The following is a 143,528-nucleotide window of genomic DNA, read 5'->3' on the forward strand; positions in this document are numbered from 1 at the left end:
AGTAGGACATTCTCTATGTTCTGGTGGAGAGATACTGTATAGTTTACTGGTCTGAACCGATTCAGTACAGTAGGACATATCTCTATGTTCTGGTTGAGAGATACTGTATAGTTTACTGGTCTGAATGGATTCAGTACAGTAGGACATTCTCTATGTTCTGGTGGAGAGATACTGTATAGTTTACTGGTCTGAACCGATTCAGTACAGTAGGACATATCTCTATGTTCTGGTGGAGAGATACTGTATAGTTTACTGGTCTGAATGGATTCAGTACAGTAGGACAGCGTGGATACATTTTCTCTTGACTGCTCACAGTCTCCGTAAACCTATAGAGCAGGGATCAAATCAAATCAAATGTATTCATAAAGCCCTTTTTTACATCAGCAGATGTCACAAAGTGCTATACAGAAACCCAGCCTAAAACCCCAAACAGTAAGCATTGCAGATATTGAAGCGCGGTGGCTCGGAATAACTCCCTAGAAAAGCAGGAACCTTGGAAGAAACCTAGAGAAGAACCAGGCTCTGAGGGGTTGCAAGTCCTTTTCTGGCTGTGCCGGGTAGAGACTATAAGAGTACATGGCCATTAAGGGCAGATCGTTCTTCAAGATGTTCAAACGTTCATAGATGACCAGCAGGGTTAAATAATAATTACAGTGGTTTTCATAGCAGAGAGAGAGAGAGAGAGAGAGAGAGAGAGAGAGAGAGAGAGAGAGAGAGAGAGAGAGAGAGAGAGAGAGAGAGAGAGAGAGAGAGAGAGAGAGAGAGAGAGAGAGAGAGAGAGAGAGAGAGAGAGAGAGACCCCCTGTCTGACGATACCCCCGACCACTTTGCCAAAGCACAGCCCCGACACCACTAGAGGGATATCAACAGACTACCAACTTACTACCCTGAGAAAAGGATGAGTATAATGTCACCACCAAAATAAGAAAACAAAGAAACGACCGAAATGTACAGCTGTGTGTAGTCCACATAGCAGTGAAAGTTCACATTGTGTTTCCGAATGACATCACAAAGAGGTAGAATATATAGTGAAAATAATAGTGGTCCTAAAACGGAACCTTGAGGAACACCGAAACGTGCCATTGATTTGTCAGAGGACAAACCATCCACCGAGACAAACTTTTGATATGTTTCTGACAGAAAAGATCTAAACCACGCAATATCTTGTACGTGTAGATCAATTAGGGTTTCCAATCTCTCCAAAAGAATGTGGTGATCGAGGGTGTCAAAAGTGGCACTAAAGTCTAGGAGCACCCGGACAGATGCATAGCCTTGGTCTGACGCCATTAAAAGGTCATTTCCCACCTTCACAATTGCAGTCTCAGTACTATGATGGGGTTTTAAAACCAGACTGGAGCGTTGCGTATACAACTTTGTCTTCAACAGCTTTTTTGAAAGAAATTGAGAGGAATGGGAGATTCGATATAGGACGATAGTTTTGGAAATTTTCTGGGTCAAAGTTTGGCTTTTTCAAGAGAGGCTTTATTTCTGCCACTTTTAGTGAGTTTGGTACACATCTGGAGGATAGGGAGCAGTTTATTATGTTCAACATAGGAGGGCCAAGCACAGGAAGTAGCTCCTTCCGTGGTTTAGTTGGAATTGGGCCCAGTAGGCATCTGGAAGTTTTAGAGGTCATGGCTATTTTCATGAATGTGTTGAGAGATGCAGGATTAAAAAACTTGAGTGTCTCCATTGATCCTAGGTCCTAGCAGTTCTGTGCAGACTAGGCACAGCTACGTTTTGGAGAAATACTCAGATTCAAAGAGGAGTCCGTTATTTGCTTTCTAATGATCATGATCTTTTCGTTGAAGAAGTTCATGAATTCATCACTGCTGAAGTAAAGACCATCCTCACTTGGGAAATGCTGCTTTTTAGTTAGCTTTGCAACAGTATAAATGTTTTGGGGTGGGATTGTTTTTATTCTCCTCAATTAAGTTGGAAAAGTAGGCTGATCAGGCAGCAGTGAGGGCTCCGTGATATTACATGGTACTAACTTTCTAAACTAGTCAGAAGACGGAAATGGTGGAGCGCCAATTTTGCTTCAGGACTCGGGTATTTTCTGTATACCAGGGAGCATTTTTCTTGTGACAAATGTTTTTGGTTTTTAGAGGTGCGACTGATTCTAGGGTATTACGCAAGTTTAAATTTAGATCCTCGGTTAGGTGGTTAACTGATTTTTGTACTCCGATGTCCTTGGGTAGGTGGAGGGAGTCTGGAAGGGCATCTAGGAATCTTTGGGTTGTCGGAGAATTTATAGTGCGGCTTTTAATAATCCTTGGTTGGGGTCTGAGCAGATAATTTTTTGCGATTGCAAACATAATTAGATAGTGGTCAGATAGTTCAGGATTATTAGGAAAAACATTTAGATCCACAATATTTATTCCACGGGACAAAACTATATCCAGGTTATGACTGTGGCAATGCGTAGGGCTGGAGACATTTTGGACAAAACCCAATGAGTCGATGATGACGCCGAAAGCCTTTTGGAGTGGGTCTGTTGGACTTTTCCATGTGAATATTGAAGTCACCAAACAGTTAGAATATCATCTGCCATGACTACGAGGTCCGATAGGAATTCAGGGAACTCAGTGAGGAACGCTGTATACGGCCCAGGAGGCCTGTAAACAGTAGCTATAATAAGTCATTGAGTAGGCTGCATAGATTTCAAGACTAGAAGCTCAAAAGACGAAAACACAGTCTTTTTTTTCTTCGTCAATTGAAATTTGCTATCGTAAATGTTAGCAACACCTCTGCCTTTGCAGGATGCAGTGGGGCTAAGGTCACTAGTGTAACCAGGAGGAGAGGCCTCATTTAACACAGTAAATTCATCAGGCTTGAGCCATGTTTCAGTCAGGCCAATCACATTAAGGTTATGATCAGTGATTAGTTCATTGATTATGACTACCTTGGCAGTGAGGGATCTAACATTAAGTACGTCTATTTTGAGATGTGAGGTATCACAATCTCTTTCAATAATGACAGGAATGTAGGAGGTCTTGATTCCAGTGAGATTGCTAAATCGAACACAGCCATGTTTAGTTTTGCCCGACCTAAATCGAGGCACAGACATGGTCTCAATGGGGATAGCTGAGCTGACTACACTGACTGTGCTAGCGGCAGACTCCACAGACTCCACTAAACTGGCAGGCTGGCTAACAGCCTGCTGGGCCTGCACCCTATCTCATTGTGGAGCTAGAGGAGTTAGAGCCCTGTCTATGTTCATAGATAAGATGAGAGCACCCCTCCAGCTAGGATGGAGTCCGTCACTCCTCAGCAGGCCAATCTTGATCCTGTTTGTGGAGGAGTCCCAGAAAGAGGGCCATTTATCTACACATTCTATCTTTTGGGAGGGGCAGAAAACAGTTTTCAACCAGCGATTGAGTTGTGAGACTCTGCTGTAGAGCTCATCACTCCCCCTAACTGGAAGGGGGCCAGAGACAATTACTCCATGCCAACACATCTTTCTAGCTAAGTTACACGCTGAAGTTATGTTGCGCTTGGTGACCTCTGACTGTTTCATCCTAACATCGTTGGTGCCGACGTGAATAACAATATCCCTGTTCCATCTACACTCACCAACTTGGGCAACTTTGAATGGGGGTGGGGACCACAACAAAACAGAACTCATCATGAGGTGGCTTGTGGGTCTGCGTACCATCATCCATACCCCCCTGGTATACAGAGAGCAGAGACGCCATCCTTTCTTAACACTATTTATGTCATTATTTATGTTATGAAAGGGAGCAATATTGACACAGGGAGCAATTTAGTAAAAATACAGTTACCCGAAATGACATTTACTTACACTTACAAAGGCTGCATTGATTCCGTGTCTTAAATGTTTTGTTGAAGCCAATTACATTTCATGTTTGGAAAATGGAAATTCTATCTACATTGAAAGAGCCCAATGCACAATTTTATTTTATTTAAATTGAATATTTGGTGTTTGCAGAATTTAATTACTATCAGCTCCTTCTATGGTTAATAGAACCACATATAAACAGATGCCCTATTCATATCAGCCCCAGAATTACATAGAACGCAGAATTATAGGATCTCTATGGTAAAAATATGCTTCATTAATTTAGAATGCAGTGCCTATTACTTTACTTGAAATAATTTATTAAATCAAATATTTTATTAACATGCTATACATTTTCTACGTTCTTAGTTGCCCCAAATGAGACATGTTTCTGTAATATCCGTAATATCCCAGGATGATTATTTCCAAAGAAAAATGTAATGGAACCATGTAACCTCCTTCCAGTTAGAGGCTGAGGGCATAATTTATCACCATAGACCCATATGAATAAATGATGGGGAAAGTGGCAGCAGAAGGGATGGGGATGTGAGAGCAGAGCTGGACTCCATACTAGCTCTAATTAGGGGTTCACAGCAAAGCTATTGTTCTTCTTAGGCCTAGATTCAATCAGATCACCCGCATAGCTGATGTTTTGGCGGTGTCGGAGGTGTAACTGCGTTGGAGCTGTCAAATCGGTGAGCAGCTGCTCTTGTGACAAGAACCAAAAAATGTTATCATATTACTCCAGTGCTATCCTCTCTACACTGGCTTCCTGTTAAGGCTAGGGCTGATTTCAAGGTTTTACTGCTAGCCTACAAAGCATTACATGGACTTGCTCCTACTTATCTCTCCGATTTGGTCCTGCCGTACATACCTACACGTACGCTACGTTCACAAGACTCAGGCCTCCTTATTGTTCCTAGAATTTCTAAGCAAACAGCTGTAGGCAGGGCTTTCACCTATAGAGCTCCATTTTTATGGAATGGTCTGCCTATCCATGTGAGAGATGCAGACTCGGTCTCAACCTTTAAGTCTTTATTGAAGACTCATCTCTTCAGTGGGTCCTATGATTGAGTGTAGTCTGGCCCAGGAGTGTGAAGGTGAACGGAAAGGCTCTGGAGCAACGAACCACCCTTGCTGTCTCTGCCTGGCCGGTTCCCCTCTCTCCACTGGGATTCTCTGCCTCTAACCCTATTACAGGGGCTGAGTCACTGGCTTACTGGTGCTCTCTCATGCCGTCTCTAGGAGAGATGCGTCACTTGAGTGGGTGGGTTGAGTCTCTGACGTGATCTTCCTGTCCGGGTTGGCACCCCCCTCGGGTTCGTGCCATGGGGAGGTCTTCGGGGGTTATACTCGGCCTTGTCTCAGGGTAGTAAGTTGGTGGTTGAAGATATCCCTCTAGTGGTGTGGGGGCTGTGCTTTGGCAAAGTGGGTGGGGTTATATCCTGCCTGGTTGGCCCTGTCCGGGGATAGAGTCGGACGGGGTCACAATGTCTCCCGACCCCTCCTGTCTCAGCCTCCAGTAATTATGCTGCAATAATTTATGTGTCAGGGGGCTAGGGTCAGTCTGTTATATCTGGAGTATTTCTCCTGTCTTATCCGGTGTCCTGTGTGAATTTAAGTATGCTCCCTCTAATTCTCTCTCTCTCTCTTTCTCTCTCTCTCTTTCTCTTTCTCTTCTCTCGGAGGACCTAGGACCATGCCTCAGGACTACCTGGCCTGATGACTCCTTGCTGTCCCCAGTCCACCTGGTCGTGTTGCTACACCAGTTTCAACTGTTCTGCCTGCGGCTATGGAACCCTGACCTGTTCACCGGACGTGCTACCTTGTCCCGGACCTGCTGTTTTCGACTCTCTCTCTACCGCACCTGCTGTCTCTAACTCTGAGATCGGCTATGAAAAGCCAACTGACATTTAATCCTGAGGAGCTGACCTGTTGCACACTCTACAACCACTGTGATTATTATTATTTGACCCTGTTGGTCATCTATGAACGTTTGAACATCTTGGCCATGTACTGTTATAATCTCCACCCGGCACAGCCAGAAGAGGACTGGCCACCCCTCAGAGCCTGGTTCCTCTCTAGGTTTCTTCCTAGGTTCCTGCCTTTCTAGGGAGTTTTTCCTAGCCACCGTGCTTCTATATCTGCATTGCTTGCTGTTTGGGGTTTTAAGCTGTGTTTCTGTATAGCACTTTGAGACATCGGCTGATGTAAAAAGGGCTTCATAAATACATTTGATTGAATTTGATTGATTGTGTACACTGTCGCGAAGCCACACCCATCCCACTAGCACACAGAAACTAGAGGCCATGAGTAAATTAGTCCCTATAAATGACACCGATTGGCTTATAGGGGGCGCTGTTATAGGTAGTATCACAGCCTATAGACCTTAATATCCGCCGCCCCGTTTCACCTAGAGCAGTGGTATTTGTACTTTTTCAGTAAGGGACTCCATTCTCATTCCCCCAGAATTTCACACAAACCCATCTAATGACACAACCTTTAACCTTTTCATCAACAAATAACCTTCAATTAATTTTCCTATTTTTTATCAGTAACAGTAACATTTTATTTGTCTAATTATCTCAAAAACGTTAATATATTGTCCATTACAATAATCTGTACTCTTACTTTTTTGTTCCTAAACAAAATATACTGTATACTACATGCCCAGAAGTATGTGGATACCATGGGCATTAATATGGTGTTGGTCCCCCCCTTTGCTGCTATAACAGCCTCCACTCTTCTGGGAAGACTTTCCACTAGATGTTGGAACATTGCTGCGGGGACTTGCTTCCATTCAGCCACAAGAGCATTAGTGAGGTCGGGCACTGATGTTGGGGCGATTACGCCTGGCTCACAGTCTATGTTCCAATTCATCACAAAGGTGTTCGATGAGGTTTATGCACGGGGGCAGGAAAAGGCCTTCCCCAAACTGTTGCCACAAAGTTGGAAGCACAGAATCATCTAGAATATCATTATATGCTGTAGCATTAGGATTTCCCTTCACTGGAACTAAGGGGCCCTGAACCATGAAAAACAACCCCAGACCATTATTCCTCCACCAAACTTTACAATATGCATTCCGGCAGGTAGCGTTCTCCTGGCATCCCCCAAAACCAGATTCGTCCGTCAGACTGCCAGAAGGTGAAGCGTGATTCATCACTCCAGAGAACGCTTTTCCACTGCTCTAAAGTCCAATGGCAGCGAGCTTTACACAACTCGAGACGACGCTTGGTATAGCGCATGGTGATCTTAGGCTTGTGTGCAGCTGCTCGGCCATGGAAACCCATTTCATGAAGCTCCCGACGAACAGTTCTTGTGCTGACATTGCTTCCAGAGGCAGTTTGGAACTCGGTAGTGAGTGTTCCAACCGAGGACAGACGATTTTTACGTGCTGCGCGCTTCAGCACTCGGCGGTCCCGTTCTGTAAGCTTGTGTGGCCTACTACTTCGCAGCTGAGCCGTTGTTGCTCCTAGACATTTCCTCTTCACAATAACAGCACTTACAGTTGACCAGGGCAGCTCTAGCAGAGCAGAAATTTGACAAACTGACTTGTTGGAAAGGTGGCATCCTATGACGGTGCCACATTGAAAATCACTGAGCTCTTCAGCAAGGCCATAATACTGCCAATGTTTGTCTATGAAGATTGCATGGCTGTTTGCTCGATTTTATACACCTGTCAACAATGAGTGTTGCTGAAATAGCCAAATCCACTAATTTGAAGGGGTGTCCACATACTTTTGTATGTATAGTGTATATACTGTATATATATATTTGACGACCCCACTGCAGTTTTTCTGCGACCCTCAACTTTGAATACCACCAATAGACTTGAAACTTTGTATGTGGGTGTCTTTCCTCATGCTGAACAGATTTGCCTCAAGAACCCATACGGTCCATTAGGATAGATTTTCCTCCATCTTGGATATTTAAAAAATATATATATATATTTTCATGAACCATCAGTTGAAATGATACCAAAGCTAAGGGATTGGTTTAAGAGACGACTGAGTTATTGATCAATCAACAAATCAAATTTTACGTGTCCATTTTAAATCCTTTGTAAATCCACTTCACAAGGGCCTATCAACGTGAAACATTTTAGAGTCATCAAGTTTGGCGTTGATATATATATATATATATATTTTTTTAAATAAGGAAACTATTAATATGGTCTGGATTGACTTCCTGGGGTTGTACAGTCAACAACCGTCTACACTTGCATAGAGTTCTACTCTATATCAACAAGCAAGCAGAACATGAAAAGCCCTCTATTCTAATGTAGTTGGCTGTTGGCACTCCACTTTATTCTAACGTTTTTCTGTTGACTGCTCCTTTAAGAGATACCTTGTCCAGATGAATAGTAGCAGGGGCTAATGCAGTGAAAGCACTCAGCTCAGTGCTGATGCCCTGTAGAATATGGTTACGTCCCAAATGGCATCCTATTCCCTACATAGTGCACTACTTTTGACCAGAGCCATAAGAGTAGTGCACTGTATAGGGAATGAGGTTCCATTTGGGACGCAAGCCTACATCTCTACATCTGTTGACTGGAGCTAATCAAGCCAGCTGTGTGTTTATGGACATGAGGCTCTTCTCTTAACCCCCTGGGTTTCAAGCACCCTTAACCCCCTGGGTCTCAAGCACCCTTAACCCCCTGGGTCTCAAGCACCCTTAACCCCCTGGGTCTCAAGCACCCTTAACCCCCTGGGTCTCAAGCACCCTTAACCCCCTGGGTCTCAAGCACCCTTAACCCCCTGGGTTTCAAGCACCCTTAACCCCCTGGGTCTCAAGCACCATTAACCCCCTGGGTCTCAAGCACCCTTAAGCCCTTGGGTCTCAAGCACCCTTAACCCCCTGGGTCTCAAGCACCCTTAACCCCCTGGGTTTCAAGCACCCTTAACCCCCTGGGTCTCAAGCACCCTTAAGCCCTTGGGTCTCAAGCACCCTTAACCCCCTGGGTCTCAAGCACCCTTAACCCCCTGGGTCTCAAACACCCTTAACCCCCTGGGTCTCAAGCACCATTAACCCCCTGGGTCTCAAGCACCCTTAACCCCCTGGGTCTCAAGCACCATTAACTCCCTGGGTCTCAAGCACCCTTAACCCCCTGGGTTTCAAGCACCCTTAACCCCCTGGGTCTCAAGCACCATTAACCCCCTGGGTTTCAAGCACCCTTAACCCCCTGGGTCTCAAGCACCCTTAACCCCCTGGGTTTCAAGCACCCTTAACCCCCTGGGTCTCAAGCACCCTTAACCCCCTGGGTTTCAAGCACCCTTAACCCCCTGGGTCTCAAGCACCCTTAAGCCCTTGGGTCTCAAGCACCCTTAACCCCCTGGGTCTCAAGCACCCTTAACCCCCTGGGTCTCAAGCACCATTAACCCCCTGGGTCTCAAGCACCCTTAACCCCCTGGGTCTCAAGCACCCTTAACCCCCTGGGCCTCAAGCACCCTTAACCCCCTGGGTCTCAAGCACCCTTAACCCCCTGGGTCTCAAACACCCTTAACCCCCTGGGTCTCAAACACCCTTAACCCCCTGGGTCTCAAGCACCCTTAACCCCCTGGGTCTCAAGCACCCTTAACCCCCTGGGTCTCAAGCACCCTTAACCCCCTGGGCCTCAAGCACCCTTAACCCCCTGGGTCTCAAGCACCATTAACCCCCTGGGTTTCAAGCACCATTAACCCCCTGGGTCTCAAGCACCATTAACTCCCTGGGTTTCAAGCACCCTTAACCCCCTGGGTCTCAAGCACCATTAACCCCCTGGGTCTCAAGCACCCTTAACCCCCTGGGTCTCAAGCACCCTTAACCCCCTGGGTCTCAAACACCCATAACCCCCTGGGTCTCAAGCACCCTTAACCCCCTGGGTCTCAAGCACCCTTAACCCCCTGGGTCTCAAGCACTCTTAACCCCCTGGGTCTCAAACACCCATAACCCCCTGGGTCTTAAACACCCATAACCCCCTGGGTCTCAAACATAGAGTATTCTGTAGTATTTTAACACAGGAGAGTACCTTAGTATTGATCCTGGCTGTTCTGGGGAACGGGATTGTCTTTCAAAGGGGGACCAGAGGGACATCTAGGAGGTGAAATATCCAGCAGCACCGATGGTTTACTGTAGCAGGAAATATACTCTGTTCTATTAGAGCTCAGTGATGAGATACTGACATAGATGTATCCTCCACAACATAGAGATTGATACATCTGTATGCTCTGCAACCACACACACACACACACACACACACACACACACCCTACTACCTCAACCATACTGTACCTAGCCACTATCCTTTGTTAACATCTTCCAGTAAACTGTTTTGTCTTTCATTGTTTATTTCTCTCCCCTCTCTCCTTTCCTCTCCCCTCTCTCTTCTCTCATCTCTCTCCTCTCTCTCCTCACTCTCCTTTCTCTCACTCTCCTCACTCTCCTTTCTCTCACTCTCCTCTCTCTCCTTTCCCTCTCTCCTGTCTCTCTTCTTTCTCCTCTCTCTCCTCGCTTTCCTTTCTCTCTCTCTCCTCACTCCTCTCTCTCCTCTCCCTCTCCTCTCTCTCCTTTCCTCTCCTCTCTCTCCTCTCCTCTCTTTCCTCTCTCTCCTTTCTCTCTCCTCTCTCTCCTCTCTTCTCTCCTCTCTCTCCTCTCTCTCCTCTCTCTCCTTTCTCTCTCCTCTCTCTCCTTTCTCTCTCCTCTATCTCCTTTCTCTCTCCTCTCTCTTTTCTCTCTCCTCTCTCTTTTCTCTCTCCTCTCTCTCCTCTCTCTCTTTTCTCTCTCCTCTCTCTCCTTTCCTCTCCTCTCTCTCCTCTCATCTCTCCTTTCTCTCTCCTCTCTCTCCTTTCTCTCTCCTCTCTCTCTTTTCTCTCTCCTTTCTTTCTCCTTTCTCTCTCCTATCTCTCCTCTATCTCTCCTCCCTCCTCTCTCTCCCTTCTCTCTCATCTCTCTCTCCTATCTCTCCTCTCTCTCTCCTATCTCTCCTCCCTCCTCTCTCTCCCTTCTCTCTCATATCTCTCCTCTCTCTCTCCTCTCTCTCTCCTATCTCTCCTCCCTCCTCTCTCTCCTATCTCTCCAATCTCTCCTTTCTCCCTCCTCTCCCTCTTCTCTCTCCACAGCTTGGATCAAGAGGTAAACACTCACACAGACTGAGGAAGGCAACAGAGATCTGGTAAAGAAGGGGCGGCTACATGCAGAGTTGTGTTTGTCTGTAGAAGACCAGAGTATCAGAAGGAACCATGAATTTTGTGATGAAGCAAGCCTTAGGTGGTAAGTACTGTATACGCTGCTATATGAATGTGTCAATATTATGGACTGGACATCTGTTCGCCATGCAATCTGATGTTTGTACTCAGGGGAGCACGTACCTCTTGACATCGAGATCATTGCATCAAAGTACAAATGTATTGCTATAGAAAATACAAACTGAATTTGGATTTGGAAGAACTGCTAAACTATAAACAAGTCAAACAAGCTGCCTGGTAAACTTATTGTAGACAATATACTGTAATGTAAAGCTATGATCACTATCGAGGAATTAAACGGTCACAATTTATGACCGGTTTCTGGTTTTAGGTCTCAGAGGGAAGCTATAGTCATTTTAACCTATACTCAGATAGACCTCCATCATTTATATCTATAGTCATTTTAACCTATAGACTCAGATAGACCTCCATCATTTATATCTATAGTCAACTCAACCTATAGACTCAGATACAGCTACTATCATGTATATCTATAGTCAGCTCAACCTATAGACTCAGATACAGCTCCATCATTTATATCTATATGCTGTGTAGATTAACTTGTCACTGTGGATGAACTCTGTCTAAAGGTCAATGCATTGTTAAATCAACATCCTAATTTGGATTAATCGGTGGAATGACTATGGGTAGTAAAATTAAAAATATACCCCGCCTGCCAATCCTAATCCCCCTCATCCTCTGACAGGCTTGGATCAAATTGCCTTTCTGGAAGAGGCTGTGGCCATGCGGTGACCTTTCATTTGGTTGGTCTGGCCTGGGTGCAGAATGTAATTTAATTGGGCTGGGAATGGGGGATTGATGGGGGCCTGAGGCTGCAGCTGGGGACTGGGGGGGATGGGGGACTGGTGAGTCGGGGGACTGGGTGGCTGGGGTTGTGCTGGGGGGCTGGAGGTCTGGGGAACTGGGGGGCCGAGGGACTGGGGGGCCAGGGGACTGGGTGGCTGGGGTTGTGCTGGGGGGCTGGAGGTCTGGGGAACTGGGGGACTGGGAGACTGGGGTTGTGCTGGGGGACTGGAGGTCTGGGGAACTGGGGGACTGGGAGGCTGGGGTTGTGCTGGGGGGCTGGAGGTCTGGGGAACTGGGGGACTGGGAGGCTGGGGTTGTGCTGGGGGGCTGGAGGTCTGGGGGTCGGGGGACTGGGTGGCTGGGGTTGTGCTGGGGGGCTGGAGGTCTGGGGGTCGGGGGGGCCGGGGGACTGGGAGACTGGGGTTGTGCTGGGGGGCTGGAGGGCTGGAGGTCTGGGGGTCGGGGGACTGGGTGGCTGGGGTTGTGCTGGGGGGCTGGAGGTCTGGGGGGCCGGGGGACTGGGAGACTGGGGTTGTGCTGGGGGGCTGGAGGTCTGGGGGTCGGGGGACTGGGTGGCTGGGGTTGTGCTGGGGGGCTGGAGGTCTGGGGGTCGGGGGGGCCGGGGGACTGGGAGACTGGGGTTGTGCTGGGGGGCTGGAGGTCTGGGGGTCGGGGGACTGGGAGGCTTTCTTCAGATAAGACTTGAAAATATTCTAAATGGAGAGTTAGGTACTATAAGGTTCTAGTTATTGACATAACCATTTTCTGTTCAATGTTCTCTACCTACAGCATATGGTACTCTAAATACCTTAATTCATGTTAAGTTCAAAAGAATACAGTATAAAAATTGCTGACACCATTCAAACCAATGGGCTCCCGAGTGGCACAGCGGTCTAAGGCACTGCGTCTCAGTGCTAAAGGCGTCACTACAGACACCCTGGTTCGAATCCAGGCTGTATCACAACCGGCCGTGATTGGGAGCCCCATAGGGCGGTGCGTCAATTGGCCCAGCGTCGTCCGGGTTTGGCCGGTGTAGGCCGTTATTGTAAATAAGAATTTGTTCTTAACTGACTTGCCTAGTTAAATAAAGGTTATATTAAAAATAAAAATAAATTAAAGCCAATTATCTCAGATTCATCATTTTGCAAATAGAACCTTTTAGTCCCAAGATCTCAAAATGTCAAAATAGTACATTCTGCGCATTAACATAAAGTCCTATTTTTCCACTTCTCTATCACATTTAGCTTTGACTGATATCATTGGAAATAAACTGGATGTGATGTGTTGCTTGCTTCCAGCATCTCACACAGATCTCCGCATGGATCCTAGCCTCCGGCATGGGATTGCTTTGCATCGCCGCATAGTTAATTAGATATTGGTTCATCAGGCTCTCTGACTGACCACAATAGATTAGCAGAGAGTGCTATTTGCGTGCCTGTTTCAATCAGTCTCCAGACAGACAGACAGACAGACGGCCGAGCAGTAACTACAGCAGGTCAAAACATGGAGAGAAGACTAAAGCCCTGTTTATACCTGGTTCTAACATGTATCCTTTGTCCTGATCTCATTCTGATTGTGGACACATTTTCAGACAGGTGGAGACGATTTAAAAAAAATGCATTATGATCTGATTGTGATCAGATCTTCCTGACCACCTCTGAAGGTGTAAACTTTTAAATCGTCATTATCTCGCCTTCTAAAATCATTGGTGGCACCATTGACTTATGGCATCAGTATGTGTCTTCAAATAAATAAATTACATATTATTTTGAAAAGAATAGCTGTCAAATCATTTGCAAACAGGGAGGGACCAGGAAATCTGGTCACAATGTGGACACAGTTGACAGATAAGAGACACATTTTAATACCATGTGTAGACATATTTCTGAAGATGTGGGCGCAAACAAAATGTACCTATACTTTTGTACATTTGCAAACATTTCTAAAAACCTGTTTTTGCTTTGTCATTATGGGACATTGTTTGTAGATTGATGAGCATTTTTATTTATTTAATACATTTTAGAATAAGGCTGTACCGTAACAAACTGTGGGAAAAGTACATTTTAGAATAAGGCTGTACCGTAACAAACTGTGGGAAAAGTAAATTTTAGAATAAGGCTGTACCGTAACAAACTGTGGGAAAAGTAAATTTTAGAATAAGGCTGTAACGTAACAAACTGTGGGAAAAGTCAAGGGGTCTGAACTTTCTGAGGGCACTGCAGGTGTCCAAGATGGAACCCTATTCCCTATATAGTGCACTAATTCAGACAAGGGCCCCATAGAGCTCTGGTCAAAAGTAGTACACTCTATAGAGAAAGGGGTTCCTTTTGAGATGCACAATAGCTCATAGTCATAACCAGCTCACTCAGATGCTATATCTTCACCGCGCATGTTATTTGTTATGCTATGATGCTAACAGTCCAGATACCTACTGTAATAGTATTAGAATACCTGTAATGGTATTAGAATACCTGTAATGGTATTAGAATTCCTGTAATGGTATTAGAATACCTGTAATGGTATTCGAATTCCTGTAATGGTATTAGAATACCTGTAATGGTATTAGAATACCTGTAATGGTATTAGAATACCTGTAATGGTATTAGAATTCCTGTAATGGTATTAGAATACCTGTAATGGTATTCGAATTCCTGTAATGGTATTAGAATACCTGTAATGGTATTAGAATACCTGTAATGGTATTAGAACTCAGGTATGTTACTTCTCCTGGATCATAGAAAACCCCCAGATAGCTAGTGTACAAAGCTGCTCTGTACATGCATGATCAACTGTAGTCTACAGCAGAAATAGCACCCTATTTCCTACATAGTGCACTTCTTTTGGCCAGGGCTCATAAGTCTCTGGTCAAAAGAAGTGCACTATGTAATAAATAGGGTGCCCCTAACTACATTACATCTTCATGAGATCTTCGTGATGCTGGTGATCATTTTTAAAAGTTCACCCCAAAGTGTCCAACATTTAAGTTTACTTTTGACATGCGAGAGCATGATTTACCAATGAGGGTCATCCATTATTCAAATGAGTTCCATTCTTCAACCCCCCCCCCATCCCTAACAAATTATTCAGCAGCGTCAGTTTTCCAACTAGAAGACTGTGGAAGCTGATGGACCATGTTCCCAGTTTTCTCTCTCTCTCTCTCTCTCTCTCTCTCTCTCTCTCTCTCTCTCTCTCTCTCTCTCTCTCTCTCTCTCTCTCTCTCTCTCTCTCTCTCTCTCTCTCAATTCAATTCAATTCAATTCAAGGGGCTTTATTGGCATGGGAAACATGTGTTAACATTGCCAAAGCAAGTGAGGTAGATAATATACAAAAGTGAAATAAACAATAAAAATTAACAGTAAACATTACACATACAGAAGTTTCAAAACAATAAAGACATTACAAATGTCATATTATATATATACAGTGTTGTAACAATGTACAAATGGTTAAAGCACACAAGTTAAAATAAATAAACATAAATATGGGTTGTATTTACAATGGTGTTTGTTCTTCACTGGTTGCCCTTTTCTTGTGGCAACAGGTCACAAATCTTGCTGCTGTGATGGCACACTGTGGAATTTCACCCAGTAGATATGGGAGTTTATCAAAATTGGATTTGTTTTCGAATTCTTTGTGGATCTGTGTAATCTGAGGGAAATATGTCTCTCTAATATGGTCATACATTGGGCAGGAGGTTAGGAAGTGCAGCTCAGTTTCCACCTCATTTTGTGGGCAGTGAGCACATAGCCTGTCTTCTCTTGAGAGCCATGTCTGCCTACGGCGGCCTTTCTCAATAGCAAGGCTATGCTCACTGAGTCTGTACATAGTCAAAGCTTTCCTTAAGTTTGGGTCAGTCACAGTGGTCAGGTATTCTGCCACTGTGTACTCTCTGTTTAGGGCCAAATAGCATTCTAGTTTGCTCTGTTTTTTTGTTAATTCTTTCCAATGTGTCAAGTAATTATCTTTTTGTTTTCTCATGATTTGGTTGGGTCTAATTGTGCTGTTGTCCTGGGGCTCTGTGGGGTGTGTTTGTGTTTGTGAACAGAGCCCTAGGACCAGCTTGCTTAGGGGACTCTTCTCCAGGTTCATCTCTCTGTAGGTGATGGCTTTGTTATGGAAGGTTTGGGAATCGCTTCCTTTTAGGTGGTTGTAGAATTTAACGGCTCTTTTCTGGATTTTGATAATTAGTGGGTATCGGCCTAATTCTGCTCTGCATGCATTATTTGGTGTTCTACGTTGTACACGGAGGATATTTTTGCAGAATTCTGCATGCAGAGTCTCAATTTGGTGTTTGTCCCATTTTGTGAAATCTTGGTTGGTGAGCGGACCCCAGACCTCACAACCATAAAGGGCAATGGGCTCTATGACTGATTCAAGTATTTTTAGCCAGATCCTAATTGGTATGTTGAAATTTATGTTCCTTTTGATGGCATAGAATGCCCTTCTTGCCTTGTCTCTCAGATCGTTCACAGCTCTGTGGAAGCTACCTGTGGTGCTGATGTTTAGGCCGAGGTATGTATAGTTTTTTGTGTGCTCTAGGGCAACGGTGTCTAGATGGAATTTGTGGTCCTGGCGACTGGACCTTTTTTGGAACACCATTATTTTGGTCTTACTGAGATTTACTGTCAGGGCCCAGGTCTGACAGAATCTGTGCAGAAGATCTAGGTGCTGCTGTAGGCCCTCCTTGGTTGGTGACAGAAGCACCAGATCATCAGCAAACAGTAGACATTTGACTTCGGATTCTAGTAGGGTGAGACCGGGTGCTGCAGACTGTTCTAGTGCCCACGCCAATTCGTTGATATATATGTTGAAGAGGGTGGGGCTTAAGCTGCATCCCTGTCTCACCCCACGACCCTGTGTGAAGAAATGTGTGTGTTTTTTGCCAATTTTAACCACACACTTGTTGTTTGTGTACATGGATTTTATGATGTCGTATGTTTTTCCCCCAACACCACTTTCCATCAATTTGTATAGCAGACCCTCATGCCAAATTGAGTCGAAGGCTTTTTTGAAATCAACAAAGCATGAGAAGACTTTGCCTTTGTTTTGGTTTGTTTGGTTGTCAATTAGGGTGTGTAGGGTGAATACATGGTCTGTTGTACGGTAATTTGGTAAAAAGCCAATTTGACATTTGCTCAGTACATTGTTTTCATTGAGGAAATGTACGAGTCTGCTGTTAATGATAATGCAGAGTATTTTCCCAAGGTTACTGTTGACGCATATTCCACGGTAGTTATTGGGGTCAAATTTGTCTCCACTTTTGTGGATTGGGGTGATCAGTCCTTGGTTCCAAATATTGGGGAAGATGCCAGAGCTAAGGACGATGTTAAAGAGTTTTAATATAGCCAATTGGAATTTGTTGTCTGTATATTTGATCATTTCATTAAGGATACCATCAACACCACAGGCCTTTTTGGGTTGGAGGGTTTTTATTTTGTCCTGTAACTCATTCAAGGTAATTGGAGAATCCAGTGGGTTCTGGTAGTCTTTAATAGTTGATTCTAGGATTTGTATTTGATCATGTATATGTTTTTGCTCTTTATTCTTTGTTATAGAGCCAAAAAGATTGGAGAAGTGGTTTACCCATACATCTCCATTTTGGATAGATAATTCTTCGTGTTGTTGTTTGTTTAGTGTTTTCCAATTTTCCCAGAATTGGTTAGAGTCTATGGATTCTTCAATTACATTGAGCTGATTTCTGACGTGCTGTTCCTTCTTTTTCCGTAGTGTATTTCTGTATTGTTTTAGTGATTCACCATAGTGAAGGCGTAGACTCAGGTTTTCCGGGTCTCTATGTTTTTGGTTGGACAGGTTTCTCAATTTATTTCTTAGATTTTTGCATTCTTTATCAAACCATTTGTCATTGTTGTTCATTTTCTTCGGTTTTCTATTTGAGATTTTTAGATTTGATAGGGAAGCTGAGAGGTCAAATATACTGTTAAGATTTTCTACTGCCAAGTTTACACCTTCACTATAGCAGTGGAACGTTTTACCCAGGAAGTTGTCTAAAAGGGATTGAATTTGCTGTTGCCTAATTGTTTTTTGGTAGGTTTCCAAACTGCCTTCCTTCCATCTATAGTATTTCTTAATGTTACTCAGTTCCTTTGGCTTTGATGCCTCATGATTGAGTATTGCTCTGTTCAAGTAGACTGTGATTTTGCTGTGGTCTGATAGGGGTGTCAGTGGGCTGACTGTGAATGCTCTGAGAGACTCTGGGTTGAGGTCAGTGATAAAGTAGTCTACAGTGCTACTGCCAAGAGATGAGCTATAGGTGTACCTACCATAGGAGTCCCCTCGAAGCCTACCATTGACTATGTACATACCCAGCGTGCGACAGAGCTGCAGGAGTTGTGACCCGTTTTTGTTGGTTATGTTGTCATAGTTGTGCCTAGGTGGGCATATGGGGGAGGGAATGCTGTCACCTCCAGGTAGGTGTTTGTCCCCCTGTGTGCTGAGGGTGTCAGGTTCCTGTCCAGTTCTGGCATTTAGGTCGCCACAGACTAATACATGTCCCTGGGCCTGGAAATGATTGATTTCCCCCTCCAGGATGGAGAAGCTGTCTTCATTAAAGTATGGGGATTCTAGTGGGGGGATATAGGTAGCACACAGGAGGACATTTTTCTCTGTTAAGATAATTTCCTTTTGAATTTCTAGCCAAATGTAAAATGTTCCTGTTTTGATTAATTTCTCTCTCTCTCTCTCTCTCTCTCTCCCCTATCTCTCCGTCTCGCTCTCTCTGTCTCCCTCTTTCTCTCTCTGTCTGTCTCTATGTTCTCACTAGACTAGACAAACACGTTGTGTGCCATGAAGTCTAAGGGTTACTTATGGTGATTCATAAGAGGTGACATCCAGTCTGGGACAAACCATCCTCTGAATAGATCAAACGAGAGCTTTGTGAGATTATACAATTGAGGTATAATAAAGGAATGACCATCAAGAGCAAAGAGTGTATGAAGGGAGGCCACTCGGGCTCCAGAAATGCATTATTTGTGTGCAAGGAAAATTGGTGACCCAACTACTAATGGAATGTTGTAGGACAAGCTGAACACATGGGACAATGACACTGATATCCAATGGAGAGAGACTGTCTCTCTTAACAGTCTAATTAATGATAACATGTTTACATTAGGACTCCCGAATGGTGCAGCAGTTTAAGGCACTGCATCTCAGTGATAGAGGCGTCACTACAGACACCCCGGTTCGAATCCAAGCTGTATCACAACCGGCCGTAATTGGGAGTCCCAAGGGAGGCGCACAATTGGCCCAGCGTCGTCCGGGTTTGGCCGGGGTAGGCCGTCATTGTAAATAAGAATGTGTTCTTAACTGACTTGCCTAGTTAAATAAAGGTTAAATAAAAGTACATTTGACATACCCACGTAGCACCACAGCCACACCTTTATCTAAAGGCCCAATACAGCCGTTTTAATCTCAATATCAAATCATTTCTGGGTAAAAATGACGAGCCTTACTGTGATTGTTTTCAATTAAAATGGTCAAAAATAAACAAAAATAGCTTCTTAGCAGAAAGCAATTTCTCAAGCAATAATTTTGCTAGGACTGTCTGGGAGTGGTCTGAGTGAGAAGGGTAAAACTGAAAACTAGCTGTTATTGGCAGAGAAGTTTTGAACTCTCTTTCTGATTGGTCTATTAACTAAATTTACCGACTGGTGATGTCACCAGACAGGCCAAAACTTCATCCCACCAAAAAAGGCAGACATTTCAGGCATTTTTTTCAAGCATTGAAAGGGCATTATCATCATTTTCACAATTTCACAGTATCATTCCAACCTTATAGTGTGGAAATATATATAAAACACAGGTAAATCACATTTTTGACTGCACTGGGCCTTTAAGAAAGGTGGAACAACATCTTTGTTTATACTGTATACAATACACATTGCATACATAGCCACAGTTTATGGGAATCTCACTATGACCACCCTCTCTTTTTACTTTAAAGACATAAATGGACCTTAACTGAATTAGCATAGGCCTAATTGATTAATATCTCATTCTTGAAACTTGAAAGTACCATTTGCGTGCTAAGAAGGGAATTCACCACTCTTCATTAAATCAAGATCAAGACCTTTACTTGGAGAGATGATCATGCAGTATATGTGACCTAAGCAGTATCAAAGACATGAATAATCATTCCATTAGGGTGCAACGTTCAGAACATTGCAAATCTCAAACTGTGGAGCCGGCTAAAGTGCAGGAACCTATAGAGCCAGCTGAGGCACGGGAGCCTGACGAGCTGGCTAAAGTGCAGGAACCTATAGAGCCAGCTGATGCGCGGGAGCCTGATGAGCCGGCTAAAGTGCAGGAACCTATAGAGCCAGCTGAGGCGCGGGAGCCTGATGAGCCGGCTAAAGTGCAGGAACCTATAGAGCCAGCTGAGGCACGGGAGCCTGACGAGCCGGCTAAGGCATGGGAGCCTGACGAGCCGGCTAAAGTGCAGGAACCTATAGAACCAGCTGAGGCGCGGGAGCCTGACAGGCCGGCTGAGGCGTGGGAGCCTGACGAACCAGCTGAGGCGCGGGAGCCTGACAAACCAGCTGGGGCGCGGGAGCCTGACGAGCCGGATGAGGCGCGGGAGCCTGACAAACCAGCTGGGGCGCGGGAGCCTGACGAGCCGGATGAGGCGCGGGAGCCTGACAGGGCGTGGGAGCCTGACGAGCCGGCTGAGGCGCGGGAGCCTGACGAGCCGGCTGAGGCGCGGGAGCCTGACAAGCAGGCTGAGGTATGGGGAGCCTGACGAGCCAACCGAGGCTTGAGAACCTGTCGAGCCAGCTGAGGCATCCCCGGTTGCTACGGCAGCGGCACCTGGACTTGACGTCACCAGTAAAATATATAAATAAATAAATCCCTGATGCTTCCCTTTGGTGAGGCGTTATTCTGTAACGTGTACGCTGGGAGTCGGGAAGCAAGAACAGGGAGTGACTTTAATAAACACAAGGAACAAAACAACAAACACAAGTAGCATACAGACATGAAACAACGGAACAGAAACAGTAAGCCTAGAGAAAGAATCAAAGGGAGTGACATATATAGGGAAGGTAATCAGGCAGGTGATGGAGTCCAGGTGAGTCTGATGAGGCGCTGGTGCGTGTAACTATGTGCGTAATAATGAGCAGCCTGGTGACCTGGAGCGCCGGAGAGGGAGTATACGTGACAGTACCCCCTCCCTGACGCGCGGCGCCAGCCGCAGAACACCGACCAGAGGGACCGTCCCGGGGACCAGGAGGCATGGAAGCCTGACGAGCCAGCTGAGGCATCCCCGGTTGCTACGGTAGCGACACCCGGACCCGATGTCACCTACACTAACAAAAAACAAAGGAACACTCCCTGATGTTTCCCTTGGTGAGGCGTTATTCTGTAACGTGTACGCTGGGAGTCGGGAAGCAAGTTCAGGGAGTGAATCATTTAAGAAATATACGAACATGGAACAAAACAAGAAACACAAAAAGCATAAAGACATGAAACAGAAACAGAACCAATAACACCTGAGGAAAGAACCAAGGGGAGTGACAGATATAGGGGAGGTAATCAGGAAGGGGATGGAGTCCAGGTGAGTGTCATGAGGCGCAGGTGCACATAACGATAGTGACAGGTATGCGTAATACTGAGAAAACTGGTGACAACGAGCACCAGAGAGGGGGAGAGGGAGTAGACGTGACAGTTGTTTACATTTGTTATCATGGAGTAGTAGTGCCATAGTCTGTGGGGGCTATAGATTTGAAAGCAGTTGGGCGCTAACAGTGCACAGAGTGACCTTTAACCCTGCTCTCCAGGGGCTCCAGAGTGACCTTTAACCCTGCTCTCCAGGTGCTCCAGAGTGACCTTTAACCCTGCCCTCCAGGGGCTCCAGAGTGACCTTTAACCCTGCTCTCCAGGGGCTCCAGAGGGACCTTTAACCCTGCCCTCCAGGGGCTCCAGAGTGACCTTTAACCCTGCTCTCCAGGGGATCCAGAGTGATCTTTAACCCTGCTCTCCAGGGGATCCAGAGTGACCTTTAACCCTCCTCCCAGGTGCTCCAGAGTGATCTTTAACCCTGCTCTCCAGGGGATCCAGAGTGACCTTTAACCCTGCTCTCCAGGGGCTCCAGAGTGATCTTTAACCCTGCTCTCCAGGGGCTCCAGAGTGATCGTTAACCCTGCTCTCCAGGGGATCCAGAGTGATCTTTAACCCTGCTCTCCAGGGGTTCCAGAGTGATCTTTAACCCTGCTCCCCAGGAGCTCCAGAGTGATCTTTAACCCTGCTCTCCAGGGGCTCCAGAGTGACCTTTAACCCTGCTCTCCAGGGGCTCCAGAGTGATCTTTAACCCTGCTCTCCAGGGGCTCCAGGGGGATCTATTGGCTCCTGGTGGCCAGTAACTTCCTGTGTCAGAGCAGTAACTTGGCCTGCAGCCAGCCTCTTCCTGTTTCAGAACAGTAACTTAGACTGCGGCCAGCTTCATCTTGTGTCAGAGCAGTAACTTGGCCTGCGGCCAGCCTCTTCCTGTTTCAGAACAGTAACTTAGACTGCGGCCAGCTTCATCCTGTTTCAGAGCAGTAACTTGGCCTGCGGCCAGCCTCATCTTGTGTCAGAGCAGTAGATCAATTCCAGGATAAAGTTGTAACTCTGCTGTTATATACATAATTCATAGTCACTCAGGTGATGCTGTGTTTATTATTGATCTGACTCTGGTAACAACAACAATATCGATACGCTGGGAGAAATGGTTGTGTTATAGTCACTAGGGAGCTGCCACGTGCTACGAGTCAGGACATTTCGGTCACTACTGATTACAGGATGACACAGACCTTTTAAACTGGACTGGCTGGTGCACTAGTTTTACAACTGAAGTCTATACACCATTATTTTATCCCTAGCAAGTTTCCATTATTGGAATTGGGAATGTCTCTATATTTCATCCTTACTCTACTGTACTCTACTGTACTCTACTGTACTCTACTGGACCTTTACAGACCCACAGTTGGGCTGCTGATACAGTATATCAGTTAGACCAGTGAGACAGGTTGCTGATACAGTATATCAGTTAGACCAGTGAGACAGGTTCCTGATACAGTATATCAGTTAGACCAGTGAGACAGGTTGCTGATACAGTATATCAGTTAGACCAGTGAGACAGGTTGCTGATACAGTATATCAGTTAGACCAGTGAGACAGGTTGGGTTCCTGATACAGTATATCAGTTAGACCAGTGAGACAGGTTGCTGATACAGTATAACAGTTAGACCAGTGAGACAGGTTGCTGATACAGTATATCAGTTAGACCAGTGAGACAGGTTGCTGATACAGTATATCAGTTAGACCAGTGAGACAGGTTGCTGATACAGTATATCAGTTAGACCAGTGAGACAGGTTGCTGATACAGTATATCAGTTAGACCAGTGAGACAGGTTGCTGATACAGTATATCAGTTAGACCAGTGAGACAGGTTGCTGATACAGTATATCAGTTAGACCAGTGAGACAGGTTCCTGATACAGTATATCAGTTAGACCAGTGAGACAGGTTGGGTTCCTGATACAGTATATCAGTTAGACCAGTGAGACAGGTTCCTGATACAGTATATCAGTTAGACCAGTGAGACAGGTTGCTGATACAGTATATCAGTTAGACCAGTGAGACAGGTTCCTGATACAGTATATCAGTTAGACCAGTGAGACAGGTTCCTGATACAGTATATCAGTTAGACCAGTGAGGCAGGTTGGGTTCCTGATACAGTATATCAGTTAGACCAGTGAGACAGATTGCTGATACAGTATATCAGTTAGACCAGTGAGACAGGTTGGGTTGCTGATACAGTATGTCAGTTAGACCAGTGAAACAGGTTCCTGATACAGTATGTCAGTTAGACCAGTGAGACAGGTTGGGTTGCTGATACAGTATGTCAGTTAGACCAGTGAGACAGGTTCCTGATACAGTATATCAGTTAGACCAGTGAGACAGGTTGCTGATACAGTATATCAGTTAGACCAGTGAGACAGGTTGCTGATACAGTATATCAGTTAGACCAGTGAGACAGGTTCCTGATACAGTATATCAGTTAGACCAGTGAGACAGGTTGCTGATACAGTATATCAGTTAGACCAGTGAGACAGGTTCCTGATACAGTATATCAGTTAGACCAGTGAGACAGGTTCCTGATACAGTAAATCAGTTAGACCAGTGAGAGATGTTCCTGATACAGTATATCAGTTAGACCAGTGAGACAGGTTGCTGATACAGTATGTCAGTTAGACCAGTGAGACAGGTTGGGTTCCTGATACAGTATATCAGTTAGACCAGTGAGACAGGTTGCTGATACAGTATATCAGTTAGACCAGTGAGACAGGTTCCTGATACAGTATATCAGTTAGACCAGTGAGACAGGTTCCTGATACAGTATATCAGTTAGACCAGTGAGACAGGTTGCTGATACAGTATATCAGTTAGACCAGTGAGACAGGTTCCTGATACAGTATATCAGTTAGACCAGTGAGACAGGTTGCTGATACAGTATATCAGTTAGACCAGTGAGACAGGTTGCTGATACAGTATATCAGTTAGACCAGTGAGACAGGTTGGGTTCCTGATACAGTGTATCAGTTAGACCAGTGAGACAGGTTCCTGATACAGTATATCAGTTAGACCAGTGAGACAGGTTCCTGATACAGTATATCAGTTAGACCAGTGAGACAGGTTGCTGATACAGTATATCAGTTAGACCAGTGAGACAGGTTGCTGATACAGTATATCAGTTAGACCAGTGAGACAGGTTCCTGATACAGTATATCATTTAGACCAGTGAGACAGGTTGCTGATACAGTATATCAGTTAGACCAGTGAGACAGGTTGCTGATACAGTATATCAGTTAGACCAGTGAGACAGGTTGGGTTCCTGATACAGTATATCAGTTAGACCAGTGAGACAGGTTGCTGATACAGTATAACAGTTAGACCAGTGAGACAGGTTGCTGATACAGTATATCAGTTAGACCAGTGAGACAGGTTGCTGATACAGTATATCAGTTAGACCAGTGAGACAGGTTGCTGATACAGTATATCAGTTAGACCAGTGAGACAGGTTGCTGATACAGTATATCAGTTAGACCAGTGAGACAGGTTGCTGATACAGTATATCAGTTAGACCAGTGAGACAGGTTGCTGATACAGTATATCAGTTAGACCAGTGAGACAGGTTCCTGATACAGTATATCAGTTAGACCAGTGAGACAGGTTCCTGATACAGTATATCAGTTAGACCAGTGAGACAGGTTCCTGATACAGTATATCAGTTAGACCAGTGAGACAGGTTGCTGATACAGTATATCAGTTAGACCAGTGAGACAGGTTCCTGATACAGTATATCAGTTAGACCAGTGAGACAGGTTCCTGATACAGTATATCAGTTAGACCAGTGAGACAGATTGCTGATACAGTATATCAGTTAGACCAGTGAGACAGATTGCTGATACAGTATATCAGTTAGACCAGTGAGACAGGTTGGGTTGCTGATACAGTATGTCAGTTAGACCAGTGAAACAGGTTCCTGATACAGTATGTCAGTTAGACCAGTGAGACAGGTTGGGTTGCTGATACAGTATGTCAGTTAGACCAGTGAAACAGGTTCCTGATACAGTATATCAGTTAGACCAGTGAGACAGGTTGCTGATACAGTATATCAGTTAGACCAGTGAGACAGGTTGCTGATACAGTATATCAGTTAGACCAGTGAGACAGGTTGCTGATACAGTATATCAGTTAGACCAGTGAGACAGGTTGCTGATACAGTATATCAGTTAGACCAGTGAGACAGGTTCCTGATACAGTATATCAGTTAGACCAGTGAGGCAGGTTGGGTTCCTGATACAGTATATCAGTTAGACCAGTGAGACAGATTGCTGATACAGTATATCAGTTAGACCAGTGAGACAGGTTCCTGATACAGTATATCAGTTAGACCAGTGAGACAGGTTGCTGATACAGTATATCAGTTAGACCAGTGAGACAGGTTCCTGATACAGTATATCAGTTAGACCAGTGAGACAGGTTGCTGATACAGTATATCAGTTAGACCAGTGAGACAGGTTGGGTTCCTGATACAGTATATCAGTTAGACCAGTGAGACAGGTTCCTGATACAGTATATCAGTTAGACCAGTGAGACAGGTTCCTGATACAGTATATCAGTTAGACCAGTGAGGCAGGTTGGGTTCCTGATACAGTATATCAGTTAGACCAGTGAGACAGATTGCTGATACAGTATATCAGTTAGACCAGTGAGACAGGTTGGGTTGCTGATACAGTATGTCAGTTAGACCAGTGAAACAGGTTCCTGATACAGTATGTCAGTTAGACCAGTGAGACAGGTTGGGTTGCTGATACAGTATGTCAGTTAGACCAGTGAGACAGGTTGCTGATACAGTATATCAGTTAGACCAGTGAGACAGGTTCCTGATACAGTATAACAGTTAGACCAGTGAGACAGGTTGCTGATACAGTATATCAGTTAGACCAGTGAGACAGGTTCCTGATACAGTATATCAGTTAGACCAGTGAGACAGGTTGCTGATACAGTATATCAGTTAGACCAGTGAGACAGGTTCCTGATACAGTATATCAGTTAGACCAGTGAGACAGGTTCCTGATACAGTAAATCAGTTAGACCAGTGAGAGAGGTTCCTGATACAGTATATCAGTTAGACCAGTGAGACAGGTTGCTGATACAGTATGTCAGTTAGACCAGTGAGACAGGTTGGGTTCCTGATACAGTATATCAGTTAGACCAGTGAGACAGGTTGCTGATACAGTATATCAGTTAGACCAGTGAGACAGGTTCCTGATACAGTATATCAGTTAGACCAGTGAGACAGGTTCCTGATACAGTATATCAGTTAGACCAGTGAGACAGGTTGCTGATACAGTATATCAGTTAGACCAGTGAGACAGGTTCCTGATACAGTATATCAGTTAGACCAGTGAGACAGGTTGCTGATACAGTATATCAGTTAGACCAGTGAGACAGGTTGCTGATACAGTATATCAGTTAGACCAGTGAGACAGGTTGGGTTCCTGATACAGTGTATCAGTTAGACCAGTGAGACAGGTTCCTGATACAGTATATCAGTTAGACCAGTGAGACAGGTTCCTGATACAGTATATCAGTTAGACCAGTGAGACAGGTTCCTGATACAGTATATCAGTTAGACCAGTGAGACAGGTTGCTGATACAGTATATCAGTTAGACCAGTGAGACAGGTTGCTGATACAGTATATCAGTTAGACCAGTGAGACAGGTTGCTGATACAGTATATCAGTTAGACCAGTGAGACAGGTTGCTGATACAGTATATCAGTTAGACCAGTGAGACAGGTTCCTGATACAGTATATCAGTTAGACCAGTGAGACAGGTTCCTGATACAGTATATCAGTTAGACCAGTGAGACAGGTTCCTGATACAGTATATCAGTTAGACCAGTGAGACAGGTTGCTGATACAGTATATCAGTTAGACCAGTGAGACAGGTTCCTGATACAGTATATCAGTTAGACCAGTGAGACAGGTTGCTGATACAGTATGTCAGTTAGACCAGTGAGACAGGTTCCTGATACAGTATATCAGTTAGACCAGTGAGACAGGTTCCTGATACAGTATATCAGTTAGACCAGTGAGACAGGTTCCTGATACAGTATATCAGTTAGACCAGTGAGACAGGTTGCTGATACAGTATATCAGTTAGACCAGTGAGACAGGTTGCTGATACAGTATATCAGTTAGACCAGTGAGACAGGTTGCTGATACAGTATATCAGTTAGACCAGTGAGACAGGTTGCTGATACAGTATATCAGTTAGACCAGTGAGACAGGTTGCTGATACAGTATATCAGTTAGACCAGTGAGACAGGTTCCTGATACAGTATATCAGTTAGACCAGTGAGACAGGTTCCTGATACAGTATATCAGTTAGACCAGTGAGACAGGTTCCTGATACAGTATATCAGTTAGACCAGTGAGACAGGTTGCTGATACAGTATATCAGTTAGACCAGTGAGACAGGTTGCTGATACAGTATATCAGTTAGACCAGTGAGACAGGTTGCTGATACAGTATATCAGTTAGACCAGTGAGACAGGTTGCTGATACAGTATGTCAGTTAGACCAGTGAGACAGGTTGCTGATACAGTATATCAGTTAGACCAGTGAGACAGGTTGCTGATACAGTATATCAGTTAGACCAGTGAGACAGGTTGCTGATACAGTATATCAGTTAGACCAGTGAGACAGGTTGCTGATACAGTATATCAGTTAGACCAGTGAGACAGGTTCCTGATACAGTATGTCAGTTCGACCAGTGAGACAGGTTGCTGATACAGTATATCAGTTAGACCAGTGAGACAGGTTCCTGATACAGTATATCAGTTAGACCAGTGAGACAGGTTGCTGATACAGTATATCAGTTAGACCAGTGAGACAGGTTGCTGATACAGTATGTCAGTTAGACCAGTGAGACAGGTTGCTGATACAGTATGTCAGTTCGACCAGTGAGACAGATTGCTGATACAGTATATCAGTTAGACCAGTGAGACAGGTTGGGTTGCTGATACAGTATGACAGTTAGACCAGTGAGACAGGTTCCTGATACAGTATATCAGTTAGACCAGTGAGACAGGTTCCCGATACAGTATATCAGTTAGACCAGTGAGACAGGTTGGGTTGCTGATACAGTATATCAGTTAGACCAGTGAGACAGGTTGCTGATACAGTATGTCAGTTAGACCAGTGAGACAGGTTGCTGATACAGTATGTCAGTTCGACCAGTGAGACAGATTGCTGATACAGTATATCAGTTAGACCAGTGAGACAGGTTGGGTTGCTGATACAGTATGACAGTTAGACCAGTGAGACAGGTTCCTGATACAGTATATCAGTTAGACCAGTGAGACAGGTTCCTGATACAGTATATCAGTTAGACCAGTGAGACAGGTTGGGTTGCTGATACAGTATATCAGTTAGACCAGTGAGACAGGTTGGGTTGCTGATACAGTATATCAGTTAGACCAGTGAGACAGGTTGGGTTGCTGATACAGTATATCAGTTAGACCAGTGAGACAGGTTGCTGATACAGTATATCAGTTAGACCAGTGAGACAGGTTGCTGATACAGTATATCAGTTAGACCAGTGAGACAGGTTGCTGTTACAGTATATCAGTTAGACCAGTGAGACAGGTTGGGTTCCTGATACAGTATATCAGTTAGACCAGTGAGACGACCAGTGAGACAGGTTGCTGATACAGTATATCAGTTAGACCAGTGAGACAGGTTGCTGATACAGTATGTCAGTTAGACCAGTGAGACAGGTTGGGTTCCTGATACAGTATATCAGTTAGACCAGTGAGACAGGTTGCTGATACAGTATATCAGTTAGACCAGTGAGACAGGTTGCTGATACAGTATATCAGTTAGACCAGTGAGACAGGTTGCTGTTACAGTATGTCAGTTAGACCAGTGAGACAGGTTACTGATACAGTATATCAGTTAGACCAGTGAGACAGGTTGCTGATACAGTATGACAGTTAGACCAGTGAGACAGGTTGCTGATACAGTATATCAGTTAGACCAGTGAGACAGGTTCCTGATACAGTATATCAGTTAGACCAGTGAGACAGGTTGCTGATACAGTATATCAGTTAGACCAGTGAGACAGGTTGCTGATACAGTATATCAGTTAGACCAGTGAGACAGGTTGCTGATACAGTATGACAGTTAGACCAGTTAGACAGGTGGCAGGTTGTGGCTGTAGGATTTGGTTTGGTAGCAGATGGACAAATAGAAGTGTATTGTATTGTATTTTAACTGAATGACTTCAGGCTCTGTGTGTGTGACTGCTTCCTCTAGGGGCCACTAAAGACATGGGGAAAATGTTAGGCGGAGAGGAGGAGAAGGATCCAGAGGCCACAAAGAAGAAGAAGGAGGAAGAGGAGGAGAGACAGGAGGCTCTGAGACAACAGGAGGAGGAGAGGAAGGATAAGCACCGGAAAATGGAGGCAGAACGAGAAGTAGTACGACAGTCCATCAGGGACAAGGTGAGCACTGCAGTAGTCCACAAACTACTCAGAAACTATTTTCATTCAATGTACCCCCTTATAAAACCATTACATTACTCCAGCCCCATTCTTCAGCTGTATACTACACCTAAAAAAGTACTTTGTATAGTTCTTTCAATCCCAGATTGCCCTTTTAATGTAAACTATAAATAATATACAGTATTCATACCCCTTGACTTGTTCCACATTTTGTTGTGTTACAGCCTGAATTCAAAATAGATTCAATCGATTTTATCCCCTCACCCATCTACACACAATACCCCATAATTACACATTTTAAAGTGTTGGCAAATTTATTGAAAATGAAATACAGAAATATCTAATTTACATAAGTATTCACACCCCTGAGTCAATACTTTGTAGAAGCACCTTTGGCAGCAATTACAGCTGTGAGACTGTCTGGCTAAGTCTCTACGCGGTTTCCACACCTTGATTGCCAATTGTTATTTTCAAAATTCTTCAAGCTCTGTCAAATTGGTTGTTGCTAGACAACCATTTTCAGGTCTTGCCATAGAGTTTCAAGTAGATTCAAGTCCAAGCTGTAGCTCCGACACTCTTCTTGGTAAGCAACTCCAGTGTGTATTTAACCTTGTGGTTTAAGTTATTGTCCTGCTGAAAGGTGAATTAATTTCCCAGTGTCTGGTGGAAAGCAGACTGAACCAGGTTTTCCTCTAGAATTTTGCCTGTGCTTAGCTCCATTCCGGTTATTTTTTATCCTGAAAAACTCCCCATTCCTTAACGATTACAAGCATACCCATTCCATGATGCAGCCACCACCTGGCTTTAAAATATGGAAAGTGGTACTCAGTAATGTGTTGTATTGCCCCAAACATAAGACTTTGTATTCAGAACGAAAAGTGAATTACTCTTACAATTTTTTTTGCAGTAGAGCCTTGTTGCAAACAGGATGCATGTTTTGGAATATTTGTATTCTGTACAGGCTTTCATCTTTTCACTCTGTCAGTAACTACAATGTTGTTGATCCGTCCTCAGTGTTCTATCACAGCCATTAAACTCCGTAACTGTTTTAAATTGGCCTCATGGTGAAATCCCTGAGCAGTTTCATTGCTCTCCGGCAACTGAGTTAGGAAGGACGCCTGTATCTTTGTAGTGACTTTAAGTCTAATTAACAACTTCAACATTCTCAAAGGGATATTCAATGGCTGCTTTTTAAAATGTTTACCCATCTACCAATAGGGGCCCTTCTTTGCAAGGCATTGGAAAAGCTCCCTGGTCTTTGTGGTTGAATCTGTGTTTGAAATTCACTGCTCTACTGAGGGACCTTACAGATGTGTGGGGTACAGAGGTGAGGTAGTAATTCAAAAATGATGTTAAACACTAATATTGCATAGAGTGAGTCCATGCAATTTATTGTGATTTTTTAAGCATATTTTTTACTCCTGGACATATTTAGGCTGCCATAGCAAAGGGGTTAAATACTTATTGACTCAAGACATTTCAGCTTATCATTTTAAAAGAATTTGTTTAAAAAAAATCTAAAAACATAATTCCACTTTGACATTATGTGTCACGGTAGTCGTAAGAACGGGACCAAGGCGCAGCGGATATTGAGTTCCACATATTTATTTCAAAAGTGAAACTTAAAGCAAAACAATAAATCAAATAAACAAACGTGACTGACTAAGTGTTGCACATGCATAAACACAAAATAATATCCCACAAACATGTGGGGAAAAATAGCTACTTAAATATGATCCCCAATTAGAGACAACAATTACCAGCTGCCTCTAATTGGGAATCATACAAAACACCAACATAGAAAATATAAACTAGAACCCAACATAGAAATAATAAACTACAAAACCCCCTAGTCACCCCCCTGACACTATGGCTATTTTCTGTAGGCCAGTGAGAGAAAAAAAATCTAAATTTTATCCATTTTAAATTCAGGCTGTATCAAATCAAATCATATTTTATTTGTCACATGCGCCAAATATACAACAGGTGTGGATCTTACAGTGAAATGCTTACTTACAAGCCATTAAAACCAACAATGCTTTTGTAACGGATGTGAAATGGCTAGCTAGTTAGCGGGTACGCGCTACTAGCGTTTCAATCAGTTACGTCACTTGCTCTGAAACCTAGAAGTAGTGTTGCCCCTTGCTCTGCAAGGGCCGCGGCTTTTGTGGAGCGATGGGTAACGACGCTTCGTGGCTGTCAGTTGTTGATGTGTGCAGAGGGTCCCTGGTTCGCGCCCGAGGTCGGGGCGAGGGGACGTACTAAAGTTATACTGTTACACTTTAAGAAGTAAAAGAATTGCTAAAAAATTAACTAAACTAAATTAATTAACTAAAAAATTGAAAATAGAAAATAAAAATAACTGATAATTAAACAGCAGCATTAAAATAACAATATTTAACGATATTTAATAACAACCTGTAACATAACAAAATGTGGGAAAAGTCAAGGGGTGTGAATACCTTCTGAAGGCATTGTAAGTGCAAGAATCAATCCTTGTGGAACACCATTTGATCTTAAGAGGGGGGTGTTGTGGTGTTACTCCTTTGGAAGTGACATCCTCATATATTGTTATCTCTGTGCCCTTTATCCACGCAGTATGGCCTGAAGAAGAAGGAGGAGAAGGAGGCGGAGGAGAAGGCAGCCATGGAGCAGGCCTGTGAGGGGTCTCTGACGCGCGCCAAGAAGGCCATCCCAGCCGGGTGCGGAGACGAGGACGACGAGGACGAGGAGAGCATTCTGGACACCGTCCTCAAGTTCCTCCCTGGACCTCTAAAGGACATGTTCAAGAAGTAATGAACACATCGACAACAACAACACATGGTTCGGTCCAGCCAGGGGGAGGGGGAGGAGAGATCTGGGACTGGGGGAGAGGGAGGGGATATCTGGGACTGGGGGAGGGGGAGGGGAGATCTGGGACTGGGGAGAGGGTAGAAGGGGTTCTTGCCAAACGGCCATTCACTGCCTTTACAGAAGTATTTGTTGTTTTCTTACTCTGACTAGACACAATGTGGTTATATATCTATCCACAGATTTTCGTCGGTCTCTCAACCCCGCCGACTAAGTTTATGTTTTGTTCTTTCTCCACTTATCTAACATTCCAACATTGGTATAGAGATCCACCGCACCAGGTAGATGCATTTGGATTGGTTGGCCATTGGTATTAACTGGGGTATGGAGTTTCTGTCCAGCCATGCATTAGAGAGCAGGGTTCAATCCACCGTACTAATGGACACTTCAATGGGCATTCCTGCCAACACTTATCTGATGGAGCGCTTTTTTCTTTTTTTTAATTCACTGGCTTTTTCTATTTTTATAGTAAGTAAGCTACTGTAACTGTATGGGAAGTGGATATTCTATTCTAGGTCTTTTTGAGATCAGCAGTTTAGTTAGTTTAGACTGTGCCTTCGTAGGACTTCCTCCACCGGGGGAACTGTTAAATGAGGGTCTCGTTGAAGTCATTTGATGATATCATTGAAACTTTGTAATATGCTGTTTGTCTTAAAAGGATGCAAACATGCCACATTATGACGTATGTATTTATTGTTAGTCTGGCTGTACCAATAGAGCTGATCCCATGCCTTCTTATTCTATCAAACACTAAGGCAACTGGAATATTTGATTGCCCTTTAAATTCCTGACTAATATAAAACATCTCTCATTTTCCCAGATTAAATATAAGAGATTATCAGCCTGACAGACTGCATTTTGTGAGAGAAACCATCTTTACTCAATGTTGCATTATAAACAAAGGTCACCCCGTCAACATTATACACTCAGATTATCCATAGAATACAACAGATTCATATTCAACATTATACACTCAGATTATCCATAGAATACAACAGATTCACATTCAACATTATACACTCAGATTATCCATAGAATACACACGATTCACATTCAACATTATACACTCAGATTATCCATAGAATAAACAAGATTCACATTCAACATTATACACTCAGATTATCCATAGAATACAACAGATTCACATTCAACATTATACACTCAGATTATCCATAGAATACACCAGATTCATATTCAACATTATACACTCAGATTATCCATAGAATACACCAGATTCATATTCAACATTATACATTCAGATTATCCATAGAATAAAACAAGATTCATATTCAACATTAAACACTCAGATTATCCATAGAATACACACGATTCACATTCAACATTATACACCCAGATTATCCATAGAATACAACAGATTCACATTCAACATTATACACCCAGATTATCCATAGAATACAACAGATTCACATTCAACATTATACACTCAGATTATCCAGAGAATACACACGATTCACATTCAACATTATACACTCAGATTATCCAGAGAATACACACGATTCACATTCAACATTATACACTCAGATTATCCATAGAATACACACGATTCATTTTCAACATTATACACTCAGATTATCCATAGAATACACACGATTCACATTCAACATTATACACTCAGATTATCCATAGAATACACATGATTCATATTCAACATTATACACTCAGATTATCCATAGAATACACACGATTCACATTCAGTGTAGAGAAGAAGAAAAACAAGCACAGTTCTATGAAAATGATTTAGTCAACATCATATTTAACAGTTGGTGATTAGTGCAGTCCAAAGACAATCAAACATGAGCACTGCATTACAGTGAAGGTAGGCAATACTGCGTATGTCCTCATTTCACTACCCACCTCCCATACCACATGTCTGTTTTACACAAGGTACTTGTTTAACTCATTATTTTGGAGGCTATTATGAAATAGTAAGCAATGTTAAATGGAATTTAAACGTTTTTATTTATTTAATAGTTAATAAATTGACCTAATTAAATTCCTTCATAAATTCCATGTTATCCTGAGAGACAATCGCATTAGTAGTGTTTGAATCATCAATATCCAAAGATACTGAAAAAACATGATCATTTATTTCGTCCCCACTAACTACGGAAATTGTCCGGAACTAAGGAAGTGGTCCAGTCTTGTTGATTTCAGTAGGAATAGGCTGGCAACATATAGTTTTTATGAAGATATTGATGTCATTTTGGGATACACTTTCCAAATACCAAACCCTGTGAAGTTTAATTGTCAGAAATGCTCCTATTTTTCATATAACGTACATGGCTACATGACATTGAAGATTAATATATTCGAAAACCGAAAATAAACATTTAAATAATCACAGGTTATGAGTAAATTATTAGTTTTTTTTTTTTTTTTTTAGGTCTGATAGGGTTTTTCACTAGGTAAAGGCATATTGTTGAGACTGTAATAATCACACACCAAAAACTATAACAATTATAATTCAATGTTGAATTTTTTTTTTCTGTAAAGAAAAAAAGTGCAGTTCCGTTACACTATCTACCTATTTGTCTAAACCCTTCTCACCAACTGTATCCTAATGTGTACAATATACAAGTGTATACGCAAAGAAAAGACGAGGAGAAAATAATGAAGTCATTGTAAGGATGTCTATGTACTATACTGTATGTATGTTTGTTTATACTATATGTGTGTCTTTCTATAGTGACGTGATACCATGTTGTTGATTTATACAGTCCCTGTTTATAAGTGTCTTTGAATCCTGTGTGCAAAAACTCTAACCAGGCTCGAATGGTTGTGCCATATGTCTAAAGAAATACTTAACACATTCCTTTCGCATCGCTATAAGAACATAGGGGGGAAATTCACACCAAATACTACAACACAAAAGATGGCCTGTTTATGTAGTAGTCTCCCGGCAACAGAATCTGTTTACTAGATTCAGAAGTTTGGGTTGTTGTAGATTCTCAGTTCTGTGATGGCCTGTGTCGATCACATACAGAATAAGAGTTTGTTGATGACAGACTGAATTGTTAGGGCTCTGGCAATGCTATCAGTAGTGCTGCATGTCTAATTAGAACAGGTATCTGTGTTTCTATCTATCTCCATCATGTAACTCCATCTCGTACTTTCATTCAGCTCCCGATAAAGAATATTTTTCGAACACAGCCCATAAATGAATACCTTTTGCTGTAAAACGTATTCCTATAACACCAGGCCCTATAACATCCTACTGCTATAACACCTGACCCTATAACATCCTACTGCTATAACATCCTACTGCTTAAACACCTGGCCTTATAACATCCTACTGCTATAACACCTGACCCTATAACATCCTACTGCTATAACACCTGGCCTTATAACATCCTACTGCTATAACACCTGGCCCTATAACATCCTACTGCTATAACACAAGGCCCTATAACATCCTACTGCTATAACATCCTAGTCCTATAACATCCTACTGCTATAACACCTAGCCTTATAACATCCTACTGCTATAACACCTGGCCCTATAACATCCTACTGCTTAAACACCCGACCCTATAACATCCTACTGCTATAACACCTGGCCCTATAACATCCTACTGCTATAACACCTGACCCTATAACATCCTACTGCTATAACACCTGGCCCTATAACATCCTACTGCTATAACACCTGGCCCTATAACATCCTACTGCTATAACACCAGGCCCTATAACATCCTACTGCTAAAACATCCTACTCCTATAACATCCTACTGCTATAACACCAGGCCCTATAACATCCTACTGCTATAACACCTGGCCCTATAACATCCTACTGCTATAACAACTGACCCTATAACATCCTACTGCTATAACATCCTACTGTTATAACACCTGACCCTATAACATCCTACTGTTATAACACCTGGCCCTATAACATCCTACTCCTATAACATCCTACTGTTATAACACCTGACCCTATAACATCCTACTGCTATAACACCTGGCCCTATAACATCCTACTTCTATAACATCCTACTGCTATAACATCCTACTGCTATAACACCTGGCCCTATAACATCCTACTGCTAAAACACCTGGCCGTGTAACATCCTACTGCTATAACACCTGGCCCTATAACATCCTACTGCTATAACACCTGACCCTATAACATCCTACTGCTATAACATCCTACTGCTTAAACACCTGACCCTATAACATCCTACTGCTAAAACACCTGACCCTATAACATCCTACTCCTATAACATCCTACTGCTATAACACCTGGCCCTATAACATCCTACTGCTATAACACCTGAACCTATAACATCCTACTGATATAACACCTGGCCTTGTAACGTCCTACTGCTATAACACCTGGCCCTATAACATCCTACTGCTTAAACACCTGACCCTACAACATCCTACTGCTATAACACCTGGCCCTATAACATCCTACTGCTTAAACACCTGACCCTACAACATCCTACCGCTATAACATCAGGCTCTATAACATCCTACTGCTATAACACCTGGCCCTATAACATCCTACTGCTATAACACCTGACCCTACAACATCCTACTGCTATAACATCAGGCTCTATAACATCCTACTGCTATAACACCTGACCCTATAACATCCTACTGCTATAACACCTGGCCCTATAACATCCTACTGCTATAACACATGGCCCTATAACATCCTACTGCTATATCACTTGGCCCTATAACATCCTACTGCTAAAACACCTGGCCCTATAACATCCTACTGCTATAACACCTGGCCTTGTAACATCCTACTGCTATAACACCAGGCCCTATAACATCCTACTGCTATAACACCAGGCCATAGAACATCCTACTGCTATAACATCCTACTGCTAAAACACCTGGCCCTATAACATCCTACTGCTAAAACACCAGGCCCTATAACATCCTACTGCTAAAACACCAGGCCCAAAACATCCTACTGCTATAACACCTGGCCCTATAACATCCTACTGCCATAACACCTGACCCTATAACATCCTATTGCCATAACACCTGACCCTATAACATCCTACTGCTATAACACCAGGCCTTATAACATCCCCAGATGCTATTCATTCCGTTTGCTCAACCAGACCTGCCCTCTCATGTGATGATGCAATTCATTTCATGACAAAAAACAACGTTTACAGAAGGTGGCTTTAACCCTACCTTTACTGAGACTTTTATAAACCATCAGAATGATATAATTCATATTCAACGACACTTACTGTATGTTAACCCCAAACTGGGGAAACAACAGGTATGCATTGACTAATTAACATGCTGCTTCTAATGGCGGTGGCCTACAGGTTTCTCCTATATCCTGAACTACATAACACACACCACAGAGATAGTGTGCCACTGCCAAGTAAAGTCCAGACAGGATATGTTGCCATGCAGATTTGCTCTCCTTATTACAGACCATTTGAACAATATGTTTCCATTTTGGTCAAAGAAGCTGTTAAGATTTTTTGTTGTCTTCATCCCAATACCTGTAGTTCAGATAACATATATGTTTCCTCCACATATTCTGCCGGGGACGTACTATATGCAGTAAATCAAACATCATGTGTATATTGATGATAGCATGTATTCCAAGCAGCATACAGCTCATACTTCTGCCCCAGTTGTAAACATACTATTGTAATTATGGCAATGTATGGAACATGTATGAATGATTCCAACATGGCTTTACAATTATAATGCATATTTCTCTATGTCTTGCTGCTGCATATTAGTGAATATGATGGTTGGGTGATTGTCCCTGGCTGGGATAGGGGCATAAATCTGTGTCCAAACTTCAACTGGGATACTCACACTTTCCTCCTGTAATTGTTTAGAGTAGGGTTTGTCAAACAGGAAAAATAGCCATATTTCATCTGTCTATTATCCTCTCTCTCTTTTCCTCTCTCTATCCCCCCACTCTCTCTCTCTCTCTCTCCCCTTTCTCTCTCTCTTCCTCTCTCTCTCTCTCTTCCTCCCTCTCTCTCTCTCTCTCTCTCTCTCTCTCTCTCTCTCTCTCTCTCTCTCTCTCTCTCTCTCTCTCTCTCTCTCTCTCTCTCTCTCTCTCTCTCTCCTCTCTTCCTCTCTCCTCTCTCTCTTTTCCTCTCTCTCTCCCCCCTTTCTCTCTCTCTTCCTCTCTCCTTTCCTCTCTCTATCCCCCCGCTCTCTCTTTCCCTCTCTCTCTCCCCTCTCTTTCTCTCTCCCCTTTCTCTCTCTCCCCTCTCTCTCTCTCTTCCTCTCTCTCTTTTCCTCTCTCTATCCCCCCGCTCTCTCTCTCCTCTCTCTCTCTCCCCCCTTTCTCTCTCTCTTCCTCTCTCTCTCTCTTCCTCTATCTCTCTCTGACATATTCTCAAGGCACCACAGCATGATGTGACTGCCTTTTTTGCAAAGGGCTATTATCATTTAATTTTCACATAGATGAGTACATCTGTCACAAACAATGCTTGTTCTGGTAATGTTTACTAGGTATTTCATTATTTTGGTTGCATGAAATGGTGTGGAAATAATATTTATTATTGTCCTTCTGACCTATAATATTAGCAAGGCCAGGAACACAAGACTCATTAAGCTCTCAGATGGAGTGATTTAATAATATAGATATGTGTCCTCTGGTATTACACAAGAACATTCCTATTTTTGAAATGGAACTGAGCCCAGCCCTGGTGAAATGTTCGATTGCATTAATTTAATTTGAAAGGTGGAAAAACAGAAGAATTATAACTGTTCTACTGTATATTACTTTCACCTTGACAGTAGTCTTTGGATTATGGTTCAGGATTACTCCCTCAGAATTGAAGGAAAATAAAAACAATATCAGGTCCGAGGTAACAAAGGCCTGATATTGAAAGACTGGATTATTTAGTCAATTTCAAATAAATGGGATGCCTACATTCAAAAACATTCCAAACCTTAACTGTCATGGGTGCACTTTGTCCAAAGACAGGATGAGTGTTTTACTTGACATCATGTTTATGTCAAAACGATGAACGATGGGTATGGTGATATTTAAAATAAATAAATTAAGTGATCATTATATAAAACCACAATAAAATGTATAATTAGTGTCAGAGAGATACATAATTGTTTGAAATTGTTTATTTTTTAATGGATAGATAATTTTTGGGAGAGATGTTCATGCAATCATACGGGGAGATTTCTAATGTGGTCAGGGTTTAAGATCGGATCACACATCCTGTTTCAGAATAAACCTTTCAAATAGTGCACTCCTATCCACTTTATTGTCTGTCAAACGGTAGACGTTATTGAGATTGATGTGTGACTTTTATTTGAATGACTGGACTGTTGTTACATCGCTATGATGTTGCCTAACACCTGTCAGCTGTTTTTCTAAGCGTATAAGTAGCCACACTGTTGTCCTGCCGAACATGGGTGTGAAACAAAGCACAGAAAGAATCCCACCATGCACGCAGTCCAGTCTTGAGAAAATGGCCACTGCCTGTTAGCGCTATGGTACCCTATAACTGGTCAAAAGTAGGGCACTACACTCTTAGTAAAAAGGGTTCCAAAAGGGGTTCTTCGGCTGTCCACATAAAATAAACCTTTTTGGTTCCAGGTAGAACCCTCTGTGAAAAGGGTTCCAAATGGAACCCAAACTAATTTTATCTGCAACCAAAAGGGTTCTACCTTGAACTAAAAAGGGTGAATCAAAGGGTTATCCTATGGGGACAGATGCAAAACCCTTTTTAGGTTCTAGATAAAAAAAACTTTTTTTTCTAAGTGATTCTATGGTTCCATTTCAGCCATGTATTCCGTTGTATTACGATCTGCCTGACTGAGGATGTACAACTAACGCTAGTGTGAAAGGCTAACCAAACGCTAAACCTTAAATACATTCCAATGTTTTGATATTTGCACTAAAATATCTTCTAATTTTCCCTATGGAGAGAGAAAATGTTCTGGGATCAGTCATTGTGTCAACCTGTCTTTAAGAACATTCTCTATGTGGCTCACCGTTGTTGTACTGTTTCAATGTGACTGGCATTGATGTTCTAAAAAGGGAAATAAAAATCATGATCATTTTTGTCCGTTTGAGGATTTTTTTTTCTTCTCAATAATACATTCAGGATGAGAATGTAAAACTGTATAGTTTTATGTAAAAAATGTATAATGTCCTTATCTGCATGTCATATACTCTTATGTGGAACCAAATCACTCATCAATGAAACTGAAACATCATATTTTGGGGAAATTAAAATGCATAACAAATAAAAGTGTTTCTAAAAAAAACTTCTTGGATGATTTTGAAGATTCTTCTCATTATGAGCGAACAGTATATGTAAATGTATTACTCATTTACATATTTTTTTAATTTTTAATTTAACCTTTATTTAACTAGGCAAGTCAGTTTAAGAACAAATTCTTATTTACAATGATGGCCTGCCGGGGAACAGTGGGTTAACTGTCTTGTTCAGGGGCAGAACGACAGAGTTTTACCTTGTCAGCTCGGGGATTCGATCCAACAGCCTTTCGGTTACTGGCCCAACGTGCTAACCACTAGGCTACCTGCCGCCCCTACACTCTAACCACTAGGCTACCTGCCGCCCTGGGTAGAGCGGACCTGTACACTCAGATCCGCTCTATCCAGCTGCATAGTGTATCTTCTACCTATTTACTGGCTACCTGTCCCCCCCCCCCCCTGCTTAGAGTCTGATGTAGGGGGACAAAAGTACTTTATCAATAGAAGAGAGATTTAAAGGAGATTCAGAGGGATTTGTTCTGTTCTTACTGTACTTTCCACTCCATTCATATATATATATATATATATATCTCCACACTATGAGGTTGGAATAATACTGTGAAATTGTGAAAATTAGGATAATGTCCTTTTATTGGAAGAGGTGTTTGAAAGGACAGCCTGAAATTCTAGCCTGTTTTGGTGGGATGGAGTTCTGGCCTGCCTGGTGACATCACCAGGTGGCAAATTAGCTAATAGACCAATAAGAGAGTTCCAAACTTCTCTGCCAATAACACCTAGTTTTCAGTTTTCCCTTCCTCACTCAGACCTAGCAAAATTATTGCTTGAGAAACTGCCATTTTAATTGATAACAATCACAGTAAGGTACTTAATTGTTAGGCGGAAATGAATTGATATTCAGAAAAGGTTCTGCAATAATGAAATGTTAATATGGAGATTAATTTAGCCACAAGCCAGTTCCTTTTTACTTAATTTCTAGAGAGTGCCAACAGTTACTCATTAGTTACATAAAATTAAAATACAAAATCCCTGCAATTAATGTGATGGTACAGAAGCTGTTGATTTTAACATCTAGCTAATCCAGCATTAGAAACCTACAGTGCATTCGGAAAGTATTCAGACCCCTTCCCTTGTGCAAAAATTTCTAAAAACCTGTTTTTGCTTTGTCATTATGGGGTATTGTGATGTCATTATGGGGTATTGTGATGTCATTATGGGGTATTGTGTGTAGATTGCTGAGGACATCCCCCCCCCCCCATTTTAGAATACGACTGTAACGTAAAAAAACGTGGAAAAATTCAAGGGGTCTGAACACTTTCCGAATGCTCTGTATACATGGATTAGTGTCTGTATTGTGTTCAGAAGCCAACTTCCGTCCTTGTTTTACAGCTTTGAATGATGGACAGTTGAAAGTGGCTTAACTAATTAATTTATGATAATAAAACCATACATACAAGGCATTAGCATAGTAATTAGTTAGGGCCTTCATATTTCAGCCAACTAACTAAGAAATTGTTACGGGATTTTTATGAATAAATGACTAAAATATGTATACATTTGACTTAGTAGTATTCGGTTTAGTTATAATTCTATGTTACTGTATGGATGAATGAACCTCTGAATATAATGTGTTCCTTGTTAGAAAGAATGGAGTTATCTTCAGACAGGCTGTAATGATGAGTTCCTTACAGGAAATTCTGTCTCTACCCAGGGAGGGGAGAGACCTTGGGTTGGTTGCAGATAGTCTAACAGGTGGCAGACAAAATAAGAACGCTAACTGTATTGCCATTGTATCCGAGAGGAGGAAGGACCTTTTAAAACCTATGACATCATCTTTATTATATAACCTGATGTAAATTGTACTATGATCAGTACTCTCGAGAATAAACGCTATTGATTGATTGATTTTGAGACTGGTTTTTGTCCATTTAAAGCTGATAAGTATCTTACAAATTCTTATGTATGGGCAGAGTGTTTTAATTGAATGGGTTGATAAACATATAGGAATTAAATTCCTTTAACAGAAATTTGTATGCATATCTTGCAGGAAAACAGCAATAGTGGTATAAAGTATAGAGAGGTTGCATAATGGTGGGTTTTCTGTAACTACCTCGTCCAGATCTACCTCGTCCAGAACTACCTCGTCCAGATCTACCTCGTCCAGATCTACCTCGTCCAGAACTACCTCGTCCAGATCTACCTCGTCCAGATCTACCTCGTCCAGAACTACCTCGTCCTGATCTACCTCGTCCAGATCTACCTCGTCCAGATCTACCTCGTCCACAACTACCTCGTCCAGATCTACCTCGTCCAGATCTACCTCGTCCACAACTACCTCGTCCAGATCTACCTCGTCCACAACTACCTCGTCCAGATCTACCTCGTCCAGAACTACCTCGTCCAGAACTACCTCGTCCAGATCTACCTTGTCCAGAACTACCTCGTCCAGAACTACCTCGTCCAGATCTACCTCGTCCAGATCTACCTCGTCCAGATCTACCTCGTCCAGAACTACCTCGTCCAGAACTACCTCGTCCAGATCATCGTACCTTCTACTGTTACTGTGCATCTGCTGCTCATGGATGTACAGTAACACTCAGGTCCATCATTTTGGGCACATTGATAAAGATGAGCAAAAAATACTGTATAAAATAAATAATTCAAATACTGATCTATATCGCATGCTCAAAAAACATGGGGGGAATTATATTATTTTAATACTAATATAATTTCTCAGGGAAATAGATTTAGTTTAACAAGCAAATACAATGTTAAAAAAAGACTCAAAAAGATAAGTGCCAATGTTTGGCATCCCTGTTTTCAGTATTTCAGCACCCTACCCTTGTGAGGATAACGACACTGTGTCACGCCCTGACCATAGAGAGCTGTTTATTCTCTATGTTGGTTGGGGCGTGAGTGACTAGGGTGGGTCATCTAGGTGATTAATGATTTATGTTGGCCGGTTATGGTTCCCAATCAGAGACAGCTGTTTATCGTTGTCTCTGATTGGGGATCATATTTAGGCAGCCATATCCTCATTGTGCTTTGTGGGATATTGTCTACAGATAGGTGCCTGTCTGCACACAAGTAGCGTCACTGTTCGTTTGTGCTTGTTTGTTTTGTTTGGTGAGTTTCTATTAATTAAAAGATGTGGAACTCTACGCCCGCTGTGCCTTGGTCCCAATCATTATGACGAACGTGACACACTGATGAGCCTTTTTCAAAAATATTTTATGAGATTGGAGAACACATTAGGAGGGATCTTAGGCCATTCCTTCATACAGAATCTTTCCAGATCCTTGATATCCTTCATCTGCGCTTATGGACTGGACTGCCCTCTTCAATTCAAACCATAGGTATTCAATGGGGTTTAAGTCTGGAGAATGAGATGGCCATTGCAGAATGTTGGTTTTGTGTTCTATTAACCATTTCTCTGTGTATTTTGATGTGTGTTTGGGGTTATTGTCTTGTTGAAAGATCCACGTTCTCAGAATATTAAAAAATATATATATATTACCGGTCAGGAAACGTATGGCTTTGTTCCCATAACCAATGGGAAACCAAAAACGTACGTTCCCACAACTTCAAAGGAACCACATGTGCTAGCTGGGAAGATGGAGGAAAACAGTCAGTGCTCAGTACTCATCCAATTCAACTACTGTTAAAGGTTTTTTGGTTGAAAAACGTACTGTTATGAAGGTTTTTGGGTTGAAAAACGTAGTTAAATAAGGTTTTTGGGTTGAAAAATGTACTGTTAAAGAAGGTTTTTGGGTTGAAAAACGTAGTTAAATAAGGTTTTTGGGTTGAAAAACGTACTGTTAAAGAAGCATAGGGCCGGTTTTCTAAATCCAGATTAGGCCTACTCCCAGACTGAAAAGCATGATGCTCAATGGAGAATATCCAAACAAGAAACACACATTTCCAGTAAAACATCAGTTCCAAGTAACAAAACACAGTCATGCTCAACCCACCATCCAATAAAAGACATCTCTGTCACATCATCTTGAATGCCTGTTACCTGATGTATTGATTGATGCAGACCACCTGGCTAACTCCATTCATTTAAATGTATACACACGCGTCTAAACAAAACCAACATCTATCTAACCTCCAGATGCTATTTAGAATGTACAAAGGTCATCCTGTTTTCTTCCAATCATATTACTGGAATCAATCATCGTCCATCTTGAGAGCAGACCAAAGGCTTTATTTGGTAATTGTGTCGTGTCTGGAAGGGTTGAGGAGGCTGGGGGTTGTGAGTTATATTTCGATTTATCATGATTAGTAGCTAGTGGGAGAATGGCGAATCGGGGTGGGGGTAGTTTTGTCTGGCGGAGCTATTCTTTCAAATGTTGTTTTGTGAAGAGCATGGCGTCCAAGGCTACGCTGAGGGTATTAGATAACCATAACTATCAGTGATCAGTGGGTAGTAGTGAGTTGCAGGGTTGGAGTCAATTACATTTCAATTCAGATAGTAAACCTAAATCCAAACGTTCACACTGTGCCTTCAGAGAGTATTCACAACCCTTGACTTTTTCCACATTTTGTTGTGTTACAGCCTGAATTTAAAATTGATAAAATTTAGATTTATTTTGTCATTGGTCTACACACAATACCCCATAATGTCAAAGTGGATTTTTTGTTGTTGTTGAAATGTTTACAATTTAATTCAAAATGAAAAGCTGAAATGTATTGAGTCAATAAGTATTCAACCCCTTTGTTATGGCAAGACTAAATAAGTTCAGGCGTAAACATGTGCTTAACAAGTCACATAATAAGTTGCATGGAGTCACTCTGTGTGCAATAATAGTGTTTAAAATGATTTTTGAATGACTACCTCATCTCTACTTGTTGTGTGTATGTACTGACATGTATGTGTAACTGACACACACACACACACACACACATGTTCATGTTTTTAAATATATGTCAATTGTAAAGTCTTTGGTCTGTAATGTATTTTTCGTTATGAGTCAGATCCCAGTAAGACTAGCTGTCTCCATCTACCTGAAAATCTATGGCAACAAATTTTACAGAGCTTGAAGAATTTTGAAAATAATAATGGGCAAATATTGTACAATGCAGATGTGGAAAGCTCTTAAAGACTTACTCAGACAGACTCACACCTGTAATCGCTGCCAAATGTGCTTCTACAAAGTATTGAGTCAGCGGTGTGAATACTTATGTAAATGAGATAATTCTGTATTTAATTTGTAAATACATTTGCAAACATTTCTAAAAACATGTTTTTACTTTGTCATTATGGGGTTTTGTGTGTAGATGGGTGAGAAAAAATATAATTTAATCAATTTTGAATTCAGGCTGTAAAAACAAAATGTGGAATAAGTCAAGGGGTATAGACACTTTCTGAAGGCACTGTAATTGAAAAGCAGGATAATTATAATTGGAATTTCAGTTCCTGAATTGACTAGAATTTAAATGGAATAGACCCCAGCCCAATGGGTTGTGGTAAAATACGGTGGGAGGGTCATGTTTGAGCTAGGAATTGATAGTAGTGTGACTGACAATTGTCTCTGCTTTTTACTGTTTCCTCAAATATACTGAACAAAAATATAAACACAACATGTAAAGTGTTGGTCCCATGTTTCATCAGCTGAAATAAAAGATACCAGAAATGTTCCATATGCACAAAAAGCTTATTTCTCTCAAATGTTGTGTACAAATTTGTTTACATCCCTGTTAGAGAGCATTTCTCCTTTGCCAAGATAATCCATCCACCTGACAGGTGTGGCATATCAAGAAGCTGATTTAACAGCATGATCATTGCACAGGTGCACCTTGTGCTGGGGACAGTAAAAGGCCTCTCTAAAATGTGTAGTTTTGTCACACAACACAATGCCACAGATCTCTCAAGTTTTGCGGGAGGGTGCAATTGGCATGCTGACTGCAGGAATGTCCACCAGAGCTGTTGCCAGAGAACTGAATGTTAATTTCTCTACCATAAGCCGCCTCCAACGTTGTTTTAGAGAATTTGGCAGTACGTCCAACCGGCCTCACAACCACAGACCACATGTAACCACGCCAGCCCAGGACCTCCATATCCGCCTTCTTCACCTGCGGGATCATCTGAGACCAGCCAACCAGACAGCTGATGAAACTGAGGAGCATTTCTGTCTGTAATAAAGCCCTTTTGTGGGGAAAAACTCATTGTGAGTGGGTGGGCCTAGCTCCCAACTGGGTGGGCCTATGCCCACCCAGTTGGTCGTTTATCAAACCGTTATGTGTCGTTTATCAAACCGTTATGTGGGCTTTGTACGGGTTTCTAGTCTTACAGAATTTCACTTCTAATACTCTCTGCAAAAACTAATATGAAGTGTACTGTAACTAAATAATGAAACCAATACAATGTTGATCAGACGTTATTAATTCAACATGTTTTTCAAAAGGACATCGGAGTAGCAGATGGTAGATCAATATATATTCAGATGTCATGCTCTGTAATCTTAGCTCATCGTCCAAACAGATGAATCCTTCATTACAACAATGATTTTTTTGTGGCATGGTGATTTACCTAGAGGAACAATTGAAAGACATCAACCATGTTGTCCTCTAAAAGGGATTTCACATCAAATTGGTTTGGAGCAGTTTTTCCCCTTAAGCCCAGCCCACTAAATAACAATAGTAATGTTTTAATATATGATTGATGATGGCTGACAATGCAAAACAGTTTCTTACGGGTGGAAGTACAATATGAAAACTGTGCATTTGTTAATGACAGGAAGGAGAGAGAGAAACATACAGTAGCTAACAATGTTGTGATCTGCAGATTTTAGATCCTTTGTTGTTTTGAAGAAGAAGAAAAACAGAAACAGGATACCCCAAATGAAATGAAATTAGGGAGTGGTCAGGGGAAGCCTGTTCCATCCCTGCTACGAATAGGAAGCTGCAAAGTGAGACATCCCGGAGCCCGCTGCTCAGAAGCACCAGAGATGGGAGAGGACAGCTGTCACCAGCCCAGTCAGGAGTTTCCTGATCTGGGCACCGAGACGACTCTCGCTGGGAAGATGAACGAGGAATGGACACCATGTCTAATCTCTAGTCACATAGGGTGATTCCCGAGAGGGAGTGTGACTGGACTCACACAGACCCAATCTCAAGACAACTGTTTTCTTTCCAACCCATTGCTCACCTTCTCCTTTGTTATCAGACACAAGGAACAGTTCCATTCTGGAAGCATCCTGGTGTTCTTAGAAGCGTATGAAAAAACAGGCTGTGCTTCCATCCAAACTGTGTGCTCTCCCACCTCCTCCTCAGCTATGGCAGCAGGCCACAGAGACACGCTACATAAGCTGTTGTCTTACACAATAATCACTCATCATGATAAGTGCTTAGTTGGAAGCTATAAGTTAAATCACTTATCATATATTAACCACTTTGTCGTATATTCACTATGACATGACTGCAAACATACGTGCACATTACATACATTCATATGAAACACTTACAGCCATGTACAGTCAGACTTTTTTTCAATACCTGTCAATACCTTTTAGTATCTGTCAATACCTTTTAATATCTGTCAATACCTTTCAATATCTGCCAATACCTTTTAATATCTGTCAATACCTTTCAATACCTGTCAATACGTTTAATATCTGTCAATACCTGTCAATACGTTTAATATCTGTCAATACCTTTTAATATCTGTCAATACCTTTCAATATCTGCCAATACCTTTTAATATCTGTCAATACCGTTTAATATCTGTCAATACCTTTTAATATCTGTCAATACCTTTTAATATCTGTCAATACCTGACAATACGTTTAATATCTGTCAATACCTTTTAATATCTGTCAATACCTTTTAATATCTGTCAATACCTTTCAATATCTGTCAATACCTTTCAATACGTTTAATATCTGTCAATACCTTTTAATATCTGTCAATACCTTTCAATATCTGTCAATACGTTTAATATCTGTCAATACCTTTTAATATCTGTCAATACCTTTTAATATCTGTCAATACCTTTTAATATCTGTCAATACCTTTCAATAGGTTTTCAATACCGACACTGAGGCTATTTTTGGAAAAAGTTGTATCAGATTGGAGAACATATTAGAAGGGTTAATAGACTATTCCTCCAAAGAGAATCTTTCCAGACTGTTGAGATCCTTTATCTGCACTCAGGACCGCCCTATAATTCAAACCGCAGGTTTACCGTTTTTTAAATTTAATTTAAATGTAACTTTTATCTAGGCAAGTCAGTTAAGAACAAATTGTTATTTACAGTGACGGCCTACCCCGGCCAAACCTGGACGACGCTGGGCCAATTGTCCACCGCCCCATGGGACTCCCAATCACGGCCGGATGTGATACAGCCTGGGGTATCCGGTGATCGAAATGGTCATTACAAAATGTTAGTTTTATGGTTAATAAACCATTTCTTGGTGGATTTTGATGTGTGCTTGGGCTTATTGTCTAGCTGGAAGATCCACTTGCGGTCAAGTTTAGGCCTCGTGGTAAAGGCAACCAGGTTTTTGGCTAAAATGTCCTGGTACTGGGTAAAGTTCATGACGCCGTTGACCTCAACAAGGGCCCCAGGACCAGTGGAAGAAAAACAGCCCCATAACGTTAAAAGATCCACCACCATATTTTACACTAAGTGTGGGGTTCTTTACTACATACGATTCCTCTTTTCAACACCATATTTTACAGTAAGTGTGGGGTTCTTTACTACATACGATTCCTCTTTTCAACACCATATTTTACAGTAAGTGTGGGGTTCTTTACTACTTACGATGCCTCTTTTCAACACCATATTTTACAGTAAGTGTGGGGTTCTTTACTACATACGATTCCTCTTTTCAACACCATATTTTACAGTAAGTGTAGGGTTCTTTACTACTTACGATTCCTCTTTTCAACACCATATTTTACAGTAAGTGTGGGGTTCTTTACTACATACGATTCCTCTTTTCAACACCATATTTTACAGTAAGTGTGGGGTTCTTTACTACATACGATTCCTCTTTTCAACACCATATTTTACAGTAAGTGTGGGGTTCTTTACTACATACGATTCCCCTTTTCAACACCATATTTTACAGTAAGTGTGGGGTTCTTTACTACATACGATTCCTCTTTTCAACACCATATTTTACAGTAAGTGTGGGGTTCTTTACTACATACGATTCCTCTTTTCAACACCATATTTTACAGTAAGTGTGGGGTTCTTTACTACATACGATTCCTCTTTTCAACACCATATTTTACAGTAAGTGTGGGGTTCTTTACTACATACGATTCCTCTTTTCAACACCATATTTTACAGTAAGTGTGGGGTTCTTTACTACATACGATTCCTCTTTTCAACACCATATTTTACAGTAAGTGTGGGGTTCTTTACTACATACGATTCCTCTTTTCAACACCATATTTTACAGTAAGTGTGGGGTTCTTTACTACATACGATTCCTCTTTTCAACACCATATTTTACAGTAAGTGTGGGGTTCTTTACTACATACGATTCCTCTTTTCAACACCATATTTTACAGTAAGTGTGGGGTTCTTTATTACATACGATTCCTCTTTTCAACACCATATTTTACAGTAACTGTGGGGTTCTTTTCAACACCAAACTCACCACTGGTGGGCGTGGCCAAAGAGCTCTATTTTCATGTCATCATACCAGTTCCAATCCAAACGCCTGCCGTTTGCATTTGTTGGATGACATAAAAAGAGCCTTTTTTTTTTTTTAGGTATTACTTGTTAAACAAAATCTCTGTTTCCTTCTCTGTATTAGTATAAAATCATTTCAATTTTTTTTTTGTTGCATGCAATATAGCTCAGCGTTGTATTATTGATTTTATACAGTCTTTCTTGCTCATCTTTATCAACAGTGTCAATAATGTTGGACCTGACTGTATACTGTACTTAGTTGGCAGGGCGTCATATTCACACACTTAACATAATATGGTCTTGTGGTTGGTGTGTGGGAGCTGTGCTACAGAGGGCAGGCAGGTCTACCATATCAAGTCCAAAAGCTCACATATCCTCACTTCTTGTATACATGACATAAATTCATTTAGTTGCACATCATCTTAATGCCATAGGCTGCAATGAATCACCAATTTCTGGCTGAGATACAGTACCTATTGTGTTATTGACTGTACGTTTGTTTATGTGTAACTCTGTGTTGTTTTTTGTCGCACTGCTTTGCTTTATCTTGGACAGGTGGCAGTTGTAAATGAGAACTTGTTCTCAACTGGCCTACCTGGTTAAATAAAAAAACTTACTGAAATAACCCACTAAAATCTAGACACAGAAGGCATACCCTGCACCGTATCAGTTTTACACCTTGATATGTCCAAACAAGACAAATAAGTAAACAAGACTGTTCTTTTAATTTAAAAAAAATCAATTTCAAGTTAACAAAAATATGGTACTGCACTGTGTGTAATGCAAACTGGAGAAACTGTACAGAAACAAATGTTCATAATTAGGATGCAGTGCCATCTAATGGTTGTAAAGAGAAAAGCTGTTGAGTGTTTTCCCCTCACTACGGAGAGTAAATCTCGTTTAATCCCAATCCTTAAAGACAACACTAGACCGACCCTCTTCCCTTTGCAGAATCGCTGTAACCATCTGCTCATTTTACATCTAAGATGGCACACTTTCTAGAAACAAAAACAGTAGAAGAAAGTTGAGCATTCGACTTAAGAGAAATATCAGTTTACATGATATAGCTATTTAAACAGGCATCCCTTCTGTCAATGTTTAATGGACCAAAAGACAAGGATGTTGTATTGAACATATAGAGAAGAAGTCATACAGCACAGGAACAGGAAACATGACTCCACAGAGTAGGGCCAATTATCCATATAAACTTGGTTTAAAGAGTGAATCAAAATACAGCATGTTAGATCTCACTCAGGAATCATTAGGTAATCCAAACAGTTTGACAGTGCCTGCCTCGCTATCCCACTCAGGAATCATTAGGTAATCCAAACAGTTTGACTGTGCCAGACTCTCTATTGTTGTCGTACTTCCCTTCCTTGTCATCACATGCATAGGCCAGCAGCGGTCTCTTAGGATGCCAGGCTACTGTGAACGTAGGAGACTCACACTGGACCTCCCACAGCTTCTCTCCTGCAAAAACACAAAACAAAGAAGAGGATACTGAGGAATGATGAACTCAAATGAATGAGGACTTTATTCTTGCCAAGGACTATGCGGCATTGTGTGGGCTTGTTTTGTAGGCCGTAAGGTCCACGGGGAGTGAGTGGATTATTCTTGCAAATTCAATTCTTTTAACTATTTTGTGTTTTTGCTAATTGTGTTTCTTATGTGTCAACAAAAAAGTTGTATTGACTTTTTTCCCCCAACTAACCTGTTTCAACCTCTGCTATATCTATGAAGTGGTCTTCTGAGGCTGAAGCCAGCATCTTCCCATCATGGCTGAAACTCAATGTTCTCACTGGCCAGTCCAACCTGAAACACAAGACAATCAGACTCAACGTATGTATACATTGCAAAAGCATGAGTGTCAAGTGATACAAATACTGATCATTGTTTGGGTGCTTAATGGGCTACTGGGGTTAGCTGATGATGGTGATGAGGGATTTGAACGATTTGTTGTAGATAGATATCTGTCCATATTGACTGTTTTCAATGTAGACTCACTCACCTGGAGAAACAACGAACACAGACCAGTTCTTCAACGGTCCACAGACTGACCAGGGCATCTGCACTTCCTGTGGCAAAGTACTTCCCGGTTGGGTCAAACTTGATGCAGATGCAATTGGAGGGGTGAGCGTTGATCGATTGGATGGGCTTCAACTCAGGGTAACTGAAAACAACATTTCAAAGTCAGGGAGCTGTAACTTAGGCTAATTATGAACCTATCTACTACTTCCAAGTCATATCCATGTTCATGTGCAGCAGCAATAGGCGTAGGCTACATCACAGGACATAAGCTACACATTCTAGTTTGGACAGGATTGTGAATACTTGAGTAACGGCGTGTGGGGGAAATGACACCCTATTCCCTAAGTAGTGCACTGGTTTATACCAGCACCATATGGGTCCTAGCCAAAAGTAGTGCACTAAATAGGGAATAACCTAGGATGCTATTATGGAAGGGACCAAGGTCTTACCTCAAGATGTTGATGCACCCGTTTCCATTGGTGAGAAAGAACATGTTGTTGTCATTATTCCACGAGATCTCGTTGACTTCAAACTTAAACTGCTCCTCAGCCCGTGACCGGTGTGATTTGACGTCGATGAAGGTAACCACGTCATCCTTGTTCCCGACGGCTATCGTTTGGCCGTCCGGACTCCAGCAGATATTGATGTTTTCCCCTGCAAACAAACATAGCAGGTAGATCAAGCACTTTTTGGTCAGCACAGATCAGAATGAATGCAACAGAACATTACAAATGGCCCCAAAAAATGACACGTACTGTAAAGTCATGCACTTCAGTACAATACTAATGTATTGTTTTTGGCTTAAGACACAGCAGATGTATCGCTTGCGTCGCTGTACAAAATGGGTTTAACTTTAGTGTTGACAGTAGCCGTGCACTTTGTTGTTCTAATTGGAAGGTACCTTTAGTGTTGACAGTAGCCGTGCACTTTGTTGTTCTAATTGGAAGGTATCTTTAGTGTTGACAGTAGCCGTGCACTTTGTTGTTCTAATTGGAAGGTACCTTTAGTGTTGACAGTAGCCGTGCACTTTGTTGTTCTAATTGGAAGGTACCTTTAGTGTTGACAGTAGCCGTGCACTTTGTTGTTCTAATTGGAAGGTACCTTTAGTGTTGACAGTAGCCGTGCACTTTGTTGTTCTAATTGGAAGGTACCTTTAGTGTTGACAGTAGCGTGCACTTTGTTGTTCTAATTGGAAGGTACCTTTAGTGTTAACAGTAGCAGTGCACTTTGTTGTTCTGACGTCCCAGATGCGTATGGTCTTGTCCCCTGATGCAGTGACAAACACGTCTGGGTTGGTAGGATGCCAACACAACTGATCAACACTGTCTCCGTGGCCTCTGTAGTTGTTCTCCTTCACCTGTAAGGGGTTGAAATAGGTAAAAACAACAATCAACAAGATAGCTAGCTGTGTGCTAAGGTGGAGGTTGCTACCACAAATAGTAACTAACTAGCCAGTTGTCTAGGCTAGCTGGTTCAGCACATAACATAGCATCTAGCTAGTTAGCAGGCTCTTCCCGATCTGATCATAGTTAACAAATTAATAGATATCTGCTAGATATAAAAGTGAGTGTATCATTTGGTGTGCTTGAATGTTACAAGATAAGACTTGAGAGTCGTGTTATGAGCCTTGCACTAGCATGAGTGGTAAATTCATTCAATGTTAGCTTGCGTCTATTACATGCTAGCAACGTACCAAACGGTCTTTTTCCAAGACAAATACGCTTGCTGTTTTATCAAAAGACCCAGATGCCAACCTCCTGCCGTCGCAACTCCATGCTACTGAATGAACTTTAGCGCTATGCGCAGGGAATTCCCTACTTTTGTTGTTATTTCTAAAACTCTCTTGCATCTCTTGATAATATTTGGACGCCATTTTGGAAGATACTACCACGTTATGTCACTACGAGGGGGTGGGGTGGTTCTTCTTCTTCTTTGGAGTTTAACGGCGGTTGGCATCCAATATGTTGCATTACCGCCCCCAACTAGACTATGATATAAATCCATTATACTTTGTGATACAAACAAAACAAAAAAAAAACCTTTCGACTAACGCTATAGTCATTAAAAACCCACTACCCCATTCCACTACTTTGCCCCTATCTCCTCCTGCACTATGCCAACAGCCTTGGAGGACCGGACACCACCACTCAACACACCCTGTAACTCTTCTGAAGTCAAATCTCATATACCCAAATACTTCTCTGCAGCTGCCACCACAACATCTATTTTCTGTGATTTACATTCCATTTCTGTGATACAGTTGATAACCATTGCTATGAACGCAAAGAAGACAACCTTGCTGAAGCATATATCACTCGTTAACCTATCCCTCTGTGCTGGCACAGATCTACTACTCACAGGGATCCTCTCAGGATCCTTAACCTTTCGACCCATTCACCTCTACTTTCTTCACTGCCTCAGCATACGACACCTTCTGCACTACTCTGAGTCTAGCCACCTCAACCTGCCTCTCTCTCACCGGACACTTCCGACACCCAGCAACATGGGCACCCCTACAGTTGACACAGACAACTTTCTACACCAAAACTACACAATCCGCTATCCCATGCCCTCCTCCACACTACCCATCTTGGAATCTCCCTCCTACAAACTGCTACGACATGACCATAAACGTTGCACCTGAAACAGTGCAGTGGATTCGGCACAAAACCTCAAACAGGATAACTGATATATCCTGACATGATTTTGTCTGGTAGAGACTCTGACCCAAAACTCAAAGGACCACGCTCACCACCAGGTCTGAGTTGCACCCAACATCAGGCATCACAAACACCAGGAATCTTCAACTTCAATTGCTCATGCGCCAGCTCCCTCTGGTCAGAAGAAACACAAACAAATATCACAAGTCCAGTACAGGTTACCTTCACTGATTCAACTGTACCCAACTCCTTTCCTCCCCATCCTGAAATCACAAATGGATCTGCCAAAAGGCAAGAATCCACTTTCTCCAAAAATGTCACTCCTACTCGACCTCTTCTTCCTCTTTCCCCTCCATTCCTCTTCAGAAATCCACCTGTCTGTGTCCCTGGCCTGTCCCAATATTCCTGTTCTCCTGACTCTCCTGACTCCAACTCATAATTGTCCTGCTCACCTCGGAAAACGTGTCGTCTCCAGGCGCCAACATTTTGAGAGCATGAGAAGTGGCCACACACAGAAAAACGACCACCAAACTCAACTGTGTTCTATTCCCGTCGCAGTGGAAAACCTTGAGCTTTCTCTTGGTACACTCCGATAGCGCCTTGCGCTCTAGTTCACTTGGCATTGGCCCAAAGCACCAAAGTGGCTGGTTGACAACACCGTCAAAAACTTGTTAGCCCGATTACACATTGCTGGCCTTCCAATGTCTTGAGGGGTTTGATCTAGCTACAGTCGTGTATTATGTTTTTGTATTATCAGGGATAAATCGTGGATTATAAAAGATTATAAACTGGGTGGTTCAAACCCTGAATGCCGATTGGCTGACAGCCGTGGTATATCAGACCGTATACCACGGGTATGACAAAACACTTATTTTTACTGTTCTAATTCCGTTGGTAACCAATTTATAATAGCAATAAGGCACCTTGGGGGTTTGTGGTATAAGGCCAATATACCACGGCTAAGGGCTGTGTCCAGGCACTCCCCGTTGCGTCGTACATAAGAACAGCCCTTAGCCGTGGTATATTGTCCATATACCACACCTCCTCTGGCCTTATTATATCATCATTGTCTAAATAGTTAAATGGTTTTGAATAATACGAAATGGGCATTAAAGTGAACCAATCCATTTAAACGCTGTCTAACTTTATTGATTCAACACTCTTAACAATGAACCACCTTACATTTAGGCATTAAAGGCTCAGTCAAGCACAGTACAACACTCTGTAGTTCAGTTTCTATGCCAATAAAGCCATCTCAGGTTATGTTTGAAATGGAGTTCAGTTCAGCAATAATGATCTAATATTAGTCATATACTACACACATAACGATGGAAAAATAGATACAAGTACAAGTCTTGTTGTTTTTATTGGGTAATTTTATTTCATACAATTGAAAAAAGAACATCAATGTAAATGTTTAAAAAAACAAACATAACACTTCATTTTCAAATCCCAAACACACACAATATCAAGATTCACACAAACTCAGTCCAGTTATTTCCTTTTTCATCAGCTGCTTGCTTGATAAAATAAAAATGGAATTGAGAAAATGGTGATAGGTTTAAGACTTAGTAAATAATTGCACCTGGAAAACATGAAAGAAGGCTTCATAGAAATGACTTAAAATAGAGTCAATGCTCTCAATGTTGTTTCTATATTTTTAAGAAAACATTTACAATGTCATGATGGGTGTGAGAGTGACTGTCCTATTAGCCTTCAAATGTATTTACTTCTTAGATTAAGTTGCTGTATCAGTTAAGTTTGTAACCTCTGTAATCCAGTTGTTTTAGGTTGTACTAGATATCTGAAAGCATTACCTACTAACATAATACAGGTGGGGAATACACACAGGACGAAATCAGGTTACAGCCGTAATGAAACAATAGGAGTATACCAGCAAATATGAACAAAGCACCTTATACAGCTTGGGAATGTAGGTGGAAGACATTTACAAATGTTGTGCCATTGCATGTAGATGATAATATATCATGTTTTTCCCCGTTAAATACAATTTAGGATAGTCAAGAGGCAAGTGTGTCTAATACGAGGTAGACTGAGTACACAAGCACCTAATTCTCAAGGATGGTAGGCTACTTTTGATTGAAACATGCTCATGGCTTTCATTTGTATCCCTACGCTGTAGTTGCATCGATTACACATTAAAGATAGTTCACAAACTGAAACAGTTTTGAAATAGCAAAAGTACCTTCATAATGTGCAATATCTGTATCCTATTTGCTAATGATGACCCAGATGGTAAACATAGTTCTTTATCGATGTTTAGGTGGTGTTTCTGTGGCATAAAGTAAGCAGTAACCGTACTAAAAGTCTTACGGTAGTAGGATAGTGTCTTCTTTAGATTCAGGAAAAGTAAGGAAGAAGCAGAACTTGCATCAAATAAGTTTGTGCTATACTGTAGATTAGAAGTATCATTCAAATCCTGTTCACTATAACAGGGGGAGGAAGAAGAGAAATAACTGATTAAAAAAGGTTGGATTCTAAAACAGTGCATTTCATCAGATGATGACACAAAGACACATCCGATTGAGATCGTTTGTGCATCAAATAAAATAACCTAACGCTTTTTTAATGAAGTGTCTCTAACTGCAGATAACTGAGATTCTGTGCAAATTGTGCAGCTTTCCTCAGCACGCCTGCCTTCCTGGTTGCCCAGGGACCTCTGGAGCCGACCTTCAACACTCTGCATCTGTACTCCCGTTCCCGCTGAGTGGGTTGGGCACTGCGGAGAGGCTGGGAGAGAGCGTGGCATGCGTGTCCGACTCCACAGTCAGGCCCGGGTTAAGGTGGCTGATTCCGTTGCCCTGCGGTGCCCATTTCTCTGGCTTCTGATTCTCAGGCTCCTCCCCACTGTTGGAACACAACAACAAGGGTGAGTCCTCTTTCAAAAGTCCTTCACATTTTCATACATGTATTCTGCACCAACAAAAAGATGCACCAACAAAGTCTTTGAAAGAATAATTTTGTTTGAATTTTTTGGGGGGGGAAATTACCCCCTTTGATTCTTATAGTAAAAAAAAAAAAGTTTTATTGTTACACACCGGAGAGGTGCAGTGAAACGTGTTGTTTATAAGGGTCTGCAACAGTAGTACGCCCCTGGAGCAAATTTAGGTTAAGTGCCTTGCTCAAGGGCACATCGACAGGTGTTTCACTTTGTCGGCTAGGGTATTCAAACCAGAGACATTTCGTAGTTGTGCCTATGATATGTGAGCCAAATCAGCTGAAATAATTAACATGATGATAGTCACCATAATAGATGTACATTACCTGACAATGCATCCATTGGTTACCGGCGCCTCGGAGTAGGCCTCTTTCTCAGACAAAGAAGTACGGGACCTCCTGTCCTGCCAGGACCCTGCTTGAGGCTCTTGGCCAGAGTCTGACCTGCGCCTGGCTGCTACGGCTGGGCCAGGGCCCCTTCCGCTGGGGGAGGCTGGCTCTCTGGGGCTCTGCCCAGGCCCTGGCCCTGTAGGCCCCTCTGGCTCTTTGCCTGAGCTGTCGGAGCTGTGGGAGCTCTGGCTGTGCCTCCCGTTCAGGCTGTCAGAGGAGGAGACCTTGCTTATTTGTCCGTCCCTGCTCTCATCTGAGGGAGCGAGACAAAGGGGTTAGTAGAGACATGATGTAAGAGAACAGCATGTTCACTCTCTCTGTGGGTTATTATCTCCAGTAGATTACTATACGATCTAGGAGCATAAACAATCACATATTTGACTGGCATTTCACAAAGTAAACAGTGATGCAAGTTTTTACCAACCACACTGTAGGCCTGACATCTAAACTGGTTCCTGATACTTGGTTGTCCCTGGACAATATTTTAACGCAAAGATAACACACTGTTGATTGTCTAAGAACTGGTTACAAAGACTACACTGTATAATTATTATTGAATTCACAACACGTGAATGTGGCTCACTCCTAATGAATAGTGACATCAGGCATGTCCTGGTCTATAGTCTAATGATTAGAGTACTGTATGCATATGATCATGACAGGGTGTATTGCGCCCTCTGGTGAGGATATGTAGAATAGTCGAGGATAAAATGTGCATCTCTTTTTTTCAGCACGCCACTCAAATAGTCTATTCATACCTATTTTAGGAGAACGAAAGAAATCTAAACAAACAGACGAATGGTGTTGCTACCTCCATCTCCAGAGTCACAGGCCTGTTTACGTCTCCGCCTCAGGATGACCTCCAGCTCGCTGCTGACAGGGCTCTTCCCTGGGGGGGACGGGACCGACTCCTGAGACCCCCGACTGGGACTCTTCTTCACTGTCTCCTGGAGGGGGTCCAGAAACACAGACAACATGTTTTACTGTTGGTAACAGATATATAGTTTTTTTTGTCACTTATTAAAAGCATATATGAGCTTTTATAAATGTCTTATAATAAGGCTAATAAAAAAAAATAATAATAACATACCAGAATGCCTTTCAGTTCTTCCATGGCACTCTCCTGTGGCAACTTTTCTTCCATTACTGGAGGTTGCTAGGGGTTGAGAGAATGGTATTAATACAGCAACTAAGTTAATAAACAGGACATAACACACATTTTACTTATGTGTTCACACACACACACCGGTCCTGGCAGCTGGTGTTAGCTTTTATCACATAGCTGGTCTATATTTGAAAGCTGGAGGCCATTTTTATTGATTTTCTCCTCATAGCCCCTCGGAGCCTGCAAATTGTCATGGTGATTTTGTCAATCAATATAATATAAATGAAAGCGGCAGCCATGGGGTCTCTGTCAGTCTACACTGTGAGGTAATCCATGGACAATGTTACACAAAGAGAAATAGGCCATGCCAAAAGCCAAACTGAAGACTGGTTTTAGTAAGAGATTAATAACAGAACTGCTATAATCCATCTCACTCTAGTACCATGTGATGTGGATTATCTCTGTGGTGTGGGGGTTAGCATGCCGTTTTGCTGTAATTTTAGGATCCAGAGAGACTTCCCTTTCACAAAATTGATGTAAAAGTCAACATACTCACTTTTACGGCAACTCTCTTTGGGGAGACAGTCAGTTGATTAGAAAACATGACATGGGAAGAGAGAGTCAGTTGATTAGAAAACATGACATGGGTGGAGAAATAAGGGAGTAATTAGTATGAGAACATTAAGAGTCTATATTTCCACAGTTTGAGAACATTAAGAGTCTATATTTCCACAGTTTGAGAACATTAAGTAGAGTCTATATTTTTACAGTATGAGAACATTAGGTAGTCTATATTTCCACAGTATGAGAACATTCAGTAGAGTCTATATTTCCACAGTATGAGAACATTCAGTAGAGTCTATATTTCCACAGTATGAGAACATTCAGTAGAGTCTATATTTCCACAGTATGAGAACATTCAGTAGAGTCTATATTTCCACAGTATGAGAACATTAGGTAGAGTCTATATTTCCACAGTTTGAGAACATTAAGAGTCTATATTTCCACAGTTTGAGAACATTAAGTAGAGTCTATATTTCCACAGTATGAGAACATTAGGTAGAGTCTATATTTCCACAGTTTGAGAACATTAGGTAGAGTCTATATTTCCACAGTTTGAGAACATTAGGTAGAGTCTATATTCCCACAGTTTGAGAACATTAGGTAGAGTCTATATTTCCACAGTATGAGAACATTCAGTAGAGTCTATATTTCCACAGTTTGAGAACATTAGGTAGAGTCTATATTTCCACAGTATGAGAACATTAAGTAGAGTCTATATTTCCACAGTTTGAGAACATTAGGTAGAGTCTATATTTCCACAGTTTGAGAACATTAAGTAGAGTCTATATTTCCACAGTATGAGAACATTAGGTAGTCTATATTTCCACAGTATGAGAACATTCAGTAGTCTATATTTCCACAGTATGAGAACATTCAGTAGAGTCTATATTTCCACAGTATGAGAACATTCAGTAGAGTCTATATTTCCACAGTATGAGAACATTAAGAGTCTATATTTCCACAGTTTGAGAACATTAGGTAGTCTATATTTCCACAGTATGAGAACATTCAGTAGAGTATATATTTCCACAGTATGAGAACATTCAGTAGAGTCTATATTTCCACAGTATGAGAACATTAAGAGTCTATATTTCCACAGTTTGAGAACATTAAGTAGAGTCTATATTTCCACAGTATGAGAACATTAGGTAGAGTCTATATTTCCACAGTTTGAGAACATTAGGTAGTCTATATTTCCACAGTTTGAGAACATTAGGTAGAGTCTATATTTCCACAGTATGAGAACATTCAGTAGAGTCTATATTTCCACAGTTTGAGAACATTAGGTAGAGTCTATATTTCCACAGTATGAGAACATTAAGTAGAGTCTATATTTCCACAGCATGAGAACATTAAGTAGTCTATATTTCCACAGTTTGAGAACATTCAGTAGAGTCTATATTTCCACAGTATGAGAACATTCAGTAGAGTCTATATTTCCACAGTTTGAGAACATTAGGTAGAGTCTATATTTCCACAGTATGAGAACATTAAGTAGAGTCTATATTTCCACAGTTTGAGAACATTAGGTAGAGTCTATATTTCCACAGTATGAGAACATTCAGTAGAGTCTATATTTCCACAGTTTGAGAACATTAGGTAGTCTATATTTCCACAGTATGAGAACATTCAGTAGAGTCTATATTTCCACAGTTTGAGAACTTTCAGTAGAGTCTATAATTCCACAGTTTGAGAACATTCAGTAGAGTCTATATTTCCACAGTATGAGAACATTAAGTAGAGTCTATATTTCCACAGTATGAGAACATTCAGTAGAGTCTATATGTTCACAGTATGAGAACATTAGGTAGAGTCTATATTTCCACAGTTTGAGAACATTAAGTAGAGTCTATATTTCCACACTTTTCCAAGACAATTATTTAAACAAAACATGAACTGTTGACCTCTTCACCTTAGTGTCTCCTCCCTTGACAGGCCTCAGAACCACTCCATGTTTAATCCTCTCCATCATCTCATTGACTGCCTTCACTTTAACATCTGTACCTCCTTCTGCACCTCCTTCTACAGGACAAGGAGAGATGGATAATATTGTAAAGATGTGTGATTTTAAAATAAGAAATTCCTCAATTATGGATGACTATTTGAATCATATTCTCTATGTTCTATATTATTCTGGCAGGTGTAGATTTGATTCTCAGTGATTTCAAACCTACCAGGAGCTTGTTCCAACTTCGGGGATCCCCCCTTTGAACCCTTGGAAGATTTCCTCATGATTGCAATCAGTGAGCTATTGAATGAAAAGAGTAAATTAAACTCAGTATGATTAGACAGATTGGTGGTTGGAGCATTCATCCCTCCACGCAAGCCTGTACACAACATAATAATAGCCTATTGTCTTACCTGAGGGGGTTGCATCGCGATGGGGGAGGGGGTGGAGGAGGGGGAGGGGGTGGTGGTGGGGGTGGAGGGGGCTGGGGAACAGGGGCGGGGGGTGGGGCGATCCCTGGTTTAGGGCCTGGTGAGGGCTCCGTGCTCTTCTGGACCTGCAGCAGCTCTTGCACTAAAGACATAAAAGACAGATGTGTTAGATGAGGCCTGGGTCACCAGTCTTTTAACAGGAGAAGATGGACAACGATCTATTCCACTGGTACTGCTGGAGACGTATTCTTTCACAACGCTACAGGAATAAAAGCTGTGGTTACCCACAGTGTGATGTGATTGACAGCCCATAGGTGTGCTCCTCACCTCTTTTCTCTAGGTCACGGTTCTTCTTCTCTACCTCCTGCAGACGTCCCTCTGTCTCTCTCTTCTCCTCCTCCATCAGTTCCAGCTGGCTCTGCAGCTCTGCTATCTGCTGTTTCAGAGAGGACTCCTGTAGCTCAGCCTCCAGAGCCTTCACCTACATGGATATGAATGGAGACAACCAGTGTGTTTGAGATCCAGATTGACTATATTTCAGTTGGACTGCGCAGAATCACTGATTTACAAATCACCGATTTACAAATCACCTTGCACCCAAAGAACTACTCATTATGTGATCAAAATTAGCAATTCTGCTCTTTGCCTTGCTAAAACTACACTGAAGAAAAATATAAACGCAACATGTAAAGTGTTGGTCCCATGTTTCATGAGCTGAAATAAAAAATCCCAGACATTATCCAAATACAAAAAAAGCTTGTCTCTCAAATATTGTGAACAAATTTGTTTACATCCCTGTTAGTGAGCATTTCTCCTTTGCCAATATAATCCATCCACCTGACAGGTGTGGCATATGAAGAAGCTGATTAAACTGCATGATCATTACACAGGTGCACCTTGTGCTGGGGACAATAAAGGCCACTTTAAAATGTCCAGTTTTGTCACACAACACAATGCCACAGATGTCTCAAGTTCTGAGAGAGCATGCAATTGGCATGCTGACTGCAGGAATGCCCACCAGAGCTGTTGCCAGAGAATTTAACGTTCATTTCTACACTATAAGCCGCCTCCAATGTTGTTTTAGAAAATTTGAAAGTACGTCCAACCGGCCTCGCAACCAAAGACCACATGTAACCACGCCAGCCCAGGACTTCCATATCCGGCTTCTTCACCTGCGGAATGGTCTGAGGGGGAGTGCCGAGGACTGTTTCTGTCTGTAATAAAGATCAGCTTGTCTACATGGTGCTGAGAAAGATCAGTTACAGAAGCTAGATCTGTCAGACAGATGTCTGTAATGTAGCATGCTTTCTGTCTGTAGGAAAATATAATATACTGTCAGAGGGGAAGATGGTAGCTTATGATCGCCGCCAGATTAATTAGGGAGGAATCCTGTGGGCTGGACAGCTTCAAACAAACACCCATCATAGCCCCATGTCATGTGTTGTGGGTACTGGGGGTGGAGATCTGAGAGGTGATGACTTTGCAGGTTTGGCCACAGCTGGAGTACAGCAACTGCTGCATGGGAAACCAGTGAGGGTAGTCAGACCATAGAGATATATACTGTGTCTATCTAGGAGTCAGACTGGGACTGTGAGGCTTACCTTCTGGTGATGCTACCTATAACTGTAGTAGTCCTGTGACGTAGTCAGACCATCCATCCATCCATCCATCCATCCATCCATCCATGACCTAGACCTACCTTCTGGTGATGCTGCAGTCTCTCCTGCTCCAGAGTCTTGGTAACATTAGCCACGTCCTCCAGAGCTTTGATCAGCTGCAGGCTGGGGTCAGCGTTCTGCAGCAGGATCATACTCTGTCTGTTAGCCTCTTTCTGCTTTACCAACATCTGGAGGAGGAGAGAGAAGGAGGGGAGGAGGAAGGGAGGAGGGGAGGGAGTGAGGAAGGGAGGGAGTGAGGGAGGAAGGGAGGAGGGAGTGAGGAAGGGAGGAGGGGAGGGAGGGGGGAGGAAGGAAGGGAGGGAGGAGGGGAGAGAGTGAGGAAGGGAGGAGAGGAGGGAGTGAGGAAGGGAGGAGGGGAGGGAGTGAGGGAATGAGCAGGTGTTTTAAAAACAACAGACCCAGGTTCTCTGGATATGGAAGCATTAGACTGAAGCCATGAAGCAGGATATGGAAGCATTAGACTGTAGCATGAAGCAGAATAAAGAAGCATTAGACTGTAGCATGAAGCAGAATAAAGAAGCATTAGACTGTAGCATGAAGCAGGATATGGAAGCATTAGACTGTAGCATGAAGCAGAATAAAGAAGCATTAGACTGTAGCATGAAGTAGAATAAAGAAGCATTAGACTGTAGCATGAAGCAGGATATGGAAGCATTAGACTGTAGCATGAAGCAGAATAAAGAAGCATTAGACTGTAGCATGAAGCAGAATAAAGAAGCATTAGACTGTAGCATGAAGCAGGATATGGAAGCACTAGACTGTAGCATGAAGCAGAATAAAGAAGCATTAGACTGTAGCATGAAGCAGGATATGGAAGCATTAGACTGTAGCATGAAGCAGGATATGGAAGCATTAGACTGTAGCATGAAGCAGGATATGGAAGCATTAGACTGTAGCATGAAGCAGGATATGGAAGCATTAGACTGTAGCATGAAGCAGGATATAGAAGCATTAGACTGTAGCATGAAGCAGGATATAGAAGCATTAGACTGTAGCATGAAGCAGGATATGGAAGCATTAGACTGTAGCATGAAGCAGGATATGGAAGCATTAGACTGTAGCATGAAGCAGGATATGGAAGCATTAGACTGTAGCATGAAGCAGGATATGGAAGCATTAGACTGTAGCATGAAGCAGGATATGGAAGCATTAGACTGTAGCATGAAGCAGGATATGGAAGCATTAGACTGTAGCATGAAGCAGGATATGGAAGCATTAGACTGTAGCATGAAGCAGGAAGTAAGCATGCGTTGTTTTTATATAAATGGTCTACAACAACCACAGCCAGCATTCTCCAGAGAACCCCCTCTCCCTCTCCAGCCTCAGGCCAAGCAGCGTAACAGTACACCCCACTACTGTGGCTGTGGTTCCCCCAAGCAAATGTCTGCCCTTCAAAGCATTGCTGAGTCTGTGCTGCTGCTGTCAGTCCCCAGACTAGTACTGCTGCTGCTCCTCAGTCCCCAGACTAGGACTAGTACTGCTGCTGCTCCTCAGTCCCCAGACTAGGACTGTTGCTGCTGCTGCTCCTCAGTCCCCAGACTAGTACTACTACTGTTGCTGCTGTCAGTCCCCAGACTAGGACTAGTACTGCTGCTGCACCTCAGTCCCCAGACTAGTACTAGTACTGTTGCTGCTGTCAGTCCCCAGACTAGGACTAGTACTGCTGCTGCTCCTCAGTCCCCAGACTAGGACTGTTGCTGCTGCTGCTCCTCAGTCTCCAGACTAGTACTACTACTGTTGCTGCTGTCAGTCCCCAGACTAGGACTAGTACTGCTGCTGCTCCTCAGTCCCCAGACTAGTACTAGTACTGTTGCTGCTGTCAGTCCCCAGACTAGGACTAGTACTGCTGCTGCTCCTCAGTCCCCAGACTAGGACTGTTGCTGCTGCTGCTGTCAGTCCCCAGACTAGGACTAATACTGCTGCTGCTCCTCAGTCCCCAGACTAGGACTAATACTGTTGCTGCTGTCAGTCCCCAGACTAGTACTAGTACTGCTGCTGCTCCTCAGTCCCCAGACTAGGACTGTTGCTGCTGCTGCTGTCAGTCCCCAGACTAGGACTAATACTGCTGCTGCTCCTCAGTCCCCAGACTAGGACTAATACTGTTGCTGCTCCTCAGTCCCCAGACTAGGACTAATACTGTTGCTGCTCCTCAGTCCCCAGACTAGGACTAATACTGCTGCTGCTCCTCAGTCCCCAGACTAGGACTAATACTGTTACTGCTTCTCAGTCCCCAGACTAGGACTAATACTGCTGCTGCTCCTCAGTCTCCAGACTAGGACTAATACTGTTGCTGCTCCTCAGTCCCCAGACTAGGACTAATACTGTTGCTGCTCCTCAGTCCCCAGACTAGGACTAATACTGTTGCTGCTGTCAGTCCCCAGACTAGGACTAATACTGTTGCTGCTGTCAGTCCCCAGACTAGGACTAATACTGTTGCTGCTCCTCAGTCCCCAGACTAGGACTAGTACTGCTGCTGCTCCTCAGTCCCCAGACTAGGACTGTTGCTGCTCCTCAGTCCACAGACTAGGACTAGCACTGCTGATGCTCCTCAGTCCCCAGACTAGGACTAGTACTGCTGCTGCTCCTCAGTCCCCAGACTAGGACTAATACTGCTGCTGCTCCTCAGTCCCCAGACTAGGACTGTTGCTGTTCCTCAGTCCCCAGACTAGGACTGTTGCTGCTCCTCAGTCCCCAGACTAGGACTGTTGCTGCTCCTCAGTCCCCAGACTAGGACTGTTGCTGCTCCTCAGTCCCCAGACTAGGACTGTTGCTGCTCCTCAGTCCCCAGACTAATACTGCTGCTGCTTCTCAGTCCCCAGACTAGGACTGCTGCTGCTCCTCAGTCCCCAGACTAGGACTGCTGCTGCTCCTCAGTCCCCAGACTAGGACTGTTGCTGCTGTCAGTCCCCAGACTAATACTGCTGCTGCTCCTCAGTCCCCAGACTAGGACTAGTACTGCTAGAAACCCTAGATCTGGAGGGTTTCTGTTATTGGAGGTCAGTAAATATGCTTTCAGGAAAATATATACGCACCATTCCTCAACACAAAATTATTATGAATAAATAATTATAGTGACAATATAGGTCTATGTTTGTTTAAGAGTAATTTGAACATTAGGAGAAAAAAAAGTAAAGTAATAAAACATTTGTAGATGTTAGCTATCACACGTAGCCAAAGACAACAAACATTTGTACAAGTAATTTATTAACATGGTGATTTAAGATAATGGCACAGTACAGTGTCATTATCCCAGTCATCATGTCTGATATGAGTCTTCCCTTGCCTGCCTGCCTGCCTGCCTGTCTGTCTGTCTGCCTGCCTGCCTGCCTGCCTGCCTACCTCATGGGCATACGTCTCAGCCTTCATCCTCAGGCTCTGCTCCAAATCCAGCTGCTCCTTCATCTCCTCATACTCTGTAGTAGCCATCACAGACACTGAAGAGAGAGAGAGATGAGAGAGAGATGAGAGAGAGATGAGAGATGGAGAGAGAGAACGAGGGATTAAAGCATAACCACAGTAAAACAGTAAAACATAGCCACTCAGGGAGGATGGTCTAATTGAAGGCCTGAAGCTGTTTCCAGATCACTGTAATATAGTAACAGCAGGGCAGAAAGAAGAGGGCCATCTGCTGTGTAGCCCCCTCTCTACCAGGATGAAGTCTCTGAGGAGGAGACCGTGGAGCAGTAGCATGCCCTCGACAGTTGATTAAGGATGGTGAGCAGAGAGAGAGTGTGTGTGTGTGTGTGTGTGTGTGTGTGTGTGTGTGTGTGTGTGTGTGTGTGTGTGTGTGTGTTGGGAGGGCCTGGTCTTTTCAGGAAGACAGCCAGCTGCACAGCCACCCCCACATATATTACCTTATAGACAGCTGACATATAAATCAATGCACACATTGTATCTCTCTACATACAGTATTACTGGTATTAAATGTAACTGTCCCGGTGCCTACTAAACCACGTTCCCTGGTCTATACATTCTGCACTACTACATATGATGAACAGTAGCCAACCAGAAACATATGAACACAGTGGGTAGTGGATAGACTGTCATGTAACTCACCTCTACTGATATGGACACAGTGGGTAGTGGATAGACTGTCATGTAACTCACCTCTATTGATATGGACACAGTGGATAGACTGTCATGTCACTCACCTCTACTGATATGAACACAGTGGATAGACTGTCATGTAACTCACCTCTACTGATATGAACACAGTGGGTAGTGGATAGACTGTCATGTAACTCACCTCTACTGGTATGAACACAGTGGATAGACTGTCATGTAACTCACCTCTACTGATATGGACACAGTGGATAGACTGTCATGTAACTCACCTCTACTGATATGGACACAGTGGATAGACTGTCATGTAACTCACCTCTACTGATATGGACACAGTGGATAGACTGTCATGTAACTCACCTCTACTGATATGGACACAGTGGATAGACTGTCATGTAACTCACCTCTACTGATATGGACACAGTGGATAGACTGTCATGTAACTCACCTCTACTGATATGGACACAGTGGATAGACTGTCATGTAACTCACCTCTACTGATATGGACACAGTGGATAAACTGTCATGTAACTCACCTCTACTGATATGGACACAGTGGGTAGTGGATAGACTGTCATGTAACTCACCTCTATTGATATGGACACAGTGGATAGACTGTCATGTCACTCACCTCTACTGATATGGACACAGTGGGTAGTGGATAGACTGTCATGTCACTCACCTCTACTGATATGAACACAGTGGGTAGTGGATAGACTGTCATGTAACTCACCTCTACTGATATGAACACAGTGGATAGACTGTCATGTCACTCACCTCTATTGATATGGACACAGTGGATAGACTGTCATGTCACTCACCTCTACTGATATGAACACAGTGGATAGACTGTCATGTCACTCACCTCTACTGATATGAACACAGTGGATAGACTGTCATGTAACTCACCTCTACTGATATGAACACAGTGGATAGACTGTCATGTCACTCACCTCTACTGATATGAACACAGTGGATAGACTGTCATGTCACTCACCTCTACTGATATGAACACAGTGGATAGACTGTCATGTCACTCACCTCTACTGATATGAACACAGTGGATAGACTGTCATGTCACTCACCTCTACTGATATGAACACAGTGGATAGACTGTCATGTCACTCACCTCTACTGATATGAACACAGTGGGTAGTGGATAGACTGTCATGTAACTCACCTCTACTGATATGAACACAGTGGATAGACTGTCATGTCACTCACCTCTACTGATATGGACACAGTGGATAGACTGTCATGTAACTCACCTCTATTGATATGGACACAGTGGATAGACTGTCATGTAACTCACCTCTACTGATATGAACACAGTGGATAGACTGTCATGTCACTCACCTCTACTGATATGGACACAGTGGATAGACTGTCATGTCACTCACCTCTACTGATATGAACACAGTGGATAGACTGTCATGTCACTCACCTCTACTGATATGAACACAGTGGATAGACTGTCATGTAACTCACCTCTACTGATATGAACACAGTGGATAGACTGTCATGTCACTCACCTCTACTGATATGAACACAGTGGATAGACTGTCATGTAACTCACCTCTACTGATATGAACACAGTGGATAGACTGTCATGTCACTCACCTCTACTGGTATGAACACAGTGGATAGACTGTCATGTAACTCACCTCTACTGATATGAACACAGTGGATAGTGGATAGACTGTCATGTAACTCACCTCTACTGATATGAACACAGTGGATAGACTGTCATGTAACTCACCTCTACTGATATGAACACAGTGGATAGACTGTCATGTAACTCACCTCTACTGATATGAACACAGTGGATAGACTGTCATGTAACTCACCTCTACTGATATGAACACAGTGGATAGACTGTCATGTAACTCACCTCTACTGATATGAACACAGTGGATAGTGGATAGACTGTCATGTCACTCACCTCTACTGATATGAACACAGTGGATAGACTGTCATGTAACTCACCTCTACTGATATGAACACAGTGGATAGACTGTCATGTAACTCACCTCTACTGATATGAACACAGTGGATAGACTGTCATGTAACTCACCTCTACTGATATGAACACAGTGGATAGACTGTCATGTAACTCACCTCTACTGATATGAACACAGTGGATAGACTGTCATGTCACTCACCTCTACTGGTATGAACACAGTGGATAGACTGTCATGTAACTCACCTCTACTGATATGAACACAGTGGATAGTGGATAGACTGTCATGTAACTCACCTCTACTGATATGAACACAGTGGATAGACTGTCATGTAACTCACCTCTACTGATATGAACACAGTGGATAGACTGTCATGTAACTCACCTCTACTGATATGAACACAGTGGGTAGACTGTCATGTAACTCACCTCTACTGATATGAACACAGTGGATAGTGGATAGACTGTCATGTCACTCACCTCTACTGATATGAACACAGTGGATAGACTGTCATGTAACTCACCTCTACTGATATGAACACAGTGGATAGTGGATAGACTGTCATGTCACTCACCTCTACTGGTATGAACACAGTGGGTAGTGGATAGACTGTCATGTCACTCACCTCTACTGATATGAACACAGTGGATAGACTGTCATGTAACTCACCTCTACTGATATGAACACAGTGGGTAGTGGATAGACTGTCATGTCACTCACCTCTACTGGTATGAACACAGTGGATAGACTGTCATGTCACTCACCTCTACTGATATGAACACAGTGGATAGACTGTCATGTAACTCACCTCTACTGATATGAACACAGTGGATAGACTGTCATGTAACTCATCTCTACTGATATGAACACAGTGGATAGTGGATAGACTGTCATGTCACTCACCTCTACTGGTATGAACACAGTGGATAGTGGATAGACTGTCATGTCACTCACCTCTACTGGTATGAACACAGTGGGTAGTGGATAGACTGTCATGTCACTCACCTCTACTGATATGAACACAGTGGATAGACTGTCATGTAACTCACCTCTACTGATATGAACACAGTGGATAGACTGTCATGTAACTCACCTCTATTGAACCTCTTGATGGTCTTGCTTTGCTGCTCCGTGGTTTTGTGAAGCTCCTTCATTTCAGCTTGCTCCTTCTCAGTCTACAAAAACATTTAGAATGGAAAAATATAAACACAATGTGGAAAGTGTTGGTCCCATGTTTCATGAGCTGAAATATCCCAGATATGTTTCATACGCACAAAAAGCTTATTTCTCTCAAATTTTGTACACAAATTTGTTTACATCCCTGTTAGTGAGCATTTTTCTCCTTTTCCAAGATAATCCATACACTTCACCTCAAGAAACGGATTACAGCATGATCATTACACAGGTGCACCTTGTGCTGTGGACAATAAAAGGCCACTCTAAAATGTGCTGTTTTGTCACACAACAATACCACAGATGTCTCAAGTTCTGCGGGAGCATGCAATTGGCATGCTGACTACAAGAATGTCCACCAGAGCTGTTGCCAGATAATTCAATGTTAATTTCTCTACCATAAGCCGCCTCCAATGTCATTTTAGGGAATTTGGCAGTACATCCAACCGGCCTCACAACCGCAGACCACGTGTAACCAAATCAGTCCAGGACCTCCACATTCGGCTTCGTCACCTGCGGGATGGTCTGACACGAGCCACCCGGACAGCTAATGAAACTGTGGGTTTGCATTTTACTCACCAAACATGTCACCCATTGAGCATGTTTGGGATGCTCTGGATCGACGTGTACGACAGCGTGTTCCAGTTCCCGACAATATCCAGCAACTTTGTACAGCCATTGAAGAGGAGTGGGACAACATTCCACAGGACACAATCAACATCCTGATCCAACAGCATCCAACAGCTCTAAGTGAAGGAGATGTGTTGCGCTGCGTGAGGCAAATGATGGTCACACCGGATACTGACTGGTTTTCTGATCCACGCACCTGCTTTTTTTTAAGGTGTCTGTGACCAACAGATGCATATCTGTATTCCCAGTCATGTGAAATCCATACATTAAGGCCCAATTAATGTATATCAATTGACTGATTTCCTTATATGAACTATAACTAATTTAGATTTTTGATCAGTGTACATATCAAAACTATGAAAAATCTAGACAGATATTCTTCATTCAATCTCACATAGTATAATACAAGTCCTCTCAGCAGCCCTCAGAATCCCACCCCAAGCAGACACGTTCTGTGCCTGTCTGAGACAGTCCTCCTGTGAGGTATTGATTACCAGGCCCGGTAGTGGATACTCACCAGGGCTGTTAGCTCTTCAATCTGTCTCTGCTGCTCTTGAAGCTGACCGGCAAGCCACTTCTTCTCTTGCAGCAGACTGCTCACTGTCTCCTGCAGCTCTGGAGGGGAAGGAAAAGGGTTCCTGGGTGACACGACGTGATGACATCTCTTCACTACTTCTAATATTCTGACATAGCGCTCTGTTAATATAACATTTTAACATGGTTTATCTTGCTACTGGAAATACCATTAGAAAAAACAACAGAAAGATGAAACCTAATATGCTGTACAGGCACATCATAATTTTATTGCAGTCAGTCCATTACCCCGTCAAGACAAATCTAGACAAAGGTTCTGATATAGTGTTGACCTGCTGTTGGTATTGGCTGTACGGGTCAGGGCTGGTGTCCTGTGTGTCTGTCTGTGTACGGGTCTGGTAGCTACCCGGTACTGTATGTGTACGGGTCTGGTAGGTACCCGGTACTGTCTGTGTACGGGTCTGGTAGCTACCCGGTACTGTCTGTGTACGGGTCTGGTAGGTACCCGGTACTGTCTGTGTACGGGTCTGGTAGCTACCCGGTACTGTCTGTGTACGGGTCTGGTAGCTACCCGGTACTGTCTGTGTACGGGTCTGGTAGGTACCCGGTACTGTCTGTGTACGGGTCTGGTAGCTACCTGGTACTGTCTGTGTACGGGTCTGGTAGCTACCTGGTACTGTCTGTGTACGGGTCTGGTAGCTACCTTTACCCTGCTGTTGGTACTGGCTGTACGGGTCAGGGCTGGTGTCCTGTGTGTCCGTCTCCTCTTCCAGAGGCATGCAGTCTGTGATACTAGGTAGCATCTCATCCAGACAGGGTCGAGACGACAGGCTCAGATACTTCAGCTTCCTGTTCTCACTGTTCAACTGGGGGACAAACAGCACACACTGGATGTGATAAAGACAAATGATGTAAAGCTGATAACAGAGGCAAATAGCACACAGAAACATACACTGATTTGGCATGTTGACTGTAATATTGTAAGATATGTATCTACTGTAGCCTACACATCAAAGGCTTATGGAAATAAACATTATACATACAAACATGTAAAAATGCTTGTCTTTTTGAATCACCACCTCTTGGCAGGGCCCAGAGAGTAATGGTATACCACTACTTAACTACTAAGTCAAGCAGTGTCAGTCTCTTACCTTGGGGGCAAGGGCCTCAACTACTAGGTCAAGCAGTGTCAGTCTCTTACCTTGGTGGCAAGGACCTCAACTACTAAGTCAAGCAGTGTCAGTCTCTTACCTTGGGGGCAAGGGCCTCAACTACTAAGTCGAGCAGTATCAGTCTCTTACCTTGGGGGCAAGGGCCTCAACTACTAAGTCAAGCAGTATCAGTCTCTTACCTTGGTGGCAAGGGCCTCAACTACTAAGTCAAGCAGTATCAGTCTCTTACCTTGGTGGCAAGGGCCTCAACTACTAAGTCAAGCAGTGTCAGTCTCTTACCTTGGTGGCAAGGGTCTCAACTACTAAGTCAAGCAGTGTCAGTCTCTTACCTTGGGGGCAAGGGCCTCAACTACTAAGTCAAGCAGTGTCAGTCTCTTACCTTGGTGGCAAGGGCCTCAACTACTAAGTCAAGCAGTATCAGTCTCTTACCTTGGTGGCAAGGGCCTCAACTACTAAGTCAAGCAGTGTCAGTCTCTTACCTTGGTGGCAAGGGCCTCAACTACTAAGTCAAGCAGTGTCAGTCTCTTACCTTGGTGGCAAGGGCCTCAACTACTAAGTCAAGCAGTATCAGTCTCTTACCTTGGTGGCAAGGGCCTCAACTACTAAGTCAAGCAGTGTCAGTCTCTTACCTTGGGGGCAAGGGCCTCAACTACTAAGTCAAGCAGTGTCAGTCTCTTACCTTGGTGGCAAGGGCCTCAACTACTAAGTCAAGCAGTATCAGTCTCTTACCTTGGTGGCAAGGGCCTCAACTACTAAGTCAAGCAGTATCAGTCTCTTACCTTGGTGGCAAGGGCCTCAGCATTTTCTCTGCAGGATTTTTCTATCTCCAGCTGCGTCTGCAGAACGCTCACCTCCTCGATCACCATTTGGGAAACTGGAATACAAAAAACATTACATTACAGTTAGTTTTATGGTTTTATGGTACGATTTGACTCATTTTTTAAAGAATGAATGACTGACTGAATAAATTAATGACTGACTGAATAAATTAATGACTGACTGAATAAATTACTGACTGAATGAGAGGCAACATGTCTATTGTGTTACTCTGTTTCCCCTTCTCCCTATCGAGCTATTCAGTTCCCCTCTATTTCCCCTTCTCCCTATCGAGCTATTCAGTTCCCCTCTATTTCCCCTTCTCCCTATCGAGCTATTCAGTTTTTCTGTTTCCCCTTCTCCCTATGGAGCTATTCAGTTTCCCTCTGTTTCCCCTTCTCCCTATGGAGCTATTCAGTTTTTCTGTTTCCCCCTCTCCCTATGGAGCTATTCAGTTTCCCTCTGTTTCCCCCTCTCCCTATGGAGCTATTCAGTTTCCCTCTGTTTCCCCTTCTCCCTATGGAGCTATTCAGTTTCCCTCTGTTTCTCCTTCTCCCTATCGAGCTAATCAGTTTCCCTCTGTTTCCCCTTCTCCCTATCGAGCTTTTCAGTTTCCCTCTATTTCCCCTTCTCTCTATCGAGCTATTCAGTTTCCCTCTGTTTCCCCTTCTCCCTATCGAGCTATTCAGTTTCCCTCTATTTCCCCTTCTCTCTATCGAGCTATTCAGTTTCCCTCTGTTTCCCCTTCTCCCTATCGAGCTATTCAGTTTCCCTCTGTTTCCCCTTCTCCCTATCGAGCTTTTCAGTTTCCCTCTATTTCCCCTTCTCTCTATCGAGCTATTCAGTTTCCCTCTGTTTCCCCTTCTCCCTATCGAGCTATTCAGTTTCCCTCTATTTCCCCTTCTCCCTATGGAGCTATTCAGTTTCCCTCTGTTTTCCCTTCTCCCTATCGAGCTATTCAGTTTCCCTCTACTTCCCCTTCTCCCTACTGAGGTATTCAGTTTCCCTCTACTTCCCCTTCTCCCTACTGAGCTATTCAGTTACCCTATATTTCCCCTTCTCCCTACTGAGCTATTCAGTTTCCCTATATTTCCCCTTCTCCCTACTGAGCTATTCAGTTTCCCTCTACTTCCCCTTCTCCCCATTGAGCTATTCAGTTTCCCTCTGTCGACAGACAGAACTGTAGCAGGGTCCATGTGACATGCTAATGTAGCCAGATCGTGTTGCATTGGAGACCAGGAAGGCTCAGGCTTTTTTTCCATTGTAAATCATTAGTATTTCCTCTGGCTACTAAATACTCTAAATCAGATTAACTAAGGTCCATGTGGTTCCATTGAAAATCTAAGCTTATCCTGCATTTGTGCCAATGGTTATTTTTGTTTCAAAACATAGGCTACAGTGCTTAAAATGCTCTTAGATTTTTTTTTGGGGGGGGGGGGGGGGGGTGCTGTTGTTGTCAGGAAACGAGGTGCAATCATTCTCCCATATGCACATACACATTGCATATTGGCACACCCAGAACACCCAGATGTCCATCATTTGTTAACTATTGAAATGCTCCTTAGTTCTCAGTGTCTATACTACTACAGTACGTCTAGCCTCCAAACTGACCCCTCAAGGGAGAATCTGGTTTAATCTGTTTCACTGTGACACCAATCCAACTAGGGGTACAACAGCCTACCTAGTCTGCTAAACTCCCCCTGTCCTCTGTGTTCTGCCGAAGCAACCGCTGTGTTTATTCATGTACTATATTGTTCCGTTGCAAAAACACAAAATATTAACGCAATATTCAAAATGTTCATGCTTATTCATTAATTTGCTTTAATGCCTTCTGAACACACATGCCTCTGCATATTATCCCCAGCTTGATTACACCGTGTTTATAAAGCAGTAGGTCGATCCTAACCCTGATGTCTGACACTGAGCATGAATGAGTCAGTGAGAATTCTGCGAAAGGGGATCGAATATTCTGCTTGTTATCACGCTTAGGAGCAGTAGGAAAGTTCTGCAGCACACACACACGTGACGACAGACTGATCTCTATAGCTGTCCCACGGTTAAACTACTCCTCTCTGACTCCCTGGATAGTGGATCTCCACATGAGACTAGAGGAAGAGCAGAGCTGGAGGGGCTGCGTGTCTGTCTTGTTGTAGAGATTCTAGGTCAATAACTCCTCTATGCTTAATGCTCCATGAGCTGAATGTTGACTCCAAAAACCTGCCTTTAACATGGTGTCATATACTCTGTAGAGGAGCGCTGAGCAAGTCATCGTGTCCCAAAGGGCACCCTATTCCCCACTTAGAGCAACTGCTTTAGATAGGGCCCTATTCCCTATATAGTGCCCTACTTTTGATCAGGACCCTGGGAATAGGATGCCATTTGGGACACAGACAGTGACTTACTCAAGAGCTTCTCTACAGAGGGAACAGAATCTTATCCTAGACATTGTACTGTAGGGGAAATATGAGCCTGCTTTCTGTTTCCCCTACAGACACCAAGCACTTACCGCTGTCAGGAGGGAGAGGAGCTAAGCTAGTCCAATCAGCAAGGACATTTGCAGCGTCATGCTGGCTCGCTGCGTCAGAAAAGTACAGTACCAACGCAGCAGGCCTGAGTCTGCTTGTTTGTCAGCGATGAGGTCTTGTAAGTATTATTGTTGTTTGAATGTAATCAGACAACTTTTGGTCCTAGCAAAGCAAATAGCTATAGCCTATACTTTCAGGACTATAGAACATCATCTTAATCTTCAGAGATTATATAGCCAATGGTAATTGTATGATAAATTGTAGTTACTAATATCTCTTGTTTTAAGTGCATGTCAACTTGAAATTATATTTTAAAAGCTTATTTCCCCATATTGACTTGAGTATAATGTACCTATAAAATATACTGTATCACTCTGAGTGAAAGAACACAATAGAATAGATGCCAGACTGGAACACAGGAACAGAGTCCCTCTCTTTCTCTACTGAATAATGCAGTGAAATAACATGAGGTGTTGGCGTGGTGACTTGTAGTTCTCATCAGAGATGAATGAATGCCGACCACAGCAGGGGACAAAGGAGAGACACAGTCCCCTGATGATTATAATAAGACCTGGTAATAATACGTTTTAGACACTACTGTTCTTTTGGACCTGGCTGAAAGCTCATATGGTGTCTAGATGTGTACAGTCATAACTCAGGGCAACCTGTCTTTGATGATCTATTGTTTAGGTCTAAAGGCCAGCAAACAAAATAGGTTACCTCTCTTTTTAAAGTCTGTCTGTACCTGTCTGGGAAGCTGAAACTGGTCAGCGGAATTGGTTCCAGCTTGGTTGAGGAGAGAGACACACATCTAACTTTATTGGGTTATGTAAGAACTACAAAAATGATTTATTGCAGCACATCAAAAGGTAAACAACTTCTTACATGAATTACCTATCCTACAAGAGTCAAGCAGAAGCATTTCAGGAACTTGACTTGTAACGATCCAACCAACCATCTGAACAAGATGCTGATGACGTGACCTATAATACAACATTGCCAAAGACAGCTAGCTGAAAGCTGTGAGAAAGTAGCCCAACAACCCTGTCATACTAACGCTACACTTTAAACCTACAGTATACTGTAGCTGTGAACTTTGAATGATTATTATCTTTCTTACCTCGCATAATGAAACCAGACAGTCTGTCAACGCTCCAGAACTCAACCCTGTAACCCTGTTCCTTACCAAATCAATTGTTAATGGAGCTACTGTGGTATTTCATTACATGTTGCTAGGAAGAACTGGGCAGGGTCGCCAAAACACAAATCCATGACTATGGTTGGCCGAAGGTCTGAGTCGTCATGGAAACTGAGACACCTTCTTACACACACCCATTCAGGAGCCGGTTTGGAGAGGCGGTCATCATCGGAGGGGTGTGAGGAAGGGTAATGTGTGTAACAGACCCCCCCCCCCCCCCCCCCACTCCCTCTTTTACACCGCTGCTACTCTCTGTTGTTATCATCTATGCATAGTCACTTTAATAACTCTACCTACATGTACATATTACTTCAACTAACCGGTGCCCGCGCACATTGGCTCTGTACCGGTACCCCCCTGTATATAGTCTCGCTATTGTTATTTTACTGCTGCTCTTTAATTGCTTGTTACTTTTATTTCTTATCTGTATTTTTTTTTTTTACTGCATTGTTGGTTAGGGGCTCGTAAGTAAGCATTTCACTGTAAGGTTGTTGTATTCAGTGCATGTCACTAATAAAATGTTATTTGATAAAAATGTGTGTGTGTCAGTGTCTGGGACTCACCTCTCTTGATGTGTTTCAGCTGGCTCTCTGCTTCATCTCTCTCTTCAGTCAGTTTCATGCACTGAGGAAACAGGAACGAATGGGTTCACATTCTACAATACGATCATATGCAGGTCACAAATAAACCTCCAAGCACAATCCATTTAAGTGTAGTTAATTGATTACAGTAATCCATGGTCCTTCATTGTTGTAGGGTACGAAGGATAGGACACTGAGACACTTTCCTTCTGTCAACACACTGTTCCAACACAGATGTTACTCATTTAGCATACGCTGTTATATAGAGCAACTAGACGGTATTGAGCGCATACATTCTCATAATGGTCCCCCATGGGAATTGAACCCACAACTCTGGCGTTGCAAGTGCTGTTCTCTACCAACTAAGACACACGGGACTCCTATGATCTGCTATAGGACTATCTCCCTATAGTTTCAGTCTCCTATGATCTGCTGTAGGACTATCTCCCTATAGTTTCAGTCTCCTATGATCTGCTGTAGGACTATCTCCCTATTGTTTCAGTCTCATATGATCTGCTGTAGGACTATCTCCCTATTGTTTCAGTCTCCTATGTTCTGCTGTAGGACTATCTCCCTATAGTGTCAGTCTCCCTATAGTTTCAGTCTCCTATGATCTGCTGTAGGACTATCTCCCTATAGTTTCAGTCTATGACCTGCTGTAGGACTATCTCCCTATAGTTTCAGTCTCCTATGTTCTGCTGTAGGACTATCTCCCTATAGTTTCAGTCTCCTATGATCTGCTGCTATAATTTCAGTCTCCCTATTGTTTCAGTCTCCTATGATCTGCTGTAGGACTATCTCCCTATTGTTTCAGTCTCCTATGATCTGTTGTAGGACTATCTCCCTATAGTTTCAGTCTACTATGTTCTGCTGTAGGACTATCTCCCTATAGTTTCAGTCTCCTATGTTCTGCTGTAGGACTATCTCCCTATAGTTTCAGTCTCCTATGATCTGCTGCTATAATTTCAGTCTCCCTATTGTTTCAGTCTCCTATGACCTGCTGTAGGACTATCTCCCTATTGTTTCAGTCTCCTATGTTCTGCTGTAGGACTATCTCCCTATTGTTTCAGTCTCATATGTTCTGCTGTAGGACTATCTCCCTATAGTTTCAGTCTCCTATGATCTGCTGCTATAATTTCAGTCTCCCTATTGTTTCAGTCTCCTATGATCTGCTGTAGGACTATCTCCCTATTGTTTCAGTCTCCTATGATCTGCTGTAGGACTATCTCCCTATTGTTTGTCTCCTATGACCTGCTGTAGGACTATCTCCCTATAATTTCAGTCTCCTATGTTCTGCTGTAGGACTATCTCCCTATTGTTTCAGTCCCCTATGATCTGCTGTAGGACTATGGACTATCTCCCTATTGTTTCAGTCTCATATGATCTGCTGTAGGACTATCTCCCTATTGTTTCAGTCTCCTATGACCTGCTGTAGGACTATCTCCCTATTGTTTCAGTCTCCTATGATCTGCTGTAGGACTATCTCCCTATAGTTTCAGTTTGTTGGACAGACAAGGGAGCTGCTTCTACATGGTTTATTATATTGGTAATAGCGTACATGGAAAACAATGGTCCTTCTGCAATTCAGAGTACATTCAATAGGTAGTATGTGGCCTATATTGGGTCATTATCCGTTAGGGCAGGATAGACCTAGATTTTCTTACCAATTATTCTATAACAACAGCTACAGGAAGCTCTTCCCTAACATCCGTGTAATGCCAGGGACGTTCTGATCTGAAATTGCCTTGACTAGCCTATTGTTAAAGCACGTGTCCCACTTTCACCCACGTTCTACCTGCTCTCTGCCAAAGATACAAAAAACCACAAACATTCGTCGCACCACTGTTTTAAACAGGCCATCTTGCTTGAAATAACATTTTCTTTATAGATGTTAAAAAATATGCTAAGGTTTATGAAATAGGCCTAGGCCTACTTGGTGGGACCCTTTAGTCAAGGCCTGATGTAATTAATTTATAGTGCATAGATTATTGAATTTCTAGAAAAAAACAAATGAGGTAGTGCTGAAATAAATACAAAAAAGTGACAAAATGACATATACAATCTAAGATGACGCACCAGATAATCAAACCTCTAATCAGGTTTGTTCAACTGAGATCCAATCATTATTTTAGCCGCCTAAATTTCGCCGACACTGGGCTTTCCTATCAATCGCAAGAATAGCGAGATTTTGGGAGGGGTCGGCCCTTTGATTTCTCTCAGCATAGCCTACCTACACCAAAACCGGCCGGCACAAATATATGCAGGGTAAAATAAAAACGTCTCGCCTTGACCTCGTTATGTCTACTATGTTACTTCTGTAATCGTTGAAAAAAAGTCTAAAATACATGTGACGGAAGAGCATCTATTACCTGCATTTTCTGGGTATCTCTCGCCTCCGCCCCACATCCTTCCATCTGCACCAGCCCCGATGATGAAGACGGTAGCATTATGACCCCCGCCGTTAACTAAACTAATATCTTGGACTTTATAATATCGTATTATAGAAAGAAAATAAATAACTAGTCTACTTCTAGCAACTGGCAAGTCCGCTGTGGTGTCTTAGAAAGAGCATTTCATGTCTATATGGGATGGATAAGACCGCTACTTCTATCTAGACACAGTGAATCCTTTCGCATACAGCATCGTCTGCCCCGGTCCCCGGTCCCCCCTCCCTTCGCCCCACTACTCAGGGTTTATTGCGCATGCATCCTCATCTCGTATTCGTCTACATTTGCTGATGAGCATGAAAGCTCCACCCCTTCAGTTTGATTGTGCATTGTAATTATGCTAAATGTTTCATTCAATGTCTTCACTGCTAAATGTAAAACAATTATTATAATAACAATAATGATAATTGCCCATAATTTCACATCTTTGCTTAGAATGCTCAACAACACAGATTTGGTCAATAGCCCTGTTCTATGGCATTAGGATCTGAGTTTAACCATAGGCTGCTGGTGCGATTCAGCAAATCAGAAATATATATTACGCTTGTGGAAAAAAAGTTATCTGGTGAATGAATAAGGATTTGTTTTAATTAAGTAAATCGTTAAATACAGTGTTCTGAACCCCCCCCCCCACAAAAAACATACAAATATATTACATTATCAAGTACAGCAGATTGAATACCCTCATTGACAATTCCATTAGTGTTACTAGTAACACAGAAGATTGACAGTTGACACAAAAACAAATTTAAAAAGGTGACATTTCATCATTACAAAAATATAAATTAGGCTATTAACAGATCATATAAAAACACAAACAATATCATGTGGGATTAAAATATGTTCACAGAACAATCCCAGTAAAAATCAGGATTTTTTCATTCCTCTTGAAACGATGTGGAACATTGCAGCGTTCCTCTTCCTTAGTACACCTTTGACCTGACAAGCAAAATGGAGGAAAAACTGATGAGCATGAAACACTGAGCAGATCAGGTCACATCGAGCAACACTGATATAGGACCTTTACAGTGAAATGTTACGCAAGGTCACATCCAGCAACACTGATATAGGACCTTTACAGTGAAACATTACGCAAGGTCACATCCAGCAACACTGATATAGGACCTTTACAGTGAAACGTTACGCAAGGCCACATCCAGCAACACTGATATAGGACCTTTACAGTGAAACGTTACGCAAGGCCACAGTTTAAGAGCAAAGCATAATAAGTTAATGAATCAATAATCAACAAAACCAAGGAATCTCCCCAGTCCAGAAAGAAGAGCATGTCATGCCTAGCCTGGGTGCCAGTTCGTTTCTTCTCTCTTGCCAAACCTTTAAATGTAAATTCTATAAGTAGTTGTCAAGAGAGCAGAAAGACACTGGTACCCAGGCTATGTCATGTCATGTTTCTCCTACTGGAGAAAGAGACTGGTACCCAGGCCATGTCATGTCATGTTTCTCCTACTGGAGAAAGAGACTGGTACCCAGGCTATGCCATGAGATGTTTCTCCTACTGGAGAAAGAGACTGGTACCCAGGCAATGTCATGTCATGTTTCTCCTACTGGAGAAAGAGACTGGTACCCAGGCTATGCCATGAGATGTTTCTCCTACTGGAGAAAGAGACCGGTACCCAGGCTATGTCATGTCATGTTTCTCCTACCTGGAGAATGCAGATATGGACATGATACCCAGCAGCATCTCCAGACTGTAGAAGCAGAGTAACACAGCATTAAGGATGAACTCCAGGCGCAGGACGAAGGTCTGCAGCATCAGGTAGTACACAGACAGCACTGTGCACGGCACCAGGACCAGCACACTCACTAACATGGCCAGAGAACGCTCTGTTAAGTTCCCCTTCCAACCTGGAACAAGTGTGGACGGAAAAAGGAAGGACATATAGAATAGGCCTACGGTAGGTGCCAAATAGAACTAACAGATGCCATAAAGGCAATAAATATTAGAAATTATAGGCACACTTTAGGCTACATAATGTGAAGACTTATTTTTTATTATTAATTTTAATTTTAATTATTCTACACCATGAAATGTTGCAGAGGCATACCGGTAGCCCAGAATACAGCTTAACAAAACACAAACCGTAAAATATTCGGAGGGATTCCAAGCCAAGGAACACAAGAAGTAGCCCAACGTCCAACGTGAGACTAGCTGGTGGGTATGGTAACAACAATCCTGTGGAAATACAAAGGCATACTTAGAAATCAATAGTTTTGCTTCCAGCCTGACACTGGGTTTGCAAAACATCAGGCAGTGAGCGATTGATTAAACATTAGTTTATGTCTCTCTGTGTGGTCATTTGAGTAGACTACAAACCTTTGTAAACAAACATCAGACCCTCAGCAAGGAAGTAGGCAGCAAAATACCAGCCGTTGAGGTAGAACAGGACCTGCAGTGGTGTGGAGGACAACTGAGATGTGGCGTTAAGGTCATATCTAAGACTTGCAAATGGTAGCCCGCTGGCAGATGATATAACCATGGGTCTATGACATGAGTAGGCAGGGCAAAGCCGTTTTGGTGATTTCTGGTAGCCAATTTCGTCATAAATCAATCACAGCACATTTTCAACTCATTCAGCAGTTTTTACCTAATTAAGTACAATACCATTGGAAACTAATTATGATAAAGTTACATTTATATTCCTAAAACTCAATTGAAAACCTAAACATAAAATGTATTATCTACACATAAATGTGCAACAATTGTAATAAATTGCACATGCGCCAAAAACCCTGCTGTTTTGACAATAAATCACTCGTATCGATTAGCAGGGGGAAATCAGGTTGTATGCACTGTTGAAACTACCACAACTCAAAAACCACACGGAAGCAGGAGATCATTTTACATCACTTGTTAGAGAACAATCTGCAGAAGACAGTCAGCTATATGTTGGAATGTTGCATTTTGATACAGGGGTCACCAACAGAAAGAGAAACGCCACACTGTTTTGTCAATCACTCCTATCGATTATCAGGTTGAAATCAATAGCTTGACGGGGAGATGAGGTTGCATGTCCTGTAAAAACTAACAGTTCAAAACCCACATGGAATAATATGTACATCACTGGTTAGAGGATAACTTACAGAAGACACCAAGCTACATTTTGAAGTGTTGGATTTTGATTCAAGTGGGTCGACAACGCGGTAAGTGTAATGCAATTCATTTTGTTTTTATCACTTACCATGGATATCACGTTGAAATCAGTAGAACACGGTGCAAATGTTTGAGGTGTATGCACTGTTTAAACTAGCACTATTCAAAGGCCAGACGGAATCTGAGATTTTTTATTTAAAAAAATTCACTTCAAGTGCAGTCGCAAAAACCATCAAGCTCTATGATGAAACTGGCTCTCATTATTTATATATAATTTTTTTTAACCTTATTTAACTAGGCAAGTCAGTTAAGAACATATTCTTATTTACAATAGCGCTTTTCCGGCCAAACCCTAACGACGCTGGGCCAATTGTGCGCCACCCTATGGGACTCCCAATCACGGCCGGTTGTGATACAGCCTGGAATCGAACCAGAGTCTGTAATGACGCCTCAAGCACTGAGATGCTGTGTTTTGGACCGCTGCACCACACGGGAGCCCCTATAAGGAATATATTACCATTTTGTTGTGCACACGAAGGTTAACTGCTACAGAAGCTAGCTAAAGACATAGCTGACGTTACCGTTAGATAGCTAGCTATTAACGTTAAATGCAGATTCTACATTACAGCAAAAACAAAGGATACAATTGTATGTTTTCCTGCAAGAATGATACAAAATCATCAGTTAAACAATTATTTTTATAAATCATCCCATTTCATATCAATTATCTACAGGCTTACAGTGATGTATTTCCAAAATGTCTGATTGGCACACTTGCTTGAACATCAACATCACAGATAGAAACATCTTTGTCAACATTGCTGCTGCTGTTCATGATATGTTACTGTAGCTAGCTAACATTAGCTAGATAGCATAGCTAGCTAGTAGATAACGTTTCTTCTCCCGTGCTTACAGTAGCCTACAAGTCAATTATCTTGAAAGCTCAAAAAATATCCAAAATCATATTATGACATGCGATTAACAACCATAGACGTTTACCGTTCTCAACTCGTCTACACATTTATGAAAACTATTTCCCACTCACCAGACACCGCCATGTTTGTTTACCATGGAGACAGACGCCGCGCCCATAGAGCTATATAGAGGACTCAGCACAGATAGATGACTCTTGTGCCCAAAAGCAAGTTTTAGCATGGCAGCGCCATAGTCCCAGTTGGTATTACATAGAATGTCACGGCCCAGGCCGTCTGTAAGGGAAAATAACCCGTGGTTACCCCATTGCCTCACAGCACAAACTTGATCTTTTTCAAACGCAATTTTCTTGTCTGCTTATTTTTGTCAATTGCTAAACTGTATTTAAAGAAAAGTACAACATATCTAAAGATTACTTTTCATCGTTGACTGCTCCCGTGCGTTCTCATTACTTAGAAAAACATACTATTGTAGGGCTCCCTCATGCCAGGAAATAAGGGTTAAATAAAAACATTAAAAATGCCCTTTTCATGAGGGTGCCAGCCGCCACATGAGTGCTAGCTAATTAGCTACCAACTGGAACATTAAGCTAACAAAAACAATTTAACTACACAACTATAAGTAGTAAGTGGAGTTACAAACTGACTATACTAAACAAGGTTAAATGGATTTTCTGAGGTGAAATGTTTTCCACACACATAGCTACTGTGGTAGCCTATTTCCCAAAGTGGGAATATTGCAAACCATAGGTCAGGATGTTTGACCTGGTTACATGTACATTGAACAACACAGCGGCTTTTCGGCATGTTTTGTTATTTACATTTACATTTACATTTAAGTCATTTAGCAGACGCTCTTATCCATTTCTTTATAACAACAAATCGACAACAAAGTTGGCTCTTTTACACTGGGGGTCAAAAGGAAAGAATGTTTGTTTTCCCCAGTTTGTGGGTGTGGTCAAGGAGAATTCCTTATTACGTGAATAACTGAATGTTAATTTTTCTACCATAAGCCGCCTCCGTCATCTTAGAGAATTTGGCAGTACATCCAACCAGCCTCACAACCGCAGACCACGAGTAACCACGTAAGCCCAGGAACTCCACATCCGGTTTCTTCACATGTGGGATCGTCTGAGACGAGCCACCCGGACAGCTGATGAAACTGAGAAGTATTTCTGTCTGTAATAAAGCCCTTTTGTGGGGTAAAACTAATTCGGATTGGTTGGGCCTGGGTCCACAATGGGTGGGCTTGGCTCCCAAGTGGGTTGGCCTATGCCCTCCCATGACTGCACCCCTGCCCAATCATGTGAAATCCATAAATTAGGTCCTAATGAATTTATTTAAATTGACTGATTTCCCTATATGAACTGTAACTCAGTAAAATCATTCAATCATTTTTGTTCAGTATAGGTGGTGATGTTATCGTGCTTGAATTATGTTAAAATTACAAAAATGCAATAATGAATGCATGTTAATTAACATAATATTTTAGAATGAAGTTCTATTTCAACTCATCTTGAAAACAAATGAGATAGGGTTTTCTAATAGCTTTAATTCCAAGCACAGGACACACAAATCAAGTTACAGGAAGTAGATCGGAGCTATTATAACACAAACATAACAATATATCTAGGTAGGTGCTGTACATTTGTTCATATAAACCAATACAGATTAACGTAATCTGTAATCCCATTTATTGTTCTAGGTTGAGTTTCACAAAGAGCCTCTCGTGGATTAGGTAAACCTGTGCCGTTCTTCTGAGTGTAAGACATGGCAAAATCCCAATTCTTCACACTCCTCCAGAAGTGTGCACTTGTACACTTCCCGTTAAATTGGGTCTAAGACTGTCATCTTGTCAACTTCCTACAGAGATGGACCATCCTTTAGCTAGAGGCTTTGTCTTTACCTGAATGTTCCTGTGAGACAACACAAATCAAACAGCTCAGTAACCATCCAGGTAAACATGTAATGTACACAGCAAATAACTGCACAGAAATGGTGGTTGAATAATGTAAAGAATACCTGCAATGATCCTGCTTTTTCAAACCTAAGCACCTGTGATTTACATTATTTGCTAATAGGGACTATAAAAGAGCAGTCGGCCAACCATTGTTTCTATGCTAATGGTAAAGATGCATAGAAAACTCTAGTTTTTATTGATTTATTTCACCTTTATTTAACCAGGCAAGTCAGTTAATTAAGAACAAAATCTTATTTACAATGACGGCCTACCGGGCAGAATGACAGATTTTTACCTTGTCAACTCGGGGATTCGATCCAGCAACCTTTCGGTTACTGGCCCAACGCTCTAACCACTAGGCTACCTGTCGCCCCAAAAGTGAGATGATTCTGATGAGATTCAACAGGATTCTGGTGACTTACCATAAACTTCAGATAGTGACAATGGCTGCTGCAGTGTTGGTACTTTGCTTCGTCCTCATTGACATAAATGGCTTGACACAGGTTGCAGAAGTAGCCCATGACAGGTTGAATGAATTCCGTTCCTGTAACAAACACATAATTTGTTAGAAAACATAGTACTGTACTTCATAAAGACAATGCTTCTTACTACGGTTAATTGCTGCACTTGGTAGTGTTTTCAAAGCAAACAAATAAAAGTTGTTTCAGTGATGAAAGTGGACCAGACAAGTCTAAAAAGGTCATTTCGTAATTATTCTTGAAAGGGGCCAAGACAGTAGCCAGGGTGCTTGTTGGTTTCTACTCTCTTGCCAAATCTTTATGGGATTGTCATGCCATGGAGTTGACAAGAGCACAAACAGATCAGGCTATAGAAGGAGACAACAGATCTGGGACCAGGTTATAGAAGGAGACAACAGATCTGGGACCAGGTTATAGAAGGAGACAACAGATCTGGGACCAGGCTATAGAAGGAGACAACAGATCTGGGACCAGGCTATAGAAGGAGACAACAGATCTGGGACCAGGCTATAGAAGGAGACAACAGATCTGGGACCAGGCTACCATGAGAATGCAGTGAGGCTATAAATCACATCATAACACTTACCCACTGGGTTGTTGGGCTGGAATGATGACTCCATACCAGTCTTCACGTAATCTGGTCCTATTTCCACATTATCCTCCATCTTGGTTTCTACATTGTCCTCGGTGCTACAGGCCCGCTTCTCATCCTCAGCAGCAGAGACAGAGGCATTGTTTTGGTCTTCACTGTTGGACAATTTGTCAGTATTCAATTTAGACGCTCCTCTGTCCATGTAAAAGTGTTTAGCTGGATCAGACGATTGTTTACTACGCTGTTCGGAGTGTACTTGTTGTGCCGTCTCCTCATCCTCCTCTTTCGTCTCCTCGTCCTCCTCTTTCGTCTCCTCGTCCTCCTCTTTCGTCTCCTCGTCCTCCTCCTCGTCCGTCTCCTCGTCCGTCTCCTTATCCTCCTCTTTCGTCTCCTCGTCCCCTTCTTTCGTCTCCTCGTCCGGCTCCTCGTCCGTCTCCTCGTCCGTCTCCTCGTCCGTCTCTTTCGTCTCCTCGTTCGTCTCCTCGTCCTCCTCTTTCGTCTCCTCGTCCTCCTCTTTCGTCTCCTCGTCCTCCTCTTTCGTCTCCTCGTCCTCCTCTTTCGTCTCCTCGTCCGTCTCCTTGTCCGTCTCTTTCGTCTCCTCGTCCGTCTCCTCGTCCGTCTCCTCGTCCGTCTCCTCTTTCGTCTCCTCTTTCGTCTCCTCTTTCGTCTCCTCTTTCGTCTCCTCTTTCGTCTCCTCTTTCGTCTCCTCGTCCTCCTCTTTCGTCTCCTCGTCCTCCTCTTTCGTCTCCTCGTCCTCCTCTTTCGTCTCCTCGTCCTCCTCTTTCGTCTCCTCGTCCTCCTCTTTCGTCTCCTCGTCCTCCTCTTTCGTCTCCTCGTCCTCCTCTTTCGTCTCCTCGTCCTTAGCTGCTGACTTTGAGTGACTGATGACCCATCTCCTTATCCTGATCCTGCTGCTTCTAGTATTCCTGTGATCTTTCTTCAGATCACTTTCAGAATCAGAGTCTGATTCAGGTTTCAACCTGACAAAACAAGATAATTCCTTTTTTTGTCCAGAACTATACGTTTTAGAAACATTTACCTTTTAGATAGGCAGAATTCACTGTACATAAAATGTGATCAGACGGGGATATTATCTATCAGAAGAGACAGAGAAACATCAATTATCAGTGGTTCCCACACGGGATGGGACGGAGTGTGCTACATGTCTGTTTAGCAGAGCAGACACCTACCCTGTTGTTAGTCTTCTGTATTTATCAGACCGCGTGGCCACCACGTACTGGTCGTATAATTTATAGCCATAGTAACGCAGCTCTCTTAAAGCCTTTGTCGCATCAGAAGAACTCTCCATCTCAATGAAGCCCTGAGAGAGAGACGAGAGAGGAGAGAGACCATGGTTACTGAAACAACAAATACGATCAGACTTGTAGTACATCATTAGGATCGACTCCATTTTAGATTTCCTTCTGTTGGGAAAATACCTCTACACCATTGCGATGGAGATAATAGCAGTGCACTCTCCCAAAGCCTTTAACAATCTTCAGGAAGTCCTTCTCTGTATAGAAGCCTTTGGGAAGGTTTCTGACGTAGATCACTCTACTGGTTGTCTGATCACGTCCTGAGTTCTGAAATAAATACATTTTACACACGTGTGGTTGTGACAACCTTATTGACAATAGTTAACTTAACCCAGATAATACACTGCTCAAAAAAATAAAGGGAACACTTAAACAACACAATGTAACTCCAAGTCAATCACACTTCTGTGAAATCAAACTGTCCACTTAGGAAGCAAGACTGATTGACAATAAATTTCACATGCTGTTGTGCAAATGGAATAGACAACAGGTGGAAATTATAGGCAATTAGCAAGACACCCCCAATAAAGGAGTGGTTCTGCAGGTGGTGACCACAGACCACTTCTCAGTTCCTATGCTTCCTGGCTGATGTTTTGGTCACTTTTGAATGCTGGCGGTGCTTTCACTCTAGTGGTAGCATGAAACGGAGTCTACAACCCACACAAGTGGCTCAGGTAGTGCAGCTCATCCAGGATGGCACATCAATGCGAGCTGTGGCAAGAAGGTTTGCTGTGTCTGTCAGCGTAGTGTCCAGAGCATGGAGGCGCTACCAGGAGACAGGCCAGTACATCAGGAGACGTGGAGGAGGCCGTAGGAGGGCAACAACCCAGCAGCAGGACCGCTACCTCCGCCTTTGTGCAAGGAGGAGCAGGAGGAGCACTGCCAGAGCCCTGCAAAATGACCTCCAGCAGGCCACAAATGTGCATGTGTCTGCTCAAACGGTCAGAAACAGACTCCATGAGGGTGGTATGAGGGCCCGACGTCCACAGGTGGGGGTTGTGCTTACAGCCCAACACCGTGCAGGACGTTTGCCATTTGCCAGAGAACACCAAGATTGGCAAATTCGCCACTGGCGCCCTGTGCTCTTCACAGATGAAAGCAGGTTCACACTGAGCACATGTGACAGATGTGACAGAGTCTGGAGACGCCGTGGAGAACGTTCTGCTGCCTGCAACATCCTCCAGCATGACCGGTTTGGCGGTGGGTCAGTCATGGTGTGGGGTGGCATTTCTTTGGGGGCCGCACAGCCCTCCATGTGCTCGCCAGAGGTAGCCTGACTGCCATTAGGTACCGAGATGAGATCCTCAGATCCCTTGTGAGACCATATGCTGGTGCGGTTGGCCCTGGGTTCCTCCTAATGCAAGACAATGCTAGACCTCATGTGGCTGGAGTATGTCAGCAGTTCCTGTAAGAGGAAGGCATTGATGCTATGGACTGGCCCGCCCGTTCCCCAGACCTGAATCCAATTGAGCACATCTGGGACATCATGTCTCGCTCCATCCACCAACGCCACGTTGCACCACAGACTGTCCAGGAGTTGGCGGATGCTTTAGTCCAGGTCTGGGAGGAGATCCCTCAGGAGACCATCCGCCACCTCATCAGGAGCATGCCCAGGCGTTGTAGGGAGGTCATACAGGCACGTGGAGGCCACACACACTACTGAGCCTCATTTTGACTTGTTTTAAGGACATTACATCAAAGTTGGATCAGCCTGTAGTGTGGTTTTCCACTTTAATTTTGAGTGTGACTCCAAATCCAGACCTCCATGGGTTGAGAAATTTGATTTCCATTGATAATTTTTGTGTGATTTTGTTGTCAGCACATTCAACTATGTAAAGAAAAAAGTATTTAATAAGAATATTTCATTCATTCAGATCTAGGATGTGTTATTTTAGTGTTCCCTTTATTTTTTTGAGCAGTGTATATGGTGCTAGACTGACCTTTTGCTTTAAACCAGTCTTATCTCATAAGGTTCAATAAACACATTCTAACTGACTCACAGAACACATCAATAACAATAATAAAAAATACAATTTGCTCACCTTGCTCTTGGACCTGCTCTTGGACCTGCTCTTGGGCCTGCTCTTGGGCCTGCTCTTGGGCCTGCTCTTGGACCTGCTCTTGGACCTGCTCTTGGACTTGCTCTTGGACTTGCTCTTGGGCTCATCTGTTGACTGGTTATCTGCAATGTAAGATAAACATACAATTAATGACCTTCATAACAATATTACTCTTTCTTTGAAAGTGCTGAAGTTTGAATGTAATCTATGGTCCAGTAGCTAGGTGTTGAGTAGTAATCACCTTGGTCATCAGCTGATGAATCCTGCTCTAGGTCATCCAAAGTGATAGGGTTCTCATGGCCCTCTGGGAAATCATGCTCCTCCTGTGTGACAATGAGGGGAACAAAAAAATCTAAACATAAGGATTTTAGGATTTACTGAAACACACAACACGTATTAAACATGACACCTTGTATTTTACAAATTGGAACTATGTTATTTGACTTATTAAATAGATGAACTACACGTTAAAGACCTGACAGAGCATGTATAGATGAACTACACGTTAAAGACCTGACAGAGCATGTATAGATGAACTACACGTTAAAGACCTGACAGAGCATGTATAGATGAACTACATGTTAAAGACCTGACAGAGCATGTATAGATGAACTACATGTTAAAGACCTGACAGAGCATGTACTTTACCTCATCAACATATGAAGCATCTGCTTTCTGGTCTTCACCATCTCTCTTTTTCCCCTGTTCTGATCCGGTAGCTGAGAACGCTTTCCCCTGTTCTGATCCGGTAGCTGAGAACGCTTTCCCCTGTTCTGATCCGGTAGCTGAGAGCTCTTGGATCAAGTCCTCAGCACTCTCCTGCTGTTTCTCTCCCTTCTCTTCCTCCTCTACCTCTTCCTCCTCCTCCACTACTTGCCCCTCTTCCTGTTTCTCCCCTACCTCTCCCTCTCCCTCTTCCTCCACTACTTCTGCCTCTCCTACCTCTCCCTCTTTCTCCCCTATTTGCCCCTCTTCCTCTTCCTCCTCGCCCATGTCAGAGTTCTCCTCCCCATCCTCCCCATACACGGCCATTCCCTCGATGTCACTGTCCATATCACAGGCCTCCGTGGCTCCATCCTCCCGAGTCTCAGTTTTTTTCTTGCTCTGGTCAGTCTTGTCGACAGCCTCTTCGGACTTCTCCATCACAGTGGAGGACAGGGATGGGGTCTTATCCTTGGTGGGAGGTTGTGAGCGAGTGGAACTGGGAGATACCTTGTCCTTCTTGGGGTCTGCTTTACCAGAACCTGGGGTCTTCTTCTCACTGGAGACCCTCTCTTTAGTATGGGAGCGAGGGCTTCTGGAGGTCTGGCTGGAGCTCTGTTTGCTGGGGGACCTTGGCCTGCGAGGGCTTCTGGAAGACCGGCTGGAGCTCTGTTTGCTGGGGGACCTTGGCCTGCGAGGGCTTCTGGAAGACCGGCTGGAGCTCTGTTTGCTGGGGGACCTTGGCCTGCGAGGGCTTCTGGAAGACCGGCTGGAGCTCTGTTTGCTGGGGGACCTTGGCCTGCGAGGGCTTCTGGAAGACCGGCTGGAGCTCTGTTTGCTGGGGGACCTTGGCCTGCGAGGGCTTCTGGAAGACCGGCTGGAGCTCTGTTTGCTGGGGGACCTTGGCCTGCGAGGGCTTCTGGAAGACCGGCTGGAGCTCTGTTTGCTGGGGGACCTTGGCCTGCGAGGGCTTCTGGAAGACCGGCTGGAGCTCTGTTTGCTGGGGGACCTTGGCCTGCGAGGGCTTCTGGAAGACCGGCTGGAGCTCTGTTTGCTGGGGGACCTTGGCCTGCGAGGGCTTCTGGATGACCGGCTGGAGCTCTGTTTGCTGGGGGACCTTGGCCTGCCTTTACCCCCACAGTTTGATTTCACTCGTTCTTTGTGGTGGTCGCTATCCCTCTCTCTACTCCTCCTCCTTTTTGAGGTGGTTGGGGAATCTCTCCTGGGGCTGAGGGACCACCTTCTGTGGCTTGGGGTTCTCTTCCTCTTAGATCGGTCTTCAGAATTCCTGCTCCTGTCTTTAGACTTCATGTCTGAAGACTTCCTGTCAGATATGGTCCTGCATGATGGGATGGAAAGAAAGTTCACAGATAACACTTTTATTCCCACGTTTCTGGCTTTTACAGAGTTTAAATGAACTATTTCTTCTTTAATTCAGTGGTTATAATGATGACATCTACAGTGTCTGACAGTCTGAACTCAGAAGCCATAATTAATGAATGTTTGCATGCAAAACAAAAGGTAATGGCACAACAAGGGGGACGCATCAACTTACCGAAGTGTATTATACTCTGAAGAGAAGGCCACTTTAATATGTATCTCATCTATTTTCAGGTGTTTAGACGTATGGTGTCCAACCAGCTTCTGTGCATCTAGTGCATTTGTCATTTCCACAAATGCCTACAAGGACAGAACACTGTAAGCAAATTATATAATAAGACTATAACACAGACCAAAAAAAAAAAATCTAAGCAAAAATGCAGTTTAATACCTGCGTGGGTAAGAATAGAGTGCGCTTTACAGGTCCAAATCCTTCAGCTACGGCCAGTAACTCTCTCTTCCACGCGGCAGACTCTTTGCCAGAAGGCACAGGGGAAAAACGCAACACCCGGGAACTCTATACGGACGTAAATGTATTTATTTAACTCATTGAATAATACTCTGTGTGTGTGTGTGGGGTTGTTTTAGAGAAAATATGCAATTACCCTTTTAACCAAACTTAACTGAAATGATGCCAATTAATTCAACTTGTAAAAATGTACCTGCAGGAAATTAAATGTTGAAGAGACAGAGAAGGTGACTTGTCCTCCTTTCACCATCACTGGGTTACTGAGGTAGTATGTCACAATATCGGCGGCCTGGTCCTTTGAGCCCATCTCCACAAACGCCTGAAGCTGCAGCGTTACAAGAACCATAAAAACATTATAACTAGAATGGATATCCCTATTGAAGTCAATGAGGCCATGACAGGTGGCGATTCTATTTCTTTCCTTACATTACTTTTAATAACTATAAGATTTGTATTATTATAATTCAGTCAATTTCCTATTTCATAGGAATTGAAAACACATTTATTATCTATTTCTATAGACGGCAGGATGAATAGGCTACTAGTCTTCTTACCAAAGCAGGGAACATGATGATTTTCACAACTTCCCCAAACGGTTTAATCAGGTCCTTCAAACCATCTTCGTTGAGACACCGGGCGGAAAATTTGGCACAAACCACTTTGCCACTCCTCTGGAAATTAATAGGCAAGTAAACAGACATTGTGAAAACACACACAAAATAAAAAGTGAAAACTAGATAGTAAGAAAACTAGATAGCAGGAAGAACAACAATACCTTAGCAACCTTTGTCTTAGGGTCTTTTCTTTCTCTAGAGCCGCTACTTGACGGTTTACCTACAGGACAATAGAAAAGGTAAGTTAATGGCACGTTATAATAATAATCATTCCCCCCAAAAAATGATTGTACATATAATCGCAGCAAATGGTCCTGTGTGGATTAGTTAGTAGAGTATGGCACTAACAGAGTTGTGGTTTCAATTCAAAATAAGAAAAATGTATGAAAAGAGTCTGCAGAAAGCATTCACACCCCTTGACTTGTTCCACATTTTGTTGTATTACAGCCTGAATTTAAAATGGATTAAACAGATATTTTGTCACTGGCCTATGCACAATAAAGCCCCACAGGGAAGGTGTTATAATACCCATAAAACCTAGGAGGTCAAACCGGGAAATGGTTCCAATTGTTTTTTCCACCCAAATTTCCCATGGGATATTTTTGTAACACCTAAAATAAGGGCTGTGTTTCATGTAGGCTTACCCTGGCGTGACGTTTTGATAACCATGTAAATCTCTCTAGTACAAGTATTCAGACCACTTTTTCCACATTTTGTTACGTTACAGCCTTATTCTAAAATTGATTAAATAAATAAAAATCCTCAATCTACACACAATACCCAATAATGACAAAGCGAAAACAGGTTTAGAAATGTTTGCAAATGTATTACAAATAAAAAACTGAAAAACCTTATTTACAAAAGTATTCAGACCCTTTGCTTTGAGACTCGAAATTGAGCTCAGGTGCATCCTGTTTCCATTGATCATCCTTGAGATGTTTCTACAACTTGATTGGAGTCCACCTGTGGTACATTCAATTGATTGGACATGATTTGGAAAGGCACACACCTGTCTATATAAAGGTCCCACAGTTGACAGTGCATGTCAGAGCAAAAAACCAAGCCATGAGGTCGAAGGAGTGGTCAGTAGAGCTCCGAGACAGGATTGTGTCGAGGCACAGATCTGGGGAATGGTACCAAAAACATTCTGCAGCATTGAAGGTCCCCAAGAACACAGTGGCCATCATTCTTAAATGGAAGAAGTTTGAAACCACCAAGACTCTTCCTTGAGACTCTTCCTAGAGCTCTTCCGAGAAGGGCCTTGTTCAGGGAGGTGACCAAGAACTCAACGGTCATTCTGACAGAGCTCCAGAGTTCCTTTGTGGAGATGGGAGAACCTTCCATAAGGACCACCATCTCTGCAGCACTTCACCAATCAGGCCTTTATGGTAGAGTGGCCAGATGGATGCTACTCCTCAGTAGAAGGTACATGACAGCCTGCTTGGAGTTTGCCTAAAGGCACCTAAAGGACTCTCAGACCATGAGAAACAAGATGTTCTGGTCTGATGAAACCAAGATTGAACTCGTTGAGTTCCAAGTGCCAAGAATGCCAAGCGTCACGTCTGGAGGAAACCTGGCACCATCCCTACGGTGAAGCATGGTGGTGGCAGCATCATGCTATGGGGGTGTTTTTCAGCGGCAGGGACTAGGAGACTAGTCAGGATCGAGGGAAAGATGAACGGAGCAAAGTACACAGAGATCCTTGATGAAAACCTGCTCCAGAGAGCTCAGGACCTTAGACTGGAGCGAAGGTTCACCTTCCAACAGGTCAATGACCCTAAGCACACAGCCAAGACAATGCAGGAGTGGCTTCAAGATAAGTCTCTGAATGTCCTTGAGTGGCCCAACCAGAGCCCAGACTTGAATCTGATCGAACATCTCTGGAGAGACCTGAAAATAGGTGTGCAGCGAGCTCCACATCCAACCTGACAGAGCTTGAGAGGATCTGCAGAGAAGAATAGGAGAAATTCCCCAAATACAGGTGTGCCAAGCTTGTAGCATCATACCCAAGAAGACTCGAGGCTGTAATCGTTGCCAAAGGTGCTTACACAAAGTACTGAGTAAAGGGTCTGAATACTTATGTAAATGTAATATTTTTTTAAATAAATTAGCAACATTTAAAAAAAACTGTTTTCGCTTTGTCATTATGGGGTATTGTGTGTAAATTGATTAAATCGTTCCCCCCCTCATCAATTTTAGAATAAAGCTGTAAGGTAAAAACATGTGGAAAAAGTCAAAGGGTCTGAATACTTTCCCAGTGCACTGTAATAGGCACACTAACGCAGTGAGTTTACCCAAGTAGTTAATCAATCTATGGGAAGGTCCACCAGTCTTCTCTTTTCTTCTCTTCTTCGGTCTCTTTGTCTCTTCTTCGGTCTCTTCTTCGGTCTCATCACCACTGAAGGGATTAAAAAGGCCTGTTGTTAAGATCTTTTCTACATTAATACTAAAGCACATACACTACCGTTCAAAAGTTTGTGGTCACTTAGAAATATCCTTGTTTTCCATGAAAAATTACATGAAATGAGATGCAAAATGAATAGGAAATATAGTCAAGACGTTGACAAGGTTATAAATAATGATTTTTAATTGAAATAATAGTTGTGTCCTTCAAACTTTGCTTTCATCAAAGAATACTCCATTTGCAGCAATTACAGCGTTGCAGACCTTTGGCATTCTAGTTGTCAATTTGTTGAGGTAATCTGAAGAGATTTCACCCCATGCTTCCTGAAGCACCTCCCACAAGTTGGATTGGCTTGATGGTCACTTCTTACGTACCATACGGTCAAGCTGCTCCCACAACAGCTCAATATGGTTGCGATCCGGCGACTTTGCTGGCCACTCCATTATAGACAGAATACCAGCTGACTGCTTCTCCCCTAAATAGTTATTGCATAATTTGGAGCTGTGCTTTGGGTCATTGTCCTGTTGTAGGAAGAAACTGGCTCCAATTAAGCGCTGTCCACATGGTATGGCATGGCGTTGCAAAATGGAGTGATAGTCTTCCTTCTTCAAGATTCCTTTTACCCTGTACAAATCTCCCACTTTACCACCACCAAAGCACCCCCAGACCATCACATTGCCTCCACCATGCTTGACAGATGGCGTCAAGCACTCCTCCAGCATCTTTTCATTTTTTCTGCGTCTCACGAATGTTCTTCTTTGTGAACACCTCAAACTTAGATTTGTCTGTCCAACACTTTTTTCCAATCTTCCTCTGTCCAGTGTCTGTGTTCTTTTGCCCATCTTAATCTTTTCTTTTTATTGGCCAGTCTGAGATATGGCTTTATCTTTGCAACTCTGCCTAGAAGGCCAGCATCCCGGAGTCGCCTCTTCACTGTTGACGTTGAGACTGGTGTTTTGCAGGTACTATTTAATGAAGCTGCCAGTTGAGGACTTGTGAGGCGTCTGTTTCTCAAACTAGACACTCTAATGTACGTGTCCTCTTGCTCAGTTGTGCACCGGGGCCTCCCACTCCTCTTTCTATTCTGGTTAGAGCCAGTTTGTGCTGTTCTGTGAAGGAAGTAGTACACAGCGTTGTACGAGATCTTCAGTTTCTTGGCAATTTCTCGCATGGAATAGCCTTCATTTCTCAGAACAAGAATAGACTGACGAGTTTCAGAACAAAGTTATTTATTTCTGGCCATTTTGAGCCTGTAATCGAACTCACAAATGCTGATGCTCCAGATAACTCAACTAGTCTAAAGGCCAGTTTTATTGCTTCTTTAAATCAGAACAACAGTTTCCAGTTGCGCTAACATAATTGCAAAATGCTTTTCTAATGATCAATTATCCTTTTAAAATGATACACTTAGATTAGCTAACACAACGTGCCATTGGAACACAAGAGTGATGGTTGCTGATAATGGGCCTCTGTACGCCTATGTAGATATTCCATAAAAAAATAAAAAAATCTGCCATTTTCAGATACAATAGTCATTTACAACATTAACAATGTCTACACTGTATTTCTGATCAATTTTATGTTATTTTAATGGACAATTTTTTTGTTGCTTTTCTATCAAAAACAAGGACATTTCTTAAAAGATTCAAAAAGATGGTTGAAAATACACTTGCACTTACGAGCTTAGATGACTCTTGAATTAATCAGGTCTCAGCATATAAATACTTAGGGATATGGTTGGTTGATAAACTGTCTTTTAAAATGCATGTTGAAGAACTTTGTAAACAGCAAAAAAAATCAAGCTAGGCTTCCTCTATAGAAACAGGACATGTTTGTCCTCTACAAATAGAAGACAAATTGTGCCAGCTACTTTTATGTCTGAAATAGAATATGGGGATATTATCTACATGCACGCTATGGCATCCACACTTAAATCGCTGGATGCTACTTATCATTGCGCACTTAGGTTTATTACGGGTGCTAGCTACAGAACTCACCATTGTGTTTTATATCAAAATGTGGGTTGGACTTCGCTGTCCGTGAGACGAGAACAACATGCTCTCGTGTTTGTCTATAAAGCACTTCTGAATAAACTACCTTCTTATTTATCATCACTCATCAATATTATAATTATAATTCCTAACACCAGGTCTCAAGCATGGATTACACTTGAGGCCCATGCGACTTCCACAGAGTTGGGTATGGCTGCCTTTTCCTGTTACGCTCCTTGCCTATGGAATAGCCTGCAGACTAAACTTAAACTTGAGACTCTTGTCCCCCTGTTGCCCATTTTAAACATTTATTGGAGGATTTTTATTTTTGTATTGCTTGTAACTGCTTTGGGTAATGCAAGTTCTTAAGCTGTTAGGGGAATAACCTATGTGTAAATGTAACAATCTGCTGCTGTATATTTTGTGTTATCTGTGATCGTTTTGTCTTGTGTAGTTTCTTAATCATTGTACCTAAACTGTATGTGTAAACATGTGTACGCAGGGCCCAGCTGTAAAAGAGATCTTGGTCTCAGTCTGTGTTTCTTGTTGAAATAAAGGTATATTAATAATAAAAGTGACCCCAAACAGTAGCGTACACGCGGAGAGATGTCAACGGTAGCGTACACGCGGAGAGATGTCAACGGTAGCGTACACGCGGAGAGATGTCAACGGTAGCGTACACGCGGAGCGATGTCAACGGTAGCGTACACGCGGAGAGATGTCAATGGTAGCGTACACGCGGAGAGATGTGAACGGTAGCGTACACGCGGAGAGATGTCAACGGTAGCGTACACGCGGAGAGATGTCAACGGTAGCGTACACGCGGAGAGATGTCAACGGTAGCGTACACGCGGAGAGATGTCAACGGTAGCGTACACGCGGAGAGATGTCAACGGTAGCGTACACGCGGAGAGATGTCAACGGTAGCGTACACGCGGAGAGATGTCAACGGTAGCGTACACGCGGAGAGATGTCAACGGTAGCGTACACGCGGAGAGATGTGAACTCACTTTCTGGTGGTCTGCATCTGGCAATCCCACTCAGGATACCTAAAACACAAGCACAAGAAGAAGAGATGGAATGTTAAAAGCTGGACAATTTAGGAACTTAATCGATTTAAGCTAGGCCTATTACAATATCAATACTGACAGTACGAGTTTGAAATGTCATGCTGATGATTGCAGAACTGGAAAAACTACTTGAATATGTGATTACTCACATTTTAAGAAGTGTGAGCTGTCCCTCTGCATGTTGAGTTCCATTGGCATGTGGGAACCAGTACTGCAACAAAAAGCAAATAATAATGTTTCTCTCGTTGTTCATATTTAAGATACTGCTACGCATGTTAAATCACAGCCTATGCATTAACTGTATATTATCAGTGGTACAAATAGGCTTAAGATTGATACACTTTGGACATTTTCACACACATGAACCTACCTGAGATCCAGATCATGCACTCAGAAATAAGAGGAAGTAAGCTACATACCTTTTCAGAGAGCACGGTAATATTACAGAGAGAGCACGAATGAGGAAACGTTTTGGGGATTTCTCCGTGGAAGTCAAGAGCAGCCTTCTTGGTGGGAGTGTTGCCAGAGGTGGCCATCTTGATTGTGACAACTGGGACATCTTGGTCTGGGCGTGGTCTGTAGTCTGTAGTCGGTGGTGGTGAGTACCTGTAATCTACTGCTGGTTGGGATGAGTTGGGGGGTTTCCAGCTGTTGCTGCTTCCTCCTTGGGCCGTGCTGTAAGTGGACCTAGGAGTTTGGTAACTTCTGGGAGTTTCTTTACCATAGGGGTAGTCCACATCTTGGACAGGTACAGGTTCTAGGCGAGAGCATGTGTACTGCATCGAGATGCCATGCCGATCTAGTTGCCAGGGCTCAGCCTGTTCTGTGGGAAGAAGTTGGGAAGGGGGAAGAGAGGGGTGGATGTCCAACGGGTAGTCTAATTGTTGAGAATGACTCCGGTCACCCTGCTCCCACACACGGCCTGGAGGCGGGGTAGCAGAGGGGGGACGAGATATGGCAGCAAGAGGGTAAGAGATCATAGCTGGATATGGCGACTGCTGTGTCGCCCTCTTCTTCTTGATCTCCAGGACCAGATGTGGTAGGTTCTCCACGTTGTTGAGATCCTCAGGCATCTCGGCTAGTAGAGACAAGTCTTTGGGCTCGAGCCCACAGCTGCTCAGGAGAGTTTGGTCTGACCTGTTTAGTGAGGAGGAGTAAGGGGACTCGGTGGCAGCGGAGGCTCTGGATGAGGAGTATGGGTAGGATGGTATTGTGCAATGAGATGGTGGCTCCTGAGACGATCTGTAAACATTGTCACTGTGGTCTCCGGGGTGCAGGTGATCTGGAGAGTCTAAAGAGCTATCTCTTAGATCTTTAGCTGGTGGTGGTCGTCTGTCGGAGTAGTTGTGAGACATGCTGGAACGTAGACGTATCTAATCTCTGTTGAGAAAGTTGCCAGTGAAGAGATGATGGGTCAAAGAAGCAATCTAGGGAATATGGATTCAATATTAGGCTACTGGGAAAGGTCATCTAAGTTATTAAAAGCATAACGTTGCTGTTTACATTTACTTGAAACCGACACTGGCTGAGCTAGCAAAGCTAACGTCAGCTAGCTACCTTCCTCTCACGTTAGCATTTTTTAAAAGATAATTTGTGAATACATACAAACATAAATGTCGGCATATACGTTAATTCGTTAAGTATCTTACTGAAACCTGTATCGAAGTAGCTAGCTAGCTTCCCAGGCGTCTAAACCGGAACCGGAAGTAACCACTTTTTAAAAAAGTGTGTTTTCGTAAAAATTGATCTGCATTTCCAGAGTGCGCTCTGGCGGTTCGTAACGCTCTGGCCGAGGAGTGGGGTTGAACCGAGCGGTCGGACCTCACAACCGCAGTCAAGCTAACTTGCGAGCTACTTCCAGACACAAATATGAGAACACCTCACTGACTATTTTATTTGCCATAGCAGAACTGTTTTCATGTTATCCAGAGCGTTGGTGGTGGCTGTAACTGTGCTGCTGGCAACATTTTACTGACACCGACTATATTCTACCGGTGTTGAGCGTAAATTCACGAATTATTCTGCGCTCTGGCACTCAGACGAGAGTACTATGAGATCGGAGTATATAGCCAGAGCGGATTTACGAACGCACCCATAAAAATCGATTGCAGTTTGTTTACTATATATAAAACAAGAGTATGAATTTATCAGGGGCCATGATTTGTTGTGTGAAATCACAAAATATATAGTCCAACATTTATTTTCAAATACTTAAAGAAAAAAAACATTTTTATTTTTGTACAATAGTTTTGGTAAGTTTTTATACAGTAGTTTTGCTTTTAGGTGCATTTAGAAAAAACTAAAGTCAACATCGACATGGCAGTAGGATTTCAAGCTCCAGGCTCTGAAAGATAATGTCAGGAAGAAGAGGTGCAATGAAAATAAAATCTAAAATAAGCCTGGCATTTCAGACTCTGAAAAGAAAGATAAATGTAGAACACAAACAAATAAGAGACATATTATAAAGTAGGTAATCTAATTTATAACATCCACCTTTAAACCTGGCTAATATATTACATATTAATCTCATAGCAAACTGCATTTCAACAAAAGGAGACTGTATAAAGAAATATGTTCTCTGAACTTTGTTACTGAATTCATAACACAAACAAAGATCTAACGAAAAATACATCTTGTGATTTTGAGATGAACCACTAGTTTTGATTGAACAGAAAATTATTATTTGATGGGGCAGGTATGTTAGAACAACTTACATAACATAGGCCTATAATATTCAAATAAGAAATACAAGTAAAAAGTATTCTGGCTCCTACCCTGTTTTTACATTCAGAAGAGTTACAACAAACATATGATTTATATACACAACATTATTCAAAACGTTAAACATGCAGGGCTAGCTGGAAAACTTTGGCAACACATTAAGTGCAACAGTGTAACAGAACTCCAACAGATCTTGCTACACTGGCTTCAGTGTGGACAGATGATTCGTTCATCAGAGGACTAGTCTCAGTGCTTCCATCCTGGTACGAATTCTTGTGCTTCAGGGTTCAAATTGCTGTTGATCTAAAGAGAAAAAAAACATTTGGAAAAATGTAATCAAAGCTTACAGAAATTATTCAATCAAAACAAATGGAGATATTATAGGCCTACTCTTAGTAAAGTATGTTCCAGCCTGTGTTATCTTGCCAAACAAGACAAAAATCATACTTTATACGTATGCTCAAAATGTTCTTCTATTCTACTGAGAAATTTACTTTGTTTGTATTCTTATATTTTATTATTTATTTTTGTTGTTGCATTGTCGAGAAGGAACCTACAAGTAAACATTTCGTTGGACGGTGTATCCTTTGTGTATCCCGTACATACGACTAATAAAACTTGAAATGTGGTGGCAAGATAGCACATACATATCTGGGACTAGGCTAGCCTCAGCAACACAGGCTTTTCATGAGTCAAAGAGACAATATTTGGAAGGATGGCCACACGAGACTAGCCTGGCAAGCCACCTGATCCTGCGCATGAATGGTTTCCTACACAAGACTAGGACTAGGCCAACTAAAATGGCTACTTTCCACAGACTTTACTTTAAGGAAACCTGGACAAGCCAAAATCACTGAAACATTTACCGCCAGGCCGTCGACGAAGCCTGTGTCACAGAGGACCAGTAGGTTGAGTTGGTCCTGGAGTTGACCGAGGGTTGGAGGGAGATCTCTTGCTGGGATGAACCATTCATTCTCCTCTTCCTCCAACATCTCCTGGAAACACCGCTCAATGAACTCCTCCTCCCACAGTTCCTCCTCAATCTGCGGACAAAGCATTCAAAATTATTTAGACACCCACTCTTCGCAACACTAAATTATTGAAATAATGATACATTGCTATTACAAAAACAGCTATTTCTTTGTGTGTGATATAGGCATGAAATATTAAATCAACTAGTTACCTAATCTAGTACTTGATCAATAGGCAGAATAATTAGAGTACCTGTCTGTTGAATTCCTCCTCATTCTCCATCCACATGTATTCAGCAAAGGGATTGTCATCATTGATGAACTGTCCATGTAGGATAAGTTCGCTGTTGCTGAGACTTGGGGTGTTGTTGATGCGACTTGGGTCTTTCATTTTGGCTGTAACAAAGATGAGGTAGGTTAGCTGTATCTTCAAAAATAGACCAACAGAAGAAATAATACAACATTTCAGAACACAGTAATAATAAGACACAGCAATGAACAATCAACAACTCGGGGGAAAAAACACAGTAGTTAAAAATGACAGCAACACTGCGATTATAGTTAACTATAGTTTCGGGCTCCCGAGTGGCGCAGCGGTCCTTAGACCGCTTCAGTAATTCAGTGATTTTGCACTGCATCTCAGTGGTAGAGGCGTCACTACAGACACCCTGGTTCGAATCCAGGCTGTAACACAACCGGCCATGATTGGGAGTCCCATAGGCGCACAATTGGCCCAACGTCGTCGTTGGGGTGTAGGCCGTCATTGTAAATAAGAATTTCTTCTTAACTGACTTGCCTAGTTAAATAAAGATTATATTTATTTAAAGAAACGTGTCTACCTTTGTTAAGACGACTCGATATAAAGGCTAAAAGCAGCAAGTAGGCACACACATTTCTGTTTTATATGGACCACAGCAATGTTAATATAACGTTACGATATATTTCATAACAGTCAACTTACCAGGTGAAGGTTCAAAGCTGTCGTTGTTGCTTTTGTTTCTTTCCAACTCTTATTTCCAAGACAAGTGAACAATAATGGCCGCTGAGGCTGTTGTTTACATGTTGAGCGTCAGAGATTGGACGAATCCTATGACCCTCCCACGTGATCAGGGCGCATCCTCCTTGAGACTTTCGTTATATAGCTTCAACGCCGCGTGAGCCCATCCTGCGCAGGTAAGGACAATAAACCTGAGTTCCCTAAATTCGTGAAATCTTCGTTTGACTGTAAAATAACTAACGTTACAAATTACGCATATATATTGTTTATACTGATCTCCTATTTTTTTTGAAGCATAATATACATCTCATGATGAAAACATTCAGCTCGCTGCCAGCAAATTAGCTTCGTAAGCTAGCTAGGCCAGAGGCCTTGCCTTTCACATCAAATATATGTTATGCTGCTGTTACCTATTAACATTTAGTTAGTTACTATTATCTTCAAACTAAACGTGTTTATATCTCCTACGCACAGGATTCAGCAAATATTCACGTACTGAGTAGAAATGTTTTTGGCAGCACAGACAAAAAGCGAAAAACCAGCTCTTGCGGTTAGCTGCATCTCGTGTTAGCTAGCAACTTGAATAGCTAATGTTTCGATACATTCTCTATACTGTTGTCTTTGCTATAGCTGGATCTAAGAGTGTTCTGATCCAGAGACTGGATTCAAATTCCCTTTTTAAGCATTGTAACCTTGTAACTAAAAATTAAGCTATTTTTCAAGTTGTTTCCAAACTGCAGTTAGGACAATTGTTGGTCACTTGGTGCATTACCCTTTCTCTATGAAGATGAACCCATGTTTGATATATCTTCTCTTCTGGCTATGACATACAGTTAATGATACTGTATATCTTCCTCTACTTTCGTATGAGGTCAATTCACGTCTGAATCTTTACTGTACATTTCCCTCCTTTTCTGTGAGTGGTCTCTTCAATGCTTTTATAAATGGTTCTTCCTGTTTCTTTCATATAAAGCTAACATTCTGATTCTGAACACAGTTCAATTGACTACTATTTCAATTGGGCCGTTCTCTCTACACTTGCTATCTGTACATTGTAGGCTAACTGAACCTGGCTGCGGACAGTGTTGTTTGCACCTCCATATCCCCATGCTAACTGTGGAGGAGGGTGGCAGACAAGAACTTACACCCTACACTTTCACCATTATGTTTCTGCAGAAATATTCCATCAGATGAAGAGGAGAGTTTTCCTTTTCCTCATCCACGTTGACTTGTTGCCACGTCGTTGTCAGTTTTTGAATTGACTGAATCTTCTCTTCGTTCAAAGACTTCTAAATTGGCCCTCACTTAACTGCTTCCTTATTCTGTTATTGTGCTGTGTAATCTCACTTTGAGTTAGTTTAGAGCACGTCAGCCATTTTGAGGATTGCCATGTCCCAGAAGATTCCATCTGATAGCTCTCAGAAAGGCTTTGCTGTGGGACGCGGGCTCCTGGCTGCTGCTGAGACCCTCAACTTCAGCATGAATGAACAGCGTTCAGACAGTCTCCATCATGGCTCAACCTCCAGACAGTTGCACAGCATGTCCTCGGGTATGGGGGGTGGTGAGGGTGACCGTGACCCGCAGCTGTCCCGTCGTGGTGGTGGCAGCCACATTGGCAACTCCATGAAGCTGTTTGCCAGCTTGGGCCTGTCGCCCGCTGACCTAGACATGCTGGCACAGATCCCAGAAGACAACATTAGTGTGGAGACCTTGCCTCACCTTATAATGCAGCTTAAGAACCGGAAGGTGGAGTCTGACAGACGCATGGCAGGCAACTCTAGAGGGGACCTGTCCGGCCTCTCCTCTGAGCCCTCATACAGAGCCAGCAGAGACGACTGGGGCGACATGCGTGTTGGCAAACTGGGTGGTTCCATCGGGCAAGCTTCGGCCCACGCTCAGCAAGGAGACTTGGGCTACAGTTCTATCCAAGACACTTCAGCTGGAAGGTACGAACTCGACTATGGCCACGGCAGTGGTGCAAGAGATCCAGGGTGGTATTCAGATCTTTCCCATGATCGCTACAGCGGTATGGGCATGGGTCCCCCCTCAGCGGCAGACAGTGTCTTTATGACCAGGAGAATGGGTTCCCCGTCCCAAGGCAAAGTGCAGGACTTCTTAGGAGTTATACCTCACATGTTTCCCCATGTGTGCGCTCTTTGTGATTTTGACGTGCATTCTACCATGGTGAGTATTAACTCCAATTCATTTTCCACTTTACCTGTCTATTTCACACCGTCTGCTCTGATCTCAGTTTGATTGCTACTCTCATGCACGCACGGACACTTTCAATTCAAGACCACTTTTTTGAATTTTATAATCAAATATTTTATATCTTTTGATTTATCAAGTGATGAAAAGCCAATTCTACAGTACACTAAGTAATGATTCAACAAGTCTGTTTTATATTAGCATCATATCTCCACTTATTCAGCTTCTTTCTCCTTTTTTGAAGAGCCGTAGTTTAATCACCCTTTTGCTTTCTAATTGGTGTGGGAGCCAATTGATGTACACAGTGTATGTATTCAGTAAATCAGTCACTCATCCAGTGGGTGTCTTGGTCTGCAGGAGTGGAACCAGCACACGGATGGATTACGCCACACAGAAAACCAGAGGCTCCTCCTGCAAATGTAAGTTACTATTCCTCTTCAAACACACTACGTTATGTAAAGACCTTTTTTTAGCAACAAGGTTGTTTTGACTAATGTTCAAATAGCCACTGAAGAATGTGATACACACTGAAAGGTCTGTATACAACTTTTACCCTGCCTGCTTGAACTAATGCACGAAGAGAGAGGGGAAAATATATATATTTTAAAACAAAATCATTTTTGACCAATGTTCTCCCATGATCTTTAGGTACCCAGAATGGGATCCACACATGGCCACAAGCAGAAGGTATGTGTCTCACTTTCCCGCACGTGCACACACGCTCTCTCTTTCTCACACACACGCCGGTTGTTATAACATGTTTGCAAATATTAGTCCCAAGAGTTGATAAAGAACAAGAACCAGTTAACAAGAAACCTTCAGGTGTTTAGACTTTAAAGAGTAACTGCCCCTTAAAAAAACAACTTTTCATTTAGAAAACAGCCTATGTGGCATCTATGAGTGTGAAACATTTATTCTACTGTCAACATTGACTACAGAGTGTAAATACGGTCATTTTGGTCATAAAGTCCGTCTTGTCCAAAACAGAGTTTTGTGAGGCTTGTGGTCCTTGACTGCATCACAACATAAACGAAGGTTGGCTTTGTTTTAATCCTGCCGACAGCTGGCATCACACTAGAAATTATAAATTTGGCGTGCAGCTGCACTCGACCCGATTGGAATCCCTTTGGTAAATTTGGGTTGCCTTTGGATATCCCTATGGGGCTAGTTAGGGACCATCGATAAACGGGGACAATATGTTGAAATTTCAATGACTTACCCTCAAACCAACTATAAATTGCAGAAATTAATTTACAAATATTGAAAGCATTTATTGAGAACTAAAAGGAATGAGAATATTATCTCATTTACATTGTTTAATTTATTGACGGCTCCTAACTAGCCCCGGGGATAGGCTATCCAAATTCAAACCAAATTTACCGCCGTCGCACACCAGTCAGCTAAAATTAATTGTCTAAATAATTTGTTTAACTCTTGCCACCTGCGAACACATACACACACACACACACGAGACAACCACACCCCAAAACCAACTCGAGTTTGAATTAAGTCATGGACACAAGTCATGGATTTCTTAATGAACCAAATATAAAACGAGGCCAACTCAGGAAGTGAAGTTGCACTTTAAATACGTGGCTGAATCAGTCTTATGTAATTAGACTGAATCTCATGTTTGTCCCTTTTCAGCGGTGGGTCTCATCAACTGGAGACCACCAATCAATCAGCCGGTCTCCTGGGACCAATCCCCATGGCTGAAAGGCAGCAGGCTGGAGGAGGGCGCATGAGCTCCGGCTGGGGTAATGCTGTGTTTGTGTGAAAGATTACGCCTGTGTCTGAAATGGCATCCTCTTCTCTTTTAGTGCACTACTTTTCATTAGGGTTCCATAGGGCTTTGGCCAAAAGTAGTGCACTATATAGGGAATAGGGTACCTTTTCGGATGCAACCAATGTATACTTATTCCTGTCACTTACTGATGAATTTTTGTATTCATTACCATGTTATCATTGTCATTAAAGGGATAGGCCTAGTTCACCCAAATTACTAAATGACATATTGGCTTCCTGACCCTGTAATCAGTCTAGGGACAAAGGAAGATATATATATATATATATATATATAGATATATATATATATATATATAAAACCTCTTATGTCTTTTTAGGTGGGGGTGCTGGATCTAATGTTGGATCAGGCAAGCCACATCAACACTCTATGGCACCTAAGCAGGTAATGTGTTTTATTTGTCATGATATTATCTTGATCAAATACAGTCTTTTTACTGCAATGCAGTGACCAGGTAAGTCCTCATCAAAATTTACTGGTATGTATTTTACTGGTATGTCTTTGGTGTGAAAGTCATGGATTCAACCTGTTTTTGTATCTGTCTGAACTGTTCTCCTCCTCAGATCAGAAGCAAAGTAGTGGTGGCTAAATATGACAGGAGTCCTCTGTCTAACAAAGCCCTGTTCGCCCTGGTTGAACCCTTTGGAACTCTCTGTGAACACCTGGTACTGAAGAACAAGGTAAAGCACGACACTTTGTGCCACCTTGCCAGGGGCATGTTCAATTCTGGGCCTGCGTGGACATTCTAGAATTTGCGTGCTCAACAAACTAATGGGATTTATCCAAATTAATTTTTATGATAAGTCAGAGCCATACTGTATTTCTGCGCTCGTGAACAAGCGTTACAACCCCGCCTGGGAAAACGCACTCATTTGCTGTGTGATTTGGAAATGTTGGAACTGGGTCATGACAGTTTCTAAAGCGCAATGGTAAATTTGATCACATTTCTGTAGAGGTGTGGGCAGAATGTTTTAATATTTTGCTGTGACTTTTTAAACAAACATTTCTGACCAAATAAAAGTATTAGAAACATATCAGTCAATGTGCTCCTATACAATCTCCTTCCCCAACGGCAAATACATCTGTCTTCACATTAGACCTACCTTCTGTTTTTATTGGCCGACCATTATTAGAATCCCCATGCCTCAAACACTTCAATTACCCCCCCCCCCCCTCCAAAAAAACACAACAATATTTCCTTGCAATGCAATTGATCAACCACTAGAAATTCTGCGTATGCATGGTCTGAGAAGTGAGGGGAAATACACACGCTTCCCCCTCAAGTTCAAACTTGATTAAGACCAATCTTTGCAGGGGAAACTGTCGCACAACGCGAGGTTGTCTTTAAAAAATATATATATAAAAAATTGTGCCCACACACTTTTGAGAAATGACGCCCCTAGTCGTTGACGATAAAGATTCTTAATTTGAGTGTCCAGGAAACCACCCCTTTTGTGTTTTCACACAACTTTCCTCTTATTACAATGTATATATAAATTCTGCTTCAACAGAGTAACTAACGTATTACAGTACAACTGGAATTATATAGATCACAATGCAAACTCTTTCAAACGCTTGACTTGCTCTTAGTACCTATTTTTAACAGAAGTAAGCGGATGACGTTGTTGTATTAGAGCACCTGCTGACTGGTCCTGTAACACAGGGTTCATGATGCGTATTTCTACTCCACAGGCCTTTTTAGAAATGGAGACTCATAAGGAAGCTAGGGATGTGGTGAGCTTCTACCAGCAGACCCCAGCGGTGTTGTATGGGAAACAAATCACTTGTTATCTGTCCAAGGAAATCATGGTGATTCAGGTAATATTGGAGTGTCCTTATTAATCTATTTTCATTAGTTTTGCCTGTATCTGTTGTATAGATGAAATACTTCAAATCACTCAGCTGCATATCTATCTTTGCTGACCGTTAACTACCCCATTCAATTCAAGCAGTGATCATGCATGCAGATCAGTACACGTAATATGTTCCTCTTTCTGAATACAGAAAGACAGCAGAACTGAGAGAATCAACCGGGAGGCGAAACAAGGCAAAGAGCCAGCGCCAGCGAACCAATCGCAGGTAGTCTTCTTCTCCAACTTGCCGCGTGAGAATGAGAAGAAGCAGGAACTCCTCACCATCGCGCGGCGCTTCGGCACCGTGGAGAAACACTTGTTTCTAACTGATGAGGTAAAAGTCCTATTGTTCTCTGTATAAAAAATATACTAACGTTTGGATAAAAGCGTCTGCTAAATGGCGCATATAATTTTTTAAATAACTCAGCAAAAAAAGAAACTTCCCTTTTTCCGGACCCTGTCTTTCAAAGAAGATTCGTTAAAATCCAAATAACTTCACAGATCTTCATTTGTAAAGGGTTTAAACACTGTTGCCCATGCTTGTTCAGTGAACCATGAACAATTAATGAACATGCACCTGTGGAACGGTCCTTAAGACACTAACAGCTTACAGACGGTAGGTAATTAAGGTCACAGTTATGAAAACTTAGGACACTAAAGAGGCCTTTCTACTGACTCTGAAAAACCCCACAAGAAAGATGCCCAGGGTCCCTGCTCACCTGTGTGAACGTGCCTTAGGCATGCTGCAAGGAGGCTTGGGGATATAATTTTTTATTATATTCTGGATCTGTCATGAAAGCTTAAAATGTATAAACGTTTGCGTTCGTCTTCCAAGTCCTTTGTTCAGCTGGAGTCTGCAGAGGATGCTGAGATGTTGGTGAAGTACTACACTCTGAATCCACTGACCATCCATGGAAAGAGTGTCCGCTTAAACATCTGTACCAAGTACAAGACCTTAAAGTAAGAATTCCAAGATTGATTCAGTGCTTCATTATCATATTAGAGGACTTAGTTGGCCTTTTTTCACAGAGGTCGCTGTACTGATTGTGGATTGTTGTCTGTCTGTAACAGTGTGAGTAATCGCTCCAACAAACTGATGGATGACAAGAGAAGGAGAAGCAACAGTAGTACTGGGCCCAAAGACAGAGGTTCCTCCTCCAGGAGCGCTAAATCTTCCTCTAGCAGCAAAGCCAAAGAGGGCAAGAAGGAACCACGAAAAGGAGAGGACTGCAGTGCAGAGGGAGAGGGGTCAGGGAGAGAGGGAGAGGGGTCAGGTGACGAGGTGGCTGGTGTGATGGAGGGAGATGAAGCTGAGGAGTGCAAAGGAGAGGGAGACCAAGGTTCACGTGATGATGGGCCGTCAGAGGACAAGGCTGAAGCCGTGACGGAAGACCCAGAGACTGCTGCCAACACCAGTCTGGAATCCCAGGAGGAGAAGGAACCTGCTCCGGACTCTGACGATGTTCCGAGCACTGCAAAGGTTCTGAGCAGTAGTGATGTCACCGAGAAGGCTGAGGGGTCAGAGGTGGAGGAGGGGACTGTGCCTGATCCAGAGGAGAAAGCAGAGGGAGAGCCTGAGAGTGAACAGATGGAAACTGAAGCCACTACAGATGAGCCAGAGACCGAGGACAAGGATGACATGCCGTCTTCAGAGCCAGCAGAGAGCTCAGACATGCATGAGGAACAACTACCTGCAGACCAGGTAGGTCAACAACAGAAAACATTTACAGTCCAAGAAAATATTATATTTGTCTTGCTTACAAGTTGGCGCTACTCTTGTGTTTTTGTTCTGTTGAGCACAGTGACATATCTCCCTTAAATAAAATAAAAAAATGTATATTGTTCATATTGTAAACATTTATTTTGAATATGTAACTAATATTTTGAATATGTAACTAATATGTTGACATACAGTACCAGTCAAAAGTGTGGACACCTACTCATTCCAGGGTTTTTATTTTTACTATTTTCTACATTGTAGAATAATAGTGAAGACATCAAAACTATTAAATAACACACAGAATCATGCAGTAACCAAAAAAAGTGTTAAACAAATCAAAATATATTTTGTTTGATTCTTCAAAGTAACCACCCTTTGCCTTGATGACAGCTTTGCACAGTCTTGGCATTCTCTCAACCAGCTTCATGAGGTAGTCACCTGAAATACATTTCAATTAACAGATGTGCGTTGTTCAAAGTTAATTTGTGGAATTTCTTTCCTTAATGTGTTTCAGCTTATCAGTTGTGTTGTGACAAGGTAGGGGTGGTATACATAAGATAGTCCATATTATGGCAAGAACAGCTCAAATACACAAAGATAAACGACGGTTCATTACTTTAAGACATGAAGGTCAGTCAATACGGAACATTTCAAGAACTTTGAAAGTTTCTTCAAGTGCAGTCGGAAAAACCATCAAGCGCTATGATGAAACTGCCTCTCATGAGGACCGCCAGAGGAAAGCAAGACCCAGGGTTACCTCTGCTGCAGAGGATAAGTTCATTAGAATTACCAGCCTCGGAAATTGCAGCCCAAATAAATGTTTCACCGAGTTCAAGTAACAGACACATCTCAACATCAACTGTTCAGAGGAGACTGCGTGAATCAGGGCTTCGTGGTCGAATTGCTGCAAAGAAACCACTAGTAAAGGACACCAATAAGAAGAAGAGACTTGCTTGGGCCAAGAAACACGAGAGATGGACATTAGACCGGTGGAAATGTGTCCTTTGGTCTGATGAGTCCAAATGTGAGATTTTTGGATTCAACCGCAGTGTCTTTGTGAGACGCAGAGTAGGTGAACGGATGCTCTCCGCATGTGTGGGTCCCACCGTGAAGCATGGAGGAGCAGGTGTGATGGTGCTTTTCTGGTGACACTGTCTGTGATTTATTTAGAATTCAAGGCACACTTAACCCGCATGGCTACCACAGCATTCTGCAGCGATATGCCATCCCATCTGGTTTGGGCTTAGTTCCACTATCGTTTTCCCCCCCAACAGTACAATGACCTAAAACACACCTCCAGGCTCTGTAAGGGCTATTTGACCAAGAAGAAGAGTGATGGATTGCTGCATCAGATGACCTATCTGCTACAGTCACCCGACCTCAATCCAATTGAGATGGTTTGGGATGAGTTGGACTGCAGAGTGAAGGATAAGCCGACAACAAGTGCTCCGCATAAGTGCGAACTCCTTCAAGACTGTTGGAAAAGCATTCCAGGTGAAGCTGGTTGAGAGAATGCCAAGCGTGTGCAAAGCTGTCATCAAGGCAAATGGTGGCTACTTTGAAGAATCTCAAATATAAAATATTTTGATTTTTTTTAATACTTATTTGGTTATTACATGATTCCATATGTGTTATTTCGTAGTTTTGATGTCTTCACTATTATTCTACAATGTAGAAAATAGTAAAAATAAAGAAACCCTTGAATGTGTAGGTGTCCAGACTTTTAACTGGTACTTTTATGTTGAATATGTAACTAATATGTTGACATGTTGTTCCTTTCCGACAGGAGGAGGGCAGCATGGAGCAGGATTTCCCAGAGAACATGGATGACTTTGTGACTCTGGATGAGCTGGCAGAGGACGATGACTTGGAGAGACAGGACTCCTCATCCAAAGAAAAGTACTCCTCTTCAGGTAAACAACATTAACTTCACCTCCTAGCATGATGTTTGATCATTTAATTTAGGATGCTTGATGACAGCGTCTGTGGAATTGAAAACCATTGCTACAGTGTCGCCCCACGTGAAAATAAGCTACAGCAACTGTTGTTGGAAAAGTAAACAGTTGTGTAATTGTCGCTCTCATTCTCTCTGCAGGAAGCTATAAGAAAATAGGGGGATTGAGAGTGGTCAACGTTGTGGGATTTAAACGAGCCTATGGTTTTCTGAACGAGATCTTGGCCCTGGCCAAACCCTTCGGTACAGTAGTTCAGCACCTGGTGCTTGACGTGAGACCCGAGGTAAAGTTAGTTAGTTGGTTGGTTGGTTGATAGATTAATTTGACAGTGAAGCGAAAAATAGTGAAGGCAACGTGTCCCTATTGTGTATCTTTTGTTTGTTGGTGAACATAGGCCTTTCTGCAACTCAATTCAGAAGAGGAGGCAAAAGCAATGGTCAATTTCTACAGTGGGAATGTAACACCAACTGTGTGTGGGAAATCTGTGAAAATCTACCATTCACAGACATACGCTACCATTCAGGTGAGCTCCGTACCTGCAGATTGTTGGTCAGCCTTCTACAGTAGAAGTTGTTTTGTAATGTTTTCTGATCTTCTTGCAGAGTGGGAGAGTGGTATACGTGGGACAGATCCCCCACTTCAAATCCTCAGATGCCTCTCTTCTGAAAATTGCTGAACCGTTCGGCAAAGTGAGACGCTATTTCCTGAACAGATCTCGCAACGAGGTAATGAAATATCTTGTTCTCTCTTCGGCTACAGAGCTTCTTGGAAACGAGTGGGATACAATAGAAATCCAAATTTGTTTTGTATGTTAATTATTTAATTTCTAGTGTTTCATTGAGATGGAACGTGGAGAGGACGCTGAGAGAATGTCTGAGACCTACAAGGACACGCCCCCTAAATTCGAGGGCAAGCGACTAACGGTGTACGTGAGCAGGAAGTACAAACAACTCAAATACGGGTGAGTCAAATGAAACAACAGTTCATGTAATTGCTGTGAGCGTTGTACATTTCAACTTATTTCTGTCACTACTAAGATGCTGCTCTTCCGCGACACTAAAGATGAAATGCTCTTTCCCACACTAGACACCGACCACCAGGCCCTGACTCCGAGGAGAAGAAGAGGCCGTCGAAGAGGGAGCGATCAGGCAGTGAAACGAGCTCCCACAGGAGCTCAGCAGCCAAAAGCTCAGCCAAGCAGGATGAAGAACCTCCAGTCAAGAAGTCCAGAGAGGAGACGGCGGCATCCTCGGCAGACGAGCCTGACAAAGAAGACAAGGAGGAGATGGAGACGCCCACTGAGCAGAGTGAGGTAGAGGTTAGGAAGGAGGAGGAGGTCCAGGGAGAACACGGTCAACCCTCTGAGAACTCAGCTGTACACAAGATTGACACTGACATGGTAAGTTTATCTGGCTTTGGTTGTTCTGAAAATGCCACCATATTCACTATGGTGTATTACTACGGATCACAGTCCTATGGGGCTTTGGTCAAAGGTAGTTCGCTGTCATCATCAGCAATTCCTCTATGATGATCTGATGGGGAATATGACACCATTTTGGGATGTAACCCGAGGCAGTTTTAGTTTGTCAACCGAAGGTAGTAACTTAAGGAACTGACTCTCTATTGCTCTATACTGTAGAACATCAAAATGGAGGAAAACGAGACGCCAATTTCCATAGTGAGTGTGAGGAGCGTTGAGGAGAATGGAGAGACTGCTAGCACACCATCCCAGGCCGAGGGGAAGCTGTCATCAACCAGTCCTGTTCCTCTGGGGCCTTATGAGCCTAACCACCCAGTGGGTAAGGACATGCTCAGATGAATACTCTAGAGGGAAAATGGTTTTCTATGCATTTAGAAAGACTTTTATTTTTTTTATAACATATAGAATAATAAAAAAATTCTGTCAGGCAACTCTTGTCCATCACATTAAAAATATATACACTACACAAACAAAAGTATCTGGACACCCCTTTAATTTAATGGATTCAGTTATTTTTTTGTTGCAGACAGATGTATAAAATCGAGCAAACGGCCTTGCAATCTACGTAGACAAACCATTGGCAGTAGAATGGCCTTACTGAAGAGCTCAGTGACTTTCAATTTCTGCCCTGCTAGAGCTGCCCAAGGTCAACTGTAAGTGTTGATATTGTGAAGTGGAAACATCTCGGAGCAACAGCTTCTCAACCACAAAGTGGTAGGGCTCACAAGCTCACAGAACGGGGCCGCCGAGTGCGGAAGCACGTAGAAATTGTCCTCGGTTGTGAGTTCAAAACTGCCTCTGGAAACGTCAGCACAGGAACTGTTCGTCGGGAGCTCCTTGAAATGGGTTTCCATGGCCGAACAGCCGCACACATGCCTAAGATCACCATGCGTAATGCCAAACCTCGGCTGGAGTGGTGTGAAGCTCGCTGCCATTGTACTCTAGAGCAGTGGAAACGCGTTCTCTGGAGTGATGAATCACGCTTCACCATCTAGCAGTCCAACATCAAATATGGGTTTGGCGGATGCCAGGAGAACGTTACCTGCCCCAATGCACAGTGCCAACTGTAACGTTTGGTGGAGGAGGAGTAATGGTCTGGGGCTGTTTTTCATGGTTCGGGCCCCTTAGTTCCAGTGAAGGGAAACCTTAACCTTACAGCATACAATGGCATTCTAGACAATTCTGTGCTTCCAACTTTGTGGCAACAGTTTGGGGAAGGCCCTTTCCTGTTTCAGCATGACAATGCCCCCGTGCATAAAGCGAAGTACATACAGAAATGGTTTGTCGAGATCGGTGTGGAAGAACTTGACTGGCCTGCACAGAGCCCTGACCTCAACCCCATCGAACACCTTTGGGATGAATTTGGAACGCCGACTACGAGCCAGGCCTAATCACCCAACATCAGTGCCCGACCTCACTAATGCTCTTGTGGCTGAATGGAAGTTCCAACATCTAGTGGAAAGCCTTCCCAGAAGAGTGGAAGCTGTTGTAGGAGTGAAAGAGGGGGGGGGGGCAACTTTATATTAATTCCCATGATTTTAGAATGAGATGTTCAGCGCGCAGGTGTCCACATACTTTTGACCATGTAGATTATATCATATTTCATACATTATAACCAAATGTTCAAATCAAATGTTATTTGTCACGTGCCCTGAATAGAACAGGTGTAGACCTTACAGTGAAATTCTTACAACCAAACATCATAGTGACACTGTTGTCTGATTGCAGGTGTTGAATATGTGAAGATGGGATACTATTGTAGAGTCTGTTTCCTGTTCTATTCCAATGAGGAGACAGCCAAGAAGGTTCACTGCAGCAGTCAATCTCACTACCAAAAACTCAAGGTAAACATATACAATATTTTAGTCAATTAGCAGATATACCAAAATATCTAAGCAGTCATTTAAAGCTCTGACACAAAACACACCAATACGTCTCTGACTTTATATCAAACACTTGTCAGCGTCAGAAAAACATTTGCTCTGAAATCTAAACGCTGTCCCTTATTTTATTTTTTTCTTTCAGAAACATCTGGAAAAGGAGAAGGCCAAAGCTCAAAGTACCACAGGGACGAAGACTCCCATGTAGGAAATGACAGGAACTGTTTACACGTGGATAGAGTTAGTTTGTAACGCTAGAGTGGAAGTTTCAGCATTTTTTTTTTTTTTTTTTTTTAAACTTTCATGTTTAGTCATACAGTTTTGTAACTTTTTTATTTTAACCAATGTACTGTACCAGGAGGAACCAACCATGATGGGTCTGGTCTGGAGAATGTAGGGAGTTTTGTATGCCTGGGTTTTGTTTTTAATGTTTTCTGATGACTCGTCTTGCTAAATTTATAAGCGCGAGACACATTTTTGATTTGCATTGGACTACATTCCTGTCAGATGCTGGTCTTTTGATTGTTTCCCCGACTGTTGTGATGCAGAGACGAGAAATAATGTAACCAATTATATTAGGGCAAGAGTCTAAAAGGAGCTTGGTTGATCATTTTAATTAATAAATGCCTCCCATGCAGACGTTCACATGATTGCATTGCTTGAAAGTATAATGAACAAAAATATAAATTCAACATGTAATGTGTTGGTCCCATGTTTCATGAGTTGAAATAAAAGATCCCAGAAATTTTTCAGATGCATCAAAAGCTTATTTCTCAAATGTTGTGCACAAGTTTGTTTACATCCCTGTTACTGAGCATTTCTCCTTTGCCAAGATAATCCATCCACCTGACAGGTGTGGCATATCAAGAAGCTGATTAAACAGCATGATCAATCCACAGGTGCACCTTGTGCTGGGGACAATAAAAGGCCACTAAAATGTGCGGTTTTGTCACAACACAATGCCACAGATGTCTCAATTGGCATGCTGACTGCAGGAATGTCCACCCGAGCTGTTGCCAGAGAATTGAATTTCCACAAGACCTGTTGCCGGTGAATTGAATGTTAATTTCTCTACCATAAGCTGCCTCCGTCATTTTTAGAGAATTTGGCAGTCTGTCCAACCGGCCTCACAACCGCAGACCACGTGTAACCATGCCAGCCCAAGACCTCCACATCTGGCTTCTAAACCTGTGGGATGATCTGAGAATGTCCACCAGAGCTGTTGCCGGTGAATTGAATAATAATTTCTCTACCATAAGGTGCCTCCAATGTCGTTTCAGGGAATTTGGCAGTACGTCCAACAGGCCTCACAACCGCAGACCGCGTGTAACCATCCCAGGACCTCCACATCTGGCTTCCAGGCTGTATCGCAACCGGCTGTGATTGAGAGTCCCATAGGGCGGTGCACAATTGGCCTAGCGTCGATCTGGGTTTGGCCGTTGTATGGCGTAAACGTAATTAAGAATTTGTTCTTAACTGACTTGCCTAGTAAAATAAAAATCTTCACCTGCAGGATCATCTGAGACCAGCCACCTGGACAGCTGATGAAACTGAGTTTGCACAACCAAAGAATTTCTGCATAAACTCAGAAACCGTCTCAGGGAAGCTCATCTGCGTGCTCGTCATCCTCACCATGCTCTTGACCCAACTGCAGTTTGGCGTCGTAACCAACTTCAGTGGGAAATTGCTCACCTTTGATGGCCACTGGCACGCTGGAGAAGTGTGCTCTTCATGGATGAATTCCGGTTTTAACTGTACCGGGCAGATGGCAGACAGCGTGTATGGTGGTTTGTTGACATCAGATGCTACTAAGATGCTGCCCATGGTGATTATGATATTTGAAGGCATAAACTACGGACAACGAACACAATTGCATTTTATCGATGGCAATTTGAATGCAGAGATACCGTGACGAGATCCTGAGGCCCATTGTGTCATTCATCTGCCGCCATCACCTCATGTTTCAGCATGATAATGCACGGCCCCATGTCGCAATTATATGTACACAATTCCTGGAAGCTGAAAATGTCCCAGTTCTTCCATGGCCTGCATACTCACCAGACATGTCACCCGTTGAGCGTGTTTAGGATGCTCTGGATCGACGTGTACAACAGTGTTCCAGTTCTAGCCTATATCCAGCAACTTCGCACAGCCATTGAAGAGGAGCGGGACAACATTTCACAGAGCACAAACAGCCTGAACAACTCAATGTGAAGGAGATTTATTTTCTGCTGCGTGAGGTAAATGGTCACCAGATACTGACTGGTTTTCTGATTCACACCCCTACCTTTAATTTTTTTATTTTTTTTATCTGTGACCAACAGATGTATTTCTGTATTCCCAGTCATGTGAAATCCATAGATTAAGACCTAATTTATTTAAATTCACACTTTTTTTTATATGAACTGTTGCATGTTGAGTTTTATACTTTTGTTCAGTGTATATTGGCATCATGTTACTGGAGGAGAATGGGTACAAAGAAATGTGTTGAGAGCCCTGTCTTATTGTGAGCATGCGCTTTACACATACAGTTCATGTTGTGACCAGGAGATGGTGTTATTGTTCCTACTAGACACGAGTCAACAGGACTAATGATAGTTTTTCTCAGGATTACTTGTGATTGCTTTGTGAAGTCACTGGGAAAAATAGCAATCTTAAATTAAATGATGCTTTTCACAAAAACAAAATTTGTATAAAAATATCAATATTTTTTTATTTGACAAATGTATCTAAATTCAACACGCGTTGCTAAAAGCTTCACTATTTGGTGGATAATTTAGGGACCACCAAATCCACCTTTCATTCAGATGGATCCATCCTGTCTTCTGTATCCACTGTCCTTCACTACGCCAAGTTCCCCTGAATGGCAGCCTATGGACAAAGGTCTGGTCGCCTGCATGGTGAAAAATGATCATTCCTGGGAGGCTTGGAGGGAGGAGAAACCAAAATGCGAGTTGTATCAATCCTCCCTGGAAAGAGGTCCTGACATTCCCTTAGTCCTCTCTCTTTCCAGTTTTTAGAGTCTGTTCTTTGAGCTGGAATATAAAGGCAGTAGTGGCTATAGATCAGACTGCAGCACCATTGTCTCCTGAGCAGGTCACCCCCCCCAGGCTGGGGCTATGCATGTAGATGAGCCCAGGGCAGATGTCCACAAATATTTTGGGGTTTGTTGCGGGGAGTCCCCGAACAAAAAGGCTTGTCCGTCCCTAACCGAGGAGGGTCCTCTCCTTTGGGACTTCCTATTCTGTCTGCGTGCCAAATTCTTTCAGAGGAGAGGACCAAGCAAGGTTTTATACCATTAGGCTTGATATCAAGGAGCGTGCTGGAGTCGCAGTGGGAGAATGTGTACAGATGTCCCAGCAGAGTCACAAGTTCATGACCCCGGTGTGTTGCAGGCACACCCTCGTTGCATCTCATCATCAGGCTCTGGCTACGACCCTGTGTGATATTAGTAAAGGGCCCTGTGTGATATTAGTAAAGGGCCTCTGGCTACGACCCTGCGTGATATTAGTAAAGGGCCTCTGGCTACGACCCTGCGTGATATTAGTAATGTGCCTCTGGCTACGACCCTGCGTGATATTAGTGAACGGCCTCTGGCTACGACCCTGTGTGATATTAGTGGGCCTCTGGCTACAACCCTGCGTGATATTAGTAAAGGGCCTCTGGCTACGACCCTGCGTGATTTTAGTGGGCCTCTGGCTACGACCCTGCGTGATATTAGTAAAGGGCCTCTGGCTACGACCCTGCGTGATATTAGTAAAGGGCCTCGGGCTACGACCCTGCGTGATATTAGTAAAGGGCCTCTGGCTACGACCCTGCGTGATATTAGTGAAGGGCCTCTGGCTACGACCCTGCGTGATATTAGTGAAGGGCCTCTGGCTACGACCCTGCGTGATATTAGTGAAGGGCCTCTGGCTACGACCCTGTGTGATATTAGTGAAGGGCCTCTGGCTACGACCCTGTGTGGTATTAGTGAAGGGCCTACATGTGACCTGTTGCCCAAATCTTATGCTTCTTTCTTGATTGACCTGTTGGGGCAGCAGCAAAATGGTACCAGCATTATAATGCATGTTCAGTTGCTGCAAGTGATATTGGTAGTTTTGCAGGTTTACAGAATCTACAGAATATTGTTTGTAATTAAAACAACAGTAGAAATCAAGATGCACACCAAAAAAAGTGTATTCATTCGTTAAGGGACATGTTGTGTGACAGAGAGAGAAGTTACATTAGAATTAGACTCATGCTGGCCTTCCTGTAAACTATCATAATGTTATTGGAAACAAAGAGGGTTCATTCCAAGCATTTGTTCCCAAAATCATCCTGAAATCAATCACTCCAAACCATCCTGGACACTTAATCACCTTTTAAGTGATAATCGTATTATCCTAGCTTTTAGCAGGATACCTTTTCAAGGTAACGGGATCACAGGTAAGTGGTGTTGCCTCTATCCCTTAGGTGGCACTTTATCTTCAGGTGTCACCAGCCAGACATAAATCTAAATGTGTTCCTGTGGCTAATGACGAGATATATTCCTTTATTTTCAAATGACATGCAAGGACTCATTAAAAACAATATTCTAAACATGAACTCTTCCAAATGATTCTCTAGTTTATTATGACCATTTAATTATTTCTGTTTAGATATTACTGTAGATGCCCTCAAATACATAATGAGGTTTAAAAAAGGTGACTAAAACAATGGTTTATATTCACAATAAAACCTGCATGAGCAAGTTTGTGGAATTCATTTCTGAAAAGTGTGAAAAACAGATTTCTTGGGACAAAGTAGATTGAGGTTCTCTTGTTGCTTTTTGCCTGTGTTCTGCTCTGTCGGAGGGATGGAGGAAGGGAGAGATATATATATAACAGACAAGTCCCAACACGAGGCTTAAGGGATTAAGTTCATTCTCACTGCCAGTCCGTTCGTCACCTAACCGATGCCCTCCACCATGCAGCCCTCTTAATGTGCTACCGTGTTTTGTGATTGGCCGATCCAGTCCACTGAACAATAGTAAGAAGGATCAGTGACTCCAGAGAGGGGCTCCAGAGAAAATATCCCCGGGGAACGAGTAGCCTCCTATTCAAACTTAGTTCAAGTTGCACAGGCCTTGTTCCCACATAGATGCACTTGCTGGCCTGACACAGGTGTCATATACAATGTCTGTGGCATTTTTCACACCCATTGCTTGATTCTAACAGTCTTGCATGGACATGTATGGACTAACAACCAGGGATATGTATTTGGTTGGTATCATAAGCATGCATCCTAGATTAAACATTTGACAATCTGAAATGTCTACGACCATAGTAGACTTTAAGAGAAAAAAGATCAGCCCATCCATAGACTCTACCTCCCTCCCATGACGTGTTCAATCAGTGAGCAAGTTGCTCTCATACACTGTAATTGTTCAAACGCTTTGGTCATCAAGTCTATCTCTGTTCCTAAAGTCTTTGTTCAGACTCCCGTTTTAACACAGGGTACTTGTGATACAGCCAAGCTCCATGGAGTAGCCTGATCTTGTTAAGAGTTCATTTCAAATCAAGCTCTTCTTTCCAATGTTTGGTCTTCGTTTTATCTCCTCAGAGGTCCGTGTTGAGATGGGCAATGGTTGGTTGATGATACACAATACAACTAAGGCCTCTGAATCTACACTACAGGGCCTCCGGAACTACAGCCCAGGGCCTCCAGAACTACAGTACAGGGCTTCCGGAACTACAGTCCAGGGCCTCCGGAACCACAGTACAGGGCCTCCGGAACTACAGTCCAGGGCGTCCGGAACTACAGTACAGGGCGTCCGGAACTCCAGTACAGGGCCTCCGGAACTACAGTCCAGGGCCTCCGGAACTACAGTCCAGGGCGTCCGGAACTCCAGTACAGGGCTTCCGGAACCACAGTACAGGGCCTCCGGAACTACAGTCCAGGGCCTCCGGAACTACAGTACAGGGCGTCCGGAACTCCAGTACAGGGCCTCCGGAACTACAACACAGGACCTCCGGAACTACAACACAGGATCTCCGGAACTACAATACAGGACCTCTGGAACTTTAAGAACCTCCCCGATGAGCAACCAGAGAGGCAGAGCTTGTTAAATGTGACTGACTAGGAGAGAGGTTCTGTGAATGGATCCTGTAAGGATTCAATAAGACAATAGAAAGCTGTAAGGATCAGAGAGCCTGTGAACTGAACTGGCCTTGGTCTCACTGGTGTTGTGGTCACTGAGTGCTTTGAGTTGGATGTGGACCTCACAGCCTCACACCACTTTTGACTCCATCTTGGTAGTGTGTCTCACACTCGAGAGGTGTCTGTTTGGCTGGCCCGATGAGAGGTGTCTGTCTGGCTGGCCGGATGAGAGGTGTCTGTCTGGCTGGCCCGATGAGAGGTGTCTGTCTGGCTGGCCCGATGAGAGGTGTCTGTCTGGCTGGCCCGATGAGAGGTGTCTGTCTGGCTGGCCCCATTGGGGATGGGAGAGATGTGCTTGAGAAGGTGAAGACACCACCAGATTAGTGCAGAGAGAGGGATCCAGTGTCTCAGCCTATTGATGAGGCAGCAGGGCTCTGAGGGCTCTCTGGGACAATAGGGAGTCATTGAGTATTTTGCTCATCAACAAGAGGAATGCATAGGTTGGTTACTGTAAAGCTCCAATTAGGGACTGCATAGGTTGGTTACTGTAAAGCTCAAGCTCCAATTAGGGACTGCATAGGTTTGTTACTGTAAAGCTCCAATTAGGGACTGCATAGGTTGGTTACTGTAAAGCTCCAATTAGGGACTGCATAGGTTTGTTACTGTAAAGCTCCAATTAGGGACTGCATAGGTTGGTTACTGTAAAGCTCCAATTAGGGACTGCATAGGTTGGTTACTGTAAAGCTCCAATTAGGGACTGCATAGGTTGGTTACTGTACAGCTCCAATTAGGGACTGCATAGGTTGGTTACTGTAAAGCCTTTTGTGACAACTGCTGATGTAAAAAGGGCTTTATAAATTCATTTGATTGATTGTGAACATATTTTGTATTGTCACATCAGGTCGTTGAAGTGTAACAAATGTGATTGTAATAGTATAAAAATGTGTAACTTTCAGCCATAGGTAAATGGTTTCAGTTCATACTGGAATACACAACTGCCATCAACCACACACGCAAAAAGCGCATTCGTTCATGCAATGCAAGTGGTTACCCGGTTTTTGCAACACAAATGATTCTCCTTATTCCTAAACAAAACACGGTCCATACAAACCATGAATACTCACCCATGTAGACTAATCTGGAAATATTACCCCCAGCCTCCACATGGAATAATTAGTGTAGAATAATTGGTCGCTGGTTTGTATAGTGTAAAAGGAAAGTCCTACTAACACAAACAATTGCATTACAGTTAGTTGCCCCAATTATCTGAAACAACCCGGGATTGTGTTGATTAGCATGGAGTTATGCAAATCTGCACTGTGAGTTGCTTTGTTGTATACATACATCCCTGGAGAGGCCTGGCTGGACTAGCCTGTGAAAACCATACCTGTATTCTTCTCCTAACCCACATGTCCCCCCCAGCACCAGACCCGTACATAAAGCCTAGGTTAAAGGGAATAATCCCAGGGACGACCTCGCTTTGTCACCTCACTTGTCTGAAACAGAACAGAGAGTGGGGACGGAGGGATAGAGGGCGAGAGGGGACCAAAAATAAATAAATGCAGCTACACATTAAATCCACGACACTGAGGGAACCTCTGACCTCTGGTTTCAAATGGAGAAGAAAGAGAGGATAGAAGGAAACACTTTATAACTCTAGACTGAAACCCCTTACAGAACCAATCAGCCCCTCCTTTAGCCTTTATAAGTGTAGACTGAAACCCCTTACAGAACCAATCAGCCCCTCCTTTAGCCTTTATAAGTGTAGACTGAAACCCCTTACAGAACCAATCAGCCCCTCCTTTAGCCTTTATAACTCTAGACTGAAACCCCTTACAGAACCAATCGGGCCCTCCTTTAGCCTTTATAAGTGTAGACTGAAACCCCTTACAGAACCAATCGGGCCCTCCTTTAGCCTTTATAAGTGTAGACTGAAACCCCTTACAGAACCAATCAGCCCCTCCTTTAGCCTTTATAAGTGTAGAATGAAACCCCTTACAGAACCAATCAGCCCCTCCTTTAGCCTTTATAAGTGTAGACTGAAACCCCTTACAGAACCAATCGGGCCCGCCTTTAGGCTTTATAAGTGTAGACTGAAACCCCTTACAGAACCAATCGGACCCTCCTTTAGCCTTTATAAGTGGAGACTGGTTCTGTAAGGGGTTTCAGTCTACACTTATAAAGGCTAAAGGAGGGGCTGATTGGTTCTGTAAGGGGTTTCAGTCTAGACTTATAAAGGCTAAAGGAGGGCCCGATTGGTTCTGTAAGGGGTTTCAATCGGGCCCTCCTTTAGCCTTTATAAGTCTAGACTGAAACCCCTTACAGAACCAATCAGCCCCTCCTTTAGCCTTTATAAGTCTAGACTGAAACCCCTTACAGAACCAATCAGCCCCTCCTTTAGCCTTTATAAGTGTAGACTGAAACCCCTTACAGAACCAATCGGGCCCTCCTTTAGCCTTTATAAGTGTAGACTGAAACCCCTTACAGAACCAATCGGGCCCTCCTTTAGCCTTTATAAGTGTAGACTGAAACCCCTTACAGAACCAATCGGGCCCTCCTTTAGCCTTTATAAGTGTAGACTGAAACTCTTACAGAACCAATCGGGCCCTCCTTTAGACTTTATAAGTGTAGACTGAAAACCCTTTACAGAACCAATCGGGCCCTCCTTTAGCCTTTATAAGTGTAGACTGAAACCCCTTACAGAACCAATCAGGCCCTCCTTATGGTTTTATAACTCTAGACTGAAACCTCCACTAAAGACCCCTCCTTATGGTTTTATAACTCTAGACTGAAACCTCCACTAAAGGCTGCCCAGAGTGTTGTGTTGCTAGCTGCTCCTCTCTTTTTCTCTCGCTCTCTCTTTCTCCTTACGTTAATCTTCTTCCCCCCCAGCTGAGTCCTCATCCTCCTCACCGGCTCCCCCCTATTGTCACGCTCCTCATTGTAATGTGAGCCTCACTTCATCTCTGTGCACCGGCAGGCAAGACTGTCTTCTCCCCTCCTCTCTTAATTGCCTGAGCTCAGACCACCAGTATGCTTCTCCTGCAGATGTCTCTCTTCTTAATTTGCGTAGAGCACACAATCAGACCCATCTGTTCTAGTTTTTTCTTTCCACCCTCCCTTCCTCTATGCCTCCTCCCTTCCTCTATCCCTCCTCCCTTCCTGCCTCCCTTCCCCCAAAAATTCACCTCTGCACCCCCCCTCCCTAAATCTCCACAGTAAACCCCCCGCCCCAACACCGAAAAAGCCACAACTCCTACCCCTCCCAATGAAAATCTTGTCAGTGGCGTGGGGATTGAAAGCCTATCAAAAAGCTATAGAAGAGTAGTTCTGTGTTGAGGGGCACAATCAGAGGGTGGGTTTGAGGCCAAGGCCCTCTGCTAGCTGTAGGCTCTGTTGGAGGGGGGGGGGGGGGGGAGGCCCAGGCCAGATAAACAGGGACAGATGGAGGGACTTTGGAAGGGAGGAATAATCAGAGCTACGCACCGTGCACGATAAAGGTGCTGCGTGATGCCGCTGTTTATACAAAACAACATAAAATACATGGCTGTGAAACAAGTGACACTGGGCCAAAGGATTCCGTGGAACCTCCCCTGCATGCGGCCTTCAGCTTGTGTCCATGACAACTACACAGGCAACTATAAACTACAGACTAGATAAAGCTCATATACAGCATTCACAACATGCAGTCATGTCCCAATGGAATACAGATGCAGTCAAATATATTGTCACCCTTGCACTGTATAATGCGATGCAATGGAGCAGAATGTTCTGTGTTTTCTTATCAAAACTGATTGAATGGATATTTTTACATATAGGCAGCTGGAGTTTTCCACAGGTGAGATAAATTACACAATAAATGAGAATCATTGCCTTCAACCAAATTAATTTGAATTTGGAATAATTTAGTCCAGGGAATTTTCGGACTTTGAAGTGAAAAATCTAAATTTCAGTCTTTATTTTGTTTTTGGTCCTGTGCAGGTGTAAACCAAAACAATACAGGTGTAAACTAAAACAATACATGTGTAAACCACACCAAATGTTATTACAATTTCAATTATTTTTGAAGAGATGGTGAATCACTCGAGGGTGCCAATGCATTGAACCATTCTTTTCCTCTTTCGATGACTCTCTGATCAAATATAGACATTCTCATGTAAAACACTACATAGGTACTGAATGGATTGATACCCCCCCCCCAAAAAAAGTGTAAACAATTACACAAAAATAGGCCCAAGTCTGGATCGTGATTAATGAGTTTGACCGACATTTGCATCCGTTTTTCTGACTCCAGATCTGAAATGATTGATGGTGTATTGAAATGGGACAGAATCCTATGAGTTGTTCTTGACTTGGAGTAGCTGCTTTGGTTCTATCACTCACGGCACTCTCTGTTTTTATGCCTTTGTCTATCGTCCCAAAGTGGTGCAATGAGATGAGTGAATCCAGTGTTCCTCTCGCGAGCCGTTATTGTCCACTTTACAATGAGCATTCATCTTTGTTGATGTGGGAATTTATCGTCTACGCTTGCTGGTTTGACTGTCCAACAAAGACTAGTTTTAAAAAGATAAATAGGACACTTTTTTTGTTGTTGTTGCAAATAATAACCTGCAGTAAAATCTGGTTTGTGTATTGTGATGCTGTATTGATTATGTCTTCTGTTCTAATGAGCTGATGGCATTAAAGACTTTGATGATTCGGTGTTCTCATGATATGAAATACAAACAATCACACGCTGTAGTTTTGCTTGAATCCATCCACAAAGTGTGAGGGTCTCCATTGTTAGTCGGTAACACCTACGTTTGTTTACATACCTACGTTTGGTTACATACATATATCGCCTCTATACCTATGTAACTACACAGCCACGTTTGTTCCATTTGGAATGAATCCTTCGACCTTCTCTGCTGCTCTGAAGGGAACTAACCGTCCAATGACCGCATTTGCAAAGAATTCAAACGGCACGCTTATTGTAACATCTGATAATCACCATCTAGTGCTATGTTTATACCCAACAGTCTGATAATCACCATCTAATGCTATGTTGGGACCCAACAGTCTGATAATCACCATCTAATGCTATGTTGGGACCCAACAGTCTGATAATCACCATCTAGTGCTATGTTTATACCCAACAGTCTGATAATCACCATCTAGTGCTATGTTTATACCCAACAGTCTGATAATCACCATCTAGTGCTATGTTTATACCTAACAGTCTGATAATCACCATCTAGTGCTATGTTTATACCCAACAGTCTGATAATCACCATCTAGTGCTATGTTTATACCCAACAGTCTGATAATCACCATCTAATGCTATGTTTATACCCAACAGTCTGATAATCACCATCTAATGCTATGTTTATACCCAACAGTCTGATAATCACCATCTAATGCTATGTTTATACCCAACAGTCTGATAATCACCATCTAGTGCTATGTTTATACCCAACAGTCTGATAATCACCATCTAGTGCTATGTTTATACCCAACAGTCTGATAATCACCATCTAGTGCTATGTTTATACCCAACAGTCTGATAATCACCATCTAGTGCTATGTTTATACCTAACAGTCTGATAATCACCATCTAATGCTATGTTTATACCCAACAGTCTGATAATCACCATCTAATGCTATGTTTATACCCAACAGTCTGATAATCACCATCTAGTGCTATGTTTATACCTAACAGTCTGATAATCACCATCTAATGCTATGTTTATACCCAACAGTCTGATAATCACCATCTAATGCTATGTTGGGACCCAACAGTCTGATAATCACCATCTAGTGCTATGTTTATACCCAACAGTCTGATAATCACCATCTAGTGCTATGTTTATACCCAACAGTCTGATAATCACCATCTAATGCTATGTTTATACCTAACAGTCTGATAATCACCATCTAATGCTATGTTTATACCCAACAGTCTGATAATCACCATCTAATGCTATGTTGGGACCTAACAGTCTGATAATCACCATCTAGTGCTATGTTTATACCCAACAGTCTGATAATCACCATCTAATGCTATGTTTATACCTAACAGTCTGATAATCACCATCTAATGCTATGTTTATACCTAACAGTCTGATAATCACCATCTAGTGCTATGTTTATACCTAACAGTCTGATAATCACCATCTAATGCTATGTTTATACCCAACAGTCTGATAATCACCATCTAATGCTATGTTTATACCTAACAGTCTGATAATCACCATCTAATGCTATGTTTATACCTAACAGTCTGATAATCACCATCTAATGCTATGTTTATACCCAACAGTCTGATAATCACCATCTAATGCTATGTTGGGACCTAACAGTCTGATAATCACCATCTAATGCTATGTTTATACCCAACAGTCTGATAATCACCATCTAGTGCTATGTTTATACCCAACAGTCTGATAATCACCATCTAATGCTATGTTTATACCCAACAGTCTGATAATCACCATCTAGTGCTATGTTTATACCCAACAGTCTGATAATCACCATCTAGTGCTATGTTTATACCCAACAGTCTGATAATCACCATCTAGTGCTATGTTTATACCCAACAGTCTGATAATCACCATCTAGTGCTATGTTTATACCCAACAGTCTGATAATCACCATCTAATGCTATGTTTATACCCAACAGTCTGATAATCACCATCTAATGCTATGTTTATACCCAACAGTCTGATAATCACCATCTAGTGCTATGTTTATACCCAACAGTCTGATAATCACCATCTAATGCTATGTTTATACCTAACAGTCTGATAATCACCATCTAATGCTATGTTTATACCCAACAGTCTGATAATCACCATCTAATGCTATGTTTATACCTAACAGTCTGATAATCACCATCTAGTGCTATGTTTATACCTAACAGTCTGATAATCACCATCTAATGCTATGTTTATACCCAACAGTCTGATAATCACCATCTAATGCTATGTTTATACCTAACAGTCTGATAATCACCATCTAGTGCTATGTTGGGACCTAACAGTCTGATAATCACCATCTAGTGCTATGTTTATACCTAACAGTCTGATAATCACCATCTAGTGCTATGTTTATACCCAACAGTCTGATAATCACCATCTAATGCTATGTTTATACCTAACAGTCTGATAATCACCATCTAGTGCTATGTTTATACCCATCGGTCTGCATACCAGAGGTCAACTTCTACTGATTCTATAGACTGTTGAAAACCTCAAACCCAGTTTCTGTAAATGTAGCTTCTCCCTTCTTCACACTGAACAGTCGGATGCATTTGGACTGTAGCTGCTGTGAAGGCCAGTGAAAGGGTATTGTCCGGGCCTGTTGGGCCTGTTATCTATGGGGGCCTCCCCTGTCACTCAGAGGGAGACCAGGGACCACATAGAGACTATGTAACATTTACATCATGATAGAATGATGCTTTAAAACACAGTAGTTGTGATGCATTAAGCAGCCAGCCGATGGCACTGTGTTGTAGGCCTTATCAATTGTCTTGGACCGCAAGATGCTTCTCTATTCTAACCATAACCCTCTCTTGGTAGATTTAAAAAAAAATAAAAACAACATTATGAAAATGATATTGGCCACTTTAAGATGTTTGATATATATATTTTAAGTAATGATGCAATAATTATATACTGAACCCCCCCAAAAAAGCAACATTTTCAAAGATTTTACTGAGTTAATGTTCATATGAGGAAATCAGTCCATTTAAATAAATAAATTAGGCCCTAATCTATGGATTTCACATGACTGGGAATACAGATATGCATCTCTTTGTCACAGATACTTTTTTTAAAAATAGGGTGGAGCGTGGATCAGAAAACCAGTCTGTATCTGGTATGACCACCATTTCCCTCAAGCAGCGTGACACATCTACTTTGTATAGAGTTGATCAGGCTGTTGATTGTGTCCTGTGGAATGTTATCCCACTCCTAATGACTGTGCGAAGTTGCTGGATATTGGTGGGAACTGGAACATGCTGTCGTACACGTCAATCCAGGGCATTCCAAACATGCTCAATTGGTGACTTGTCTGGTGAGCATGCAGGCCATCGAAGAACTGGGAAATTTTCAGCTTGCGAGAATTTTGTACAGATCCTTGCGACATGGGGCCGTGCATTTTCATGTTGAAACATGCGGTGATGGCGGCGGATGAATGGCACAACAATGGGCCTCTCGTCACGGTATCTCTGTGCATTCAAATTGCCATGGATAAAATGCAATTATGTTTGTTGTCCGTAGTTTATGCATGCCCATACCATAACCCCACAGCCACCATGGGGCACTCTGTTGACATCAGCAAATCACTCAAACCACACGACGCCATACACGCTGTCTGCCATCTGCCCGGTACAGTTGAAACCGGGATTCATCCATGAAGAGCACACTTCTCCAGCGTGCCAGTGGCCATCGAAGATGAGTATTTGGCCACTGAAGTTGGTTACGAAGCCGAACTACAGTCAGGTCAAGACCCTGGTGGGGATGACGAGTACGCAGATGAGCTTCCCTGAGACGTTTTCTGACAGTTTGTGCAGAAATTCTTTGGTTGTGCAAACCTACAGTTTCATGAGCTGTCCTGGTGGCTGTTCTCAGACGATCACGCAGGTGAAGAAGCTTTATGTGGAGATTATGGACTGGCTTGGTAACATGTGGTCTGCGGTATTAAGGCTGGTTGGACGTACTGCCAAATTCTCTAAAATGACGTTGAGGCGGCTTAAGGTAGAGAAATTAAAATTCAATTATCTGGCAACAGTTCTGGTAGACATTCCTGCAGTCAGCATATCAGTTGCATGGTACCTCTAAATTTTGAGATCTGTGGCATTGTATTGTGTGACAAAACTGCACATTTTAGAGTGGCCTTTTATTGTCCCAAACACAAGGTGCACCTGTGTAATGATCATGCTGTTTAATCAGCTTCTTGATATGCCACACCTGTCAGGTGGATGCATTATCTTGGCAAAGGAGAAATGCTCACTAATGGGGATGTAAACAAATTTGGGCACAACATTTGAGAGAAATAAGCTTTTTGTGTGTATGGAACATTTCTGGGATGTTTGATTTCAGCTCATGAAACACTGGACCAACACTTTACATGTTGTGTTTTATATTGTTGTTCAGTACAATTCTGAGGTATAAACCTGAATAAAATATATGGTTGACTGGCCACCAATTGCTATGCAAATGTGTCATGCCTGCTCCCGCTCTTCCTCCCTGGCGCTCAAGGGCAGCCCAGCACTACGCACTCCTGCTACCGTCATTACACACACCTGTTTCCCTCATCACGCGCATCAGCGATTCATTGCACTCACCTGGACTCAATCACCTGCTTTCATTACCTCCTCTATATCTGTCTGTTCCTGAGGTTGTTCCCAGCTTCAGCATTATTGTCGTCATGTCGTTTTGTTCTCCCTGTTCTGACGCAGTTCCTGTTCTGTCACTTGTCCGTTCATTAAATGTTCAACTCCCTGTACCTGCTTCTCATCTTCAGCGTAGGTTCTTACAGTATGCCGAAGCCACCATTTGAAGCATCAGAGAGTGCTGGCTTGTCGGGCTTCCACACCCTAGCTGGCTCGAGAGGTTTCCTTGCCCCGGTTGGCTTGGCAGGCTCCCATCCCACGTCATGCCTCAGCCGGATCGTCAGGGTTTTATGCCTCAGCCGGATCATCAGGCTCCCATGTCCCAGTGGAATCATCAAGCTTCACACCTCAACTGGATAGTCAGGCTCCCACGCCTCAGCCGGTTTGCCAGGCTCCCACGCCTCAGCCGGTTTGCCAGGCTCCCACGCCTCAGTCGGTTTGCCAGGCTCCCACGCCTCTGCTGGTTCGTTGGGCTTCTACGCTCCAGCCGTCTTGTCCAGCGCCCATGCCTCGGCCATCCCGTCAGCCTTGTCCAGGTAGGACGCCGGGTGGCGCTTCTAAAGGGGGCGATGCTGTCACGCCTGCTCCCGCTCTCCCTCCCTGGTGATCTCGAGGTCACCAGGCTGCCCAGCACTACGCACTCCTGCCACCATTATTGCGCACACCTGTTTCCCTCATCACGCGCATCAGCGATTCATTGGACTCACCTGGACTCAATCCCCTGCTTTCATTACCTCCTCTATATCTGTCTGTTCCTGAGGTTGTTCCCAGCTTCAGCATTATTGTCGTCGTGTCGTTTTGTTCTCCCTGTTCTGACGCTGTTCCTGTTCTGTCACTTGTCCGTTCATTAAATGTTCACTCCCTGCACTTGCTTCTCATCTGCAGCGTTGGTCCTTACACAAAAGCATTTGTCAAAGTCATCCGTGCTCTGAATACTAAGGAACCTTGTAGGCTACAGATCGAGATTGCCTAAAATGTTCATTGTTCCTTATCGGCAATTTAAAGTATTTTCAAGTTGGGACCTGCATTTCACAGATATGTAATTTCACTAAACCAATTCTGCCTTTAGGAGAAAAAACTCTCCCAAAAAAACTGGTTCAATCCAGGCTATTATCATAATCTTCTCAAAGTTGTCTTTTCAAAGGGCCTGTGGTGTAAGGGTCTGTGGTGTAAGGGTCTGTGGTGTAAGGGTCTGTGGTGTAAGGGCCTGTGGTGTAAGGGCCTGTGGTGTAAGGGCGTGTGGTGTAAGGGTAAGTGGTGTAAGGGTCTGTGGTGTAAGGGTCTGTGGTGTAAGGGCCTGTGGTGTAAGGGCCTGTGGTGTAAGGGCCTGTGGTGTAAGGGCCTGTGGTGTAAGGGCCTGTGGTGTAAGGGCTTGTGGTGTAAGGGCCTGTGGTGTAAGGGTAAGTGTGACATGCTTCGGACCGCCACCACTCCGTGGCCTCTTTTGGCCTCTCGTGCCGAACAGGGGAGTAGTGTGGGTGGCTGGGTATAGGTGAGGGTGGCGCATAGCTAATAGGCACAGAGGGGACCGAACCAAGGGGGGGACCACGGTCGGTCGGTCGCGTTCTCTTCTCCTGTTCTCAGAGGGAGCCCCCCCACAGAGCCTGCTTCTCTGTGAAGAACCGCCTTTTGTTGTCCATTTGTTTACCTTGCTTCCCCAAGTCCCCAGCGGCAGGACAATGACGCCTACAGCAACAGCTCATTCAATGCTCCTTCGGCTCCTTTATCCTCGGCCTCTGAATGCTGGTTACCTCAGAGCCTCAGAGTGAGTGAGTGATTAAGAACCCAACAGGCTATCTTACAGCTCACAGGCACAAAGGCACTCCACTTATCCAATAAAAAGTGTTCCACACAGTCTGTATACCTCTCACACATCGCTGAGCAGTGGAGTGAGTCGCCCACTGACGTCCGTCAAACTGATGGTTCTGGTGAATTTAGCCAATGTGGCTAGTTTGTTGTTATCCCGACCAAAAGAATCAGGTACCTTGAAAGAACAGTTAGGTTGAAAGAATAGGTACTTGGAAAGAACAGGTTCCTTGAAAGCAAAGGTACCTTGAAAGAATAGGTACTTGGAAAGAACAGGTTCCTTGAAAGAAAAGGTACCTTGAAAGATTAGGTACCTTATAAAAACAGGTACCTTGAAAGATTAGGTACCTTATAAAAACAGGTACCTTGCATGGTGTTGTTTCTGCTGTTGTTGGTGGTTATTAAATTAAATGTAGCCTTTATTTAACTAGACAAGTCAGTTAAGAACAAATTCTTATTTACAATGACGGCCTACCAGGTAACAGTGGGTTAACTGCCTTGTTCAGGGGCCGAACAACAGATTTCTACCTTTCGGTTACTAGCCCAACGCTCTAACCACTAGGCTTGGTAGTGGTGGTGGTATACTCTCACTCATAATTTTCCTAAGGAAGACGAAAATCTATTTTTTTGTGTGGTATAGTATCGGTGGGAACATGGGGTTACTGGGGTTAAGCTGGCGGGGTATCTGGGGATGAAGGGAGGTTTTGGAACCGACAAGCCTTCTATACCAGCTGCTTGGTAGATACACCCCCCCCCCCATTCCCCTCTCGGCTACAAAAGATGAAAGCCACGTCCTGCTGGGTGGCAAAGACACCAGGTGACCGTAGCAACCTGAAGGGTTAGTCAAGTGCTCCCTAATGTGTAAAACCATACCACGCTGTATAAAGACCATTTAAGGGAGGTTTTAAGAGGGAGAAGTGAGTTGGGGTGATATGTAAAGTCTTTTCCCTTGTTTTTAACCACATCATCTTTGCCTCTGAGTTAGAGACAATTGAATAGGGTTGAAGGTGGCACCACAGTAGCCAACTCTTAAGAAGGGGCCAGGCACTCTGGTCTAACAGTAAACTCAGGGCAGGTTACCTAAGAGGAATAGGACATCTTTAATGAATGGCTGTTGGCCTCACAGGAAATGTCGTCCCTCCTTCATTATGTTATTTCACAGTCCAATTAGTGAGCAGTGAACACCTCTTGACTATATAGTGGGGTAAGCATGGATATTTATTTAGGGGGCAAATCATTGCTTGCTGTGGCTGCCTTTCACAGCTAGGCTACTGCTCACAGCCTGCTAGCTAGCCTATAACCTCACAGCCGGATAGCCTATAGCCTAACAGCCTGCTAGCTAGCCTATAGTCTCACAGTCTGCTAGCTAGCCTATAGTCTCACAGCCTGCTAGCTAGCCTATAACCTCACAGCCGGATAGCCTATAGCCTAACAGCCTGCTAGCTAGCCTATAGTCTCACAGTCTGCTAGCTAGCCTATAGTCTCACAGTCTGCTAGCTAGCCTATAGTCTCACAGCCTGCTAGCTAGCCTATAACCTCACAGCCGGATAGCCTATAGCCTAACAGCCTGCTAGCTAGCCTATAGTCTCACAGCCTGCTAGCTAGCCTATAGTCTCACAGTCTGCTAGCTAGCCTATAACCTCACAGCCGGATAGCCTATAGCCTAACAGCCTGCTAGCTAGCCTATAGTCTCACAGCCTGCTAGCTAGCCTATAGTCTCACAGTCTGCTAGCTAGCCTATAACCTCACAGCCGGATAGCCTATAGCCTAACAGCCTGCTAGCTAGCCTATAGTCTCACAGTCTGCTAGCTAGCCTATGGCCTCAGTCTGCTAGTTAGCCTACAACCTCCACGGTAGTCCACTTTTTACTCATAAGTTTTATTTTGAACATGTCCTCCAATATGTGTAGTCTGCTAGCTAGGATTTCTAATTTAGCCTACAGCTTGCAAATAAGGTTAGCATAGCACATGCTATAGTTGGCTAGCTAGCTGCCTTTATCTTTTGTTTTTCTTCAATCTATGAAGTGTTGTTCATGAGCTCTCATGCCTTGTCAAGATATTTTACACAATTATTTATAGTCGATCATTGTTACTGATCACAAAATATCCAGATAATGCAATAATCTTTTTCCAGTCCGTGTCTAAAACTCTGATGTCCTATTTAAAGAATTCAACAGCTCTTTTCACAACCACTATAAAACGTTACAAGTGTCCTTAGGAGCCGGACTTATTCCAAGTTTGTACTGACATAAAAGACGAACAGACGGGTTCAATAGTTCATGCCATAAACGCAACCCAATTGTTCTGAAGAATCTGCCATTGTTCTAGCAGAGAAAGGGGGCCCATTTATTGTTCTCCATATTGTTTTTCTTGGCTTCACTGTTGGTTCACAATCATTGTGATCAGTGCTCTAAATTAACATTTTCCCCCCCAAAAAAGTAAGGAGCACAACATAATATTTTTTAATTGGAAAAAAAATTAAAAGATAAAATGTTGATACAAAAAAACATTGGCATTGAAATTACAAAGTCATTTGTGGAATATCAGGTTTCTGCATTGTGGTAAACCACTACCTATTGAGAAGTATTACACAGACAATTCTACTCTGTCTCTTTTAAGAGCGTCAAGTTTTTTGAGTGAAGACTTGCAAGATATGTAACGTTAAAGAAGCTATCCCTTTAACTGTCTTTCTGTGCCGCCAGATGTTTAGATATACTGGTAAAGTAGCCAGATTATCAACTAATTAATGAGGTAACGTGACTGAACAAGGTGTAAACAAATGTCAGTTTTTTGGAACGACTCGTGACATGGTTTATGAACAGGGCCTAAAAACTAACTTTTTGGTGCATCAGTCACTGTGGCATGTAGATTTGTAGTTTTTCCAGGTTTTGGATCTCCCACTGTTTTCTTTTTCTTCTCAGGTTTTCACTCTCAGAATTACACTTTCATAAAATAGAAAAACAACAAAATTGGATGTTGTACGTTTACAACAATGCTACACCACATCAGGAAATGCCTTTTGAGGTCTGGGGAAGGTCTGGGGAAGACTTTTTTTAAATTTATTTTGAATAGTGTAGTTGCCCTTTAATTTAAATTGCACACCTCAAGAGACTGGTATTTGCCTGGAGGTGTTTCTGTACTGCATGCTCAATAGCAGAGTTTGCAAATCAAAAGACCACCCGATTGATACAAGTCATCATAATATCACGTCATTCTACTAGGTAAGCCTACTTTGCAGTTTTTTGTATTTGTATTGATTATGGATCCCCATTAGTTCCTGCCAAGGCAGCAGCTACTCTTCCTGGTGTTTATTATGGATCCCCATTAGTTCCTGCCAAGGCAGCAGCTACTCTTCCTGGGGTTTATTATGGATCCCCATTAGTTCCTGCCAAGGCAGCAGCTACTCTTCCTGGTGTTTATTATGGATCCCCATTAGTTCCTGCCAAGGCAGCAGCTACTCTTCCTGGTGTTTATTATGGATCCCCATTAGTTCCTGCCAAGGCAGCAGCTACTCTTCCTGGGGTTTATTATGGATCCCCATTAGTTCCTGCCAAGGCAGCAGCTACTCTTCCTGGTGTTTATTATGGATCCCCATTAGTTCCTGCCAAGGCAGCAGCTACTCTTCCTGGGGTTTATTATGGATCCCCATTAGTTCCTGCCAAGGCAGCAGCTACTCTTCCGGGGGTTTATTATGGATCCCCATTAGTTTCTGTCAAGGCAGCAGCTACTCTTCCGGGGGTTTATTATGGATCCCCATTAGTTCCTGCCAAGGCAGCAGCTACTCTTCCTGGGGTTTATTATGGATCCCCATTAGTTCCTGCCAAGGCAGCAGCTACTCTCCCTGGGGTTTATTATGGATCCCCATTAGTTCCTGCCAAGGCAGCAGCTACTCTTCCTGGGGTTTATTATGGATCCCCATTAGTTCCTGCCAAGGCAGCAGCTATTCTTCCTGGGGTCTGGCAAAATTAAGGCAGTTGTATAGTTTTAAAAACATTACAATACATTCATTACAGAATTCACAACACACTAAGTGTGTGCCCTCAGGCCCGTACTCCACTACCACATATCTACAACGCAAAATCCATGTGTACATGTGTGTATAGTGTGTAGGTTATCATGTGTGTGTATGCATGTGTCTGTGCCTATTTGAACATTCGTTTGGAAAGGTTTTATGGGAAAGCCTCTAGAAATGACTGCATCACTAACTGGCTACATAAAGTCGTAGAGACAGTCATTCCCATGCTGTTACGTCTTCACAAAGATGCAAGAAAAAGAAAATCACTAACGCATAGTTTTTTTCCCCTGATCACACTGGTGCTCCCAAAATAAATTGTCACGTCCCACTGCAAAATATCTAGGAGCAAATGCGACCAAAATAGTCACACTTTAGAGCCCTGATTGTGACCGCTGTAAGTGTTGTTTTATGACAGTCATTATAATGGACACCTATAATAGAATGGACCTCTCTCCTTTTAGCACATACACCATTTCTAGTCTTTGATATCACCAAGATAAACGCATGTAATTGTGCCAGCTATTGTATCCAGTTCAGTTCCAGTTTATCATAGCAGGACATGTTCCTTTGAGTTCTGACAAGACATACTGTACGTCGACATACACAAACCAAACCTTATCCAGTAATGTCACCCCCTTGTATTCTTTCGAATAAGTATATTATTTCTGCATGTCAGCCTACTTGGGTTATTCTGTTTCATGGTTTGAATGCGAGTACCTTTCGAACTTTACTTATTCAGTCATAAAGCACAATTTAGGAACATCTTAAAAATATAATTGCACAGAGAGTCTGGAATCTGAATGTGATGGAAAGATGACCCTTCGTCTTCCAGGTAATTTCCCCCTGCCGTCTTGATACCCTCCTCACCTCCCTCTGCTCCCTCCTACTGTATTTAACTGTGAAAGAGGAGAGTCCTGCCTGGCCTGGCTGGTGCCTGGCTGGGGATATTAGTCAGTTTGGTAATCATTCTATTGTCAGGCTGATAGCGAAAGCCTATCTGCTACCTCATCCCACTGACAGGTCCTCAGGAGCCATGATGGACCATGATGGATGCCCAGTTGCCCAATGGCCCTACTTAAACCAACCCACCACTGCTGCTACTGCTGCTGGATCAATGTCAGACCAAAGCACCACTGGAGTCAGTGATCAATGATCTCCTCTGGTCCTCTGATAATGAGAAACAGGAAGCAGGAGGATCTGTGGATCTGCCAGAGAAGCATTACGTCAAGTGTTGGAGTGGGCCGCTGTTGCCCATGCATCCACGAATAAGAAAGGGAGAGCAGTGATTGGTCAACAGGACTAGTTGATCATTTATCTGGTGTACTCTGGAGAGTTGGAATGTCAGTTTGTGGCAGCTGAAGCGTGACACAAAGCCCACAACGATGCAATAACTCTCCAGGTCCTTGTTTCCCCCCCCCCCCCCCCAGTAACAGAAAGGCTTCATCTGAAGCCACTAGGAACTATTGCGTAGTTACTATCATTAGTGTTGTTAGTATGTTAAATGTTTAATTACATTTGTTTTTTCTTTCTCTTTCTCTCTTTCTCTCTCTCTCTCTCTCTCTCTCTCTCTCTAGATCTATTGAATCCCACCAAAGGAATCTTCCAGATTAACTATCAAGCGCTGCCTTAATATATTCTCCTTTTTTTAAGTATCAAGAACAAACAAAATGTCTCCCCTATTTGACCAGATACCCCTCTGCCCCCCCCTCCTGCAGCGTGCCCCTTTGCCCCCGTCCCCCTCCGTCTTGCCAGCATCACAGAACTTGTAATTATTGCCGATTTCCAGCTTACCCTGGAACTAATGTGATAAAATCTAAGAAAAAAACAAGGTGCACAAAGACTAGTCCAGGGCAGGCTGGCCGGCCGGCCCGGGCTAGTCAGAGCCAGAGGTCTAAGCCAAGGCAACAAGTGCCTTTTGAGAGCTAACAGGATTTTCAGGGGGCTTGCATTGATCTCCTGCTTGGCTCTTTCAGGGAGGCTTTTGGCTGCCAGGCGGCACACTTCTGCAGCCCCCCACATCCCATACCCATCCCATCTCAGTGCACCCTTGTTCTGTCCTGTGTGCACAGTGGGGGCCTCCAAACCCAAAGATGGACGGAGGGAGCAGATGAGTGGGGTTTAGAAGTTACCGCTACAGGTGCTACTAAGTCCCCATACAAAGTCCCCAAGGTGTGGGAGTGGGGACAGGGTGGGTGACATTAGGACACAAGTACAGGGGAAGGGGGTCTGGCTCCTGTTCTCTCCTGGACTGCAGGTGTGTCTGAGAGGCAACTTGTCATCAGCTGGGACATGTTGGGACAAAGAGAATCGATCCGAATTATTTTGTATCAAACAGATACAGATCATAAGAGATAAACCAAATCGTTGAACTGGTATCAGTTGTCGGTTGGCCCAAAAAAACATTCTTCCATAACGGCACAAATTATTTGAAAAGGAAAATCTACATATGTTCACGATGCGCAAAATGTGATTACTATTTGTCAATATCGAAATGTGCTGTCGGAAGAGTGTGAGCCAATCAGAATTGTTCAAATACAGATAGTAACAGTTTTGATAATGAATTGAGGATAGCACAGAGAATAAACTAACATGGGAAAGGGTATTGCAGATTATAAGCTGGGGCTAAATCTCTGAGAGTAAGCCGATACCCCACAGCAGTAGAGGTCACAGAACCGTGACTACTGCCAGTTGTTGAGGCGCTCTCTGACCCTGGACGGGTGGATAGGGGGGGTTATTTTCTTATACTACCAAGAATAAGGGACCAAATCTGAAGACTGTACTTGTCATGACCGACACACTATCCACAATTACTGTTTGGACCTAAGCCATGGACCATGTCTATTGTTATGAGGGCTAGGTATTGAGGAGCTTGCAGAGTGGATCCTATAGAGTGTTCTGTAGTGAGGGGCTCTCTTTGTGTTGGTAGCTGGACAGAAACAGCTCCAGGCTACAGGACCTGATGTGAGTGAGGGTGGGCCAATCTGACAGGCAACACTTTGAGCCTCTCTGTGAGGGAGGAAGGGGAGGAGGGGGACTGGGCCAGGGGGGTTCCGTCAGGCGATCTTCAAGTGGCGAAGCTTTTCAAAGCTTTGTTATCCACTTTGGGATGCCCCTTGTGACCCCTGTGTAGACGTGCTCATAGCTTTGCAAGGAAATGGAGAGGGGCCTCGGGTGGGCTGTATTGTGGAGAGAGGGAAGCAGAGTTCAAACGCACATGAGCGCCATTCCCCAAGGAGCTGTAGAGGGTGAGGGCGAGGTACAAAGGTGAACCAGGGAAGATGTTGTTGGACGCATTAGAGGGCTGGAGGAACCAGGAAGATTTGATGTCCACAGACGACCTCCTTGTTTTGCAAGTCTGTAATACACTGTTTCCATTCACCCCTTTGCCTCTTTGTGCTATGTATCCTTGAGGTAAAAAAACATTCTTGGAGCAGCAGTACTGCCTTAATGAAGACCATTCTTGGAGTGATAGTACTGCCTTAATCAAGACCGTTCTTAGAGTGGTAGTACTGCCTTAATGAAGACCGTTCTTAGAGTGGTAGTACTGCCTTAATGAAGACCGTTCTTGGAGTGGCAGTACTGCCTTAATGAAGACCGTTCTTGGAGTGGTAGTACTGCCTTAATGAAGACCGTTCTTGGAGTGGTAGTACTGCCTTAATGAAGACCGTTCTTGGAGTGGCAGTACTGCCTTAATGAAGACCGTTCTTGGAGTGATAGTACTGCCTTAATGAAGACCGTTCTTGGAGTGGTAGTACTGCCTTAATGAAGACCGTTCTTAGAGTGGTAGTACTGCCTTAATGAAGACCGTTCTTGGAGTGGTAGTACTGCCTTAATGAAGACCGTTCTTGGAGTGGCAGTACTGCCTTAATGAAGACCGTTCTTGGAGTGGTAGTACTGCCTTAATGAAGACCGTTCTTGGAGTGGCAGTACTGCCTTAATGAAGACCGTTCTTGGAGTGGTAGTACTGCCTTAATGAAGACCGTTCTTGGAGTGGTAGTACTGCCTTAATGAAGACCGTTCTTGGAGTGGTAGTACTGCCTTAATGAAGACCGTTCTTGG

General features: G+C 43.0%; 8 protein-coding genes across 12 annotated transcripts in view; 2 read left to right on the forward strand and 6 right to left on the reverse strand.

The window, feature by feature from the left end:
• The window catches only part of LOC139580243 (complexin-2), a 109,818-nt gene extending 77,067 nt beyond the window's left edge, over nt 1–32,751 (forward strand). Inside the window, exons 2-4 of the mRNA XM_071408796.1 lie at nt 10,903–11,053; nt 29,717–29,904; nt 32,503–32,751. Of these exons, the coding sequence (XP_071264897.1) occupies nt 11,023–11,053; nt 29,717–29,904; nt 32,503–32,700 (417 nt within the window). The 5' untranslated portion in view covers nt 10,903–11,022 and the 3' untranslated portion in view covers nt 32,701–32,751. The remainder of the gene's footprint in view (nt 1–10,902; nt 11,054–29,716; nt 29,905–32,502) is intronic.
• Nucleotides 32,752–51,330: 18,579 nt separating this feature from the next.
• On the reverse strand, nt 51,331–54,561 carry LOC139581745 (THO complex subunit 3). Of its 2 annotated transcripts, XM_071411841.1 has the most exons (7): nt 54,346–54,561; nt 53,853–54,009; nt 53,102–53,306; nt 52,633–52,794; nt 52,336–52,436; nt 51,945–52,094; nt 51,331–51,889 (listed from the first exon to the last, which is right to left on the reverse strand). In XM_071411841.1, exons 1-7 carry the CDS (start codon nt 54,523–54,525, stop codon nt 51,876–51,878), a joined length of 969 nt encoding a protein of 322 aa, XP_071267942.1. In that variant the 5' UTR covers nt 54,526–54,561; the 3' UTR covers nt 51,331–51,875. The 2 variants fall into 2 exon arrangements, with proteins under 2 accessions (XP_071267942.1, XP_071267941.1); XM_071411840.1 differs by having other exon boundaries at nt 51,331–52,094.
• Nucleotides 54,562–56,659: 2,098 nt separating this feature from the next.
• On the reverse strand, nt 56,660–86,333 carry LOC139581747 (shootin-1-like). 2 transcript variants are annotated; one of them, XM_071411845.1, is made up of 17 exons: nt 85,644–86,333; nt 79,022–79,082; nt 74,699–74,793; nt 73,451–73,613; nt 72,731–72,828; nt 71,504–71,585; nt 67,727–67,821; nt 64,408–64,554; nt 63,036–63,189; nt 62,691–62,850; nt 62,504–62,577; nt 62,242–62,351; nt 60,322–60,336; nt 59,751–59,816; nt 59,472–59,607; nt 58,598–58,913; nt 56,660–58,180 (listed from the first exon to the last, which is right to left on the reverse strand). In XM_071411845.1, exons 2-17 carry the CDS (start codon nt 79,077–79,079, stop codon nt 58,006–58,008), a joined length of 1,944 nt encoding a protein of 647 aa, XP_071267946.1. In that variant the 5' UTR covers nt 79,080–79,082; nt 85,644–86,333; the 3' UTR covers nt 56,660–58,005. The 2 variants fall into 2 exon arrangements, with proteins under 2 accessions (XP_071267946.1, XP_071267945.1); XM_071411844.1 differs by lacking the exon at nt 85,644–86,333 and adding an exon at nt 81,409–81,700.
• Nucleotides 82,053–85,236, reverse strand: LOC139581750 (transmembrane protein 216-like). 2 transcript variants are annotated; one of them, XM_071411849.1, is made up of 5 exons: nt 84,687–85,236; nt 83,822–83,894; nt 83,588–83,680; nt 83,151–83,352; nt 82,053–82,425 (listed from the first exon to the last, which is right to left on the reverse strand). In XM_071411849.1, the coding sequence occupies exons 1-5, from the start codon at nt 84,687–84,689 to the stop codon at nt 82,410–82,412; spliced, it is 387 nt and encodes a 128-aa protein (XP_071267950.1). In that variant the 5' UTR covers nt 84,690–85,236; the 3' UTR covers nt 82,053–82,409. The 2 variants fall into 2 exon arrangements, with proteins under 2 accessions (XP_071267950.1, XP_071267948.1); XM_071411847.1 differs by having other exon boundaries at nt 83,822–85,236.
• A 1,080-nt stretch (nt 86,334–87,413) lies between the features above and the next one.
• LOC139581946 (protein starmaker-like) lies at nt 87,414–93,080 on the reverse strand. Its single transcript, XM_071412136.1, has 8 exons — nt 92,586–93,080; nt 92,179–92,260; nt 91,920–92,059; nt 90,037–90,144; nt 89,752–89,882; nt 88,556–89,541; nt 87,913–88,034; nt 87,414–87,446 (listed from the first exon to the last, which is right to left on the reverse strand). Exons 1-8 carry the CDS (start codon nt 93,078–93,080, stop codon nt 87,414–87,416), a joined length of 2,097 nt encoding a protein of 698 aa, XP_071268237.1.
• A 759-nt stretch (nt 93,081–93,839) lies between these two features.
• Nucleotides 93,840–102,280, reverse strand: LOC139581749 (matrin-3-like). The gene is made up of 10 exons (XM_071411846.1): nt 100,987–102,280; nt 100,717–100,778; nt 100,508–100,546; nt 97,397–97,500; nt 95,264–95,322; nt 95,043–95,159; nt 94,682–94,813; nt 94,411–94,536; nt 94,195–94,335; nt 93,840–93,978 (listed from the first exon to the last, which is right to left on the reverse strand). The coding sequence occupies exons 1-9, from the start codon at nt 101,920–101,922 to the stop codon at nt 94,258–94,260; spliced, it is 1,653 nt and encodes a 550-aa protein (XP_071267947.1). The 5' UTR covers nt 101,923–102,280; the 3' UTR covers nt 93,840–93,978; nt 94,195–94,257.
• A 483-nt stretch (nt 102,281–102,763) lies between these two features.
• Nucleotides 102,764–105,355, reverse strand: LOC139581751 (polyadenylate-binding protein-interacting protein 2-like). Its single transcript, XM_071411850.1, has 4 exons — nt 105,221–105,355; nt 104,513–104,655; nt 104,155–104,331; nt 102,764–103,591 (listed from the first exon to the last, which is right to left on the reverse strand). Exons 2-4 carry the CDS (start codon nt 104,648–104,650, stop codon nt 103,535–103,537), a joined length of 372 nt encoding a protein of 123 aa, XP_071267951.1. The 5' UTR covers nt 104,651–104,655; nt 105,221–105,355; the 3' UTR covers nt 102,764–103,534.
• Nucleotides 105,344–118,906, forward strand: LOC139581746 (matrin-3-like). 2 transcript variants are annotated; one of them, XM_071411842.1, is made up of 20 exons: nt 105,344–105,432; nt 106,433–107,440; nt 107,822–107,883; nt 108,113–108,151; nt 109,112–109,221; nt 109,588–109,652; nt 109,832–109,948; nt 110,961–111,086; nt 111,273–111,455; nt 111,957–112,081; nt 112,193–112,823; nt 114,628–114,754; nt 114,937–115,079; nt 115,191–115,319; nt 115,399–115,521; nt 115,627–115,757; nt 115,883–116,195; nt 116,436–116,595; nt 118,005–118,120; nt 118,302–118,906. In XM_071411842.1, exons 2-20 carry the CDS (start codon nt 106,646–106,648, stop codon nt 118,362–118,364), a joined length of 3,558 nt encoding a protein of 1,185 aa, XP_071267943.1. In that variant the 5' UTR covers nt 105,344–105,432; nt 106,433–106,645; the 3' UTR covers nt 118,365–118,906. The 2 variants fall into 2 exon arrangements, with proteins under 2 accessions (XP_071267943.1, XP_071267944.1); XM_071411843.1 differs by lacking the exon at nt 105,344–105,432 and having other exon boundaries at nt 105,440–107,440.
• Nucleotides 118,907–143,528: the final 24,622 nt, after the last annotated feature.

This window comes from Salvelinus alpinus, chromosome 7, assembly GCF_045679555.1.
Source record: "Salvelinus alpinus chromosome 7, SLU_Salpinus.1, whole genome shotgun sequence".
NCBI lineage: Eukaryota > Metazoa > Chordata > Actinopteri > Salmoniformes > Salmonidae > Salvelinus > Salvelinus alpinus.

Excerpts from the sequence above, each read along its gene's own strand:
- LOC139581745 (XM_071411841.1), bottom strand. The coding sequence starts at position 54,525 with ATGGCGTCCAAATATTATCAAGAGATGCAAGAGAGTTTTAGAAATAAC. Across the intron at positions 53,307-53,852 it reads TGCTACTGTTAACACTAAAG|GGGAAAACATCAATATCTGC; the intron begins GTACCTTCCAAT and ends GTTTGTTTGCAG. Across the intron at positions 52,095-52,335 it reads TATAGCAGAGGTTGAAACAG|GAGAGAAGCTGTGGGAGGTC; the intron begins GTTAGTTGGGGG and ends GTGTTTTTGCAG.
- LOC139581747 (XM_071411844.1), bottom strand. The coding sequence starts at position 81,486 with ATGCTACCGTCTTCATCATCGGGGCTGGTGCAGATGGAAGGATGTGGG. Across the intron at positions 79,083-81,408 it reads GAGATACCCAGAAAATGCAG|TGCATGAAACTGACTGAAGA; the intron begins GTAATAGATGCT and ends CTGTTTCCTCAG. Across the intron at positions 58,914-59,471 it reads CTGTGACTCTGGAGATGGAG|ATGAGAGCAGGGACGGACAA; the intron begins GTAGCAACACCA and ends TCGCTCCCTCAG.
- LOC139581750 (XM_071411847.1), bottom strand. The coding sequence starts at position 83,984 with ATGGTTATATCATCTGCCAGCGGGCTACCATTTGCAAGTCTTAGATAT. Across the intron at positions 83,681-83,821 it reads TCTGATGTTTGTTTACAAAG|GATTGTTGTTACCATACCCA; the intron begins GTTTGTAGTCTA and ends GTATTTCCACAG. Across the intron at positions 83,353-83,587 it reads ATCCCTCCGAATATTTTACG|GTTGGAAGGGGAACTTAACA; the intron begins GTTTGTGTTTTG and ends CACTTGTTCCAG.
- LOC139581946 (XM_071412136.1), bottom strand. The coding sequence starts at position 93,080 with ATGGAGAAGTCCGAAGAGGCTGTCGACAAGACTGACCAGAGCAAGAAA. Across the intron at positions 92,060-92,178 it reads TTCATCAGCTGATGACCAAG|ATAACCAGTCAACAGATGAG; the intron begins GTGATTACTACT and ends CTTACATTGCAG. Across the intron at positions 89,883-90,036 it reads TTGTTAAAGGCTTTGGGAGA|GGCTTCATTGAGATGGAGAG; the intron begins GTGCACTGCTAT and ends TCTCTCTCTCAG.
- LOC139581749 (XM_071411846.1), bottom strand. The coding sequence starts at position 101,922 with ATGTCTCACAACTACTCCGACAGACGACCACCACCAGCTAAAGATCTA. Across the intron at positions 100,547-100,716 it reads CAGCTCACACTTCTTAAAAT|GTATCCTGAGTGGGATTGCC; the intron begins GTGAGTAATCAC and ends CTTGTGTTTTAG. Across the intron at positions 94,336-94,410 it reads CTCTATTCTTACCCACGCAG|TGTTCTGTCCTTGTAGGCAT; the intron begins GTATTAAACTGC and ends ATTTGCTTACAG.
- LOC139581751 (XM_071411850.1), bottom strand. The coding sequence starts at position 104,650 with ATGAAAGACCCAAGTCGCATCAACAACACCCCAAGTCTCAGCAACAGC. Across the intron at positions 104,332-104,512 it reads AGGAGGAATTCAACAGACAG|ATTGAGGAGGAACTGTGGGA; the intron begins GTACTCTAATTA and ends CTTTGTCCGCAG. Across the intron at positions 103,592-104,154 it reads GCTTCGTCGACGGCCTGGCG|ATCAACAGCAATTTGAACCC; the intron begins GTAAATGTTTCA and ends TTTTCTCTTTAG.
- LOC139581746 (XM_071411842.1), top strand. The coding sequence starts at position 106,646 with ATGTCCCAGAAGATTCCATCTGATAGCTCTCAGAAAGGCTTTGCTGTG. Across the intron at positions 112,082-112,192 it reads ACCAAGTACAAGACCTTAAA|TGTGAGTAATCGCTCCAACA; the intron begins GTAAGAATTCCA and ends TGTCTGTAACAG. Across the intron at positions 115,320-115,398 it reads AGACATACGCTACCATTCAG|AGTGGGAGAGTGGTATACGT; the intron begins GTGAGCTCCGTA and ends ATCTTCTTGCAG.